General features: G+C 34.3%; 8 protein-coding genes across 10 annotated transcripts; 5 read left to right on the forward strand and 3 right to left on the reverse strand.

Annotated features, from left to right (window-relative positions):
• Positions 1 to 8,896: 8,896 nt before the first annotated feature.
• LOC138307839 (titin-like) lies at positions 8,897 to 12,886 on the forward strand. Its single transcript, XM_069248742.1, has 7 exons — positions 8,897 to 9,066; positions 9,215 to 9,452; positions 9,713 to 9,879; positions 10,246 to 10,321; positions 10,613 to 10,785; positions 11,082 to 11,124; positions 11,477 to 12,886. Exons 1-7 carry the CDS (start codon positions 9,018 to 9,020, stop codon positions 11,646 to 11,648), a joined length of 918 nt encoding a protein of 305 aa, XP_069104843.1. The 5' UTR covers positions 8,897 to 9,017; the 3' UTR covers positions 11,649 to 12,886.
• Positions 12,887 to 13,897: 1,011 nt separating this feature from the next.
• Positions 13,898 to 22,646, reverse strand: LOC138307710 (centromere protein M-like). Its single transcript, XM_069248552.1, has 6 exons — positions 22,477 to 22,646; positions 21,536 to 21,615; positions 20,696 to 20,794; positions 18,006 to 18,085; positions 17,509 to 17,600; positions 13,898 to 15,032 (listed from the first exon to the last, which is right to left on the reverse strand). Exons 1-6 carry the CDS (start codon positions 22,552 to 22,554, stop codon positions 14,907 to 14,909), a joined length of 555 nt encoding a protein of 184 aa, XP_069104653.1. The 5' UTR covers positions 22,555 to 22,646; the 3' UTR covers positions 13,898 to 14,906.
• Positions 22,647 to 26,670: 4,024 nt separating this feature from the next.
• LOC138306845 (leucine-rich repeat protein SHOC-2-like) lies at positions 26,671 to 45,472 on the reverse strand. 3 transcript variants are annotated; one of them, XM_069247341.1, is made up of 2 exons: positions 45,379 to 45,472; positions 26,671 to 29,992 (listed from the first exon to the last, which is right to left on the reverse strand). In XM_069247341.1, the coding sequence occupies exon 2, from the start codon at positions 29,922 to 29,924 to the stop codon at positions 27,504 to 27,506; it is 2,421 nt and encodes an 806-aa protein (XP_069103442.1). In that variant the 5' UTR covers positions 29,925 to 29,992; positions 45,379 to 45,472; the 3' UTR covers positions 26,671 to 27,503. The 3 variants fall into 3 exon arrangements, with proteins under 3 accessions (XP_069103442.1, XP_069103443.1, XP_069103444.1); XM_069247342.1 differs by lacking the exon at positions 45,379 to 45,472 and adding an exon at positions 34,582 to 34,730; XM_069247343.1 differs by lacking the exon at positions 45,379 to 45,472 and adding an exon at positions 34,565 to 34,730.
• A 2,201-nt stretch (positions 45,473 to 47,673) lies between these two features.
• On the forward strand, positions 47,674 to 54,507 carry LOC138307948 (von Willebrand factor C domain-containing protein 2-like). Its single transcript, XM_069248888.1, has 3 exons — positions 47,674 to 47,971; positions 53,551 to 53,847; positions 54,281 to 54,507. Exons 1-3 carry the CDS (start codon positions 47,716 to 47,718, stop codon positions 54,442 to 54,444), a joined length of 717 nt encoding a protein of 238 aa, XP_069104989.1. The 5' UTR covers positions 47,674 to 47,715; the 3' UTR covers positions 54,445 to 54,507.
• Positions 54,508 to 54,848: 341 nt separating this feature from the next.
• LOC138307716 (von Willebrand factor C domain-containing protein 2-like) lies at positions 54,849 to 55,808 on the forward strand. The gene is made up of 2 exons (XM_069248558.1): positions 54,849 to 55,141; positions 55,582 to 55,808. The coding sequence occupies exons 1-2, from the start codon at positions 54,868 to 54,870 to the stop codon at positions 55,743 to 55,745; spliced, it is 438 nt and encodes a 145-aa protein (XP_069104659.1). The 5' UTR covers positions 54,849 to 54,867; the 3' UTR covers positions 55,746 to 55,808.
• A 7,656-nt stretch (positions 55,809 to 63,464) lies between these two features.
• Positions 63,465 to 69,713, forward strand: LOC138307857 (uncharacterized). The gene is made up of 3 exons (XM_069248767.1): positions 63,465 to 66,509; positions 66,792 to 67,814; positions 68,252 to 69,713. The coding sequence occupies exons 1-3, from the start codon at positions 65,766 to 65,768 to the stop codon at positions 68,786 to 68,788; spliced, it is 2,304 nt and encodes a 767-aa protein (XP_069104868.1). The 5' UTR covers positions 63,465 to 65,765; the 3' UTR covers positions 68,789 to 69,713.
• Positions 69,714 to 79,576: 9,863 nt separating this feature from the next.
• On the forward strand, positions 79,577 to 92,716 carry LOC138306920 (carbohydrate sulfotransferase 1-like). The gene is made up of 4 exons (XM_069247490.1): positions 79,577 to 80,057; positions 82,454 to 82,597; positions 86,203 to 86,368; positions 88,801 to 92,716. Exons 1-4 carry the CDS (start codon positions 79,970 to 79,972, stop codon positions 89,606 to 89,608), a joined length of 1,206 nt encoding a protein of 401 aa, XP_069103591.1. The 5' UTR covers positions 79,577 to 79,969; the 3' UTR covers positions 89,609 to 92,716.
• An 18,238-nt stretch (positions 92,717 to 110,954) lies between these two features.
• On the reverse strand, positions 110,955 to 141,408 carry LOC138306919 (myosin, essential light chain, adductor muscle-like). Its single transcript, XM_069247489.1, has 5 exons — positions 141,099 to 141,408; positions 115,111 to 115,257; positions 114,651 to 114,818; positions 114,105 to 114,191; positions 110,955 to 112,925 (listed from the first exon to the last, which is right to left on the reverse strand). The coding sequence occupies exons 1-5, from the start codon at positions 141,130 to 141,132 to the stop codon at positions 112,885 to 112,887; spliced, it is 477 nt and encodes a 158-aa protein (XP_069103590.1). The 5' UTR covers positions 141,133 to 141,408; the 3' UTR covers positions 110,955 to 112,884.
• Positions 141,409 to 142,235: the final 827 nt, after the last annotated feature.

Raw genomic sequence — 142,235 nt, forward strand, 5'->3', positions numbered from 1 at the left:
ACGACATAGCGAACCTAAATAGAGACAGGACAGGTGAGACAAACACTTATCAGGGATATCACCTGTCCACGCGATGACCTGTCAATCACAGCTCGGGAGTGGACAGGTGACAATTTTGGGGATATGATATCACATTCGGCAGGGTTTGCATAGTATGATTATAACACTCCCCCACCCCTACATCCACCCATCCCGTTCTGATTTATCATAGTTACTTCCCTTTGTTTGACTCTGTCTGCCTTAATCAAAAAATATTTTATTTGAGTCTACTTAAAGTATGTTTTTTAAGCTAACAATTAGATTTGAAACGAATTCCGAATCTTTCGTCCAGAACAATTCAGCATTGTAAATATCAATATTACCATGTTATGTTTTGATAAATTCGCGCCTCGAAAATAAACACAAGAAAAGGCATTCAGAACGAAACACGCTAAAATAAGACCACCGCTGAAATATGTAAGTTGACAGAATGATATTACGCAGGATTGATAGACATATACTTCAACAACGACCTTTCGTTGACCGGAAGTACACTAACTGACTCCTCGCTGACTTCTGACCACAGAGGAATTTATGCTGATGAAATAACGAATATTGATTGACATGTGTATAATATGCATATTGTTATATCAAAGAAAGGAAATTCCAAACAGGTTATTTCACTCGTAACCATTTCCGTCATCTATTTTATAACCTTATAACGAGCAATGTTTTACCATTAAAAGTTATAGAAACATTTGACCCCAATTGTTGCTCCCAAAGTATTTTGTTGTTGTTGTTGTTGATGTTGGTTGTTTATTTATCTACTTTTTCTGTATTTTTTCTGCATTGTTAAGTTAAATATACATTGTATGAACACGAATTTTTCAAGTAGCAAGAAAATTATACATTTCTTTTTTTCAGAATCATCTGAAATAGGTTAACAAAACAAAAAGTATTGTTACGTTTTAATACCAGCACAACGTGCATAGTCTTTACAACACAGAAAGAAAATATATAAATAAAAGAAAAGAAATTAAAAAAAAATGAAATAAAATGCGTTTGACGAAAATCTAGTGCAAATCAGTGAAAACCCATCTTTATACGGAGTTCTTATATCTGTGTATCTGTTTGTTTGCTGTTAAAGGATTTTTTTATTTGTATTTTAGTCAGTTTAAAGTTTTGTCCTGGAGCGAAATTTAACACGGATATCTGATCAGCTGTAATAATTAGATTCATCTATCTGTGCTTTATCCTCGAGGTGTTAAACAAACGCATACAATTGTACGTACACCCACGAGTAACAACGAATATTGTAAATATAAGTAACTACTTTGTTTACGCAATATTACTTTCTATTTTCCATTCTAAATTTTACAACTCGATATCCGCATAATTGGCGGACCAGGGGAGGCGTAAAGGGGGATCGGAGCCCTCCCTCCTTTTTGACGATCATATTTTGTGTGTACTTTTCTAATAATAATATATCAATACATTTGGAAAATACTGTGAAATTTTTTTATCATGCATTTTTCTTTGGGAATTACTTTAAAATGCTATTTGTTCAGTTTTCAACCTCTTGGTCTTGTGTATAGAGTATTGTTACAAATCAATTTACTCATATATCCTTTCACAATCGTGTGTTACATGTATGTTCCTAGCACGCGTGTTACATGTATGAACCTAACACGTGTGTTACATGTATATGAAACCTAGCACGCGTGTTACATGTACATGTGTGAACCTAGCCAGTGTGTTACACGTATGTTCCTAGAAAGTGCTATAAGTATGTTCCTAGCACGCGTGTAACATGTATGAACCTAATACTTGTGTTACATGTCCAGTGTATGACCTAGAACGTGTGTTACATGTACAGTGTATGACCTAGAACGTGTGTTACATGTACAGTGTATGACCTAGCACGTGTGTTACATGAACATGTTTGAACCTAGCATGTGTGTTACATGTATGTTCCTAGGACGTGTGTAACATGTATGTTCCTTGCATGTGTGTTACTTGTATGTTCCTAGCACGTGTGTTACATATACCTGTATGTCCCTGGCATGTGTGTTACCTGTAAGTTCTTGGTACATGTGTTACCTGTATGTCCCTAGCACGTGTGATACATATATGTCCCTGGCACATGTGTAACCTATATGTCCCTTGCACGTGTGTTACACTTATGTCCCTGGCGCGTATGTTACATGTATGTCTCTAGCACGTTTGTCACATGTATGTCCCTTGCACCTGTGTTACGTGTATGTTTCTAGCACGTGTGTGTCATGTATGTTCCTAGAACGTGTGTTACATGTATGACCTAGCACGTGTGTCACATGTATGTCCCTTGCACCTGTGTTACGTGTATGTTTCTAGCACGTGAGTTACATGTATGTCCCTATAACGTGTGTTATATTATGTCTCCTAGCATGTGCTACTTGTATGTTTCGAGCACGTTTGTTACTTGTACATGTATGCCCCTAGCACGTGTGTGTCATGTTTGTCTTTAGCACGTGTGTTATATTACGTGTACATTTTGTATGTCCATGTGTGCTACCTGGATGTCCCTAGTCTTAATGTATACCCTAGCATGTTTGCTACATACTAGCAGGTGCCTTAATGTGAGTTTACATTTACTTTTCAGCATACATGTACATCTCATATATATATTACACATGTACCTAATTTGCATGTGTATGTCTATGCATTTACCTGTATGTCCCCAAAATACCATGCGTTAATATCGTCGGCACTCAAGTACTCCATTTTGTAGTTTCAGTTTCCGTCATAACACAATTCTATCGACTAATTTCTTATTCATTTCTTTTATACATATCAATCGACTTTGTCACGTGATCATCTGAATCAGCTCTATTTCTTGTTGGTAAATATGACCATATTTGTAAATGGAGGTCCCCACCTTTTGTACTGTGACAGCGGTAGGCCCGTGAGTACATACGTTGGTGTGGCTGATTTATATACATGTATGCTTGACCATCCCCCACCGTCGCCTTACTAGCAATGAACTGTCAGTTGAAGACTTCATGAAGTGTTATCATTATTAATCACACTTAGATTCGGACAGGTATCGCTTGGTCAAACTAATAGTTTATCGCCTAATTTTTACCTGACATCAAGGAAAAAGCATGACCTTGAACGAAATTAATGATTAATATAATCTAGAAAAATATTTATCGTTGTTTACGTTGAAAGTAGAGGTGTGAACATTTTCCTTTGATAACTGTTTTAATTATTCATGAATATGACCAAAACAATTATCGACGTCAATCATCAATCACTTGAATGGACACACGGATTCTGGAAGTAACGTCACCGGGTTGTGACGCGTCCGTGGTCAACGGAAAAAACACATCAACTCTCCCTAGTTGTTTTGTGTGCATTTTTTCAAACATACGTTAACACTTTTTCTAAGATTGCAAGTCTTTGTACGCGTTTTTAGTTTCATCTGTGCTAAATCTATATGTATACATTTTACTTATATATATGTATATATGGTTTTCACTTTTTTTTTTTTTTTGAAATAATCATCAAAATAAGATCAACAAAAAAAAACAAAAAAAAAAAAAAAAAAAAAAAACAAAACCAACACGCATTGGTTTTTACTTAAACGAGTACTTAAGGAAAGTGAACAGTATCGTAATTGATTATATTTGCATATAATTTTGATGAAAAACAATAAAAATAATATTGTCAATAATTTCAAAAGTGCGTTATGTACGTAGACCAATATGGTGTAAGGGCCTTTTATATCGAATTAAAAAAAATGGTTCACACAAACTTCAACCTCGGAACCAGTCAAAATTTTATCCGAGGTCGATTTTCACGGAATCGAAACATTTTATTTATCCATAAGATGTTCAAATGTTGTAGAAAATGGTATATTGCTATAGATAACCTCGTGACAATTAGAATAAAACAGAAATATAACTATATCTCCATTATCAAAGTAAAGCACCATATATGGATATAACAGCACAACCTTTGCTTTTTTTCGTGACGTTTTTGACCTTCACTGACCTCTCCATTAACCTTTTCATTGACTAATGAACATGTAATAGAACTGAAGCACGTGTAACTGTTTGCAGACGGCTTTGATGGGTGATTTGATAGCCATGCGTACAATGTAAGTCTGTGTTAATTCACGGTGTCGCTTTATAGTTAAATATATACAGACATATATATATCATTATCTTCCGGCAATTCTGCATAGATTTTGTTCAGATAAAACAATACAATGGGGATTTTTTTTTTGTAATAGTGAGCAGGAAGACATTAATAAAATAAAAACATCAAACAAAATATTCTGTGTCTTTCTCTGTCTTTTTTTTTTTGTGTAAATATTTTTAAAGTACAGAAATGGGAGCAGACGAATTGGTTTTTTTCTTCTGTTACAAAATTACTTTACATAACAACCATTGAAAAGTGTGAGCTTCTAATTTTACTAAAAAAAATATTAAAAATAGTTATTTGCGTAAAAAAAAAAAACAAAAAAAAAACAGTGCTAAAAAACGTACTAAGATGTTTGAAGCGAGGTTCCCTGTTGTCGTTGTCTTTTGTCGTATGTCTACCTGAACTTTCCTTTTTATAAATAAAAAATACCCTTACAAGATCACAGGGATCTGACAATAAGTAAGAGTTTAAACACATATCTAGATCATTCCATTGTTCAAAGGTCATTTTCAGACTTTTTATGTGGCTAGATAAAAATTGGTATATACCATCACCTCTACATGCTGCATACTCAAACCACAAGCTTTTGATTCTTATAAATATACTGAAACCTCTATATGTGTGATACTAGGTCAGTTCATTACTCATATAGAAGTATCCGTATAACTTTAGTCAAAAGCCTGTGCTCATATCAAGTATTTACTACATATATATATTCCATATTATCTAGGACCCCGAAACACACGAAAATTGTATTGGAACACTAGGATAGGTTCATATTTACAGGAACGTAAACTGTAACTGTCAGCTGGTCCCTGTGATTTCTCAGATCCCACGGTGTGCAAAATAGCCAAGCCAATAAAGTTTTTAATAATCTCCTAACGGACCGAATTAGCTACATTTACTATATTAGATACTTATTAGTACGACCAATACTCTAGAGTGGACAGTGGACAGCTAGTACATCACGATAAGGTCATCAGACATTCTAACGAGGGGGACAACGACAGCGACGACAATTAAGACGAGTCGTGATATTGACATGTGACAGTCCAGTTATGACGTATCGATTAGTCCGTCGTTCGTTAGTGGCCACTTACGTTGACCTGGACATTGACTTATTATCGACAGCTAAACTTATATAACGATACGACCATTGTCTTTATGACTCTGACACTTTTTATTTGCGTTCAATGTTTTATAATAACGTGAACTTCCTTACACTCGTGAGAAACGAAATGTTTACATGTATGACTTTATGAACGCAAAATTGCGGTACAGGTCCAGAATGGATGTATATTGCAACTGTGACTTTATAACTTTATAATTCAGTTTGTAATTAAAATAATTTGAGAAATAAAAACACTTTGCTATATTGATGTGATACAGCATGTTAAAATGCGTGTGTTAATTATCCCTTTAACGTAAGAAATCCAAGACAAGTCGGGAGCGCAACTTGTTCAACCAAACACTTTCGTCTATATGACAGCATACATGTACAAAGTATTATTATTCTTGTTTTTCCTTCATAAGAAAATAATATAATAATATCTAAAATAATAATAGGATAGGAAATATGTTTTATTAATATGCTTCTTGAAAACTGATAGGTTGCGAAATTTTGTACTGGTATATCAAAATACTTTTCAAACAACCGAAAATGCAAGATGAAAGCTTTAAAAATGATGAAATGAAATGCGAGATTTATCATCAAGAAAAGTCTCAATTACTTTAAAAAAACAATATATCCCATTCCGCTGATAGCACACATACATTTATGTAATATAACTATATTGGATTAAAACTTGAGATTACACAATTTTTCATTTGAGTAAAAATACTTCACATCTCTTATTTCGATATTTCGTATTAATCATGTTAGTTAAAAGAAAAAATCTTATTCAAGGCGTTAAATAACAGAAAAAACTGCCTCTATGTATTGAAATTAAAAGCCCTGTCTCTTTCAAATCGGAGGTGCAGTGAACTAATTAAGAAACACTTACGGAATTTCCGGATTTCCAATAACCTTCATCTGAGGGTTTCGCAATAGTGTCCTCTCGCATGTGGTCGATCCAATTTGGAGTGCGATCCATTTTTAGTTAGAATAATTATGTCTCAAATAAAAAAGCACAAATTACGCGCACATAACTAATCCAACATGCTTGTAAAAATATAATTCGAAAATTCACATATTAATTTCGTATCCACTTTGCCGTTGTCTTTTTCCCGAAAAATCCAAAATAGCGTTATTATCGGAACTGGCTTCGGACGATCAATATTTTCCTACTTTCTCCACGGGATGTTCTTCACTTGTGAAACACACTAATTATCCCGGCTAGCTTCCACTCCGTCCTAACCACAAATGACGTTCGAGAGGGAAATTATATAAAAAAAAATCGCCGACGCTCTCGTGACTTAGGGTGAACAGGATAAACAGGGAGTTGTCTTTATTTTCTACCTCACAGGTGTCAGCGTTTGTGAAACAAACCCGCCGTTTAACATCACTGTACTATCTTGTCTTCATCGCCTCCAGGGGACGTAACTCCCTCTCCGCTGTAGCGCCTGTTCAGTCGGCCGTGACGAAGTGCCATTGTTTCTTGGCCCCGGGGATGGGCATAGCTGCATGTTGCGACGTGAGAGATCTAAAGGCTGAGATATGGCTCAGAGCAAGACAAATACACTAATCACTATATGGTCGTGTGACGATGAAACTACACCAGATTGACGAGAAAAGATTTATATATAACCGATTTACATAACGGACACTTTCATAATCTCTTTTCTACGACGTAGTTAGAAATAAAATGATGAAAAATTATTATACAACAAATTAAGGATGTACACCTCTGAGAAGTCAAAATTTCTTGTATTAAACTTTTTTTCTCATATAGATTTTTGGAAAAAGGAGTTCATGCAAAAGAAAATGAAAGAAAAAACATAGTCGTGTGCTCGTTTTTGAGCTTTGTCATAAAGACACCTAGTTGACAAATATTGGATTTTATGGGAATTTTGCGTTTTGACCATTAAGATAGCGATTAAAGCCATAATTTCCTAATGAGGTGTTTGACATGTATGAATGTTTGTAGAATTCATTTTCTAGTAGTCTTCTTAAAAATATACCAGTTTTGATCAATTAGATAATATATTTTCTCAGAATAACAACTTATGCTACCCCTACCCCTTAATTTTGTGCTACCAAATGCACCATTTTCAAATTGTTGCCAAATTTAACCCTTTATAAAAAAAGTTCTGGTATTAAACTTTTGTTATTATTTTGCATATCAATAGGGAAACGGTTGTTCTTTCTAAATCAGGAAGAAAAATTGGGGGTGATTTGCAACAAAAATTAGCTAAATACAGCTAAAAATGCCGGCGCAGTAATGATTTAAGTAAAAACAATTTCAATAAAAAATGGTAAAACTGTGGCTCTACTTGAAGCAAAAAAAGACACAATTTCAAAATGGCCGCCAATGGGCCATTTCTTAAAATCCCCATATAAAAAAAATCTACTAAAATAGAAATGTAATTTTTTGACAAAATTTGCATCTGGCAACTTTACAGATACTGATAATTATATTTGAAAATTACTTCTTTGGTCTTTGAAACGAGACTTCAACGGGCAGAAGCCACTTAATGCAGCCATTAATAGTAATAACGATTATACAGTTTGATATCTACAGTTGCTATTTTTTCTGACGATATTAAATACCATGGTATTTGTCATTTTCATGTTCTAAAATTTTAATCTAGATCTGGTTTAGTTTAGGGGAAAATATCTTATGTTAGGAACTATCCAAAATATGGCCCAGTGGTCGTGTCCTATTTATACAACTACCTTAGGTCTAGTAAAGATAAGTTCGTAACCATATACATGTATGATAAAGAGGGTGAAAATGAAAGAAAATCGACCAAACTTCTCGTCATTGGATTACCGTACACTAATTATTGGTAAACATTATTGTACCAATATAGAATTGGAATAGCGAGCTTTGGCTAATAAAACATAAATACAAAAATTTTAGAACTATTTTATTTTTGTTAATGGCAAAAAGAACGAAAACGCGCAAAACGTGTAGACAATATCATACAAGGGAAAATGAAAATTTGGATTTTTATATCATGTCATATACATATACTGTATTAAAGATAAACTTTTGTTACATGCTTCGAATTCTCAAGTTGGTGTTTGTCAAAATTGTGTGAAATGATCCTAGTTGATAAGTGTAGGGGGGGGGGGGGGTTTAGATCATGTATTAATATTTTCTAGTTTTTAAAATACAAAGATAGTGGTACATGTAGCTAGCGTAACACATCATTTTGTAACTGTACGCGTGTTGCCTAATCTCCAGTAGCGATTTAACTCTTATTTGTAATAAAGAAAGACCAGAAACATGTTTACAGCCTTTAATGGTATAGCACAGGGATCTGTGCTTTGAGTATTCTTTTTCCCCATTTTTATAATGTAATTCTAATGTTTTATACAAAAGTCGTGCAATGTTATACACAATACTTTTTATTCCAAATGAGTCCAGGAATAGTGCTGTTAAACTTTCTCCGAAACCTCATTGATATATACATACAGCACCGTCGGGAAATAGCCAAGCAACTGTTTGGCGATCAAAACGGCCACGCTGATTATATCCGGATTTTATACATATTCCCCGCTGCATTTTAGAATATACAATGGCTTACCCAATCAAGAGCTGTCTTTCAGTCACGTTACTTTTGACCAATCAGAAACGAGTATCGCCTATTGTTCGCTCACGTGAGTTTTCCCGGCGGTAGCTACGAAACGACGACATTTGTAGCCCAGCTGTCAGAATATTTTCTCTACAAATCATCATCGCAAAATGGAAATTTCGAACATAAAAAAGGCTCTACGTACACACAGAATGGAAAGTAAGTTTCTAACGGACATCAGCATTGAAATAATTTATCAAAGGACTTTTAGTTTGTTTGTAAATACGTTTTAAAAACATGTCCTTGTACTGAATAGCATCATAAAAATGTCGACTTCATTACAGTTGTATAAAATTTATCCTTACAGGTAGGAAGATCGACTTCACAGATATCAGTACGTTTGATATTGTCCCTACTCCACCGAAGGGACCAAAACCAGAAACAAACAAGTTGAGCAGACGAATCCGCGCTCAGAAAGTAAAAGTTTACGAGACAAAAGCTTCTCTGTGTCTGAAGGACCTCGATACAACCAACGATGTGTCGGTGAAAAACACCCTGATTGACCACCAAATAAAAGATTCTTCTAATGAATTGGTGAATGCCAAGTAAGTGCATTAGCCATTGTATTTCTCTTTATTGTTAATGAACTTGTTTGTCGAATTCTGTGAAATGTAACCTGCAAAAACTGGACAATGCAAGGTGAACCCGGTCTTAGGACATTTTTTATTTCAATGCTGTGCACGCCTTTGCCATATATTCAGACATATTGACAAATAATATATAAATAAAGTATATATTTCAATAAATAGATATACTCTTGATTATAAGGAGTGTTTTAAATAAAGTAATATCTTTATTAATCCAGCCCCATCAGGTATCCAGCCCCTGGGCCCAGGGAACAGTTGACTCCAAGTCCATTCCCCATCAATAAGAACAAATTGGCCCCTGTAGTCAACCCAAAGAGGAATGCTGTACCAAAACCTAAACAGACATGTCCTGTCAAGCCTACACACAAATCACTGTATGATTCTGGTAAGGCATCAATTTCAATTTGTTCAGGAAATATTTTTTTTTTTAATTTTCTTAAATTTTTATCACTATTAATCTAGTAACTCTCTACTTCTCAGATTACCTTCTTAAATTCTACATTAAATTTTATTTTTACTGTGTCTTTCCTTCTGTATCATGTCGTTGTTTCTTGCATGATTGTATGCTTTTATTTTTTTAGATTTCCTCATATTTTTGCACACAACTTTTGTAGTTCTCTTCGTGTACTTTGTATGAATTTCACTTCTTAGACATTGCGTTGTTTTGTTTTTTTACTAATTCTTCTCTCTTGCTATGTATTTTGTTGTTTTTCCTTGCCTGCTTTATTCTGTTTTTCTTTGGTTTTTAAAGACATGCCAACTGTTACTGAACTTCCAGCTAGAACATACAAGCCCCAGTCTCTGCCTGAGCCAATTTACAATCCAAAGTATGTCAAGCTCTCAAAACTAAAGTAAAATAATTCTTTCTGCAATTACACAAATTATCAAAATGAAAAATAACTGAAATCAGCAGGTATCTGAACATTGATATTGCATTGTTAAGAGACCTTAATTGTTATTCTAATAATAATATCATCTGAAAACTGATATTGCATTTTTAAAGATAACATGAATGTTCCATCTTTGTTTTGATAGACAGAAACACAGGGACTTGACTCCTTGTGGACAGATATCATTCAACTTTGTAAACATAAAGATAATTTTGGTCCTATTTTCAGTCCTATAAGGTACCCATCCCCTGGACCCAGAGAGAACTTGGCTCCAAGTCCTTTCCCTGTTAACAAAAACAAACTGGCTCCAGTGGTGAACCCTAAGAGAAATGCTGTGCCCAAAACAGCCCGTGTGGGGCCACGCCCAGTCAAGGCTGTTCATATGCCTGTCTACAGCGACAGTAAGTTTTTCATTCATTAATGATAATTAACTTGCCACATTAACTTGCCACATTTCGTTAACCAATGGCCAAATCAAACTATGTTTATTAATTAAAGTAGTTTTCGGCTTAATATTGGAGTCCAGACAGAAATTTGGATGTAACTCTATGAATTTCAAAATATTTTCATGTAATGAAAGTGTCAGTCTATCTCTATAATATTTATTATGAAGATTTGAATTATCCTAAATATAATATGAAATATCATCCCATAATAAGAGCAATACTCACTAAATGTTTTTGGTTTATTTTTTCAGACTCCGACTCCAGCTGTATACTTACACAGCTTTTCTCTGACAGGTACATGTCTTTTAAAATTACACGTGTTTTATCAAAAGAAACATTTGAAAAAAAAATACAGAAACTTATACATACATAGAGCTTAACATTTACTTCAGGTATAATATATGCATCATGCTAAATTTGTCTCTTTTGAAGCATTGCCTTGTAGGCCAAAATGTCACAAATTTTCTTGAAATTCAATGACTTTTTTTTATATATATGTGAAGTAACTCTCTATAGGTCATGTAATTATTTCTTAATGCATAGAAATGCTAATATATACATAAGCCATATTTTATAATTTCCATAAAATCAGTAAACGTTTAAAACTTTGTTTTCATGGTGTCATTTTCCACCTTTTTTTTTACAGAGAAGACTACAGACCAACCAGTGCCATTCCAGTGATGGAGAACAGTCACCCGATCAGATATTCTGTCCCAGGACCCAGGGAACAACTTCTGCCCAGCCCTTTCCCAGTTAACAAGGCTTGCCTGCCTCCACTGATCAAACATGGAAGAGTTATTGCCCCTATGTGTGGATAGAGACAGAAAAATGTAGGCTTCATAGAGAGAAAAATGTAGGCTTCATAGACTGTCACCGAAATTTTCACAATTTACAGATCATGCAATATCTAATTGAATTTTAATTTTCACTGAATTTTTAAAATTTTAGTCCAGATTTCTTTACATATATACATTTACAAGATTGTGCTACAGCTTATTTACATTTATAAGATATCCATTTATTTATTTATTTATGGCAATCAGCATATATTAACATTTAATTAAGTGAATATTCATGAAAAGTGCTTGTCAGTTTCACAATTATTGATCAGTTTTATTTTAAGAGCATGGATGTTGCTATTGCATTTGATTTTTAAGAGTATGAATGTTGATATTGAATATGATTTTAAGAGTATGAATGTTGATATTGAATATGATTTTTAAGAGTATGAATGATGATATTGAATATGATTTTTATGAGTATGAATGATGATATTGAATATGATTTTTATGAGTATTAATGATAATTTGGATTATGATTATTCTTTATTTTATTGTTTTTGTTGATGAATGTTACATTAAATATGATTTTCTTTATCCAGACCGAGTTGTTTAATTTTGTTTGCATACCGTTATGTGATAGAATTTGAGATACTGTATCAACGGTTAATTAATATTGATATGATAGTGCAAATTTGATTCACAAATTGAGAAAAGGTTGAATCATATGTACCTTTATAGCCAGATTGTAAAAATTTCAAACCACCATTATTTTAATATTCTGTTAGTTAAAATTACAAGAAGTTTGATCTTTGTAAATAACCTGCTATACAGTATTTCAAATGAAAATGTCACATACTATGACTAAGTTGTGATTAACTCAGGTTTTTCTTTCTGTTACTAGTATTTTGGTTTGACAATTTACTGCAAAATGGTAAATAATGATTGAAATCCTATAGATACATCTGAAAGTTATACAAAGAATCGCTGAAGATTTATAGAAGATCTTATCTAAATCTGCAGACCAAAACAATTGCAGTTTCATCAAGTTTGTTGTGAATGTTGTAGATAATTTTCCTCTGAAGACACCTTTAGACTCTTCCAAATCAAAGAATAGAACTGTTCATTATCAAATTTCCATGAGTTAAATGCCATACAATAAGCTTTTGGTCGGCCAGTTATCGATTATAATCTAAAATTGATTGACTAAGGTAGCAGAGTATAGTAGATTTGAAAAATTCAGCAAAATAAAGAGCAGGCTTTAACCATTTACACACAGCTTTTAACCTTAAATAACAATATATAAAAGTATACATTTTTTGTATATATTTTCAATCCACACAACATTTCATTTTTGGACATGTGTGATTTTTGTTGTTTTGTAAGCCTGTAAAAATATGATACCCAAATTTATTTTTTGAAAAAATTGTAAAAATTAGGAGTTTTAACCCAAAATTTCGCCCCCTCCAGAAGAATTTTTTTTCTTAAACACAGCTTAAAACTTAACATAACTGCCGTGATAGCGGAAATGAGCCTATTTCGACATAGGTATTACATTAAACTTTTGAGCAATCTTACCTCGTACCGCAGCTATCAATTTTTGCTTCTGTAGTATTGAGTTTTTTCATCTTATACCACATTCGGATACCCTCTAAACCATTAATCTTGGAACACATTTTGTTGAATTTCTTTATGTAAATGTGAAGCCTGCATAAAAGTCTCTAGATTGAATTCACCAATTTTAGCACATAAACATTCTTAAAAAAATTATGCATATAAAACAGGGGCTTTCTGCTTAATAAAAATCTCACCTATGGCCATTCAGTCTAACTGGTAACTGCTACCCAATAAAATTTAGCAATGATCCATTGTGAAGTTACCAGATCTACTTTTCAATTTATTCGTCTGATAGTTCAAAATGGAGATGCTCGAATACCTATGATCATGACACAGGAATTCATAGTTTTGGCCATTCTTTAGGCTTATAAACCTTAGGAAGGTAATCCAATATTTTAGTAAAGTTTGACATGACCAAAGCTCTTTGCAGGTGGTTTTATCATCGATGGTAGCAATGAGAGAGCGACTTAAGTAAAGACTGTCAACAGTTCTTATACATTCTGAATCTTTATTTCCGAATCCAATTTTAATTGAATTGGAAATCAATCAAGTTGATGCTATTCAATTATATTGATAACTAATGTACAATTCTCATCCAATTTTCATTTTCTTTTTTATTTCTTTGACCCATCACTACAATAAGTATTAATTTGATATTTGGTCTATGTCTGTGCCCTAAGATTATACTATTAGTTAGTAATATAAATGTAGTTAGGATGTCAAAACAATTAAAAAAAAATATATCTATTGCAAAGTGTTATAAAATTTTATTTAATGCGATTTTAAATGATATTGCACAAAGTTTAAACAATGAAAAATACTCACTCATGCATCAATATAATGCACTAGAAGTTTATAAATACAACTGTACAAGGGAAATAACTCTGTCGTTCATGCTAACTGATGTTGGCGCAGCGCACATACAGGGTGTCCCATAAATCAGGCTACACTTTCAAAACGTTATTACTTTTGACATAAATGAGCGACAAAACAGATATTTTGAAATATATGAAATATAATATATGAAAACATGCAATCAAATGTTTTATTGTATGCATAATTTAATTAATAATTTGGTTATGCTGAAAACCACTGACGTCATTAATGACATCATCACTTTTAAGATATTGCCACGTCAAAAGGACATAATACACGCACTGTGAAATGTTTTATACTTTGTAAAACAGTGTTTTTGGTCATGTAATGCCCCAGTTCTCAACAACTCAAATCTTTTCTGTGTGCGTATTACTAGAAGAATAGAAAGTAATCACCAACACAAGAAAATATTGTCCAATGCATTAATTAGGCATTATGAAATAAGAACAAATCTCCAATGCTGCTGATCAAAGAATGCTCAAATGTCAAGGATAATGCGTTTTTACCACATTTTTCAAAAATGTGTCTTTTGTGATAATCGTTGCTATGAAAGATTACTTAAATCTGTTTGTTAAGCTGTTTGTTAATCCAAATATGAATTGTATGATTACAGACTTTTTGGAGATGAAATCCTCTTGCTTTACATGCTGTATTAAACAAAATATTGAACTTTGAAAGTGTAACATAATTTATGGGACACCCTGTACATGTGTACCATGTAGGTATAAAAACAGTCATCAATGACCCACATTATAGTTCAGTCTGTCGACAGTACCGCCTCAAGATAATATCCATTCTAAATCTTCACAAGAGATTGTAGGCAACTTTTGTAGACTCTATCAACATTGGCGAGATGTTTTTCTTGAATCCTGCTGCAATCTCTGTCATGGTTAGAATCTGACGAGCTAATGTCATGCTCTCTGCATCTGTCTAAAAACAGTAAAAGAAACTTTTGAAAGATATCTATTTTGTTATAAAACAATTTGAATACATTTAGGGGTTTATCAAAACCAAAGTTTAAAGCCTATAATGCCTCCAAAAACATTGAACAGAAGCCACAAGTATCGCCACACACACATTTTATCTAACTTTACCAATATTACAATAACTGACTAAGGTGTTACTCTCAGAACACCAATCTAATCAAAATCCTTATACTCACTTCGAAACTAGAGGATCTGACAACATCCAATTAGTGAGTCTTGTTCTAATTATGGCCTTTTAAATGGCCAATCAAATTACTAAATTTTGTGGGTAAAAATACATTTTAAGGGTACAAAATGGTTCACAGAGTTTGAAGAATCCATTTTAAGTGTAGTCATTTCAACAATTGAGAACAACAAAGCTTCATGCATTTAAGGTGACATAGTAATTATCAGCTAACATTACATCTTGGCATACTACAGAGTTATCTCCCTTGGTTGCAGGAAGGTATCCACTGTGGCGGCATTATTTTGTGAGTGAAATTCATGTCAATTTCTCAAAAAAATTATGACTTTACGCTTCTCAAAACATGATGTCATACTTAATACCAACCAGAAAGGGCAGGTAACTCTGTAATATGCATATACAGAACAAGAGGCCCATGGGCCTTAACGGTCACCTGAGTTAGAATATATAATGAAACAAGTAATGAAACAAATTAAAGACATACCTGGTATAAACACTATATGCTGGGCCTTGAAGTTGGTCAGTGATTTATAAATTTGACTTTTAAGACTATGAAGAGTATTTGCTTCCATCAAACCTGTGAACTTAGAGGTATTTTTTGAAATTTTAATCATTTTGACCCTGCTTGGTCCTGCCCCTGTGGTCCCCCAGGGGGTCATCGATGACGGATATGGATGTTAAAATGCTATATCTTAGGCTTATAATTCTAATCAAGTTTGACTAATTTCCTACGAAAATTGGGCAAATAATGTTCACAAATATGTTTTTCCTATATAAACTAAAGTAAACTTGACCCCTCCCCAGGGGGTAACGTAAGACCCCCAGGTCATATAATTCACAATTTTTATAAAACACCTTAAGACCTTTCCATCTATAATCATTTGATTCTACTATATCCAGAATTTTAGAAGATTTTTGAAGTTTTAGCCTATTTGATCCTTTTTTTGCCCCGCCCCTCTGCCCCCAGGGGGTCGGCCAGGACCAATGTGGATATGATATTAAAATGCTATCTCAGGCTTATAATTCTAACCAAGTTTGACTCATTTCCTATGAAAATTGAGCAAAAAATGCTCATTAATGTGTTTTTCCTATATAAACAATAGTAAACTTGACCCCCTCCCCAAGGGGAAACAGGACACCCCAGGGTCATATATTCATAACAACTTTAAGACCTTTTCACTATAAAGTGTTTTTGATTATAAACAAAGTTTTAGCCTATTTGACCTTTTTTGGCCCGCCCCTCAGCCCCAGGGGTCGGCCTGGACCTATAAAATGTCAGGCCTAACCAAGTTTGACTCGGGGAAACGTAAACTGACCCCTCCCCAGGGTGAGACCCCAGGGTCATTTAATTCACAATTTTTGTAAAGGACCTTAAGACCTTTCTATTTATGAAAAGTATTTGATTCTACCATTTCCAGAATTTCAGAAGAAGATTTTTGAAGTTTTAGCCTATTTGACCCCTTTTGACCCCGCCCCTAAGGCCCCTGGGGGTCAGTCATAGAAACTTTGTTAATAGGATTTAATGGCCATCTCATACTGATAATTCTGACAACATTTGACTCATTTCCTATTACAAATGACCAAATAATGCGCATAAATGTGTTTTCCCTATATAAACTATAGTAAACTTAACCCCCTCCCCAGGGGGAAACTAGAGACCCCAGGGTCATATAATTCACAATTTTTGTAAAGGACCTTAAGACCTTTCTATCTATGAAGAGTATTTGATTCTACCACATCTGTGAGTAGAGAAGAAGATTTTTGAAATTTTACTCAATTTTACACCTTTTGGCCCCTCCCACAGCCCCCTGGGGGGTGGGGACCATATAATTCACAATTTTGATTGGCCTTATGCCTTAGAAGGTTTGTGCAAAATTTCATTGAAATTGCTTCAGAGGTTTTGGAGAAGAAGGCGAAAATGTAAATTGTTTACGGACATACGACGGATGACGCACGACGACGAGACGCACGACGACGGACAAAAGGCGATTAGAATAGGTTACTTGAGACTTCGTCTCAGGTGACCTAAAAACCAGTTGACACACATTTGAACTGAAGTAAAGGTTATTTAAACATGACTCCTGATGAAATGTTGTCAGATCATCTATGTTAAGATATGTGTTTTAACTCATTCACCCCTGAAATTGTATAATGGACTGGTCAAGTCTTTGATTTAGAAGAGTCTAAATATGTATTTAGGGGTGAATGAGTTCATCAGGATATTTGGAACACACACCTCCAATCCGCCGTACAGAATGGTGACTCCCCATCTATCTGCCAGACTGTTCAGTATCTCTAGAGGTACACAGCGGGAAACATGCTTCTTCACTGCAAAATGAAAATAGTTTAATTCAAATTAAAATTATTTTTTTTGATGGATTCTGAACATCTGTAAAAAACTATCATAAATATGCAAAAGACATCTACGTAAAATCATCAATTGATAAAAGTAAACAACCATGCAGATTAGTGTCGTTTCTGATGTATGGTGAAATTATTGAAGTTTTAGATAGATCAATCTGAGTTATGATAAATACTCATTTGCCTAATCAAATAAATGTATATATCATATCCACTGAGTTTGTGTATAGAAATGGTCTCAAAATAGTGTAGACAAATTTACAATACGATGAATACAGAGGGGTGTCTCATTTGATTTCAGAATCTCTCTATTTCAAAATTTGAATTATAAATGTTGATGCTAAAAGCTGTGTTATTATTGTATACAACTACCTTTAAGCGCCACAAAACAAGCTCTTCCCAGAAAGTATCGGCCATCTATGTATCTTAATGATTTTTCAACATTGCTGAAACTGAAATAACACCATACATACAATGTGAAACCCATTAAATTCAGAGGTAATTATTAATGACAAATTATCTGGATATTATAGCTAAAATCAAACTTATATATCCTGCACTTCAAAAACTTTAAACAGTTGTTGTCTGTATAAATAGTCCTATGTGTAAACTACATGTATAGTACATGTCACCAAGTATGAATCTGAGATAAAAAATGATGAGATTTAAATACTCATGCTTATATACTACAAAATTGGATATGTTTTTGAATATTTGTTCATGGAATTCTTATTGATAATTAAAGTAATCTTACAACCTATTGACTTCTGACTAGTAATCAATAATTATTGCTTGGGTTAGGCCCACTACCTTTCCGAAACAGATTTTAATTTTTCTAAATAAGAATGTAAATCAATTATAACTTTGTACAGTTGCAAAAGTTATAAGTTTACCACTTAACACCTTCTATAAAATTAATCAAAATAAATTATCATCTTAATTAATCTAATTAAGATGAGAATGTAAAACAAGATTGATAACTTTATAGAGTTACAAAAGTTATCAGTTTACCGTTGATACTAGTACTTATCAACAACTTCTATACAATTTAATCAATATAAATTATAATGTAAATTAATCTAATTTTCAAAACGAGGGTCTTAATATGTAATATGTTTCCAGCTGTCATCCTAATTATGGTATGTCATTAGTTGATTATCTCTACTCCAGATGACAAATCAGAGAAATAAATAGTCACTGTCTATTTTGGTATTCTATTTTGGTCACTGGTATATTTTGAATGGACTTTCGGATAAAAAAAGTGGATTTTTTTTTTAAAAAGCTTAGACGAAGTCTCAAGTGACCTATTCTGATCGCCTTTTGTCCGTCGTCGTGCGTCGTCCGTCGTCCGTCGTCCGTCGTGCGTCGTATGTCCGTAAACAATTTACATTTTCGACTTCTTCTCCAAAACTGCTGAAGCAATTTCAATGAAATTTTGCACAAACCTTCTAAGGCATAAGGCCAATCAAATTTGTGAATTATATGGTCCCCACCCCCCAGGGGGCTGTGGGAGGGGCCAAAAAGAGGTAAAATTGAGTAAAATTTCAAAAATCTTCTTCTCTACTCACAGATGTGGTAGGATCAAATACTCTTCATAGATAGAAAGGTCTTAAGGTCCTTTACAAAACCTGTGAATTATATGACCCTGGGGTCTCTAGTTTCCCCCTGGGGAGGGGGTTAAGTTTACTATACTTTATATTGAGAAAACACATTTTTGCGCATTATTTGGTCATTTGTAATAGGAAATGAGTCAAATGTTGTCAGACTTATCAGTATGAGATGGCCATTTAATCCTATTAACAAATTTTCTATGACTGACCCCCAGGGGCCTTAGGGGCGGGGTCAAAAGGGGTCAAATAGGCTAAAACTTCATAAATCTTCTTCTGAAATTCTGGAAATGGTAGAATCAAATACTTTTCATAAATAGAAAGGTCTTAAGGTCCTTTACAAAAATTGTGAATTATATGACCCTGGGATCTCCTGTTTCCCCTTGGGGAGGGGGTCAAGTTTACTGTAGTTTATATAGGAAAAAACACATTAATGAGCGTTTTTTTGCTGAATTTTCATAGGAAATGAGTCAAACTTGGTTAGAATTATTAGCCTGAGATAGCATTTTAATATCATATCCACATTGGTTCTGGCCGACCCCCTGGGGGTAGAGGGGCGGGGCTAAAAAGGGTCAAATAGGCTAAAACTTCAAAAATCTTCTAAAATTCTGGATATAGTAGAATCAAATAATTATAGATGGAAAGGTCTTCAGGTGTTTTATAAAAACTGTGAATTATATGACCTTGGGGTCTTACGTTACCCCCTGGGGAGGGGTCAAGTTTTCTTTAGTTTATATAGGAAAAACATATTTGTGAACATTATTTGCCCTGCAATTTTCGTAGGAAATTAGTCAAACTTGATTAGAATTATTAGCCTAAGATATAGCATTTTAACATCCATATCTGTCCTCGATGACCCCCTGGGGGACCAGAGGGGCAGGACCAAACAGGGTCAAATTGATTAAAATTTCAAAAAATACCTCTAAGTTCACAGGTTTGATGGAAGCAAATACTCTTCATAGTCTAAAAAGGTCAAATTTATAAATCACTGACCAACTTCAAGGCCCAGCAATAGAGCATATAGTGTTTTTATGTCTTTCATTTGTTTTATTATTTGTTTCATTATATATTCTAACTCAGGTGACCGTTAAGGCCCATGGGCCTCTTGTTTTTAAAAAGCTTAAAATGGATAAGCCACTTATTTGTCATGTGAGGATGGCATACATTCTATTTACAATATTAGGGGACCCTATTTAATCTGAGAACACCCCATTTATGGAACAGCTGCGCAGGAACACCCAGCGCAAACCATGTTATATACATTATACATGCATGTTGTACCATATTCGGCCCAATGAGCCTTTTTCAAAAACCAGCCATAAGACCAAAACTATCAAAACTGTATATGTTTGAAATAATTTTGTGTTTTTAAACACCTTTTTATCTTTTTTTTTTCAATTTATTTTAACCCACTTGGTACTTATTGGGTTAAATACGGTACAGATAATGTTTTACCTTTCCTTATTGGTGAGGTCGATGATAAAACAAACAAAATCAATACGTGGCCGAGATGTATCCTTCAAAGATGGTAGAGGTAGACTAACAGTTGTACGACTGGAATGAAAAAAAACTGCTCAGGTTCAATGTTTTATAACCTTAGATCCATGTAATTTCAAAGCTTATTTATATCACTATGTAGTAGCTAGCTAGCCATGGACAAATTATCAGATTACTTAATTAATCTTTACTCCGGTATACTTGTGCCTGCTAGTAATTACTTTTTAACTATACGTGTGGGTCCACACTACTTCTCAGAGCTTCCAGTAGACCCTTGAGAGCATGTTTTTGGCTCTCAAAAATCATATTATATATTGACTCTTGAATTTGAAGCACATGCCCTTTTGTCATTTTTTCTGACTCTTCAGATTTCTGAGAAATAGTTATTTGACTTCTGAAACTGTCAAAATTCAAGAGTCAATTGGATGCCCTGCTTCTAATGTTAGATGTATAACACAATGTGACACTTTTGAAACATTACATTGTGTCTAACTCCTGCAAAATAATTTACGTCCAATAAAACCAGACTGACCAGTGACCTCTCATGTACATTAATGATTTTACGGAGTAGGTCCACGTGGCCACAGTCATCAGGACTATATTTGTTTCAATGTACATGTACTTTTACTTGACGTGACATTTTTGAAAAAATACATCGTGTCTAACTTAGCAAAATAATTTACGTCCAATAAAACCAGACTGACCAGTGACCTCTCATGCACATTAATGATTTTACGGAGTAGGTCCACGTGGCCACTGTCATCAGGACTATATTTGTTTCAATGTACATGTACTTACACTTGGTAGGAAACATCTGTATCTATTCCAACAATACTCTTCGCTAGATCATGTTTTCCTACACCTTCAGATCCAACCAACTGAAATCATCAAAACCGCAATAAATTAAGAAATCTGGACCTAATCATAACCTCTATTTCCCCTATTGGGCAACTAGCGATTTATAGGATTTACCTCTATTTCCCCTATTGGGCCCCGCCCATCCTGCCCCCGGGGGGGGGGGGGGGGGGGGTCAGAGCCAAAATTTATACAAGTTCTGTTCCCCTTCCCTCGTGGATGTTTGTGGCCAAATTTGGTTACAATTCATGCAGAACTCTAGGACAACTGGACAAGTAGCGATTTAAAGAAAATGTTGACGGACGGACACCGGACAACAGACAATGGACGCCGCGCCATGACATAAGCTCAACGGCCCTTCGGGCCAGGTGAGCTAATAACCATCTTACTTTCTGAAACAGGCCGTCATTTCATGACATATTTTTTAATGAAAATTTATGACATTTCTTCTAAATCTTCCGTCCTTAAAACAAGGATTAGACAATGTGAAATTTATCAAGCTTTACATTGGTGTTTCTTATTTTTTTATTCTCGGTTCATAGGCGTTTCGCGTGGTGTTTAGTAGTTTAAAGATCTAGAGAGAGTGACAAATCCTTCTCATTTAAAATCCTTGATGACCTCTCTTTACATGGGAAGGGAGATAACTCTTAGTGACTTCAGGATATCTTCATCTTTCCCTCAGTCAGTGAATCACTATTCGCAAAACAATTTACATGCACAATCGTATAAGCTGAAAAGGAACCACTGGCATATGGTCATTAAAGCATACGTCACAAAATTGCACGCAAGCGCATCGCTTCATGACATCACGATCACCAGAATAAACTGGAAAATTTCATTAGATTTGACATGAACAATGACAAATCAGTAGACTTTTTGCTTACCAAAATCGTTGCAGTATGAAGTAAAGGCAGTTTGTCGAAAGGTTTGAGTATAAGAGATTCACTATCAACTGTCGTCATTGTAAATTATTCGTTTTTGATGGCTGCAAAGTGTGTTGGTAAGTTTTCATCTTCGAACTTGGCGGCAGGAAGTATAACCGGAAGTTACTCTGTCCTACTAAATACAGACCGAGATACGGATACATTTTGTGTGCCAACAACCTACCGGTGGTGAGGCTATCAAATTTCGATTGGCGAAGGTTTTTTTAGCATATTTAAATGTACTAAAATGTGACTATTTGAAACAGTAAAATTCAACAACTAACTTTGATAAAATTTAATAACTTCATAAGCTAACCAGAAATGCAAACTTTATCACACTTACGTATATACATTAACGATACGTAATCTAACGTTATAACGTTAGATGTCCAAATCAGATATACAATTTATATAAGAACGAACACCATTTATTGGTCGTATGTGGGAAACTTTCGGGAGCTTTTGTGAGGTAGAATTCTTTTGTTTTCTGTTCAAGAAGAATATAATGTATCATAATGTCTTTTTTACCCTAGCTTTTCAATTTTCATCTGCTCTCATATTTTTCTTATTTTTTTTTTCTGTGTGTACATGTATGTATGATCGGCATCCGTCCCACTATGTCACAGCCTCATATACTGGATCGTTAAACACGTACAAACTTAAACTAAATCAATAGCGATCTTATGTCGATTTGAAATATGCTTAGGAATTCATTTCATGAAATGTAACATGATTGATTGATTTCTACGAGGAGTAATATTTCAAAGCAAGAAAGCATTGTGGCATACATGTATGTTGAATGGAATTTGTAAATATCATTTTGACGACGCGTCCCATGGTGAAAATTATTCCTGATATAAGATTTTGGTTCTCTAACACTTACAACTCAGCACTCTATGAAATGAAGGTCGCCCAACCATTTCTGACATCAGAAGTTTTGCTGCACTAAAACACATCTCACAAAGCAATAAACCTGATATTTGGGTCTGCAGGCCTACTGAATGGAACCTACACTTACAATGTACTAGCTGTAACTGATATTTTTGTGTTTGTTTTTGGAATTGATGGCCACTGGATAAAAGTTAGATTTCAATTATTTTTAACGACAAATGAACTACAATTGTATAAACTGCTTAAGATATATATCAGAATTAAACAAAATTTCTTTTATATAATTAAGTTGAGTTATTTCCCCTGTACAACATATAAAGAGGGCGAATCAAAACTTATTTCAACAAATCAACAGAAGCAAAGACAATGAAATTTATGTCTCTCCTAGTCTCCCAGCGAACCACAGACCGTCATATATGGCCTGCAAATAACCAAATTCGTATTTATAATCAAGACAAGGCAAAATCCATTTTCAAATGCGTTGTTTGACAGGGATAGTTTTCCTGCTTCTTTTTGTCAAAATGTATTTTTTTTCGTTCAGAAGACCAGTCTTGCAATATTTCCCTTGACCTTAAGGATTTGATAAAACCTAGTGCATATCTGTTCTTCAATTACAATGGACTCAATTGTTAAAGGATATTAAGGGCAAAACATGATGTAAAACACAATTTAAAGCATATCTATAATTTATTGTTCTGGTTACTATTCGTAGCCTTCTGTAGTTGGGAAATAAGAATTATGTGTAATAACAAGAACGAATAAATTTGACAAAGCACAATTGTAAAATGTACGTTTATATTGTGTCCATGGCTTGAAAGAAAACAAAACGGTGAAAAAATTCTAAGTTATCTAAACCTTTATTAACAAGGAAAAGAACATGTATATCTGCTAATCAAATGTATCACAGCGTTTTTTGGTTTTGTATATATATATAAATCATTCTAAACTTAAAATATAATAAAATGCCGACTTTACAAAGGGGGATACCCCGAACTGGGCAATGACTAATTATAACGTACATTGTACTTATAAATTAAAAGTACTAGAAATGTACATGGACTAATACAACTGAAGGCGGTATATAAATGATACAGATTTAGATATACATTATATATATGATACGAAAAAAGAAACAAAAGGCAAGAAAAAATGTATTAAGATATTGTTATAACAAACAATAATAAAAATTATTTCACATTCAATGTAACGACTCTTTTAGATACACGTATTTTCACAGAACTCGTTATGTTAAAAGTTTTCCGACTGTGTACCAATATCATGATGTTTATACATACCACGTAAAGTTGTCTGGAAAACATTCAAATCACGTGTAAATATTCGCATAAGTGTACGAATATATTTTTCTTAATCGTTTCTGAGACTAATTCCATTCTTGAAACATTTAACAATGAAAAAGGAAAATCAAAAATCAAAATCATGTAGCACAGATCTACATAAATCAATACAACTAGCACCATGCTTTTTGACATATGGTACCACTAGAAGGCGAAATATACAGCTTTACGTTTTAGAATTACATACAATACACGCTGGTATATATAGGGAACTTTCTAAAATAGCACGCTTGTACACAAGTAGTTTTAAATATGTACACATATATATACATTTAATGGTTTAGTGATAGAGTATTTCAGCGTGGTCTGATTGGCGCATTACTTTATGGAATCTAAAGAAAGCATACGTTTATATAAGTAACGTTTTCAGCGATAAGATTGTTGAAATAGACTAACCGAAAGAAGTAATACATAGCCATACACAATTAATGTTTTCAATAACATGATCGATGAAATAAGATATTTTATGATAATTACCAAAAGAAGTAATTCATTTACATAATTAATCACAAGTAACGATTCCAGCGAGGAGATCGATGTAAAATACAATGTAATAATAATAATAATAATAATAATCGTATACGATACACTATGCAAGCATATTAAACAAATTCATATATACATGTATCAACCTGCTGTAACTTACACTAAATAATATAGATAAATGCAAATGTGGATGTTGAAAGGACTGGTCGTAAGAAAAGGTTCCTACAGTTTGCATTTAAGAATACTTTCCGCTTCTAGCATTTGTTTTTCAAAAGTTTAGCCATTTCTTTTCTTGACTCTTGATATTACTTCAATTTTCATTTCATTTTTTTTTAATTTAGAGTAACCGGTATATTCATGTTATACCCCAACATCATTATTGCTTATATATCAAGAACAATATACAATATTCAGCATTAAAAGAAAGAAACAAGAAATATCCAAACTGAAATATCCAAAACAATTTTAACATAAAATCTATACAAATATCAATGCAGTTGCATACATTACACTTTGACGTAAAATCTCGTTTATTCAAAATGCACTTTCTGGAATTTAGCCGATCCGAACATGATTTTGAATTAGATGAAAACTTTCTATACAAATATCAATGCAGTTACATACATTACACTTTGACGTAAAATCTCGTTTATTCAAAATGGACTTTCCGGAATTAAGCCTATCCGAATATGATTTTGAATTAGATTGAAACTTTAGCTTCTCGACATTTCGAAAATGTTCAACAAAGCATGCATCGACGCTTTGCACATCTATAGATGAATATCTATTTCAGGAAATTCAAAGCGTCTGAATGAACGAGATCTTACAATACAGAAAAAAAGTTTCAAAATTAAACATAAACACAATGCTTATGTAGATAGCACCACTAAGTTCTTAAAGACTTAAAGCATGAAAAGGCGAGATTTAATAAAGTAACATTAAATATCAAGATTTCTATAGAATAATAAATCTAAATAATGTAAATCGCAATTATAGATACCATAATCTACCAAACGATACAATTTTACTTCTGGTAATATTGAAATACAAATCTCTAACAAGTGTAACTACTTAATGTTAATCAACAAATTGAAATACACATTCCTGTATAATCATCTGATTGAATAGACTTGTTGCAATTTTCGAATGATTATTCTAAAAATGTATCCATACCACAACTTAGATATTAAAAACAAGACCATATTTAACCTTACCCTTCTCTGAACATAGCACTGTCTTTAATAACACAACGAGACTTACAATTCCAATATCAAGACATTTTAGCTTTAATAAGCAGCAGTAAATGCAACATTTAAAAATGGCTAAATACTGGAAAAAGAAACTCCCTCAAAACCAGTTGCCTATCATTAAATAAAGAATATGAAACGTAAATATTTAAACGTGAAACCATGGTATTTTTCAAAGTTTCTTTTCATTTACGAAAATCAATCGCATAGCTCTAAGAGAAGTTATTGCAGAGAGATCATGTGATCGTCCTGAGGTAGACTGACAGTTGTCGCGTTGCCACGACAACACCACCGCCATTATTGTTCCCTATAAGGGAGATAAGAGACAGCATCACTCCGACTTGTTGTCCACTTGGGTATTACAATCATGATTAACTTCTGTAAGAAATCCAATACACCAATTGTTTAATAGTTTGATTAAGGATAAACATTAATATCCAAAAGAACGCGGCCGAAGGCGTATTTGACGAACGGGTTGGATGATTTGATGGGAGGATGAAGTGCTAGAGAAAAATGGATATTTTTCATTTTCTCCGTCTAGCTCCGTTTGCACCAACTGCCAGACAAACGACGTGGACCAAGGACTTGGATGGCAAAGCGATACTTGGTCTAAGGTTGTAGATGCACTGTCAGATAAGATTTTAAGTTTGAATTATCGGATAAGTAATCAGCGCTACACTATTACGATACAATGACTGATCACATGATCACAGGGTAAAACTAAGGTATGTAAACCTATCAACCACTGAGCGTCTGGAAGTGGAGAGGTCGTAACGGTTCCACGAGGTCAGTCGGAACACTTCTGGACAGATGCAAGGGCCCGATTGATACGACTATGCTGCTCGGGTATCGTTCGTCATCTCATCTTTATCGGGAGGTTCGTTCTTGTCGAGAGAAGCTAGATTAGCACAGTTAGGATGTGGATAGGCGTTCTAACGACTACTTCTACATATATAGGATATATGTTGGTCCAGAGAATGATTCAACTCTTCATTTGTCCATCAACGTTTCAGGACGCTTTCGGAGGAGCAGATTTCATCGATCTCGGCTTTGAAGGAGGAGTGCCAATAGGTGCAACCGCCTTCTTTCCCTTGAGCCCCTTCCTACCGCCTTTTGGACTCATTTGTGTCTCGGCAACCTTATCCGTTGGCCGTTCGCGCGGTTCGCGATTTTTGTACGCTGATTGCTCAGAAGCCCTTACCACAATTTTCGAGGTGAGATTTGCCCAGGCTTTTGGCCAGACGGTCATGATCTTGTTATCTGTGACATCTAATTCCTTAAGGGCTGCAAGTTTACAAATCCTCTCCGGCAAACCTTCTATGACATTGTCCGATAAATCCAGATACTCTAGTGATTTCATCTTATCAATATCATTCGGAATGCTTTTGATGTCATTGCAGCTTGCATGAAGAACTTTCAGTCGGTACAGATACGGAAAGTCCGTAGGGATATTGTTAATGTGGTTTTTGGAAATGTTGAGTTCGAGAAGAGAAGCGAGGACATCAATGCGATCAATCGGAAAGGTCAAAAGTTCATTGTTTGACACGTCCATTTGCGTGAGTTTGTTGAGGTCACCGAAGTTTTCTGGGAGGAGGGACATTTTGTTGAACGACATATCTAGACGACAGAGAGAGATGAGTTTGACAAGACTAGGAGGGAACGTTTCTATAGCGTTATTGTTGACATGAAGTTTCTGAAGCTTCTTCAGGACCCCGATGTTAGCTGGGAGTGCGCCCAGCTCGTTGTGCTGGACTTCCAAACATTCTAGCGCCTTGAGTTTGCAAATGTTATCACCTAGACTCTTGAGCGAGTTGTTGGAGAGATCAAGACATTTCAAGCACCGTAGATTGAAGACACTGGGTGGAATTTCATCCAGAGCTAATTTACATAACGATAAAGACGTCAGGTTCCGAAGGTGATCCTTATCGCCCATAACCACGATGGTGGACTTGTGGTCATTCGGGTTTATCATCATCGGGTTGTCCGAGAGATTTAGACAGGTCAGCGTTTTGGGAAGAATGAGCTCAGTAAGTCCGTTACTGGACGCATCCAAGGTTCGCAGCTGGTATAAGAAGTCAATGGACTTTGGCATGGCGGCGATTTCGTTATGGCTGATAACGAATGTCTCGAGATTTCTGAGTTTGCGAAGATCCGAAGGTAAGGCCGATATACGATTGTGGCTAATGTCCAGTAACGTTAGAACCTGCTCCTGACCGATAGTATCAGGCAATACAGACAATTTGTTGTTGCCGACGTTGAGAGATTTGATGGTCTTGATATGGCCAATACACGGAGGGAGTTCCTTGATCTTGTTGTTGGACAAGTCCAGCGTGGCAAGGCACTTCATGTTGTCCAGTACGTCCGGAACAACCTCGATCTGGTTATTTGACAGATGAAGATGTTCAAGGGTTTTCAAGTACACGGCAAACTTCATTGAGTTAAGCCTGTTGTGGGAGATGTCGACAGTTTGTAAGGAATGTATTTCCCGGATTCCTTCCGGTACGTACTCGACCTGGTTGTGAGCTACATCCAGAACTCTCAGCTTCTGTAAATGGTTCATATCGTCGGGCAGCACTGGAATCTCGTTGTGAGAGATATTCAGGGTATCCAATGCGTAACCAAGGTTACAGATCTCTTCTGGCAGAGCTTTCAGGCAGTTGTGACTAAGATCCAAAAAGTGAAGGTACTTCACACCTCCGATCTGAGCCGGTAGTTCCGACAGTGAATTGTGGGAGAGATTCAACCACACGAGACGTTGTAACTTATCGATGTTATCAGGCATATACGTGATTCCATTTCGCGCCAAATTAAGTCGTTGGATGTTTGGCTTTTTCACTGCTGCCGTCGGCATTTCTGTCAGCCTATTATCAGAAAGGTCTAACTCTCCAGTCATTTCATAAACCCCCTTTTTGAAAGATTTGATCAAATTTCCAGAAACGTCCACAAACGTCAATGACGTCGATTTGCCGATGTTTTTTGGTAAGCCACGTATTCTGTTATTGCGGGCGAGGAGCGTCGTCAGTCCCGTAGCTTTGTGAATAGCCGGAGGTAGCTTTTTAATGCTGTTATTTTCAATGTCTAGTGTTACAAGTTTTTTCATACGCGACACAGATGCAGGAAATGCCGAAAGTGAATTGTTTTGCACATTAATATATTCAAGGTTTTCTAAGGCTGCTATAGTCTTTGGGAGACGTTTTAGTCGATTGTTTTCAGCACTAAATCTCACAGAAAGTTCAAAGAGTTCCTCATTGCTATACACTTCAATTGGTAAAGACTTCCAGTTTCCGGTTCCAAATTTCAGATGGATTTTCTTTGTATCTCCGACTCGCTTCAAGTGCTTTTTCACCGGATCCGGAAGCGATATGATTTTACTTCCGGGTCCAGTTGCTGGCGGAGGTTTTTCATCCTTCTTCCGGCGACGTGCACTCATCTTGCTACGCTGATGGATACAGTTGTTAAAACACTATATTTTCCTCTCACTTAAGCCGGAAGGCTCATCTGCAAAATACAGAAAGAAATCAATATTATACAGTATCGATGGAATAACCTCACTGAAGCATTTTCTTATTAACACATGTTGGTGATATTAGAATGAGAGATTTTATCATCAAAGTGTGACATTGAACAAAAAGAGATTAGTATGATAATGAATTATGTAAATTCATCAACCTAAGTTCTTGGTTTATACAGCTAAATTAAAAAGACACACACATTATATGTTAATTTCTTAATGGGAAACCTATGTTCTATGTACGTATTAACCTGGTATACAGTGGAACAAAGCTACAGCAACATCCCCATCGGGATAAAATACATACAGAAAACCTTTTAGATACTTTCTAATCGACTTCCGTCGCCAAGAACACAAAAGGAAAACATTAAAGCACATAGTATCAATAATTCTGTGATGCTTTCTAAAAACGCTTTCATTCAATGGGGATTTCCGTCACATCGGAAATTAGCCCCATTTCCAAATCTCCGCTAGGGAATCCTTCAGGTGAACATTAGGAAATTGATTGCATTTTATGTTGTTTTAACGACAGGCATGTAGTCGCTATGACTAGAGGAAAGAATAGACCATAAAGTAGCATGCGTATGCCTGCATTAACAGCTGCATGACAATTGTGACTTCATCAAAAACAGAAATACAAAAATGTATATAATGAGTTTATCAATAGGTCGTCGATTTAGTTACTGGTGTATCACCTACATGTCTATTATTAGGCTTTTGTCATAGCGACAGTTGATAACGTCGGTGATACGGTACCGTTTAATAACCCGAGAACATTGATATTCTCGGATACTGTTGCAAGGAATTGATACATAGTCTAAATTGATGAACCAATATCACAAATACGAGCAATCGTATTATCTACACCCTTTAAAGTTGAATAGTCTGTGACTTGCTACATTTTTGGCATAGAAAAAGTATTTAAAGTGTTCTACTTTTTTTCTCCGTCTCTCTAAGTTATAAACATTCCATATTTACCGACTTATGTTTTTATGGATCTGAACCATCATATATACGCATCCATATTTACACATTGTTTATTTTATGACAGTTTGTGACGGTGAAAATTACAAGAAATACAACTTTAAACAATTTCCTAATCAATGTTACGGCCTTCTTTTATATAGGACCATTGTCATATTGTCTTACGGACAGTCAATTATACCTTTTCTTTACTGTTTTCTAAGAAAATGAGAAAATAATTAAATATTATGTTGATGTTTTTTAGGTTTCAGTTTTCTTGCGATATAACAAAAATTAAATTGTTACTATAAAACTGACAGCGTTATTGTAGAAGGAATGGTTGTCTGGTTTTCCGTTTGACTTTTCTCAAGCCCAAGATATCATGATACATGTACTTACTGACACACCGAAACCCATACTACATAATGCAAGATTAATCATAATTCTTAGGATATCCTTTTCTCTTAAGTCACGCTTATACATATACACCACCATGTAAATATTTTGTGTCTGTGGCTACGACGCCAATGCCAATCCACCACCTACAAAGTGTTGGCAGTCGTCCCCTGGACCGGAATTAGTGACACCGTGTCTGTGAGGATAAGCATTGGATTAAGTGCCAAGTTTGGAGATTTAGTGAGTCATTCCAGTCTTTTAGTACACAACATGTTCGAGTTTGCTTTTCCGTATTTGCATATTACAGAGTTAGCTCCCTTGCGGGTAGGTATCGATTGTTATGTCATTATTTCGTGTGCGCAATTCACGTCGTTTTCTCCTAAACGTATGACGTTACGCTCCCAAACACATGACGTCACAATCAATACCTACCCGCAAGTGCAGATAACTCTGTAATATGCATATTCGGAATACAAGAGCATTGAATGGTATGTACATAAGTGCTCATCTTCAAAGATTCATGGTTAAATGCACTACGTATACGCTACGCTATCACGTAGGCAAAAAATATGTCTGTTTAGGGTTTCATTGGCAAATAAAATAGGGTCGGTCGATCGGGAGGATTTTTTCCCCTTTTTTGTAGTATTTCTCACTCTAAAATGATGACCGGAACCGGAGTCTGAGATCAAAATTCCGTCTTTTTAATATTTTTTCATAGGAAAGTGGAGAGAAAAAATTAGGGTCGGGTGTAAAAAATTAGGGTCGGTTGGGTAACTCTTAACAGACAGTTTTTTTTTTGCCTTTTCGTGATAAGTGTAGCATATGCGTAGCGTAGTGAAACCAACCGCGATGCTAGTCAGAATTATAATTATTATTCATGCAAAGTTCCTGCACTATACTCTGTCGAAGTATTCGAATTTCCTCGATTTTAAGACTAGCAAATCATCAGAAGGTTCATGTACAATTCTCACGGTTAGAATCAAAAATCTAAAATCAAGATTATTGGATTAAAATCGATCAGATTCCTGATTAAATAAGATCTGAACCAAAAGACTGTACGTATGTTTAGGCTGATATAGTATATCTTTGATATGTTCTGTCGCATACTGCATTCAGTACACGTGTACAACTATAGAGAACCCGAAATGAACCCTACGGTGTAAGACAAACATATACAATAGCTCATATTTATTGTTTAAACACACCAAAGTCCTACTTCGTGTCAATTGCCAAGTACGCATACACCAAATGAAAATGTAACAAGCCATAGAGAATTGGTTAGAAGACCCACGGTAAAACTTCAAAAGTATATCCACTTTACAACTGTTAACAAACGTGGGTGCCAAAATCATTTAAGGCTATGTTGTTTTTATAAGTTCCAACTTAATGAAGAAAATGACTAAATTGGCGAATACGTGAAAATATTCGAAAAATAAAAAAAAAATTATTTACGCATTCAAGCTTAAAATAAGTTTCACGAAGTATGGCAAATTTTTATTAAAGAAATCTCATTTTTTTATTTAAACGGATGCCATGGAATTTAGTTGATATTTTTTATTGTCAAATGTTTTAAGTTTTTTTATATATGACGATCGAGAAATAACGCTGAAACTCTGTAAAATGGACTTGATAACCCTTTCACCTCTTAGCAAAAATCCGGATTATGTAGCCCGAAGTCTGCTTCGAAAGTTACTAAACTACGTGAAATATTCTATCTGCTAAAGCGTAAGGCTTAATATATGACTTAAGACGTACAGATAGAGATCTACCCTTTGTAGGGGGGTTTTAAATTTAGTTTCGCACACACGAGAAAGATCAAAGATCCTTTTTCATATAGCGTTAATGCTGGAACGTTGGAAGGATATTTAAATTTAACAGGTGTCAAAACGCATACCTGTATAGCTCTGCTTTTTTAATTAAACAGCTTTAAAATTATTTTACATGGTTATTTGCGAAGAGAAATGAAGTTTTATGTGTCAAATTCCAAATTGGTAGGGCATATAATTAATTTACGGGTATCGAAGAGAGTCGTCAATAGCAAACAGTCAACAAACACGTACACATACAATCATGTATGAAGTCTTATCAAGTATGGAGTTCCTGAAATAGAATTTAATGGGAAAATAGGGAAGAACCATATGGCTGTCAACAATGTATTGGAGACAATCATTCAACCAAGAAATGTATATAATGGAAAATTTTAGATACAGTGTATGCTACCGTGACCGTTCAAATGATTCTCTAGTGCAAAGAATATGATTTATCCAAAGAGAAGAGAAAATAGCAAGAGTAGAGGCAAAACATATCGACAAAACCACAAACTCTGCATAAAATTGCAACATCTCGATTATTTCTCTTACCCAAGCGTCTGTACTATGCACAAGTCCATTACCCTAAACATGAAGACATGAGGGACAGTGATGAAGCACAGAATACTTTATCTCTTCTAAGCTTTATGTTTCCTAGGTGGCATGCATAAGCACCACAAACTATCACCACAGTAGCAAAACAGCACTCAACTAAGAGCAGCCCACTTACCCAAGAGTAGCATCCATCAACGAAGATTCAAATGGCTTAGTACAGAATATGTAGTCTACCTCTATCATCCCTATAAGCTTAAGTTTTAGCTAATGATATGTACATAAAGAGTAGAGATAATAATTGGATATTAAAAAGTTACAAAGCGATATGGTATTGACCTCAAATTGATAAGATGGAAGAGTAAATTTAAATTCATTGATTAAATGACAATTATATTTCCTGAACATATTTGTTTTATTGAAGTAAATATTATGTTATTGATCAAAAAGTAGTAATTATTCACACATTTACACATTCATATTTACTCATGGGTAAATAAGTATTTCATCGGAGTTCTATACTAAGTTTCTAAACATCCACGTTCTGTTGGTTATAATGGTGAAGTTTCCTCTACAGATGAGATATCAAAGTCAGACTTCATTTTAAGTCTGAATTGTGAGTTTGATATCCACGAAGACCAAACCCTTAGTTGATGTATTTTACTTTCCTAGGAAACAAAGGGTCCTTATTTAATCACAACGGTTAATAGTTAATAGGACGCACACTAAAAATAAAACCTAACAAATAGCTGACACAAAAAATAAATCCAAAATATTTATCTATTAATTGAGACAGACAATATTTTGTAGAATTCATATAAAATATTATAAGACACTTACATATTCGTCACACTTACCTTTACAATGAACTCCTTATAACATGAATGAATCACTTGACAATAAACCACTAAGAAGTGCTACCTGTTTGTGCTATATAATATGAACAGTTCATTTCAATCCCATGTATTAACAGATAGATATTGTTCAGTCAATAGCTGAGACTTTAAACCATAGCCCAGTTTATACGGGTACGCCTACCTAGTCCTGTACTGGTTTTAATACACTAGCTGTTTATCATATTAATGTGACATTTCGCTGCAGGAGTTAGTACATTTTACAACCCAATACCTCGGTATCCCATTACGTAATGACAATGTTCCATTGATCTAGTAATTCAGATTAACAGACGATCATTTGTTGGTTTAATTCGGGATTGTATTTAACATTACACAAATAAAAAAGGGAAATATACCTCATAATCGCTGCTTTATAAAGTTATTGTTGTGTTCTAATATATCGCTTGCGTGATTCTAGGGTTTATTTTCTATGACAAGTCAAAAATGCTGCGCTAGTTGGGTTGCGAGTCAGAGGATTAAAAGGTTTGGCAGTTGCCTTGTACGCGTTGTTGGTCGGTGACTTTTCTCCAGATACTCCTAATTCATTATATCAATACAATGAAAAGGATTTATTGTGTTCTTTAATGTTATCACCAGTCTTCGGCTGTGTAAGGTTTTGACTAAAGGATATAATTTTTCCAAATAGCTATAAATACATAACATGAAAACAATAGTTTAAGTATATATTTCCAGAGTTAGATGAATGTGATGTTAATGTAGTGTGAATAATTTGAGGTGAGACTGAAAAAGACAAGTATTGATGGTATATAGTTCTTCTGTTTAATATATAAATGCAATTGAATTTATTAAGCATGATTTATGGTAGTCCTGTGAGATGTCTAAGTATAGTCCGCTAAACATGTCTATATTATTAGGTTTTTTAAAAACATTTTTGCCTAATATATAGTCAGCTCGAGGTACCTCTTAAAATGTGAAATCGTAGGACAGATTTGACCTTCGCTACGTCAGCGGCATATTTCTAACATATCGTCCATGCAATGTAAATCTGTCCTACGGTTTCACATTTTAAGAGGTGCCGCGAGCTGACTATATATTAGGCATTTTTTTCTTAGAAAAAGCCTAATGATATAGGCAGGCTTAGCGGACCACACTACGTAAGATGTGAGTGTTTTGTTTGGGTGTATTTGTTTGTTCTTGTCAATCTCTGCACTGTACTGAATATATTTGTACCACTGATGAACCAAATGATTCAAAGTGATAAAAACTGAACTGAACAGATCTGAGCATAATTTTCTGTTCATGTTTAGTTTTACCTTTTTAGAACCTTTACAATTACAATAGAGTGTTTATTGCAATGCATGAATGTGGATATAAAATATAATAAAAATGGCTTCAACTGAGTTTGCCACGGGCATTGTAGAATGTGTGATACATTAACCACCCAGCCATTGTGGTCCCAATGATTGCGACAAATTTCATTTGTAAATATTACTGTCAATTTCCCATTTTGTTGGAGGGTATGGCAATAACAAAAGCCTGCGGAGATTGCCTTATTTTTGTCGTGAAATATGTACTTAATGAATAATATCCAACTATCATGGTGACAGTGCTCTAACATTATGAAGTATCCCCGTGATCGGTTTGTGTCAATAGTAGATATGTGTTGTGTAGTCACGTCACAAAATGAATAAACATTCAACTCAAGCAGGTGTTGTAGTAACACTATTGATCGTTTCTTAGAGAACATACGATGTTTACAATATATATTATATTATATATTATTATACCTGTTTGAACAAAACCTTCATTGCTATGGGATATCATTTTCCCACAGGTGAGAAACCGGTATCCATTAATGGTCCAAGGACATCGTTTTCAACAATTATATTGAATAAAAGACATTCGGTATGGAATATCATTAACGATAGAAGCCTATATTGTAAACTTTACTTTCGCGGGTACTTAATTTCGCGTTTTTGTGCTAAATTACTTTTTCGCGATCAATTAATTTCGCGATTTAGAATCACAAAATTATATTGTACCTTCAACATGTTTGAAACATTTTCGTGGTGATTACATTTTGCGATTTCAAAATGCCCGCGAAATAATCACACTCGAAAACTAGTTTGTTTACAGTTTGTATGATCGATTACAAGCTTAAGTGGGAATATTCTCTTTCTATTTTTGCGCCCAACACTAGAATGCAGCACACCTACAATGTATCTACTTTGGCTGAACTTCGTATCAAACAAAGCTAGTAGTTGATTGTGCTGATGCCTCTTGATATCTTGACTGGTTATAGCTGCGGTTGTCCCTCAGTGGATAATTTTACTACTTGTTAATCTTTTATTGACTTTATTTTGGAGACCAAGAGGTATATTAATCCTTTTGAAGCTCTCCCAAACAGATATTCAGTAAGTTATCATTTAGTATAAGCAGAAAATATTATACATTTTCGCAATTGCTACTATAGTTTTAATTTGTTATTACACTTTTCTGTTTCCCTGAAAGAGAGCTAGTGTCCTTTATGGTCTATCAAATATTCTCTTTGAGTATCATCCATTTTGTATTTCTTTATTGTTTTATAGGTAGGATTCAGGTGATAAATCAATATACATATGTTTACAGTGTTTCTAGTTGTTATGGACACTATGAACTTGTCTGTACACAATACCTAGAGGTGCATCATCAAAACAGTCGAAACTTAAAGGATCAGATACGAAGGAATAATTTGTTTTTCTGTTTTAGGTTAAAAATAGCATGAGAAAATGAAGCGTTCTGGTCTTTAATTTATTACAATTGCTTATTTCCGGTTTTTTCACTTTGAGAAAACAAGAAAAGTGAAAATGAGGTAATTTGTTGTTTAAAGCTTCTTTAAAATAAATCTAGAATACAACATTGATTATGTATTTTGTTTTGTTTTAATATTATCATTACTATTTTCTTTTTTTTTTGTTTCATTATTATTATTACTGTATTTTTTTGCACGTGAACAACTTATTTAATTTACTTGGTGTACGTTTCATTTACGTTACAGCCATTACTAGTACATATAAACACCGAAATTAATTGTATGAAAAACATAATGACATTTTTTTATGGAAACACGTTTATATTATACAATGACAAATTATTATGGATTTAAATAACATATAAATATAGCAAAGAAATATTTTTTTCTAAATGCTGGGTTTTCTTTATGGCCGTAGACAGTTTGTCCTTGGTGTGTAAAAGAAAATTTTTATGGTTTTATTTTCTCATACAATACATGACACCATAATCATTTTTATGACAGCATAATTATTCTCTTTGAATATTTAACGACAGTTATACTACATATAATTGGTGACCTCTTTCTACTATACAACAGGTAACCTTATGTAGTTATAAACGCCCAGGAATATCACCATCTCAGCCATTACCTGTGATTATTTCACGATCAATTGTCTCCGTTTTTTATCGTAATGGTGAAATAATTGACCTATTATGAAATCTACATTATCACGTGAACAGGAATTTCAAGCAAGTTTAAGTCTCAAAGAAATAGTATTTAAAACACAGCTCAATAAGGATATCAGTTTCCATACATTAACACTAATACTCAAAAGGTAGGTATATCTATATAGGTAATTATAACTGGTTGACAAGTATCATATTTCTTAAATGCCACTCCGTGCAAAATTCAAACTAGCATCATATTTCTTAAATACCACTCCGTGCAAAATTCAAATCATTAGAATGTTCCATAAGTTCAGTCATCCATTTGCATATCAGTTTATATGTCATAAGAATTCATTCAATGCTTTGAATCTTTGTTTCATTTCGTTCATCATTATATAAACTGTATATTTTTAAAATTAATGGACACAGGGAGACTTTGGGAGACTGACTGATGGCATTGAATACGAAGAAAAGAGACTAGTGTATGATTGACACAAGTAAAACCCGATTCAAGATGGTCACATTTCACGACTTATTTTTTCCAAACACTTTGGGTCAACCATAGACTTACACACTATATAGACACGCACTGAACGGTGGAGTCAGTATTATGAATCCAAAGATAGCAAACACCTTTCGAATGTATTCACTTCTGGATCTGGTTATTTATTTGTTAAGTTCTGAACTTTGTACGATTTCTCGACGAAACGTACGATCAAGCATGTCCGGCACTATATACAGTTCAGTCCCATGTACACCGTACTTTAAATAGGTCACTGTGGCCTCATCTCGTTATGGTTGGTTGTCATAGTGAAAGATAAGTGCTTTATCAATTCTTATCTGTAAAACTGATAACCAAATATTCATTTTGGCATGCGCATACACACGATTAAGGTCCAATAGTATAACAAGGTTCACATATTATCCTACGGGTTAATGATTTGCCCAATACCACCGTATAAGTATAGAATATCTGATTACCCTTAATTCGGGCCAAATTAATGCTTATTATTTGACGATTAAGGGGTGATAAACGCGGTCAGGGACCCCGTTTTATGTTGATTATTATAGTGTATGAACGTCATATGTCCACACAGGGTAACAGCTAATCCTATGAAAGATCACCCTACCGGGTAATTGAAACACTAGGGTTACAGAAATCGGAAAATGATCATACACTGTAGTTGCTTTTATAGGTAATAACGTAGCATACAACGTAATGTGTTCTGGTTTTTCTATTTCTGTACTTTTTGAGGGAAGGGATGTCATGTATGGATCATTAAAGGAACTAAGCACCTAGACTACACTAGTCTCTCAAGTTTGTTTTCACAGAAGAACTCCTCCCCTCACCCTCGACTCGCAGGATTTTAACGTTATGAACCTAGCTAGGATTGGGGTTTCTGTGATATCCGAAAGGAAAAACGGTAACACATTATTTTGACTTCTTCGTTGTCTTTAGAATGTATAGATTCAAATTTCGATTTCTAATCGAATCGTGTTGTTTTAATCAACACATATACGATCCCTATGGCTACAACAAGTCGCTGGTGAATCTACCACAAACATTTGCAACATCCACATAATCATTATATGCAAATAACAATCCTTCAGGTAAGTTACAGAGATCAATTGCTGCATCAATATCTGTCATATTCAATACCTTAAAACTCTATTCGATTGAACTCCAACTTAAGGTGGACCAAGATCGATACATGGACAAAGGATCAACTGTCTGATGGCTGTGACTTAATCGAGACAGATCACCGAATGCCGTCCGTCGCGGAAATAAGCGGATAGGATTCCGCGCGGCTGCACCAATCAAATCACACATTAATGAGGGAGAGAGGGTAATCAGGCCTGCTATTAACACCGTTATCTGTCAATAACTGTGCCATAACTCGGGATACAAGCACTATAAAGCATTGCACAGGAACCTTGGTAGTTACCGAGGGGACACAATGTTCCGATACACAGTCCATATATCAATGGACGTTGGCAGAACATGAACGCCAAAGTTCTTATGATACAAATGCATGTCACTGCATTTCAACATCAGGCGAATGATTTGGGACATTGTGTGTGAAAAATATGAGTACTTTTTTTAATTATTATTATTTTATATTCTTCGTAATGGTGACTAAGGAAACTGTTCAGTGATCGATTGATCTTTCAGAAATTACCATACAAGTACCGTATAACTTAAATTAGACATAGAAATTACAACTTTTTGAATGTAATACATGTTCTATTATATTTTCAAAAAAAAAAAAAATAAAAAAATATAATGCTGCTTTCAGAACTTGCTATGAGTGAACAATTGTGTGATAGTTGCATATTCATCAAGCCCTTTGAGACAAGCCATTAGAAAGGTATACGGAGTATTGTATTACTAAAATGTTGCTTTCTATTCCTGTTCAAGGTGACAAAACAACGTGTGCTTTCATACCTTGGATGGCACTGGCAGTTCGGATGTAACTTAGGTAATAGAACGTCGATTTCTCTGCTATCGTAGATAACCAAACATTGACAGTAACCACTTAGACAATACAGTCTCCGACAATTGTGGAAATATTGATAAATAAGCCCAACGGATTTCTATGTGTAATGGACTCGGCTTACGGATAGATTTACGTGTAATGATGTCGATAACGGTGCCTTGCGGCTGGCTTACTTACAAGACTTGTAACTGAAACAGCTTTATAATGTGGATTTATTCAATGTGCTGAGATATTATGTACGTGTATATGCGATACGAAAGTAATTTCAAGCATTCACATCATTGATTATCTTTACTCTATGTTTAGCGCTCATGGAAGTAATTCATGATCTCTTGCATTGGCATAGAGAGCAGATTTGTGGAAACCAAGATAGCATTGCGCTCTTTCATTCGTACATTTTTATATATAATTCAAACTTTCTTGTGACAAGCATTTCCATCGGCTTAGAAATTTAATTAAACAGTCTATAATGGAAAAAAAATGAGGCTGTCGTTTGTAACACCGCTTCTGATTGGCTGAAACAACGGCGTAATTATTTCATTGTAAAAATCAGAACTTCAATGACTTTGTAGTTTTGAAGAGATTATGCCATGTAGAAACGTGTGTTTTAATCAAGTTAGCGTTGTGATTAGTTCAAAGGAGCGGAAGTTTTCTTGCATCATACATTTATGGTAAATCACTTGGACAAAAGGTTGAATATTGCATGGTGTACATTTAGCCCAACCACGTTCGGTATTTTAAAAGGAATTAATGTTTACAAACGATAGAATGGCCAAATAGCTTGTTATGTACTGAAGCTGAAATTCGAGTGTCTTTTAAAACAAAAACAAAATCAAATGCAAACATTTGGTGATAAGAATAGACAGGTAAAACATTTCAAAGGGCCGTAACTCCATTAAAGACGTTAAAACTGTCAACATTTATTGGTGCATACATAAATAATTTCGTACTTAATTTGCTGTCTGTCTCTTGGAAACAAAACAATACGGTCATGTCATGTCACAGTTCTCTTCTCGTAGGACTTCAGAGATAAGTGAGCAATTTATATTTAATCAGTTATGCTAACCAGACACTACATCGACTCGTTGTGTGTGTGTACAGACCAATGAGACTATCGATAACAACAAAATTATCAGCCATACCGGGGCTTTCATTTCCGCCCCATCAACCTCTTCAAGAGCTATGTTTGTCAGCCAATCAAATATGTATGAGATCTTTACCCGATAGTGCATACGGAATTGATTAGAGCAAACGAGGTGTTCCTTAATGGGTAAAACCAGTCGACACAAACAGAGAAAAGACTCTCGGCAGGTGGATTAATAATTGAACGTGTTCGTCACGTCATCTTGTTTCCTCCAGTCGGGTCGCGCTGATTGACAAGCTTGCGATGCTGGGAAGGAATCGAACTGAACTAATTAGTTCGGATCTATCATCGGCAATGATCGGGAATTATCGCCAATTATCTCCCTATTCTCTTAAACACTGTCTAATACACAACTCTTCATCACACAACCCTTTTCTAATTTTCATCCCCTCAAACTATCTCATTGTATCCCATCGGCTTGACTTTCTATTTTCCATAGTCATCCGAATTCGCCTTTTAACCCTTACTTATGCATTTAAAATTCTATTTTTCTTTTTACTCCCCAGAGAAATTTCGTTATAAAGTGTATGAAATAAATTAGTCATATTTGGTAGGCCAGACACAACGGACTCGGAGTGATAGTGTATAGCAATATAATATTGTTGTCAAAACTTAATCGCCCCATCTTCAACACTGCCTACTCTGCATGCATGTTACCATGATGATGAACAGGGGACATAAAATGTCGGCGAGCAATTTTGTAAAGAAAAAGACAAATTCCTCGCCATAAAAGAAAATAAAAAAAGAAATCTACGCCAATTCCAAGCAGTACAAATAACTGTAAAGTACGTGGTTCTTCGGGGACAAATTACAAAAACGTGATCATGTTTTACATTGTAGCTAATATATGTTTCTGATATAAGAGAACAGTAAAAACACGACTTCAATCCGGATTCAATTCAGATTTGTATTCTTAAAACTTTAAAGGTTTTTTTTTCATTAGATTTCTATCGGATTTTAATTACGTATGTATATATTTGTTCTATCAAGGGTATTTGAAAAGTTGCTTGGATTGTATAAAACGTTTTACACGTATGTTTATAGAAGTACACCAATAAAATAATTGGCCCACTGCCTTTCATTGTGTACGTAAGATCTTCAAATATTGTTGAAATCATATTATATAGCTAATCTAATATACAGGGTGGTTTAAATGTGCGACGTTATATACGGTACACTAGCCTTATATTTCTGGACCCGCGTTGTCCTCGGTCAAGAGGTAAAGTAAACATGCCGTGTACCGTTAGTATACACACAACATAGACCTTAGCTTTGAACGTATATTATTCTCAGTGGGTAAAATATACTCTCAGGTAAAAACGGGCTTTAGAAGGCCAGTTACGGCTCTAAGTCAACATCTGCATTGTATTGGAACCCGAAAGATCAACAACGGTCGCTTTAATAGACTTTTCATGGCAGGTTTTAATTTTTTTATGTATACTTGACCTTTCGAGTGGCTTTGTCTACATGTGTATATGTGCGTGCTTGGTAACGGGTTTAGATTTAGGTGTTTTATTGTGTAAACTTATTATGAGATAACCTTAGTAGGCTTTATATCTCGGCACAAACACGATTATAACACTTTCTGATATAATGCTTGACAGATTTAATGCATTCGTAATCGACATGTGATTTTGGAGTTATCTTTATATCATTTATTATTGCATGTTCTATTCTGTGTAAAGGTATTAATCAAACCAACAAATTCTGGCGTTGATTTTCTTTTTACCTCTAAGCATTTGCAGGCTTATTGTGATATTTTCAATAGATTTTGCCTATAATTCATTGGCACCTTACCTTGATTTTTAACCTATGACAAGAATCTTATGAAAATATGTCCCAGTAAGGCTTTTAATAACGTGTTGTACATGTTGTTTGAAGAAAAAATATGAAATTCACATATACTTTAGCGTTTATGTATTTGACGCTATTCTAGTGTCTATGTTACATAATTATTAGCCAGACGATTTATATATCTGAAAATTCAAATTCGGACATGAAAAATATACGGAGATTTGACAAAATGTGTTATTTACTGTATATATTTATAAACATGTACTTTATTAAAAGTGTCTTTCTATGTAATTTTACATTTTATAAAATAACAATGAGAATATTCTTCTTCGTATTAATCAATCTTTCAACCCTTACCTGTCGAAAGAAATATTCCGATAGGAAAATGGATCTACGCATAAAAGAAATCGATATTGAACAAGGAACGAACTTTCTCAAATGAAATAAATAAAATAACGCGTCTACACATTAGGAGATATTTATATTTCATTAGATTTGAAAACAAAAATCGATGAAAGGTGAAATACAGATCTGGAGATTCCCTAGTTACTACAATACAGACTGAATTTAGTACATTACACACACAATATAACATTATATTGTCAACATGTTGAAATTGGATAAAGGTCGATTGAAGAAGCCCTCCGGCTGTCTAATATAGACTCTAGTACTTAATGTGTATCGGATACATTGGACAATTAAACGTTGTGATAGAGACATGATGACATCGTGGTAAAAATCGGAGATTCCTGTAAATTCTCATATTTAATATGAGACAATTTCAGGTTTAGACCCCTGAGAGTATGTTTTTGACTCACAAAAATCAGATTCGACTCTTGGGTTTGAAGCACATATATATGTATATATTTTGATTCTCCAGATATATTAAAAATGATTATTTTACATCTGAATCTGCTAAAAATGTAGGGCCATCTGGCTGCCTTGAATTAAGCAGTTCATTCACTGAAGATGCTCAATCGTAAATTGGTGAATGTTATAAAATAATATCAACTTTTCAAAAATGAAAACCAACATTTCAAAATCGACTTCTCCATGTATATATCCATGAATATGCTACATATGTATATATGCACGTTCAAAATTTAATTATCAAATGAGATAAAGTTTCATAAAATCACAATATTCAGATATAATTCAAGTAGAAACATTCATAGGAAGATGAACAAATAGAGTTAAGAATTAACGAAACAAATCAATGATATATCAATATAATGGTAGCTTTTATTATGAGAAATTAGACCTAAAGTACTCGGACAGTTTTCTCAAAATTTATTTTATAACAAGTAATTAATTAACACTGTGTATTTTTATTAGAAATCTACTTACGAAAAACAAAAGAAACCTTTTAATTAATTAATCAATTATAAGAAATAAATTACTCTATATTAGACTATATCGCTTTTATAACTCAAATTTATATACAAAGTATCCATTTGAAACCTGGGTTGCCAAACCCACCTGCCAGAACAGATTTCGGCTTATCTACACAAGTAACATTAACTTATACTGTATGCCGAACTCATGCTGAGACATACCTGTATATATTATAAGTATTTAATACAGGTAAATAAATCCATGCGAGTGTCACATACAGTTCTATCTGCATGAACCTGTATATGTTTTAGGAAGAAAACATCTATGTCATAAATAGAACCAGATATATTTTTCTCCATTATACCGTTTATACCGTTAGAAGTTTACAAGTGACATTGTGTGTACGATCATCTTAAACCCATTGACCCGTGTAAACTGTCGGTGTCAACAGTCAACCACAGCTAGCGGCTCGTCAGCGGCCATACAAACTTGACTAAACATACGACATTTACAAAATTCACAAGGAATGTGAAAAATAACTGTTGTAGATCACATCACTCGTGCAAATTCATTGATTTAACTTACCTATGTTCAAGTCGAACTAGGTGAGCACTCGTGTTAGTCCGATTTCCGCCATGTTTGGTAACGGGAGAAGCCAATGTTGGTATCTAGGAAGTGACATTGTGACGTCACAGAACAAAGTCAAAGGGGCCCCACGGCGGGATTTCCGAATGCTAAAATTTATTAACCTCGCCCTGTACAATATTTTACCTCGGTGCGTTGTTTTAAATAATAGTATTTACGGACGAGGTTCTGAATTCAAACTCGGAGAAAACAGACTGTCTGCAGGTTAATATTTACTCGATCGATACCTGAATTATTTAGAGCAGTAAACCGGATGTGTATGATTTTGCCAGTAGGGCCTCATTATCGTTCATGATTGACAAGGTTAAGACGCTTCTGTTAGCTTACTTTATCTTGTTCACTTTGTTATCTAGGAGTAGATTACTCGATTCTATAATAATCAGTATCAACTGTTGGTCAAGAACGGAGTTCTAAATTATTCAGTGTACTTTAAAAAAACATATAACATTATTTCAAAATAAATGATAATCCAACATAAAACTTCTAACAGTTAACTTAAAAACATGTATCGATGCAATAATTAATGTTCACATGAAATGATGAACAATTTTTTTTTTAAATTTACGCACATTACTCTGAAGTTGACAAATCGAAAAATAGCAACTGGGAGTGCATGTAAATTGAAAAGCGTCCAACGGCCAGACTGTTTCAAATGCCATAGAAAAAATAATTAAGAAGTTCCATATGTATAATCAGTTACGGATTAAATTTAAATAAAAATTATTTAATTACAACTATTCCACTCGTCAAAAGGAAAAAAAATAAAAATTAAAAAAAAAAATATTATAAAAAAATAATAAAACAAACATAACGAAGAACACTAATTTATAACGACCACATTTTTGGAGTAAATGCACTCGTACTGTTGCGCAATGAAGTCAAACTGTGCACTTTGTACATCAAAAGAACATTCTTACGTAAATATGGCATGCACAATGCAAAAAAAAAACCAACAAAAAACAAAAACAAAACAACGTCATGTATCGATTTCTCCGGGCTATCATTAGAATCCTAGATAATAAAAGGTCATAGATTTAAGAAACCACTTGATCTAATTATAAGGTGTTATAAAAAGATAACTGTCAATTTGAAAGAAATTACTGGAAAGAGTATACATTTTTTTTAATTTTTTTTTGTTCAATTGTATTCTTCAATGGCTCGTACAACAGAACAATTGTTGGATTCATATACACACGTTTTTTTGGCGAAAGAGATTATCAAAGTTTTTTTTCTTCTTTCGTGTCAATGATCTTGTTAGGATTTTAAACAGAAATGCCATTTTAAAGGTGGTAAATCCATAATAGAACGAATCACGGTTGGGGTTGAAAAATGAAGGTAAGGGGAGACAACTCTTATAAATCACATTCACTCGGCAATTATATTGTCTATTTAATCCCCATTTGGAGTTTTCAGTCTGAAAGATACCATCTGTATGTTGTGAGTAAAAGGCAGGTTTTTATTTTGTGTTAATATTAAAGATGCTTCACCGCCGACAGAGCAGAAATTATATTCATCATTTGAACAATAGTCAGTGCTTAATCGTGTTTATACATGTCTAATTAACACAAAGAATTATATCATAATTTATTTTGCCTTTGGTCAAAGCGCAATCAGTACTTCATTCCGTATATGATATAGTGCCACGGAATTTTTTCGGGATGCAATTAATTATTTTTTTTATATATTTTTAACTTAAAGTAAAATTAGAAGCTCAAACTTTTCAATGGTGGTAAAAGTGTAAAGTATGTAACATTTGTAACTGAAGAAAAATACTTAATCGTCTTGACCTGTTTTTTTATGGTGAAAAAATACCATTTGTCAGCGGTGGAGCATCTTTAATGTTATAGAGTTGACTGACCTCGTTGGCACATGTTCTCGTCATAATACAACACTGCATTAATAGGTACTAGGTACCACGCATGTTTTATATACACTTAAACAGGGAATCACCATAAGCACTAATCTATTGATTTAAATATATCATGCATACTTCAAGAGACAGAGAATTAACATAATTATTCTGTTATCGTAAGTCTCGTACAAAAATGTGCAATGCTTTTATAGGTGGTATATCATTAGAATAAGTTATCTCTAAGACTGAACTATTTGTAAAATGTACTAACTTGAACTAGATCCTGACCATCGTTCACAATCGCTATAACATTATATCGAGGTCTTGTCACGATATGGATTGTGTGAAGAATGATAAGACTATACCTATTGTAACACAAGGTCAGGGCCCATGTACAGCTCTCCTTTCCTGTTATCCTGAGAAGCATGTTGGTAGCAGTATTTGTACTCCTCGGATTTTATTCCGCTCACGGATCTCCAACACTTGCAACAGTCCGGCCTGCACGATGTTTAGTGAATGGAACTTACTATAACGCCGGAGAGAGTTTCCAGATAGATCCTTGCTCTCCCTGTTTCTGTGGAGACAATGGAAAACCTATTTGTGCTATAACAGACTGTTTCTTCACACCATGTGTAAATCCTGTCCGAGACCCCACAAAGTGCTGTCCTACCTGCCCTGATGGTTTGCATGAATTATGGTTGTTATCTTTGTTGAGGTTAATATGGTGTTACATCACCCTAACAGAAGTACATAGTGACCGAGGACATTAAGTTATATTAACGACCTTGTAACACCATATTAACCGAATCAGATTTCATTATTATTATTTTTATATTTCTTTTATTTTTCCATTTTATCATACATGTATAATACACAACATTATATCAATCATTCTTCTCTACAAACGAACAGAAAAAAAAACACACACGCAAAGACACACATACTCCTCACACATATAGTCATATAAACAAAACACTGCACCAAAGACAACACTAAAACTACATTTTACAAAACAACAATGTACATTAGAAAAGCATTTAGATTAAATTATATAGCTTTAAAAAAAAAAAAGACTATGGTGGTCAACTACTTGGAAAAATATACCTGGTAAAGCATTAAGAAAGAAAGGTATGGTGACATTTTTTTTTTAAATAGTCATGATAATTCTAGTAAACTTTGCCATTTTACCCATTTCCTGTCAAATTTGACTTTCAGTATATTATCACTAATTTGTATATTAAATTTCTGAATATTGTACTGATCTTTAATATGATTTATGAAAGCTGTAATGGATAATGGTGTTTTTAGACATCTGGACTTATATATATACCATTTAATCATAAGAACTATTTCATTATCAATTTCGCTATTTGTTACTCTATTATGAAATCCGAAAAGCAATGTTTCTTTATTGAATCTAAAGGGAATTAGCAGAGCATCAATAAAATATTCCAAAGTGTTGTAAAACTCTTGAATTTTGTAACAGTTCCAAAATGCGTGCTCAATAGTTTCTATTTCATCATTACATAGCGAACAAAAAGGGCTTTCTGTAATACCTAATCTAAAAAGATGAACATTTGTTGTAAGTATATGATGGTTTATTCTAAACTGTAGCCACTGCAATTTTGTATTTTGAGACACAAGAAAAGGGGTTCTATAAATCATTTTCCATTTATCATTGTCAAAGTTAAAAAAGTCTTCCCATTTTTTCCGTCCTGTTGCAATAGTATCATTTGAACTGAGTATATTGTAAAAATCTTTAGCACCTTTTTTACTCTTAAAAAATAATCTAAGATATATTGGCATATAAGGGAAATTTAGAGTTACATTTGTCAGATCATGATTGGCAATATATCTTCAACACTAGTAGCAATGCCTTCAAACTGGAGAAAGTTGATGTTTAAATCATACCGTTGACAAAATTCGTTGAAAGTATATAAAATATTATCTTTTTTTATAAAATCATTAACTACAGAAATCCCTTTTCTGTACCAATCGTGATAAAAAATACTTTTGTTTTCAATTTTGAATAAATTGTTATGCCAAATGGGTGTTTTTAATAATGATTCAACACCTTTTTCCAGTGATGTATTTTTTTGTTCTAACATATACCAAGCTTTTAAAACATCTTTCCAAAAAAGATTTTTACATTTTTTTTCACAATGAAAAATATATTCCTTTCCACAATATGCTAGTTTATTCAAATCAATAAATGTATTAACAATGGTCTTATATTTACTATCTCCAGTGAGAAGTCTCCTTATCCATGTTAGTTTTAGAGAAGCAATGAAAGAATTAACATGCACCATATTAAGACCCCCTTCATAATATTTCTTAATTACCACATCTCTTTTGATTTTGTCAGTTTTACCATTCCAAAGGAAGTTGAAAAGTTCTGAATTTAGTTTTTTAATGAAATCATCACTAGGATTAAGTAAAGAGATGAACAGGTGATTGAATTGAGATATTAGTAGAGATTTTATAACATGTATTTTACCTATGGGTGTAAGGATTCTTCTTTTCCAAGACTGAATAAGAGATTTTAATTTAACAAGTTTTTTATCAAAATTTAGCTTTGGTATACGATGAAGGTCAACATGGAATTCTACGCCAAGGAGAGTAAACTTAGTATTTCCCCATTTTAAATTCCACTCAGGATAGAAAATTTCATCACTATATTTTTTTATTGCCAATCCAAATTATTTGAGTTTTGCTAGAATTTATTTTCAAGCCAGATAATTTAGCATATTCTTTTAATTCTTTCATTGCTTCTTTAAGAGACAATTTTGATCCATCTAAAATAAGAGAGGTGTCGTCTGCATATTGTGATATTAAAATTGGCTGATTTTCTACACTGATACCTTTTATGTTATTATTATTCCGAATTCTGATGGCTAAGATTTCCACACAGAGAATAAATATATATGGAGAAATAGGATCTCCCTGACGGCAACCACGTTTGATTTCAAAAAAAGGTGAGAGATAGCCCCCTTGATTGACTGCTGAAATCGCACTATTGTTTAAAATATTTACCCCATTTTCTCAGACTATCTCTCCAAATTTAAAAAGTTTCAATACATTGTCCATAAATTTCCAATCAACTGAATCAAATGCTTTTTCAAAGTCAATGATAAGTAACATACCCGATAAATCATTTTCGTCTGCAAATTGCATCAAATCATAAATTAATCTAGAATTTTCACCGATATATCGACCCGATATAAAACCCGTTTGATCTTTATTAATCAACTTATCTAAAACAAGTTTTACTCTATTTGCTATTGAACCAGACCCAATTTTGTATATAACATTTAGAAGAGAGATAGGTCTCCAGTTTTTGAGAAATTGCTTGGGCTTATCTCCCTTAGGTATGCAAGTTATTATCCCTTGTCTCTGAGTTACCGATAATTTTCCATTACTATATCCAAAATTTAGTGATCTAACAATAAAATGACCTAAGAATTTCCAAAAACATTTAAAAAATTCAACAGTGAAGCCATCCGAACCAGGACTTTTCTTATTTTTTCATGTTTTTTAAAGTTTTTGCTGCTTCACTGTATGTAATAGGACCTTCTAATTTATTAGATTCAGAGTTATCTAACCTGGGTACTTCACACTGAAATAAGAAATCATCTATGCTTTTTTCTTCAATATCTGTATTATTACCAAATGAATAAATTTCTTCAAAAAAAGATCTAACTTCATTAAGTATTTCATCCTGTTTTGTAACTATTGTCCCATTATCTTTCTCTATTTTTGGAATGATTTTAGATGTAAAATTCCTATTTTCCAAATTTAAAAAGTAACTTGTTGGTTTTTCCCCCTCATCTAGCCATTTTGCTTTTGATCTTATAATACTCCCCTTGATTTTCTTTTCTCTTATTTTTTTCAATTCTTCTTTCTTTTCATCCAGTCGCATAAAATCTATATATTATCATGGTCTTCCAAAAGCTTAATTTCATCATATAATAGTTTTTCTTTTTTATCCTGTTGTTTTTTCTTAAATGACGAATAAGAAATAGTTTTGCCTCTTATTTCAAGTAATAGAGTTTCTAAAAATAGTTGATCATTAATTTGAAATTGTATATGATCATCAGGAATTTGGTCAAGTTTATCTAAATTATATGTTGGGACAGCATATTGTTTTTTTATGTCTAAAATGAGTTTCTCTATTGTTTTAAGATATTCTAAGTCATGAAGAAGTAGATTGTTAAATTTCCATAATCCCTTTCCTTTTGTAAAATCATTAAACTTGAATGATATAACTGGACTAGAATGATCTGATCTGTACCCAGGCTCGATATCTGAGTGATTAATACTAGGTAATAAACTTTCAGAGACCAGGAAGAAATCCAAACGTGCCTGCTTTCTAGGGTTCCTTTTTCTCCATGTATATCTACGAGTATGTGGATGACTGTCTCTATAAATATCTACTAAGTTAAGCTCCTCCATCAATTCTTTAACCCTCTCCCTAGCCCTTGGATTATTTACCTGTTTGTAGCTATCATCATAGTCTAGGTCCGAATCAAGTATTAAATTAAAGTCCCCACAAATTATATAATTACCATGGAATTCATTCAAAGTGTCTGATATATTGCTATAAAAACCTGGTGAATCTGTGTTTGGACCATAAAGTGTCAGCAAAGTTATTTTTGTGCCCTCTATTTCTAGCTCTAAATAAAGAAAATTACCAGTCATATCTTTTTTCTCTCTCAAAATTTTAAAATCAAAATTATTATTGAACAGAATAACCACCCCTCTAGAATTTGACTTATAAGAGCTAAAACAACATTCAAAACCCCATTCTGATCTGATAATATTTTCAATGTCTGTAGTAAAATGCGTGTCTTGGAGACAGCATATATTGTACTGTTTACTTTTTAAAAATGTAAAAACGTCTTTTCTTTTATTTTTATCCCCTAACCCTTGACAGTTTGCAGAGATTATTTTTGATACCTTCCATAGTACGGTTATAAAGCATTTAGTAATAGCTGACCACATTGAATATATTGAAGAAAGAACTGCAAGAACATGAATATGAGACACAAACAAACACAAAAAAACACAGAGATTTAAAACAATACTTTTTGGCATAGAAATAGCCTGTATGAACATTCCATTACAAGTCTGGCCATCTCCTTAAACAAATATATTGAAGAAATATATGTTTTTTGTAATTCATAAATATACCTCATGCACAAGAACAACTTTTACTTAATTTACAGCAATTTGATTTGTTCTCACATCATTAACTTATACAAAAACATACTAACTTTGTACACATGTAAAGTATGTTTTCTGAATGTGTAGCAGAAGATAATGGAACTGAAGAAGAATAGCACACCAGTTATCTCCCTTTTGCAGTACCAGTATTATGGATATACATGTACAAATAAGAGTCAAATTTTATTACACTGTGTGGTTATCTTTTAAATATGAAAATTATTGTTTTTGTAAAATGGATTACTAGCTATTTCATTATTATTATATCAAATATGCCAATGACATCATTTGATGCCTATTCTTATTAGAGAAGAGTTATGTCTTTAGAGCACCACCCTGAATAACTCCATATGTTAAGGTATTTTAAGTCCAGGGCCGTTTTTGTTTATTCGGAACAACCGGTTCGACCGTTTGTAAACGTCATTATTTCAAGTATAAATCCTGACAGACCTTAGATTTATGATACAGGCCTGAAATCAATACAAAATCACCAGATCTGTCTTAAATTCATAAACGAACAACCAGATCCAACCACTCAAACAGCATAATCGAAAACGGCCCAGAAGTGCAAATGTTTTCCCAATTATAACGTTACAATCGTTGACTTTTTTAACAGAAACATGGATTAAGTATGCAAAATAAAGTCCTCAACATGACTGTGTGTATCACCCATATAAAAACAGCGTAAAATCAGAGCATATCTAGTATCAATATGTATGCTAAATATTCTCTAATTTTCCAGCATTTTTCTCATTGACTGATGCCTTGAGAATTGGAGGTTGACATTTTATTTTTTTTGTCTAGCATTTCTATCTTTAGAAGCACGATGGTGGTATCATTGTTGATTCAGTTAATATGGCGTTTTACCAACATTGTAAAATCTAAATAACGCCTTCGTTTATTATTAATTGTACCAGGTTGATATAACATCATAGTAACGTCAACAGAGGTCTATAAATGCATATTGATGTAAAATTTCTATACGAAACCTCAATCCAACTGTATCATTAAAAAAACATTTTTTTACCTTTTTTAAGGACCAAACTGCCGAGTTGGAAACGTGACAATTTCTGCCGGAAAAGACCATGTCATTGACAACCAAGTCTGCAGCTGCGCGCAAGGCTTCGCCGGAGGTAACCAGGCCCTCTGTCGCCCCAATGGATGTATGCATAATGGAAAACAGTACCCTGTAGGAGCTTTTAAGCCTTCGGCGTGTGAACACTGTCAATGTGACCACACAGGCCGTGTGAACTGCGCCATCCAAGATTGCTTTTACAGTCCATGTGTGGATGCTGTCCACAAACCAGATGTGTGCTGCCCAGTTTGTCCAAATGGTGATTAGTAAAGTTAAAGTTACATTCAGTTCTGGATTATTATAATGCGGTAAAATATTTTGGGCTTACTGCAAGTTTCTTTTTATTGTAAATGGAATAGCCAAGATTATCGTGTCAAGTTTTGGCCATCTCGCACTGTTGCATCGGTGACCCTGCCATGGGAAAAACGACAGTGCGACGTGCGAAGAGCGACAGTGCTACAATGCACTAAGCTAAGAGCGACAATGCGACAAGCGAAGACCGACAATGCATGATGCGACAAACACACTATTGTTCTTCACATTGTCTCGCTGTCATACGGTCCATTGTCGCTCTTCACGACATGAATATCGTTCACAAAAATGATGTCAAAATGGATACCTACTAGTAAGGGAAGTAACCCTGTAATATACAAAGAAGAAATAATGTCACTTTTTATGTTTTATAATTTCAGGAAACAACTGTTATGTCGGAAAGAAAATAATTCCTGCCGGAAAGGACTATGATGACGGACACCAGATCTGCCGATGCCAAGAGGGTATCCATTTTGGACATGGCGGTCAACAGGCAATATGTAGAGTGACCCTTATCACCACAGCTACAGCCGTCCTACCATAGAGCTTATGTGTAGAACTATTCAAATAAACTGAAACTATTTTCATAGTTATGAAATTTTTCAGACATCGTGTTAACTATTTTTATTTTTTATTTATGTGTCCCTATAATGAAAAATAGAGTCAACAAAAGACAATGTTTGTGTTTTATTAGTTTAACGTCCTATTAACAGCCAGGGTCATGTAAGGACAGTTAATATGGCGTTTTACCAACATTGTAAAATCTAAGTTGGTTAGTTGATTGGTTGGTTATAACGCCTTCGTTTATTATTAATTGTACCAGGTTGATATAACATCATAGTAACGTCAACAGAGGCCTATAAATGCATATTGATGTAAAATTTCTGTACGAAACCGCAATCCAACTGCATCATTAAAAAAAACATTTTTTTACCCTTTTTAAGGACCAAACTGCCGAGTTGGAAACATGACAATTTCTGCCGGAAAAGACCATGTCATTGACAACCAAGTCTGCAGCTGCGCGCAAGGCTTCGCCGGAGGTAACCAGGCCCTCTGTCGCCCCAATGGATGTATGCATAATGGAAAACAGTACCCTGTAGGAGCTTTTAAGCCTTCGGCGTGTGAACACTGTCAATGTGACCACACAGGCCGTGTGAACTGCGCCATCCAAGATTGCTTTTACAGTCCATGTGTGGATGCTGTCCACAAACCAGATGTGTGCTGCCCAGTTTGTCCAAATGGTGATTAGTAAAGTTAAAGTTACATTCAGTTCTGGATTATTATAATGCGGTAAAATATTTTGGGCTTACTGCAAGTTTCTTTTTATTGTAAATGGAATAGCCAAGATTATCGTGTCAAGTTTTGGCCATCTCGCACTGTTGCATCGGTGACCCTGCCATGGGAAAAACGACAGTGCGACGTGCGAAGAGCGACAGTGCTACAATGCACTAAGCTAAGAGCGACAATGCGACAAGCGAAGACCGACAATGCATGATGCGACAAACACACTATTGTTCTTCACAAGATGCATTGTCTCGCTGTCATACGGTCCATTGTCGCTCTTCACGACATGAATATCGTTCACAAAAATGATGTCAAAATGGATACCTACTAGTAAGGGAAGTAACCCTGTAATATACAAAGAAGAAATAATGTCACTTTTTATGTTTTATAATTTCAGGAAACAACTGTTATGTCGGAAAGAAAATAATTCCTGCCGGAAAGGACTATAATGACGGACACCAGATCTGCCGATGCCAAGAGGGTATCCATTTTGGACATGGCGGTCAACAGGCAATATGTAGAGTGACCCTTATCACCACAGCTACAGCCGTCCTACCATAGAGCTTATGTGTAGAACTATTCAAATAAACTGAAACTATTTTCATAGTTATGAAATTTTTCAGACATCGTGTTATCTATTTTTTATTTTTTATTTTTGTGTCCCTATCCTGAAAAACAGAGTCAACAAAAGACAATGTTTGTGTTTTATTAGTTTAACGTCCTATTAACAGCCAGGGTCATGTAAGGACGTGCCAGGTTTGTTGGTGGAAGAAAGCCGGAGTACCCGGAGAAAAACACAATGACAAAAAGACAAATGACAATGTACTAAGTTGGTTAGTTGATTGGTTGGTTGGATTACCTTCCTACATTTAAGGATGACCTCCGATGTTGTTTGGTTTTATTTTGCTTAAAGTGATAGTCTCATCTGACATCCACGTTTCCTCATAGTTAAAACAAAATCTGTACACTTGTTATACTGTTGTTCAAATACTTCCGTCGAAGGTTCGAAAGGAATTAAACCTATCATGGTTTATAGATTGACATTTCACATTTTAAAGCATTTTTCTGTACATGAAAAACAAAATTTGTCTGAAGTACATTGTAAATACCCTATATTTCGTCTGAAGTACATTGTAAATACCCTATAAGTCGTAACAAATTATACAGTGCGTATGTGTGTTATTTAACTTAATATATATCCATGATTTAAAAAAAAATATCTTTCTTTAGTGACAATTTGCAATGAATAATGGGGGTAGCAGGTACAAAATTTGGAGGCGACAAAATTCAGAACGGCAGCAGGACTTGTTGATCATGTTTATGCTCAAACTCGAGTTAATTGATTTTCAAATTATGGGGAAAAAGAAAACGAGCGTTATTTGTCTTTTCAAAATTTAAAATTAATTGACGAGGAATTTATTTATACCATATTTATACCATGGTGTTTATTTCTTTCTTGTCAGATTCATGGGAGCTAATTATAACCGCCACCTATTGCATCATAACACTTTTATACTATTCTGTAATTGCATTTTACAGAGTTATCCGCCCTTGCGAGTAGGTATTGATTGTGACGTCATGTGTTTGCGAGCGTAACGTTATACCTTTTGGAGAAAACGACGCTCACAAAATAATGATGTAACAATCGATACCTACCCACAAGGGAGATCAATCTGTAATATGCAAAGACGGAATAACATATAGTGTCCAAATACAACGTACAAATCCCGTTACTTAATATTCAAAGTTTCATGTGCCATAACTCGGCAAAATGCTTGACATGTTTTTTCTTCTTCATTAAACACCATAAGATTTGATGAATTAGACATTCAAATTGACATACAAATATGTATAATGCCTTATAAACGTTTGTTAAAAAAACATTCACAGACTTTATGCACTGTAAAAGTATTGATTTTCACAGAAAATACCTACAGAAATCTCTCTACAATTACCAATATTACTGTAAGCCTGTGAAATAGCATTGTAGACAGCACCTTGGCTTCAACGTCTGACCGTACATATGTACTCATTCCACTTCACTACAGATGTTCATTTTTTAAATACATATAGTGATTTTCAGCTCTGAATTTTTCTTGTAAAATTAAAACCTATGCATTGTAAATATTGTAATTTGGAACATGTTGGTAACTTTTAATGGTGAATAATATGTTACAAGCTCTTCTTATAAGTGAGTATGGAAAATACGGCACATATATAACTTTTAATAAGCAACCAATAATTTACAATGCAATAAAGATAAGAATAGTTGAAACATCGGAATCAAGATAGCTTGATATGACAAATGGATTCGCGTAGATGTAAAAATAATTGCTATGGATAATTCATGATATTTTCAATTGCGAAATATAAATAGTTATGGAAAACAAAAGACATCGTTACAAGATCCAAAAGGTGTAAAAACTCATGATTCATAGAATTGGAGACGTTCGAATGTAATAAATCCCGGCGTTCATAATTTTCAAATCTACAATGGACAAGAATACTATTTATTTTGTGGACGAGCAAAGTACAATACAATAAATTGAAAACAAACGTAAATAGATGGAGCCATACTCTTAGAGTTACTTCCCTTGACTTGCCCCGGAACGTGAACATCTCATTCTCAGCTAGTCATACGGTGTCTGGGACAGACGTGGGATTGATCATGAATCATAAGATTAACTTGAATAGATATTATAGTTTGCGTTATGAAGTTATATATTGATTTAATATTCAAATATTGTATTAATTATTGAATTAAGTACACAGCGGTTTATTAAGAGAGCACATTGTTTTAAAAATGGTGTATTTTATGGAAATATTAGATTTGAACAAGTTAGTCATCTTGAACATACACGATGCACGTAAAATATCTTGTCAAATAAAAATTAGTCTACGTCATAGAATGTGCTGAAAAGTGATAAGGGCTTGTCAACACAAAGACACCTTCAAAAAATTCCAAAATATTCAGAGCAGCATGTTGGTAACAGTTTTTGTACTCTTCGGAGTGTATTCTGCTGATGGATTTCCGACAGTTCAGTTCGTACGATGTTTAGTGAACGAAACCTATTATAATGCCGGAGAGAAATTCCAGAGAGATACTGGCTCCACCTGCTGTTGTGGAGTGAACAGACAGCCTAATTGTGCCTTAACAGACTGTTTCTTTACACCGTGAGTAAATCCTGTCCGGGACCCCACAAAGTGCTATCCTTCGTGCCCTGATGGTTTGCATAAATTATGAAAACTAAGCGAATTAATAACGATAGTTGAATCAATTGTGAACCATTGTTGAGGTTAATATTGCGTTACATTACCGTAGCATAATTACATAGTAACCGAGGGTATTATTTTATATCAACGATGGAATAACACCATATTAACCGAATCAAATATCCTAATTTTTTTAGCCGAGAGTGTAGCATTGAGCGTATGACTCGTGGTGATGAGGATGTTCGCACGTTTTTACCGCACGCCGGCGACGCAAACAAAACTGACACATAAATGTTAAACACACAGCGTGTGTATTTTTAGTGGACAGCAGTAGACTGGTTTAGCCGAAGATGTTCTATAGAAGAATGACGCTGGGGAAGAAGGCATGCTGGAAGGTTTGAGTGCGTCAGTGAGGTTGGAGGGATTTTATTGTATGTCATCTTGTAACAGTTTCAGCTGTATTAAGGTAGGGCGGAACATTATTACTTTTGCTACACTGTAGCTGCCGTCTTGGCTAAAGGTTGGGCCAGTTTCCTTGTCTTACTCAAACACATCATATTTTTAAAGTATATTATCCTGTCAAAGTAAAATTTTTAATTGAATATATGAGGCTTGCATAACATATATACAGCAAGAATAGGACCAAAATAAGGGTCGCAAATTCACTCGGCAATTTTTACTTTTACAGGATGATTTACTCCAAAAAATAAAAAGATAATGTGATCTAATAATAATTCTTATAATACTTAAAGGTCCACTACCTTCCCGGAACTAACAATAAAAGTTTCCGTAAAACAATAACATAAAAAGATTGATGTCGATGGTCTATGCTTTGGCTACAACATCAAACCAATACAAGCTTCCTTGTACAATCTATAGGGACCGTAGAATCAAACCAAAAATAGATTCCTGGAAATCCCCTGTTGGGCACATTCCTGGAAAATTCCTGGAAATCCCCTGTTGGGCACAAAAAAGATTTCATAGAGAGGTGAATGTTTCGGAGCCTGCTGATTGGGTATTCAGGGCGCATCAGTTTCAACTGTTTAATATGTGGGTTGGGCAATACATATAGATGTAAAATATGTAAAGAAATTTTAAAATTCTGTCAAGTGTGTGTCTGACAGGGGGAGGTAATCAATATTGGAATTTCATGAATATTTTGTGAATTGGTCAATTTTTGGTGCGGAATTCAACATAAGATGGCACCCCCCACATAAAAAGTTTAGCAAGATGGTAAATCTTAATTTCTTTTTATTCACAGGTATGCGAGTAGCCCGAGATACTCTGGCCCTGACACCAGACTTAGACATTATGACAGATAGTGTCTGGTTTAGGGCCAGAGCGCAGTAGTACTCGAAAACCTGGAATAAGCCGACACCGTTTGGTATCGGGCCGATTCAGACTGACTACCGAGAAGCACCACTAACTTTAGTCTATTCAACAAATGAATATTATATCTACCCAAATATTACAATCCGTCGAGATTAAGGTGATTTGCATACTACTAGAAAATGGCGACGACGACGAGGGAAATTTAAAGCTGCGAAAAAGAAACTACTGTGTTGACACAATAGAACGTGCATTCGTGATGAAATGGATGGCTATGAGAAGATAAATTATTCATTTATTGAAAAGACCAAGGAGAGCTTATTCCAGGTTTTCGAGTACTACTGCGCTCTGGCCCTAAACCAGACACTATTTGTCATAATGTCTAAGTCTGGTGTCAGGGCCAGAGTATCTCGTGCTAGTATGCGAGATGCCATTCTTCAAAATTAGTGACAGGTGACCAGACTTAAAAACTCCATTTAACCTGGACAGTAGCAAACGTTAATATATCGTATATAGCGAAATCATTTGGTTCTGCGGTCTCACTATTACTTGTGAAGCTTCATTTCGCTGCTTTGTCGTCTGTTGCAATGATACTCCTTGATCGGACCTTATGCACAGATTCCATTGTATTGTTGATGTAATAATTATGATTTTGGCACAACTGCTATAATCATTTTGAGCTATCATGTATACTTGTTAGATCAAAACCTATGCATTGTAAGTATTGCAATTCTCAAAATATTGGTAATCTTTGGTTGAAGAACATACTGAACGTCTTGATTTGTGGGTATAAAGATTAGAAGATTATAAATTATGAATATGTAAGATTAAATACACATAGATTTAAAATAGTGGGTATTTTATGAAACTGTATATAGATTCCGATTTCAAAATGTTGGTTATCTAAGACGTACATAAAATATCTTATCAAGAGTATAGTGACGTCATGAAATGTGTCAATGCACTATTTAAGAAAACAAAGACACTTTCAAAACATTTCAAAATATCCATAGCAGTATGTTGGTAGTAGCTTTTTTAACTCTTTGGACTGTATTCCGTCCATGGATAGCCAACAATCCAGCCCGCACGATGTTTCGTGAACGGAACTTACCATAACGCCGGAGAGAGTTTCAAGAGGGATCCTTGCTCCTCCTGCGTCTGTGGAGACGACGGAAAGCCTATTTGTTCTGGGACACACTGACGGTACACACAGTGTGTCAATCCTGTATATGACGCCACAAAGTGCTGCCCAAGGTGCCTTGATGGTATGTAACTAATTGTTTGTATAGAAACATTGATATTTAAATAGGGATTAGGATCTTCATTGTCTTTGAGACACTGAAACCTTAGGTTTACATGCAGTTTTTCTTAGTTAACTACGTCGACGGTATATTGGTTTTAATATATTATTTTTGCATAGATATGAATATTATATTATGATCACGTTGTTTGATGCTTGAACATTTGCAATTTTACCTGCTTTTTTTAATAACCAAAAGTGTATTTTCTTTTATTTTTATTTTTACATCAATCAATCAATAGAGGCTCTTTCATGAATGTCTATGTGATATAGAATTTATCAAACAAGTTCAATAATTTGATATGTCACGAGCCTTTAGGCGTGTGGCATCTCAAATTATTTAACGAGTTTAATAAATTTCATATCACATAGTCACGAGTGTAAGATTCTATTTATCACAAAACTTTTATTAATAGAAATATAAGCAAAACTTTAAATTTCGTCTCTATATAAAACAGTAGCAAATCCGGCTTTGATGTGACGTTTCCGTCTACTGAAACGTCATACAGATATTATGACGTCAAATCTACATGTGACGTCATAAAAGTGTTATTACATATGTGTTTTACTATATTTATGACCTGGCCGTATGACATGGCTGGACCGGCCAGTTATATGATAGATATATGATAGTTTTCTCCGAAACAATGTGCCACAGCCATAAGAAAATTACTGAAAACACACATGTATTACGATTAAGGTAGTCTTCTAGCGTTATTTGTTAAAACATACAGATGTACATGCCGATCGTTAAAATGGCAGAGGAATTGTCAATCTCTCTTATATATTCAATCTCTCTTATATATGTATCGTAGGAATAGCACATTTGGAACGAACTTTACAATGTAATTTGACACGTACACATACACAAATATCATTTTGCTATATATAGCTATATTTTTTTAACTTGTTTCATTCGTTTATCCATTAAATCTATCGATAGTTATTGACAGACACCGACATATTGAATATTATTTTCAATTTATGGTAAAAGTAATGGTCAGCCTTCTTTATAAAAAAATAACCTGTATTTTATAATGACCCAAAGCTTTACCGATCTGTACATAGTTGTAGTAGGTCATTCCGTTTATCAGTGTATTCAAAATTATACTATTTCCCGTGCGTTTCATTTGCAGATTCGTACAATTGTACAAGTTGTATCGATACGAATCTGCTGTATCTAAAATGGAACGCGCCGTACCAGCAGATCTCTGTACCGGTACAAGTGCTTTGTTTTCAGAAGCTTACCACTTGGATCCAAGATGGCGGACTCGAGATTTTTCATTTGTGATCAAAATGATTTCTTTGTTGAAAAATTTTATTGTTAACACCGAAAATTCTGGGCTTTTATATTCGAAGAGTATCTTTCATTTGGGTGCCGCCATCATGGAAAAATCCAAACGCGTTCCATTTGGCTGTGCCGTATCAAGTTAGTACAACTGGTACGAATACGCAAATGGAACGCAAGGTACAGTGTATATTGTTATTTTACTATCATACTATTATTCTGTCTATTATTGAATTATCTCCCTTATACAATTATTTAAAAATACTGATATGAAATTTAATTTAGACTTATTTATCTATAGAAACATCGTTAATGATACATGGCATATTAACAGAATTCCATTATTTTTGGATCCTTACCTTTATCATTGTTTATATATCTGTATAATTAATGTGTTGTTAAATTTATGAACTGTATACCGGTATGTATAATTAGATTTATAAAATCGCAGGCTAGGAGAGGGATTATACAGGCTTAGCCTATTGCCCAATGCTATTGATTATTTCCAATAACATTGGCTGAAATTAAATTATTAGAATTTTCCGATCACGCTTTTATATTATTTCATATCATATTCTTCCAAATACTATTAGTTACGTATTATGTTACAGTGTCCTAGTACGAAAAAAAATATTGGGTTGCTTTTAGGCCCATTTTTATTAGCAAACGAATTTATACCGACGAAGGCCCTTTGGAATAAATGAATAAAACTACAAAAATATAAACTGCAGAGGTACACAACAACTAATTCTTGAAATAATCCTTGTCGGTTTTTCATTGCTTTTGATAGTGTTAGTCGCGTTAACGTTACCTGTAGATTGCCCGAAACATTTCCTAATCGCCACCATGTTGCTGATGTTGCTATCAGCAGCACAGAACGATAACTATATCGTCTAAACCGAATATAATGCATTTTACCAACCTAATACGATTATATCTTTGATATCACGTAACATAATTTTAACCAATGGGAGTAATTTTCTTGTCGGAGCCAGGACAATTGTTCTATTGTATGATCGATATATGTTTATTTAGATGTATCTTTTATTTTTTGTTTAGACGTATACGCATCAGGTTATTTTGAAAATTCAGCAATCCGTGTTTTTTGTGTGTGTGAAAACGATATATTTGTTAAAGAAGGAATAACGATATATTTGTTAAAGAAGGAATAACTTATATACTTATTGACAACAAACCCTGGAAATAGAAGGTAGGGGATATAAGCCGAAAAACTGTCTATCATGTAAAATATTGGACTGTCTGAGGCGCGTTAGTGTTTTAACTAATGTTTCTTTTTACATTCAACAGGACCTAACTGCCGTTACGAAAGCAAGATCATTAAAGCAGGAGATGGCCTTGCTCTTGGCGGTACTAAAGTGTGTACCTGCGAACATGGTTTTGACGGTAGATTAAGGGTGATTTGCCTTCCTATGCTTTCGCATATACACATTAATTAAAATAAGTAAATCTCAATGATTTTTTGTTGTTTTTTTTTTTTTTTTTTTTTTTTTTTTGTATTAAAAATATTTGAGATAATCAAGATCACATACGGTTGTGAAATTATCATTCATTTTGTATCTACAAAATCATTAGCTCAATTGTCATGGCGTTTTTACTGAACATGGATTAAGAGACCGCCTGGTATATGTAACAATGTGCATTAGAAATATAAATCTTTAACAAGATTGATCATAGTTGATATATACGATGATATTAAATTCATGATAGGCGGTGGGAAAAGTGAGAATGAATAGAAGAGAAAGGTGAGGTAAATAAGTATGTATTACTGTTACAGAATACCGGGAAGCTTTCCACATGTGAAATGGTATGTTTCTCATACATTAACGTTATTGATAACACAATAACCATCATACCATCTTCCTAATTATGGGATCTAAGAAAACTGCGACTACAAATCAGTGCTCCAAACATGAAAACTCCGCAACATTTTTAACGTTGGTAAAGCATACTGCCCGAGTCCTTTATAATCAGCCTGGATTATTGATTTTGCATTAAAGGTGTTTATCGAGAAATAATCAGCATTTTTGTTGTCGCTCTGACGTCACCAGGTTGTAATACAATGGTAGCCGTGTGATATAACCTCAGACGGTATGAGTGGATTGCATGAGATTATAAGACACTTTCATATGTGGATATGAAGGATAGGAATATTATATCTAAGGGTCACAAAATGTTATGAAACCCGAGGCTTGCCGATGGTTTTACAGCATTTTTTGTTCCCGAGGGTTAAATATCCCTATCCTTCATATCCACGTATGAAAGAGTATTTTTCTCTCATATTTCGACGTTTTATTGCAATTTAACAACTTTGATATCCCACCATTTTTTAATAAGTTCGAATAAAACAGCGACTGCAAGTTAATTTTCCATACATGGAAAATGCATAAAATTCTCAGCGCAAATACCATTGATTGCATCTATTTTAGTTAACTCAGCCTAATTAAAAAAAAGCGAATAGTAATTTTGTTGACGCTATGACGTCACAAAGGTTTATTGCATGGGTAGTCATGTGATACAGCCTCAGGCGTAGTAAGTGTATTGCATGAGACCAGCCAGTATTACACGTGTAGGTATGGGAGAAAAATAGTATTACAGCCGTAGGTACTTTGTGAGAGAAACAAAACCCAGGCAAAAACCGAATATGCCATATATGAAACAGAATAAAACGTCTGTCCTAAAATGATTTTAGAAAATATTGTGTTATTTAAATTGTGTAGAATCTGAATGTCATTTTTGATTGTATTTGTGTCATTTATTTATATTTACTATTTATCTCTTTACAGTAATGATTGACGAATGGACGGATTGCAGCGTTCATATCCCACAAGATGTTTTAGTGTAGATGCAAGGCGTTTAAATAAACTTGGAATTAAATATCATGTCTCACGTCTCGTAAGCCTTTATACGATAGCATTGGGTTCATTTTTTGTTAGTTCCAAAATATTTTGCGAAAACAACAGCAAACAAAAACAAACAAAAAAACAATTAATTAAAAAAATATTGCTAAGGTATGTGGGTTTACGTACTCTACACTGCCACCCAAAGTTGGCTGACTTTGATATATTCATTCGCGAAAACCCCTTGTTAATCAATTTTCGATATCAATTAACACGCTAATTAAGAACAATACATAATAACAAAAATGAAAATATTTCACCGTTTTAATTTGTGTTTTTCCTAGATACATAATCATAAACCCGATCACATTATAGATCATTAATAAAGAATGAGTTTTATAGAACCCGAACTATAGATATTAAAACCCTGGAACAGAAGGAAATTACGTTTGTAGTAATAACATATTGTCATTCATCAATATTAAGTGCCTTTGTGTAGAACTTCATAATTTCCCCCGGCAACAGTAGCCTACAGAAATGATTACTATTCTCCAGAATATATAAGGGTATTGGTGGGTGGAAAAAAAACTACTATGTACCAAAGACCATATTCACATAGGTGTTGTGTGACAGTCCATCAGAGTATGGTAGAACCGCATTGTTTAAAAGTGTGTTTCGTTTTGTTTCATTTTTATTTTATCTTACAAACAAATGCATTTCTTCATAACAATGAGGGATGTTTCCAAAATATTCCACCATTTGACCATTGTAACTGTTCCTGTGCCGAGGAATGTGGACAACCCACCTGTTGTACAACTGACAACACGACATCGAACAACACAGACTTTGCTGAAAACTTCCAAAAGTACTTTTCTTGTGTCCCAATGGTATACTCTTCTCACTTGATTGTCACATTATGCCCGGACGAATGGACCGACCATTCAATACGAAAACATTGTGAGGAGCCTTCAGGCGAACAACAGGAGACCATTCCCGTGATTGTAGAATATCTTGGATTTACGATAACATTCCGCAATAAGTTTTGTGCATTTTGTCATTCAAAACCGAGGTTTCAGAATTCTACATTTTACATTTCTAATAGTGAATGTTTTATTGGTCTAATTTTGACTGTCCCAAACGAATATATTACAAATGGTATTTTATTACCCATCATAAATCAATGTCCCAAATACCTCCCAGAAGATAGACATAATGTTGCGAATTTTTGTAGGTGTGATCGTTCTGTAGATTTAACCACGGATAAAGACATTATGTCTCAATATGTATTCGGCAATGATTTCAATGACAGCATCACTCCAAACTGTAGCCAGAATGTGGTAAGTGGTGTTATTTTGTGTTTAAAGTTCAATTTGTAAATTCAAACCCATTTGAAATTTTAAATTATTAAAATAAAGTTATCTTTCTATAAAATCGTTTCTGAAACACCACCCATTTATGCCAGTGCCTAATGCAACGACGTAGAATAGCCATTTTCTTTCTAGTATCTGCTTAGTTCCCTTTGTCTAAACATCCTCCTGTATAGATACAGATGATCATTGTACAAGTAATGACAATTAAAAATAGACTTGTGCATGTCCTATTTTTTTTCTATATTTCAGGATGTCAGTGGGCGAAACGGGGGATGTCAGTTGGGTTTTACAAAACTAAACGGCTTTTGTCAGCAATTTCTGGCATACAACCGATGTTTAGATCAAATCAGTTTTGCTTCATTATTCGATACCTATGATCGTGGTTATCTACAAAGCGCGAACAGCATGCAGAACTCAATGGACAAGGCAATAGATAAACTATATGGAATCTTAAAAGGTCTGGGTCTGTCGTATTTATGGATTATACAATATGGACAACGTCGATTTGATGGAAACTACAAAGACACTGGCGATAACTGCACAGTCATATACTCAGACATTATCTTCGCTCGACCTGATGAAAACGAAATGATGCTACTGCGAGAAGCAGTTGATTCTTGTGATTGCAATCTCAACTACGTGGCAGATTTTGATCATAGATCTAGTTACGGATTTTGTGAAGTAAACAAGATTCCTGTATTCATTTCAGATTTTTATTATCTTCAAGACAAGAGAAAATGTTCTACTAATTTCAAAAATAGGCGGATAGTAAATAAAATACGAGAATTCTACGACAGCATTGGATGTGACAGTCGTTTGGATACAGCACACGCTATTGTCATCAAGTGTCCTGACAGATGGAAGAATGAAACTATTCGTCAAAGGTGTGAAAGCCCGCGAACACACCACCTGGATGAATTAGTACCAGTTACCGCCTCCGTTAACATTACTGGTCTACATGTGTCGTTTAGAAATAAATTCTGTGCGATCTGCCACGGCCAACACGACTACAAGTCCGTACCTATCTTAGTTAACCCTTCTCAGTGTGACGTAGAGAGAGGCTTACGAAAATTTCTAAGTACAAATGTAACAATCGCCAAATCGCTTGAATCTTTTCTGTGGGAAAACCAATGTGTACTTCATGTGTTCTCCGGGTTTACTGATGTACTCCGCGATTGTTACTGTGAGGCGTCTGACAAACGATTTGTATTGGAGATATTCCTTGACAAATCCCAAAAGGCGACTTCCAATCTGAAATGTCCCCAGACCAAGGTATGTACGTTTTACATTTTATTCGCCTGAAGGAATTGATTTTAAGAAACGACTAATAAAAGGAGCAAGTGATTTGTTCAAATATAAAATGTATCTCCGAACAAACCACGAATAGTTGCAGTAAACCATGTTTGGATTTCATTGTGATCTTGTTATTGCATTCATTTGTTTTTTGCATTATGACTTCATCAATATTAATCATTTTCCCTTTTGTGTCATATTTACATCATTGGTTACGCTTAAATATTTACTGTTAAAGATAGTTGAATGACATTTGGACCTTAATTTCGATTTACGTTTTTGTTTTCTTTTCTTGATAGCGTTTTCCATAGACTACGAAATTACGTTCAAGTGTTGTTAAAATGTATATGAGGAAAGCAAAATATCACATTGGTTTTATCACATTCTAAGAAAATTCTCATTGAATTTATTCACAGAAAAATGAAAGTCCAGTATGGAGAGGGTGTGAAATTGGAAACATCGAAGTTGGAGGAATATGCCAAAGGATCTACCAGCCTAATTTTTGTTTGATAAACTACAAGTTTGTTTATCCGTTAATTATAAATGATGACATAGACGAAAGGTTGATCGCGAACATCCTGACAAAATTCCATCAAAGTATGTTTTACCCCGAGCTTGTCTATAGACTGGGTGACCACATCATTGTCAATGGATTTACAAAGAGCCAGGAACAGTGTATAGAGATTCAAGTTGATGTGCTGTTCTTTCAACCTTTCAACGAAGAGCAGCAGAAAGCCATCGATGCCGTCAGTCAGTTTCCATGTCCACGTGTCGGGAACTGTACACTTACTTTCCTTCCCATTGGACATCTACTTCTGGATCGATTCTGTATCCCAAACACACCCTACCAAAGTAGTGCTTCTCCCTCTTTTAAACACAAGGCTAATGTATTCAATAGAATCGCTGTATATATCATGGTTATTTTATTGCTGAATTATATTAGATCCATTTGATCCTATCATATGATACCTTCAGAACGTCTGAGGGAAAATGAACGTTATAACGTAAAATGATGTTTGAACAATACAATAGGTCAACATCAATTCATATAGTGCACTACATGAACATTTCGACTTCAATATGAACGATTGGCGGTGATGAAGGGAGATATCTCTAACTTGGCTCCCATTGATGAGACGGGATTGCGTATGTACTGCTTGAAAATGAAGTAAATGACGAAAAATAAAGGAAAATAACTCGAATGCAGTATATTTTAAGAAGAAAAGCAAACACAATGTGTAGACACATGCTTTCTCTGACATTACTACCAAACAATAATAGAAACTTGCTGAGTGTTTGATAATTTGATTGATAAAGTGTATCAATGAGGGGGGGGGGGGTCAAACAATCTTTCCGATCTACTAGTACCGTATTTGCCGTAATTAGCGCCCATGTCGCTTAAATAATTAAATATTTATAAGATAGTTAAGATAATTAATGAACCAAAGTGTAAGTTGTGGACACAAAAGTCAGTCATTGTTTTTAAAATATTTCTGTACTCATGGGGCATTAATCTGTTACAATAAGCATGCCTACATACATGTCTTTTATCATTTGAGACGCATTATTATCTCGTGATTCACATGTAAAATACTCGCAAGATCATGTAATATGAGATACAATGCTGATGTTAGAGGCATTATATGTTGTAAAATATTGTTAAATCCTTGGGATGGGGGCGTTTATACATATATGTTCAGTGCTACCTTAGATAGTCTTTTCTTAAAGAAAAAGGGGATGTTGAACATTATCTAATTTCGTTTGGTAAAATATCGTCATCCGGAATATCATTTCTATCATTCGCTATTTCTAAATTTATATGTAACCAAGCCTCTCTTTGAATAAAGATGTGGACGGCATGGCAGCTAAGAAAACTTCTGTCTTCTTGTATTTGTTTGATATAACAACTCCACATCAACAATTAAATACGACCGATTTTATTCTATTTTATTTAAACATATTTTTTTTGAAATGTTTTATATACATGTGGGATTGAAATTTCTAACATAATTTTAATTTGATAATTTGATGTTATTCGCTGATCTTTTCGCACTGATCTAATTTTGCGTTGATCTAAATTCGCATTGGTCTCATTTCGTGTTTCCATGCTAAAACAGTGTTTAAGACGATTCAATTTTGCGATGTACAGATAAAACGCTCTTTTGTACTTTTAGATAGATCTTTTTCGCGGTAATGTATTTTCGCGGATGTTTGGTGCCCGTAAAATACGCCTTTATTCGCTCGCGAAAAAACCTGTGTTTACTGTATTTAAATGGAGGAGTATGACTATAAGGTACCTATAAAGTCTTAATATTGACGAAGAAAAAAACAAACGAAAAGACACAATTTTACGCTCATGTTTCATAATTTAAATGCTATCATTATTACATGAAAAAGGGAAGAACATCCTTTAAAATACGTTGTGTCCATCAATTTTAACCTTTAGGCAATTAGCATATTACAAACGAGAATAAAGCAGAATACAGGTCAACACCATCTAAGATATATATATTATGAAACAGACTATAACTACTGCACGAACAAGTGATTTTTATATATTGAAATAGACTATAACTTCTGTACAAAAATGATTTTACAACATAGTGTTAAGAATATAAATGCCATTTTTTAGTTGAATGTGATTTTTATTTAGATTTACGATGAGATTTCTTTACAGTAGCTGAAGTGAATGGTCCAAGCTTTAGACTTTTAAACAATTTACAAACAATGATAAAGAAATGGATGGATTGTAGCTACCATATTTCACAATATGTTTTAATACGTGAATGCACTGTGAACTGCACTTATAATTAAAGAATATGTCTCGTAAGCCTTTATATGATAGCTTTGGGTTTATTTTTTAATTTGAATAATTCGTTTGGTTTATTTGGTTTATATATTTTTACGTCCTATTAACAGCCAGGGTCATGTAAGGACGTGCCAGGTTTGTTGGTGGAGGAAAGCCGGAGTACCCGGAGAAAAACCACCGACCAGCGGTCAGTACCTGGCAACTGCCCCACATGGGATTCGAACCCGTATCCCAGAGATGGAGGGCTTGTGGTAATATGTCGGGACATCTTAACCACTCGGCGACCGCGCGCGGCCCCTGAATAATTCGTACAGTAACAATACTCATGTTGTTATATATAAACTTGACATGTGACACTGACATTTAATATTTCACTGTATTGTGTTTAACTATTCAAACGTTATTTCTTTTACATATGGAGAAAGTCGAATCCTAAAATATATGTGGATGTGGCGCAGTGGTAGGAGGCGCAGATATGTTTGGCTAGGCGATTGGGTGCCGTACATCGTGAGTTCCAGGCCCAGATAGGGCACGAGTCAATAAATTGTCATGCTTTGTGAAATTATGTTTCTTATATTATGGGCAGTCAAACTGCTTTCTCATAGTTGCACTTTCCGCTTCAATGGTTTTCATAAACATGAATTTAATACACACCTCTTACACGAATTATATACAAACTCTATAATCATACACCGTGTTTTTAAAATTACCGATGCGTGACGAAATTCAAAACATCTTCAATGGAAGAAGTAAATACTATTTGAGTTATATGTTCTGTATGCGATAATTTTGACATGCTATTTTTTCGTCAGTAATCTATTGAAATCAGGTTTGACGTATTAATAAGCAAAAATCATTATAATTCAATATGAAAATTACGGCACATCTAATGTTAATATATTATCATCTATCACAGTATTTGCATATTGCAAATCTCTTCTAGTTTTGCTTGAATGATATTGCTTGAATTAATTTCTATAAAAATGGTTATATTAAAAGCCCACTATCTTTCCGGAGCAAGCTTTAAAGGGACATTTCACTCAGGCTAATTCTTTTACATAAGTATAATACGGCATAAATGTATTGTTCTACATTTCTTATGAAACATACAACATAAAATATTGACATAATTCCATGTCATTGTTTAGTATTTTAATTGATACCGTTGTAATTCCAAATCGTTGATCAATACGATTAAGCAGGTACAATATGTACGCTGTACCCATATCCGAGCCAAAGTCACACACGTTAAACAAATGAACTACATAACCATTGTGGAGGGGATAAAATGATTTTTAGGCAAGACAATTCACATAATAAGGTACACACACTGCTGTAAGAGCGCTTTGAGCTGTTCTAGACAAAAGTAGCATTACTCTACGAGCAAGGGACAGGGTTCGGCATACAAGATTTTCGACCACAATGTGTAATGGCGGACAGCGAGTGAGTTTGAACATTTCACACGAATTTCACCACAACGGGCTTTTCTAGCATATCACAGTAAAACCGACTGATCTAATTTCCGATATATGTACAAATTTTAATGTTCTCTTAGACTGAATTGTCCCTTTAAAAGTTTCCTAAAAGCATGGATAACATAAGAAAATCCATATCGCAGGCCTAAGATAAGAAAACAACACAAAACATACGCAAGATTCTCTGCATAATATATATATGATAACTGTAGAGATACATTTCGATGTTTTGCCGCCTGGCGCAGTAATGTTCAACTACCGCGCGGTATTTAGTACAACGGCGGGGAATATAAGACGACCCGCGGTATGAAAATTAACAATTTATTTATTTTTGATTAAAGTTCCAAAGATGATGATGAGTGAAGTATTAACGGTAAGTTAATAAATTTTTCGACTCTACAAAATTATAGATCTAGTTTTACATTACCATTTTAAAAAGTAAAAGCCGTTAAGGAAAGATAGTGGGCCTTTAAAACGAGCATTACTACATTTTATCTACAATAAGGATATCGGGATAATAAATGGCAACTAATTGTGAGATTATGTTTTCTTATTTTAAGCAAGTCTTCTCCTTATTTGCATTTTGCAAAGCTTTACTTTTGTCTCCGAGTTTGTGACCATTTGTCCCTTTATGAAAACGCAATACTTTGAGACAAATTATAGCAAAGTAATGTTGGACAGTTATTCGTTATTCGTTATACGTAAAACTGTCTAACTTTACTTCTGGCCGGGTAAAGTAAAGTTTGACAGTTATTCGATATTCAAGCGTTTTGACGGATGCATCGAAATTAAATATAGTTTTTTTTTTAATTCTTTGGAAAAAACTGTAATCTCTCGGAGTTTTCACGTAGATATCTAAAGCACAGATCTTTAAAAGCCATCTGAGAGTTTTAATGTCGATAATAATTTATTTTACTGATACCATATCTGCAGTTGCGCTCATATTTATTTACCTTTTATCTCCGATGCATCAGAGGTGAAAAATAAGAATTTAACACTTATATAATCCATTTGAAGCATAATACTAACTCGGGGAACGAGCCCTGAGCTTCAGGTCGGAAACCGGATCTTCGGGTCAAATAACACATATAACATACATGATCAACCGTATACTGTCCCAGACAGTGGGAAGACGTGCTCATGCACGAAAGTGGCTGCCATCTTGGTGGTTCCCATGGAACATTCCATAGCAATCTTATTAGGATTGAAAGCAGAACGAAGCTTCAGCACTCTGGGGGAAAGTGGATCCCCTTACCAAAAACCCCATATCATATACATTATCAGTCGTATACGGTCCCAGGCAGTGGGAAGACGTGCTCGTGCAAATTTTAGCCCATGTTGGACTGCTGTGGTTTATGTTCAAAATTGACTAGGATAGAGAACATACGAAGTAATTTCACAGAAATATATCGCATCTGGTGAGGGCTTCCTTAAAGGCCAACTAAAAAAATGAAAGTTTCTTAAAAACAATAACACAATTTACATTATATAAACAGACTATAACTACTGCACGAACAAGTATTCTATATGTATTATGAAACAGACTATAACTACAGTTCGCAAATGTTATAAATATCAGTTTTAGTTGAATGTGATATTTATATAGATTTACGATGATATTTATGTATATTGTAAATTATGTTCCCTTTGGAGCACTTATGGGAAGTTAAATAACACAATAGTTATTCCGTCTTTGCATATTTCAGAATTAGCTCCCTTGAGGATAGGTATTGATTGTTACGTCATTATTTTGTGAGCACAATTTACGTCGTTTTCTCTGAAAAGTATGACGTTACGCTCGCAAACACATGACGTCACAATCAATACCTACCCGCAAGGGCAGATAACTCTGTAATATGCAAATACAGAATATATATATATATATATAAATATTGATAGCCAAGGATGAAGTTGCATTACAACACCAGACAAATGATAGATTTCCTGCTAATACATGTACATGTGACAGTGAAGATTAATTCCGCTGTTTTGTCATCTGGCAGAGTAAAAATCAACTAACACGCGTAAAAAAGGACGACGACGGGAACCATAAGACGATCCGTTCGTGGTAATTAACATATGAATGGTCACCTGCAAGCTGCAGAATGTTTTGTAAAGCTTCATAAATCGTGTCCCCGACAAAGAAGTAATTCTAACTGTGACTAAGGACTTCAAGCGTCGTGGAAAAACTTCCTGGTCATGAATTGATTAACAGCCGCATGCAGCAGAATGTTTTGAAAAGCTATACTGTAAAAAGCTATGTTTTCTTTCAGTATCTGTGAAAACCAATGATAATGTAAAAATATACTTATAGAAACATATGAAATACCCTTTTTTCACTTGAAAGTACAAATTACATGTATTTATCAAATATCAAAATAATTTTACCTAATCAGTTTTTAACGTCGTTTCATATATTGGAGCCTTATATCTTAACAATGCAGACACATTTTCTTCTTTGGCCTTTGAAACATCCTTGTCGAATTCAATTGAAGTGGGGCTGTGGTATTTGATTTCACAGATATTTATTGGGGGATGTTTGTGTTACGTTCGGTCTACTGATCACGTGACACGATATCATGTGACATCAATCCTTCTATTCAGTAACGTATATAGGCATCATGTATGAATACGAATCGGCATGCAATATCTCCACAATACCTGAACAATACCTACACAATACCTGAACAATATCTCCACAATACCTGAACAATACCTACAAGGTTTCTCCATGGTGACCGGAAAACTAATATCTTGCACTACAGACTAAGAAATAAATCAAGTATCCTTAAATATGACCTGTTCAGAGTAAATCTTTCGGACGACCAAAGCTGTGCATGTGGATTTGAATGTGAAAACGCATATCATTATCTTTTTAATTGTAACTTATATGCTCGACAACGTATAGGGCTTTACAGAAATTTTAACGATTACATACGACTCAGCCTACAAACCTTGTTGTTCTGTGATTCTAACTTAACATATAACGAAAATGAATTTATTGTTAATGAAACTCAAAGATGCATTCTTGATACAAAAAGATTTTAATCTATCTCTCTTTCCCTCCCCCTTCCTCTCTCTCTTTAGTATTAATAAGGGCGCAGGGCACGAAGTGCGAAGCACTTCTAAGGTAACACATACACGAAAATATCAGAAAAAACCCACAAAATTCAGTCCTACACATTGACAGCATCAGTTTGCGGCCGCCATTTTTCATAATAAGGGGAGGTTGTGCGTTGCTCCGGTACTGCTCTCCCCCGTAAATATATATTTAACTAATGCAAATGCATAACAGGAGTAATTAAACATTTTTTATTATTTTGTGAATAATAATAATAACACTTTGAAAATTAAAAGCTATAGAAATCTAGAATGCACTCAAAATATCCACCAAGGCGAAGATGAGCACAAGGAATCATGACGTTACATAACGTCAACAAATGGCGCGAAATCATAGGATTCGCATACGCGGCACTCCAGGCCTTGAATGGACACAGAGAAACCTGAATCTTTGAGTTCATTTCTTTGAGTTTATGCTAGACAATTATAACATCATATACTTCTATAGTTTAAAGTGTGTCCTTTTATTTGTAAATTATGTCTTCACATGAAATAGAAAATAAAATGATTGTATTAAAACATGTGGCTGCGCCCTTTAAGGCCTTGCCTTATGTCATATTAATGTTTAACTTGAAAAGGGATTTGGAAATTCTGCATAATGATACAGTATTATTATTTTATTAATTCCATACAAGGGTGCCGCCTTACCTAAATAAGACTGGTTATCCAGTAAAACGGTAAGAGATATGTGGTTTGCGAAAAACCTGAAAAAAGGAAAAATTCATAAATACATCAAAACTAATATAATTCCTACAGCAATGCCCTTTGTAGTCTGTGTATGTTTAATAAATATTGAAAGTAGATTATTTATAGATCTTTTAGTCTCACCCCAAATGGACAGAAAGATTATATTGATATAGCCCAAATATCCTTGATGAGGAACAATGTCCCAAAATTACTGTTTCAAAGATCTCATATTGACTGAACATAAATTCATTCTAAGAGAATGGTTTGAAGAGATGAAAAGCTTATATGGACAATATACTTCGCTGTCTTTGCTTGTACCAGTTTAAGTGTTAAATCCTACCAGTAATTATCACTGAAAACTTTTTCGAGGATCAATAGTTTTCTCATTTTGTATTATACGACTCTTGCATATGCGGTTAAGAAGGGTAGGGATATTCTACGCGAGGGTCAAAAAACGTAATACCGTATAGAGTGCTATTATCGCGGCTCAAAAAATTTGCAATTTGAACTAGGAATAGGAAAATTAAATTTAAGTGGTTTTGTGTTCTCGCTATTTAGTTTTAAGGGTATATCTATTTCATCAATTTCTCAATTTTTCTCGGTGCAAATTTTCTCAACCATAACAATGTCTAAAAAAATCGATCTTTCCAACGAAAACAACCTTGTATTCTTGTGATATCGGCTTTTTTAACATAAATCCTCTTTTTACGTCCTTTACAATATAATACCGATATAATATTTCAAAATCGTGGAAAATCATAGTTGTAAAATTGCAATAAAACGTAAAGCTTTGGATTTCACAACATTTTGAGACCCTCGTGTAGAATACCCCATCCCTCATTTCCACATATCAAAAAAGTCTCAGGTGTATTATATGGGATAAACCAGTATCACATTCGTAGGTAATATAGAACAGAAATAATTTGAATGGTGTGTGTTGAAAAGAAAAGATTATTTATAAAGAAAAACACACTACTTTTAAAGTGTCATAAAGTTTCTTGGTTACGTTTCATCTATTTCAACAAACATGTCAAGTTATTTTGATGAATCGATTGTAGTTGAGAAACATATATTGTATCATAATGAGATAAAAACGGTATTAAGCTAATATATTAATAATCCGAAATAAAAGGCGAAAATAAATTCAAAGTAAAATCAAAATCATTTTTTTTAGAATATATATTGGGCCATTAAAGGGCCTTCTTCAGTCCAAATCTGCAGGTAGGACGTTAGAATTGTACCTGCTGCCCCTATTGCATGATCGTAAAAGGCGACTAAATCTGGGATTTTATGTTTTCTCTTCCTCCTAACTGACTTTATATCTTTCCTTATGCCTCCCTCGGCACCGCCTCACTTTTGGCCTCGAGTTGAGCGTTCGCCCCTGTGAGGAAGGCTCTGGTTTCTGTCCCCTGGCCGAGACACACCAAAGTCTATAACAGTGGTAGTTTCTGCTCCTGCTTAGCGCTCAGCATACCGGGATTGGGACGACTGGTTCGCCCGTTGCCAGTATAATGTGACAGGGTGGGGTGTGTTGCTTGGTGTCTTCGGCGGCATGCTTCAGTGATATAGCACTATAAAAAGGACAATAGTTCCACTATACAAGAAGATACATCACGAACATACACGCAATACACAGCATACATGGGAGGCCGTCCTTACATGACCCTAGCTGTTAATAGGACGTTAATTGAATCAAACAAACAAACAAAAAATCTTCAGTCCAAAATAAAACTAACCGTATATCGTATCAATGTGTTGGTCTCTTTATGTAAATACTTGAGCTCATTGGTGCGTTTTTTACAGGCAGACACGGAATGTCGTGTGGTGATGTTTTTTTAAACTATTTAAAAGCCTACAGAAGTGCATACATTTCCATAAGACTCGAATGTGGATATACAGGTAAGGACAACATGCCTCATACCTTCTGTGTAATAAACACACCGACGATTTCCTTGATAAAAATACCCAGGTGTTAAAATAGAAACAAAATTATGCAAGCACCTGTGTATAATTACATTATAAAGCAAACAATTCGTGTTACTGGATTTTAACTATACACACTGCGTGATTGTTAGGAAATGGAAAAAAAGGTAAGACTAGAACGCACATGTTTCATTTTATACAAGGCTGCAACAGTTCGAATATATGAATAAGACTATGAAAACGGCCATGTTTACAGGTACAGATAATAAATATAGCGATAAAATAAATATCACCTGTAGCGAATCGTATAGGCAGGGATGCATAATAAGTTCGAAAGCAATAGACGAAACTTTTGGAAACAGTTGCAGATTTGTAGGTGTATTAACTATATGACAAGTACAACGTAAATCCAATTCTCATTTGACATTCTCATAAAAGATACAGAAGATACAAAACTGGAGAATATTGAGAAAGCGTTACCATTATAACATTTCATACGTTTATTCACGCTACACTTAATGGTATACTGTAAAGTTGTTAAATTTCGCGAGCGTAAAATTTCGCGATTTTCTTCTTTTGGGTTTATTTGCAGGAGTTATTTTCGCGAATTTTCTTTCTAGCCTTTTAAAGCCTCATTCTTACAGGCTATAATTCGTGAAACCGTGATTTTGATAAATTTCGCGAGGTATTAAATTCACGATTTCGGATGGATCCCCGAATTTAGCGGACTAAAACTTCCGCGAATATTAGCATCTATATAGAGTAAGCTATAATGTATGCATTAGTGGATTGTTAATCCACGTATTAGGCACAAATATTCCAGTGAAAGCCAATTGAAAAGTTCTTCATTCGATACTTCGTCATATTATTAGTTTTGCCCTGTAAACTGTATATAGATAATATATATATATACTTTATTGTATGAAAGGTGATGCGGACAACGACTTAAATCTGATTTTTTTTTCGTTAGAAAACTATATAATAGACGCAATCGAGACATAGTTGAGGTAAGCGAAGCGGGGAAAGTTTTCGCTAAGTGAGAAATACGTGGCGATATGGATTAGCTCTAGTGAAGGTCTAATTGACAACTTGGGTATGAATAGTGTGTTTCTTCGACATGGGCCAGTGCATCCTATAGTGCAGACAATAATTGGGAGGTACGAAATTTACGTTTCATTACACTTTAACGCTGGCTATATCATGGATTGATCACCAACTGAGTAACGCACAAAAATGTGACCAGTTACCTAAAACATGGTAATATGATGATATGTGGGTGTTGACATGGGTATCACGTTAAAACCTTAACTTTTACCGTTTTACAGTGAAGTATACAACTTCCTGGTGATCGCACGGCAAGTATAGGTAAGAATGTTCAATTTGGTATTTGAATTGAATGTTTTCATGTGGATTGAGAATTGAATGAAGCGACTTTCCTTAGTGGGCCTCATGTAATGAACGTACCTACTACGAGTGAAATGTAATATGATGTAGTTTACGTATCACCACACTGAAAAACGTATTGTTGCTAACCAGTGAACCATTTTTGTTTTAATACCAGGCCACATTTCAGCTCGGTACTAGGCTGTTTTACTACTCACCGTATAAACCGTGACTTTGATGACAAACGACTGAAGTCAGTATGGAAAGTCTAGCATTCATAGCTTCATCATGAAGTCATATGATTACATTCTAGTCACTTGGGATTATTGTCTTCTGTCAAGTCAGTATGGAAAGTCTAGCATTCATAGCTTCATCATGAAGTCATATGATTACATTCTAGTCACTTGGGATTATTGTCTTCTGGGATATAATCAAGAAACAGACTAAAGTTAGACGGATACGAATACTTCTAATCTCTTAGGATTATTTTCTCTCAGGATTAATCAAGAAACAGACTATAGTTACACAGATATATGAGTAATTTACGCTCGTCATGAATAACTAAAGTCCTTTCACACTTCGACTGAGAAAAATCAACGGGAGTAAAAAGTTTCGTCGCAAACGTTTGGACTGGATATAGACGTATTACATGTGGAATTATTAATAGAGGAGTGTGATATTTTGTATTTCTTGTGAGAGGTCGTATCTACGATACATGTGGCATAGTCGATGTCGTGATGTTAAGACTAAGAACTGTGAAATTCGGGCTGACATGCGTTTTTGTTGTCATACTGTTGATCTTTACGGTAATGACAACAATGTCAGGTAAGTAAAATATACGTTTTGTATCGTGTAACGGTGAGATTGGCTTTAAGTTTAATCTTACCTATAATTGATAATGATAACACTAATTAAAAGCTCAGTTTTGTTATCAAATTATTTACATCTTTATCATCATAAATTTGTTGTATTTTTCACTTTTGAAACAATTTGATTTTTTTCACATATATAACAGAACAAAGGCAATTTCAAAATGCATCATTTTCTCACTAACTTTCTCACTAACTTTCTCACCTGAAGAGGCACTTGTAACTTCCTTTTCAATTTATATGACTACGAACTATTGAAATATAGAATATTTTTACAATTCATAACGTGTTAAAGTTTCTATTTTAATTGTTTAATACTTGTAATTATACTAATAATGTATCGCGATTATTTGTTACAAATATATTACTTGCTTCAAAATATCAATTAATTGAAATTTATTATTGCAGACTCCTAATACTGATTCATAAATATGGTAATTATCTATACTATCATATGTAAAGTGCACCCCCGAAAAATCCGGACACCAACAGTCCGGAAAGTTCCGAGTCCGGACTAAGATATTAGGGAACGGATTACCGTAACATTATATATATTACGAGTACATATCGACGAAGAATACAAAATTTGGCAGTTCGGAAAATTCGACGGTTAGACTGGGATTGAAGTTGGCCGCATTATCGAGTTTTCATTTTAGATGAAAAAATAACTAAATGTTCTGTTTCCTCAGTTTTATAAATACTATCATCACGCGGACATACCGTAAAATGAATGTTTATTTCATAACTGATTTTACGATGAAGTCTTGATAATAATGAAGTAAACAATAAGCAAACCATGACGGACTAGAAAGAATGTTTTGAAACTGTAGTCATGAATGTTTTTCTCTAAGAGACCAACACAGTATTTAGATATTGTTCTCGGGGTTTTCGTCTATGTAAATCAGATAAGCTATCAGCCTTTTCGTCCAGTCCAATTATCATGTTGTTAATTTCATTGGCTTTTGTTTAAGAAATCGATTGTTTTTGCAAACAATATTGGATAACAATTGTTGTAAAGCAATTCACACACAATGCCCAAGAATGGAATGTATGTGAATATACAAACTGTTCAAATATAATTAGCGTTGTTGATATAACCATGGCCTTTCAAACAAAGACACACTGAGGTAATGGTTAAATATTTACTAAATTGCATAGTGTTATAGAGTAGACGTGATTAGTTCGCGTTTCAGATTTTTCACATAGTCAGCTTTCGAACATTTCAGATGTAAAATTTGTGGTAAGAATAGGTTCGCTTGTGAATATATTCGTGAGGATTATCAAAAGAAAAAAAAAAAAAAAAAAAAAAAAAAAAAAAAACACGAATTCCACTTTAAGTGTGGTAAATCTTACACCGAGTCATTCTGACATGTTGTTTATGGTTCTGAAAGTTGTTTTTATTGTTGACACGTCACTTCCACTATTTATTACAGTCGTGTCGTTATCAAATATCTTTCTCGTATCTAAGTCAGCAGACACCATATTACATAATCTGAACGAAATCTCGAGATCAAACACAATAAAAAAACTCAATAAAAGCATACATGTCATAAAATGGTGACATGTAATACCGCACATTACATAGTAACATATAAGTTGGCTGTAAATTAAAGCATTGTTTTTAATCAATTATCTTCGTTCCGCGATTAACAATAAGTGCGTGTTTTAACACAATTCGATGGTATGTTATAAAGGCTTCGCTATGCAATGCATTGATTATGTCTTCGTCCAAGGACATGTAGTAACTGTATTGAAGATTTATCAATGGGGTTAATATGGTGTTACAACAATCTGGTAAAGCAAATCTTAACCAAAAAAAGTGAATGCGAAACTACTTTCAATATAAATGATTAAAAGGGTACATTATTGCAGTCAGTCATTCATTAATGATAAAAGAAATAAAAACGCAGGTACTACTACAATAAAAATCGATATTAATAATAAGTAATGCATGTGTAAATAAGGAAGGAAATAAAAACGTTTGTAATAATGTCAAAACTGTTACAGGTTTTGTCAATAAAGACTCGCAGACGGTCGTCGAACACTGTCAGATTTATTCAGCACATGTTTTTACATAGGGGTACTTCCCGTGTTACTTCACTCATGCACAATACTACATAAGTGAACCTAACAATATTACTTCACTCAAGTAAGGTAGATCTTCAATTGAACCTATTACCGACAAAAACGAATAACAAACTCGACAAAATCGACAAAACTATCGAATTTCCTATTGCCATCACCGTTTAACAATTAATAGAATTGCGTAAAAAGACGATTGCGATATCGATATGCATATCATGTATAATTTTACCATAAAAGAAAGGCATTTTTTTATTTTGCTATTTTCAGATGTTTCATCAACCGATTACAGGTCAATAAATAATCTTGATCAGAACTGGGACAAGCCTTTACATATAGCATACCCGACAGCTGCTCCAAAGATTGTCGATATTATAGCAGAGCCAACGGAAATTCCGACTCCTGAACCTGTCGGTAAGTCAGTGTATTGATGTTCCATTACATGCTTTATGTAAATTGCTGTAGCTATTAAAGGAAATAGAGTCCTTATCTACTCGCCTTTTCATAGAGATCTTCAATACAGCGTTAATGCATAACGCTTTCAATTCACGAAGTCAACATTTATTTACGGAACAAATTAGCGGAGAATGAATTTCACGGTTAAGTAAATCATGCAATTCTTTTCTGAATATTTCGCTCATGGTCTTATAGCGGTTGAATTTCATAGGTGTTTCATTTCGCTGTAATCGCGTTTCCATGTTGTCATAGACATCTTCAGTGAACGCTTACTGTATAGAGCTTTCAATTCATGGGTCAACATTTCTATACGGAGCAAAAGTTTTAAATTTCCCGATTCAGTAATTCATGGAAATCTTTGAACTGTTGTCCTCGGGTATGCCATTGAAATTCTCAATATTTCGCTGTGTTTAGAATCCACGCCAACAACCGGTTTTAGCGAAAACTGACCTACCAATGGAATACAACCATTTTAGACTACAATGTATAAGCATTATTTTGTCTGTTTCCATAATACAAATTTCAGCAGTTGTAGTTTGGAAGTAATGATGAGATGTACAATGTAAATATAACTATGTACTGTAACATTATAGAGATATTGATTTCAACAATATGCTTTGAGTACATATAAAACACCATTCTGTCTCTGTCAGTCAATACGAAAAATGCGTTTTTTCTGAAATGTAATCTCGAGATTTACATCAAAAATTAAAATTATGAAACTGTCTATAAAAAAAAACTATGTTGGAAATTCATTTCATAATCATTGAGCATCATTTTAATCATAACAAGAAACAGAGCATTGAGGACTGATGCATGTACCACGTGATACATGTACCCGATAACGTTGTGGCGGGACTCGCACCTCCAGTGGTGATGTAGCCCTCCAGTAACACAGTCCTTTGTAATCTTCCCGCCGAAATGACGTTAGCGCGGGATATCATCTTTTAACGTCATTCTATCACCAGTAGAAACAATAGGCCCGTACAAAGATATATGTATCACGTGGTACGAGAATTAGTCTGAACGTTATCAGTAAAAGTAAGAATATTCCGGGTTAGACAAGACAGAAGGTAGTATGACGTTGGTGTTATTTAGATGCGGATCTTTACTGACAACACCCAAACAGACGTCACAAATACGACGCCTTTTACAAACTCTATTCCACTTAAAATTTAGGCAAACATTTGGATTATTGCCGGTTGGTTAATAGTAGTCTTAACATTTTCTTAGGGTGGAAAAAGATTGTGTGTATATACACTTTCACGGTCAATGAATCAGTATGAATGTATGGTTTCATTTGGTTATATCTGATCATCGAAGCGTTACATTACAATATTCATATGCTGTGGTTTACTAACTTCCATAAAGAAATAAATCTAAAGAAATCTCTGAGTCACAAATATAACTATGTGAGTTTTTTTCCACACTTTCAAATCTGCATAATGAAAGCCATTACCTTGGCCAAGTTAAAGTCGAACTTCTCCTTTTCAAATTTTCCGAATGGACACTGAAAGGTAGGATAGCATACGCAATGAGCTTTCGCGACAGTAATTTCATTAAGGAATACTTATTTTAAATTTAAGTTATTTAAACCTGCCACCTAATTATTTCCATAGACCACAACGGTAAAGTTTTGGAATGTACTATGATACAGGTAGGATAGCACATAAAAATGGACCTTCTCGACAGCAATACTAATTTAAACCTAACTATATTTATACAAAACTTTTGTTTATTTCACATCGACTACGAAACAAGTTATATAACTTATACAAATCACTCTCGATGGCCCGGATGTAAGCGCGCGAGGGATCTTAGTTGTGGGAGGAAACCGGAGTGCCCGGAGAAAACCCACGTGGTCGGGCAGTAGGTGACCCCTGACCTTTTCACGTCCGTGCAGCTAGGTGAAAGACGAGTGGCTTAACCACTACAATACCCAATTACTCAACTACATTTATACCAAACAACTTAATTATTAATAGGGAATAGTAAACGTTTGGAATATACCATTACAAGTGCAGAATCAATGTCAATCATCATATTCAATATAAAACTAGACTAGGTTCAATTTAACACATAAAGGCAAAACGGAGTCCTTCAACTCTGGTCGGTGAAGCCATTTTGAAATAAGGTTGAGTCTTCCCTAAAAGTCTAGTATTTTTTATGTAATTACATTTATTATATAACGTGACATTTTGAAACTAAATTTTAATCTGGATTTCCAAATTTGTTGTCAACTGTCATCAGAAAACATCTTTACTCTGGCGATTCATAATTTAACCAAACCAGTCAACCAGTGACACGGCAATTTTATACAGGGCTGGGATCGATACTCTTATATACAGGGGTCATTTGGGTTTATTTTTCATTTAGTTGGTTGCTCACTATACATTTCATATAAGTGTTAAATATATATACAACACTGCATATACTGGATGTTGTCATTTCTTAAGAATGTTGGGAGTAGTGAATCGACAATATTGACCAGAATGTTAAGACAATTAATACCAAAAAACTTACGACGTCAATTAGCTCTAGATGTTTTTGTGATTTATTGTTTTCGTTACTGTTTTGATAATAAATATAGTTTGAGGTCAAAGACATGAACAAGGAATTTTGATTCTTTATAGCTTTTCTTGACGTGAATTTGATTGTTTTTCTTTTTATTCTACCTTATAGTGACGCAAAATAGAACATACGTTGACTATACCTCGTGACAAGGTGATAGGGAAGTCTTTATCTTTTATATGTATAGACACAGAATACATGTTAGTATCTTATAATACAAAGTTTATGTTGGTGCGAGGCTTAAAATAAAATGAAAAAAGACAAACCTTGCATTGTAATATAATTACCGTGTATTCTGTTTATCTTGCCACCATTGCTTATAAACGACATTCTAAACGATATCAAATTGACGGTTTCTTTACATAGTTTGGCTTGAAGCGAGATGTGACTTTGTTAGTATGGAAAAGATTCGTTCATTAAATCTAAATGGTAGTGTACTTCTTTTCACTGACGTGGGGAATATATAAGTGCTTTCGTAAACAGTACCAGTTAAGTTTTAACGCTCTGAGTGTAATATCACTATAAAAGACATGGACAAACACAATAATTTCCCAACAAGGAATTATTTACAATACATACCTCTGTCATGAGCCAAGAAAAAGACGATAGGGGTGTATGAATATCGTCCAGTGAATTTCATTTTTTTTGCGTGAATAAATGATGTTACAATGACCAGAAGACTAAAATTAGAGGTCAAGTTAGAACAAGTTCCGTCAGATGTAGAATCGTATTGACGGATAAAGCGTTTGGTAATGAAATATAAAGCAATTCATATTGAAGAATAAAGCACACGTTTATCCGGTACTAGTTACCGGCCAGTATATATGGCATCTTCATTACAGATGTCAAAAAAATCATAATGATCTAAGTTCACAAACTAATGACGTCACAAACGATATCCACAAGCAAGGGTAGATTACTATACACTATTCAAAGACTGAGTAAATGAAAAATTAATTCGGTAATGATGCATATTCGTTTTTTATTGTCAGGGCCAACACCTATCCTTCTTGTGACATACATGCGGAGCGGATCATCATTCGTTGGGGACCTCCTAAAGATCAACCCAAAGACATTCTACTCATTCGAACCCCTTCATAAACTACAGGCTGAGGTCATAAAGGAGAAGCCGGTATATTACCTGGATGGAACGTTAAGGTAAATGAATTTTGACAATATTACATAAACTCCACGGCTGTACTACCACCAATAAATAGGACATTAAATGTCGGGTCCCCACCTTTCACTAGTTACGTGTTACGTCCTGCCTGACGGGATGGCCCAGTAATGCATAATTACCACGTATAGTATAATTTTATAAAACACCGTTCTCACCGTTGTTCACCATTATGATTTGGTCAAAATCCCTTCCGATTAGGACTAGGTTATACTTCCGGCATGGTTTTAGTCATTTTACCCCCTCAATGAAGTTAAGGGTGTATACTGGAAACGGTTTGTCCGTCTGTACGTCTGTCTGTTTGTCTCTATTTGTCTGGCGAACTCCTCCTAAACTACTTTACAGGCTTTGATAAAAATTTGGTACAAAGAACCCTAATATAAATGGGGGTTGTATAAACTATATATAATTCCGCAATGTCCCCTATCAATGGAACTATTAGGGGGTATTAGTCGTCCACTCTGGCCACAGTTCTAGTTTTTGACCTCTAATGACGCATCATCTTTTCATGTCTGGTTTGTACGTGTAAGGCTAGTCTTTTTCGCTTCGTTATTATGTAACAGAAGGAGCCTCACTGAACTGTCCCTTTGTTAAATGGTAAAGTATATTTTAACAAAAAAGAAAGAAAACCCATTTGAATCTTATTTCATAATGGACGAAGGGAGATTTACATATTTTATGTATCAGGATGTTGAAGTAAAAATGTTTGTTTACCTGCTACCAAAACTAAAAAAAAATACATCACTACCGATGAACCAGTGACTAAACGAGCTATTGAATCGGCTTTAAAGAGCAGAGGGAGTTTATTATACGAATTCATTGCATTATGTTTGGGGCGTATTTCTGGATGTAATAATCAATATTTAATATAGTAGCTAATTCGCATTTAGACAAGATCTTAGATGAATCTTTTAAAGCTATATACCAATCACAAAATTATGCGAATGATGTACACTTTAAATAGGTTTTATTGTATTAGCAAGAGTTTACTGTCAGTTTTTTTCTATTTTTGATTTCAAATTGATACTCTTTTTCTTTAAAAATTATTTGACAAATCAGAAGTTTTTATAGCAAGAGTTTAGTGTCAGTTTTTTTATTTATGATTTCAAATTGATCTCTTTTTTTTAATTTGACAAATGCTATTACTTGTCTTTTCAGTTTAACTTTATGGAATTGTTTATGTATGAAACTGTGCAATATATAACTATGTATTCAGAAATATGTGGTGAGGAAAGAAACATCTCTCATACCTACAGGTGCAATACTGTCTGGTCTTGAGTAATACACTCAAGTCGTCGGAGGCTGTAAGCCATGTAATACAGCCTTGTGAGGTCACAGCGTCAACAGACTTACTATTTTCTTGGTACAATTTGATATTATTTTAGAAAATAGGCTGGGCTTACTTAAAATGGCGGTTAATAATAGTAATAAAGTTGCAATAAAAAGTCGAGATATGAGATACTGTTTCAAATGTGAATATGAAATATAGGTAAGTCTACCCTCGGGATCACAAAATGTTGAAAAAACCCTCGGCAAGCCTTGGGTTTAACAACATTTAGTGACCTTCGGGAGACTATCCCTATCATTCATATCCACATATGAAAGAGTCTTATAAGGTTTACATACATTAAACGTGGACGTTTTCGCCTAGCTTTCACGGTAGGATGATTTTTGCGTTGTGTATCTTCAGTATAATTATTAGCCTGTGAATGTGTGCGATGTGTAAGTATATGAATGTGTTAGTGGCAATGTAATGGAATCCTCAAGCATCAAACCCGATAGTCCTTAAATGACCTTTTTATAGGACACTACACAAAATTAAACTATAATAAGGATATCAACTACATGCAGATATGATTTGTAACCTCTGACGTAAACATACGCACATTGATAATGCATGCTATGAATTACTTGAATCTTTATCTTATGCCTATCGATATGTGTATGGAGTGTATATCATGAATATACCATGTGTTAGTCATTTAATTTATATATATATTTGTATATGTGATTTGTATATATTTTTGTGTTACACAATGTTTAATGTTTATATCTTAAATTAATCTTTATGTCAAATGGAGGAAATATCATAAATAATTCATTCATTCCATGTACAATTAGTTGTTTAAATATATACTATCCGAATTACTTTCTAGCAATTCAGAACAAATTACATATCATGGTTTTACAAGTCAAATAGCCATATAAAGGGACTTTGTCTTCTTTAAGCTAATGTTCTTTATGCACAACCAATTTCCTAACCTAAATTTCAGGTCAAGAAATATTGACCGGAAATTCACTTGAAATTGAATTCAGGTCAAGTTCATGTCAATTTCCAGTTAGGACATATTAGCTACCACTGGGATGTACGCCTGTTTGAAAACTAAGTTAAACTTGTTTTTCAATATTGTAGATATCCGAAGAACTTTATGGAACTATCCGTGGATGCTATTGAACACCTATCGACATGTGCTATGGAAAAGTTACCGCTATATTTTTACCAGGACGGCTTCTTTTCGGGATTTACAGATTCCACAAAGTTTAAGATATGTATGAACAAGACAAAGATTGAAAGCAATCTAGAACTTGGAAGAAAGTGCTCACGTGTTCTCTCTAAAGGATGTAAGAATTCAGAATTTCTTGTGGCAAAAATCATTCGCATACCTCTCTCTCCCTTGGAATTTCTCATGAAAACAATTCCCAAATTGAAAATAATCCATTTACTTAGAGATCCAAGAGCTACGCTTTCATCGCAGTTTCGAGCTGGTCGGTATAAAGTACAGAACATGCAGTCTGCAATCGGAAGGTTTTGTAACCGTGTGTATGACGATATGGTGATAAGAGACACACTAAATAGAAAATATCCGGGAAGAATCATGACAATAGAATATGAAGATATAGTTAGAGACCCTTTAGAATATACGAAGCGACTTTACGAATTTTCTGGGATGGAATTCACTAAACATATTCAAACAAACATTGTGAAATTGACAGCCAGTACTCAAAAACAATCCAACTCATCTGTTATATCATCAAGATGGAGGACAAAGCTTTTAGAAGGTGTGATAAAAACAGCAGATGAAAAATGTCAGCAATTATACATGAAATATGGTTTAAAATCTCTTAGCTTTAAAGATCTTAAAAATATTTCAGTACCACTTAAGGTTGATAAAGTGGTAAGCTTTGGTGATTTTAGACATGAAGAAATGGAGAAAAGTTAATTCCTCTTTTTTATTATTATATAAATATCGCTTTGTGTATATTGAGTGAATGGAAAGTTATTCTTTTCGAAACATCATTCATTGCTTCCTTAATCGCTATAATTATCTTAAAAATCTTGTTTTTGTTATTTCAAAACAAACAACGATACAAGATTCTTACCCCGACAATACTTACTACGCCAACAGAAAACTAAGCTACTAAATAACTTATGTAACTATGCGATCTATGTAATGGAACATCTACAGATACATGAAGTTTGAAAGTACATAAAGCACTGGTACATTTGAAAATACATTTCTTATAACAATCAGTAGTTAACGTATCTCGAAATGGAATCTGTAGTTGTAAATTTAATTAAACAAACAAGAAAGCATATAAATAAGATCTTATGATACATTATTTGGAGTTCTAAGTATGGCAAGAAGGAGGTTGTTGTAGGGAACAATATTCACCTGCTTTGTTTTGGGGAATGAAAAGGTGATCATTGTAGGATAATATCATACAGCGGCTAGTTTGGAGCCAAATATGAAAATGTAAGAACTGCAACATGCTGAAATTATAAGTGCATCTGAACGGCTTTAATACCTCCTTGAAAGTCATAGATTTAATAACTTGTCGCCAATTTTCTTGTAGCTCAGACGTTTAGATAGTTTAATATTCGCTGTTCATCACGGTACTTTCTTATTCAATTACTTATGCCTAATTTATGCCAGATTTGTTGCTTTAGGCTTTCACAATGTCACTAAATACATACATTGTCAGAACCTTAAAAAGCACATGCAATGTTTTTACTCGTTTGTTGGTGCCTGTTGCGATGTTATATTCAACTTTGATTTGAAACACAAATATCAAAATAAAACATTTAATTCATCTATATATCAAATAATGCAAAAGATGTAAGTCATAAGAGCTAAGTACCTATTTTAACTGCATCTAAATTACGCTAGTCATATATCTGTTAGTTCGTAAGGCTATGCAATATATTAATGTTTAGATGCAAAATGTTTTATTTTTAAATGCTTTAATTTGTCTTGAAAGATCTTGACAATACACTATGTGATACTAATTTAAAGTAAATGTAGTTAAAAGACAAGCCAACAATTTTTAAATGTATAATCAAAACAGCTGAATATTTGCCAGCTTTGATACGTGCCATTATCTATGGTGGGATCTTTCTGCCATCGTATTGTTTTAGGTATATTTTGTCGAGATAAGTATTTATGCCAGTCGAGTTATGCCACGACTTGATGAGATATTTATGTCATAAAGTAGACCTATATCTTGAAAAGTGTACTTAGTTTATGTTAGTTTATTATGACGAGATTAGTTTTATTATTTACTTTCATGGAAATTTCTTATTAAAGATAGCTTCAGGCATTTGCTTTTTTATTTTTGCTTAATAAACTTTATCAAGTAACCTAGTTTAACTAATCAGCCATTATATTACTGTAAACCTTATTTTTGTAAGTCATTCATTTCGCGTATTTCATGGGCGATTTATATTCATTCACGAGAATTTATCGCCGAGAATCTACTAAATGTACAATAGAACTTTTACTTATAAATCGCAAAATTCAATTTCACACCAATAGTCGTTTGGCCTGAAAACGCGAAATTCAATTACCATGAAAATATATTTGTTTACAGTATGTATTTCAATGATTCGATGGGAGAGATGGGAAAGAGCTTATTATTATATCATACCTCGAAATTCTAAATCAATGGCTATGTGAGATTTGGAGCCTTTTTGGACCTCAAATTCGTCGATTTTTTTAAAACTAAGTGTTAAGAAATACATTTTTGTATTAAAAATATTTAGTACATCCCTGAATCAAGTGTAATTGAAGTTGTCTAATTTTGCAGCTTTAGTTGCCATAGTAACAATCGAAAATATTCCCTAATTAAGCGAATTTTAAAATGTTATCACGTTTTGCTTAATTAGTCTAAGAAACCATAGAGCGCATATGTAGGTACTTCAGATAAATCTTCAGGATAAAGACAAAAGCTTGTTCAAGGATGCATTCTATAGAATTTGGATAAGAAAATTACCAAATTACCACATTTTCACAATTTATGCATGTTTAGGATGGTTTCTATAGTAACTGTAGGTGCAGTGATACACAACCCATCATACCTACTGAATCAAGTACTCGATATTTGAAATTCATTAATATATTTACTAAATAACAAGTTTGAAAAAATAACGGAATTGTGGGCCAAAATGGACAACTCTCTAAATGTGTGATGCCAACGGTAAATCGTGTGATTTACGTAAATGTTAGGATTTTGCGTATGCATTTTTTGTATTTTTACAACTTTTAAAAACTTTTTAACAAGGAACAATTGTTATCATAGAAGACATTATATTGTATTTTGCACATGCTTTGTTCTTGCTTCAACGTTTTACATGTAACTATGAGCTTGCTTGTTAAAACAATCTTAAATATACATTTATACAAGATATTTTTGTGGTACTTTATTTCGGAATAAAAATATTGTATCTACATTTATAAGGCGTTATATACACCGAAAATTGATTAATTTCCAGAGTTCAACAAAATAAGAAAACCACAATGACGCCATTCGATGTTCAAGGGATATTTTCATATACAGCTTTTATATTGATGTTATATGCACATTTGAAAATAAAATAATCGAAAAATTAAAATTGAAAAAAGAAGCGTGTGTGTGTATCTGCAAACCAGAATAACTTTTACGCGTTAACTTTCGTTTATTATATGTGTTGATTAGTTCACCGTCCCATTAACAACTAGGGATATCAATTTAAGGACGTGTCAGATTTATAATTTACGGAAAGTACCCGTAGAAAAAACACCGACCAGCGGCCAGTACCTGGCAAATTTGAACTTACTATCCAAATGCGGAAAGTTTCTACTCATTCACTTTGGTCCCATATTAAGTTTATGAAATCAACAGACAACATTAAATGAATAAATGATATTCATTATGATATGTTTGCTGTTCCAACATTTGATACAATAAGTTTACAAGTTTACCATTCTGCCTTTGCAAATGACATTTACCTCTCATGTGGTTAGGTATCCATTGTGATTATTGATCATTGTCATTTGAAATAAAGTATGTGATATTTTGTACGATTGATCTCATCTTATTATACACATTAACATTCTATATGCACTGTTTTCCACTATTCTCATTGGCTAATACATAGTCATGTGATGTTCGATATGTAACATATGGAACCGATGTTTCCATTTTAGAAACATCGAGTCAATATTCATTCTGTGACGTCATTACCCAAACGTTGAGTTCTTCGTGGTGACGTCAGGCTAAGATACTAAAACAGTAAATCAGTAATTCAGTAATTGTCTACATAGTTGCATTCAGTCGCGGTCAATTTCAGTGAGATAGCACTATAGAAATGACAAGAGTTCCACTATAATAAGGAGATACAACATGAATATATCACAGTCTCCCAGACCATGCAAACATTCATATACCGCAATACAATGAACACATGGGAGGCGGAGGCTGTTAATGACGCACAAATATTGAGAGAAAAAAACCCAAGAAAAACCATAGCTTGTAATGCTTATTATTTAGAGTACAATTTGAATATTTTTTGCGATAAGTATTCATTACATAATAATCATAAGAACATAATTGACCAATACATAATGAACATTGAGAGTGGGGAGAACATAATATTATTCACTGTGTATCTCGTCCTTATTCAGTTTAATGACATATTTTTTTTGTGAGTAAGGTCTGATCCAATTGTCGTCCGAGGCTGCATCACATGGTTACTCTTGCAATACAGCCTTGTGACGTCATAATATTTTCTCGATTTATCAGGCTGATATTATTTTGAAGGACACGAACGGTGAGATTTATGATTTAAACAAGAGGCTCATGGGCCTTAACGGTCACCTGATATTTGATATTTAGTTATATCTTTTACTAGACAACTGATGTCTTTTGTTCACGAAATAGGAACATAGATCTAATAGGTCTACATACAAAGTTCCATTAAGCTTGTTGCATATTAACTCACATTATCATGTTCAAAAGGTTCAATAATTATTATTACAAAGGGCAATAACTCTGTTCTTAAGTTAGAGTTAGATAAAGCTGAATTTCGAACTCGTCCGAGATCTTTCCAATGTTAGTCTACATACAAAGTTTAAATTGAGCTGGGTGCAGTGCAAAGGGTAATAACTCCGCCAATTACCGTCGAATCAAGGTGATTTTCGAACTCGTCCGAGATCTTTCCAATGTTAGTATATTTATAAAGTTGCATTCAGCTCGGTACATATTTACTCAAGTTATTGCGTTCACAAAGAAATGTTAACGAACGTCGCACGACGCACGACGGACGATGCGGACGGGAGAGGACGTCACTAAGTTGGCAAAACTTGTGTCCAATCCCTGTTGTCAATAATTTACGACAATAAAAATATGTTTAAAATCAAATCGAGGGACGATGCATGACGACGGACAAAAGACTATCGCAATAGGTCCCCATGACCTATGGCCAGGTGACCTACAAAATCGCAAAATTTCATGTTTGGAGAACTGATTTGGAGTCGAAGTTTTTTTTAGAGCTCATGACGGAAAAATAAGATTGGCGTGATACCTGTAATAATAGCATTGAGATATGAGAGAAAAATACTCTTTTGTGTGGAAAGGAAGGATACAGATATTCTCATGATCCTAAAATGGTATAAAATCCTTGATAAGTCTTGTTTTTAACTACGTTTTGTGAACTCGGTATTTTCTTTGCATTAGTTTGAGCATAGTATACATGATATCTTTGGAGCTGTATATTTAACGGTCATTGTTTCTTTACCGTGATATTTGGGCTAAATTGTAAGTTCCATAATTAATCTACTGTCATCAAGATTCCTTAGCTTTCAGGAATATATTAACTTCTAATTCCCCATTGGAAAGTATTACAGAAATTAAGGCAAACTTCTTAAGTTTTGTAATGTTCATGACGCGGGACCCATACCTGTGCAAGCCCTTGTTTGAAATAGGATAATGATAAAATGAAGAATCTCCAAATTCCTATTTCAAGCTGGACATTTTAAAACCATGAGTACAAAACATAATTTCAAATTATACTGCTAAATTCACCATGGGTACTGGTATTGCGAAGGCCTTGTATAGTATGCATTTGCATACACAATGAAATGATTCATTTCAACCAATTTTATTGGAAAAAATAGGATTGGGCAACAGGCTAAGTCTATATCAGCCCTCTTCTAGCCAGCTCTAACCAGACATTACACAATGAAAGGATTCTTATTCATACATGATGCCGACGCCACTTAATAGTATAATTGGTGTCGTATGATATCGGGTCACGTGGTCAATCAACCAATCGTAACATAAACCAAATAGCCACGGCTTTAAATATCACTTTTCCCAACCAGTATATTCCCATTGAATACGACAATAATGAATGAATTTTTCAAATGACAAATTTAAAAAAAGTGAATGAAAACATATGGAATCAAAGTAATAAAATTGAAAGTGAAATGATGTAAAATTAATATAATATTATATAAAACTAAATATGTGTTTTGTTTTTATTTTAAAGTGAACATTCTTTTAAATCTACAATAAAAATTCAGATTTGTTTGTATCTTTTTTATGTTTATTATATTACCTTTCGGATCATCATTGGATTTTTACAGATATCGAAATAACCGCCGCTTTATAACGGTGAAATGTAAATTTATTTAATAAAATGTAGAATTAAGTTTTGAATTATCTATCTGTAAAACCAATTTATGAAGATTTCCAAAATGATCTGCAGTATGCGAACAAAAATTTCAGGAAATATGATGTTTCGTTACTTTTCATATAACTTAAATTCTTAAATTCGTTATCACAGCTGCGATATATCTTTGTGTGTAATAATATATTTATAAAGAGGGGCAAATGCTCAATTCGAGACAAAAAGAAAGATTTTGCAAGTAGAAAGAAAAAGAGTGATTTACAAAAAGAAAGCATACTATCTTTAGTTAGCAGGTTTGATTAAAGTTCTATTTATAGTCAGGGCCAATTAAAGATGCCCCCCTCCCCCGTGTATATGCTGTGTGTGTTAAATACGTGTATGTTTGTATGTTTTTGGAGGCTGAAGTATGTTCATGTTGTGTCTCTGTGTGATAGTGAAACTCTTTTCTGTTTTTATAGTGCTATATTACTGAAACATACTTTCAGAGACACAGAACAAACACGTCACATTATACGACAACTAAATTCAGTCGCCCTTTACGATCATGCTACACCAAATAATGTATTTAGGCAGGTATTACAACGCGCTATACATCTCTCTAGATGACTAATCATGTATGATCATTCACTGTTAAGAGCAAGTTTTGGTTTGATTAGTTTACCATCGACCAGCGACAGTACCTGGCAATTGCCCCACAAATGACTAATCATGTAAGACCATTAACTGTTAAGAGCAAGTTTTGTTTTGATTAGTTTACCATCGACCAGCGACAGTACCTGGCAATGGCCCGACATGAGATGCGAACTCACAACTCAGAGTAGGAGGACTTGTGGTAATATGTCGAGACATAAAAACCACGCGGCCACCACGAATCATGTTTAGAGCAAAAACAGAAGATATGTATACATCATGCAAATTCTTTGATATCGCAGCCAAGTGTCCGACTGACAGATTGCTTACGTCATCCTTTTCGATTTACCCACATCCTATATTATATATATTTTGAATTTAGTCACGCACTGATTATTCAAAAACACGATGTACATGTATGCTTACAGAGTCTGTATATAACCCATGTAAATTTTCTGAGGTGTGTATCAAATTCATGTTTACAACGTTCATTGAAGCGGTAACTGCTACCATTAAAGACAGTTTAACCACCCGATGTAGATTTTCAAGGTGTGCTCGCCTTTCTGAGAAAATAGCATGTTTCGGTAAACAATACAAGGTAGGAAAATTTTAAATGAAAGTTTCAAATGTCAATTTTATATATAACAACATGAGTTTCATAATACTGCGAAATTATTGAAATTTAAAGAAATGAACACAAGGCTATCATATAAAAAAAACTTACGAAACATATCCGGCAGTTAAGTGCGTTTTCTAGTACATTCAAGTATAAAAACGTGCAAGCTAAACTCAACCCGTTGATTATATATAATCGTTGTTTGAAATTTGTTTAAAATGCTAAACATTGGTCAATTCAGCTCAGCTTCAGTAGAGAAATATCTTTGTAAATCTAAATAAAATCTACATACAATTAAAATGGCACTGGATAAGGAGCGCTTATTTTTGTTCAACTTGATAAAAACATACACATCGAGTCTATTTTGACCTTATGCAAATGGCATATGTTAATTAATCAAATGATAATTAAATTATGTTCAAGTATACCTAGAAGTCATAATAACAGGCTCTCTTACACCAGGTTTTTTAACCAATCTAATTCTCATCAAACAATTACTTCACAACACACTATCCTATATTATAAGATAAGTCATCATACTAATCCCCGGTGTTTCATTGGTTAGCGAACAGTACCACTAATATCGCGTGCGAACTCTGACTGGAGTTGGAATCGAAATTTCATTCAACTATATAATAAAGTGAACAATTCAAAACAATTAACAAAATTAATTGCATTTACAGGTTTCGTGCAAAATAGCTGTAATCAGGTGTTTTTTTTATTTTTAAAATATATATTAAGCGAAATGTATGCAAACCCAGCTTATCATCGGAAGCTTAGTTAGAGTAACGCCCCTTCATCTACCGTCAAGTGTTTATATTGAAGACGAAATATTGATATAGTGCATTATATACATTAATGTTGATCTATGGTTCAAGCAACATCCTACGTTATAACGATATTTTTCCTAAGACGTTCAGAAGATGTCATACGATAGGATCAATTGAATCTAAAAAAATAATTCATGAATAAAATAAGCATAATATAAACAGGTATACTAATTTCTGAATAAACATGTTCTTTAAAAGAGGGAGAAGCACTTATTTGGTAGTTTGTGTTTGTGATACAGAATCGATCCAGAAGTAGATGTCCAATGGGAAGGAAAGTAAGTGTACAGTTCCCGACACGTGGACATGGAAACTGGCTGACAGCATCGATGGCTTTCTGCTGCTCTTCGTTGAAAGGTTGAAAGAACAGCACATCAACTTGAATCTCTATACACTGTTCCTGGCTCTTTGTAAATCCATTGACAATGATGTGGTCACCCAGTCTATAGACAAGCTCGGGGTAAAACATACTTTGATGGAATTTTGTCAGGATGTTCGCGATCAACCTTTCGTCTATGTCATCATTTATAATTAACGGATAAACAAACTTGTAGTTTATCAAACAAAAATTAGGCTGGTAGATTCTTCGGCATATTCCTCCAACTTCGATGTATTCAATTTTACAACCTCTCCATTTTGGAATTTCGTTTTCCTGTGAATACATAGAATTTAAAAAATATAATAAAAAACAATGGGTTTTTTTTCTTCCTTCCTATAGCAAGATCTGAATGCAATCTCTAATAGGAGCTACCAGCTCTATTAAACGCACTATCAAATAAAGCAAAACAAAAAAACAGTAAAAGGAATTTTTACGTTCGAAATGAAGATATATATGCCACACGACTACCTGTGTTGTTTATTTCAAGGTAGATATTCAGGTGTGACTGTTATTGTGTGTAACAAATACGTTCGTAAATATGACACAAAAAAGAAGAAAATTATTGAAATTCACAAAATAAATGTTTTCAAACATGAATGCATAAGGAAGACTTCCTGGAAAATAAAAATCCAAAAACGGTTTGTTGCGATTATTTGCGGTTTATTCGTAGATGCACATTAGTCACTCATAGGTTTTGTATCTCCAGGAATCAATTATTTCAGAAAAACAAAATACAAAATGTACGTACCTTGGTCTGGGGACATTTCAGATTGGAAGTCGCCTTTTGAGATTCGTCAAGGAATATCTCCAATACAAATCGTTTGTCAGACGCCTTACAGTAACAGCTACTGAGTACATCAGTAAACCCGGAGAACACATGAAGTACACATTGGTTTTCCCACAGAAAAGACTCAAGCGATTCGGCGAGTGTTACATTTACTCTTAGAAATTTTCGTAAGCCTCTCTCGAAGTCACACTGAGAAGGATTAACTATGATAGGTACAGACTTGTAGTCTTTTTGTTCGTGGCAGATCGCACAGAATTTATTTCTAAACGTCACATGTAGACCAGTAATGTTAACTGGGGCGGTAACTGGTACCAATTCATCCAGGTGGTGTGTTCGCGGGCTTTCACACCTTTGACGAATAGTTTCATTCCTCCATCTCTCAGGACACTTGATGACAATAGCGTGTGCTGTATCTAATCGACTGTCACATCCAATGCTGTCGTAGAATTCTAGTATTTTATTTACCATCCATTTCTTTGTGAAATCTTTGGAGCATTTTGTCTGGTCTTTTAAATAAAACAAATCTGAACTGAATACAGGAGTATCGTTTACTTCACAATTTTCGTAACTAGATTTCGGATCAAAATCTGCCACGTATTTGAGATTGCAATCACAAGAATCAACTGCTTCGTGGAGTAGCATAATTTCGTTTTCATCAGGACGACCAAAGATAATGTCTGTGTATATAACTGTGCAGTTATCGCCAGTATCTTGGTAGTTTCCATCAAATCGACGGTGTCCATATTGTATAATCCATAAATACTGCAGACCAAAACCTTTAAGGATTGCAAATAGTTTATCTAGTGCCTTGTCCGTTGCTTTCTGCATGCTGTTCACGCTTTGTAGATACCCGTTATCATAGGTATCGAATGATGAAGCAAAACTGATTTGATCTAAACATCGGTTAAAGGCCATAATCTGCTGACAAAAACCGTCTAGTTTTCTGAAACCAAATTGGCATCCCCCATTTCGTCCACTAACATCCTGAAAAAGAGAAGACAAATATATGGCGTGCATAAACTCATTTAAAAAAGACCACTTTATATCGACATGAATGCTATGTAGTACAAAGTCTAAATTGTCATTACATTATCATTACAATATTTTCTTTAAAGGTCGACAATGGAAGATAAACAAATCCCATCCAACTGAGATTGACACTAAATTACACTTGTATTTATATATGGGTTGGTCATTGTAAGATAACCCACAGAACAAAAGCCTGGAGAAAAATGTATACCAAACGTTGTTGGATAAGGCACTGTCATAACTTGGTGGTGTCTCAAACGACTTTATAAAATATTCTTTCGTTTAACTTAATTTCTATTTTTGATTTTTTTTTCATTTTTTAAAATTTGTGTTAATAACTTTCATTACAAAATGACACTACTTACCACATTCTGGCTACAGTTTGGTGTGATGCTGTCATTGACATCATTTCCGTACACATATTGAAACATAATGTTTTTGTCCGTATTTAAACCTACAGAACGATCACACCTGCAAAGATTCGCAACATTATTTCTATCTTTTGGAAGGAATTTGTGACAATGACTTATAATGTGTGAAAATCTGCCATCTACAATGTCTTCGTTAGTCATGGTCAAAACAGCTGCGCCAATAAGACACTCAGTATTAGAAACGTAATATGCAGAATTCTGAAACCTCGGATGTGAATGACAAAATGCACAAAACTTATTGCGAAATGTTATCGTAGATCCCAAATATTCTACAATCACGGGGATAGTCTCCTGTGGTTCGTGTGAAGGCGCCTCACAAAGTATACGTATTGATTGGTCGGTCCATTCGTCCGGGCATAATGTGACAATCAAGTGAGATGAGTAAACCGCTGGGACACAAGAAAAGTACTTTTGGAAGTTTTCAGCAAAGTCTGTGTTGTTCGATGACGTGTTGTCAGTTGTACAACAGGTGGGTTGTCCACATTCCTCGGCACAGGAACAGTTACAATGGTCAAATGGTTGGAAGCATCCCTCATTGTTATGGAGAAATGCAATTGCTTGCAAGGTAAAGTAAAAATAAAAGAAAACGACACACACTTTTAGATACTGCGATTCTACCATTTTCTGATGTGTTGTCATGCATTACTCCTGTGAATATGACCCTAGACAGAATATCTGCACATAGAGAAACCCTTATATATTCTCAGGAAAAAATATGCAGTTCTGTAGGCTAATGTTTGTGAGGGAAATTGAAAAGTTCTACATAAAAGCACTTAATATTGCTGAAAGGAAATTTGTTGTTACTACAAATGTAATTTCCTTCCGTTCCATAGGATTTAATATGTATAACATAGGTTCTATACAACTCATAATGATGAAATCGTAATTGATCGGTGAATTTTTTTTTCATTTTTGTTATTGTATTGTTCATAATTACGGAGTTAATTGAAATCGAACATTGATTATCAAGGGATTTTTGCGATTAAATATAAATTCAGTCATTCTACCCAAATATCACTAATCACTATGACAGGTGTTCGTGTTCCGTGGCTTCTGCAGGTAATTACCTCCGTCCTGGTGTTGTATTCAGGTCAGTCGAAATTTGGGGACACTCTAGTATACAACTGTATTATGTTATCGTTGCATGATGTTATCGTTGGAAACATTCTAATATACAGCTGATACATGATATTATCGTTGGGAACACTCCAGTATATAGCTTAATACCATGATATTATGGTTGGGAATCAGTATCTGTATACCATGATATTATACACTAGTATACCTGTATACATGATATTATCGTTGAGGACACTCTAGTATACAGCTGTATACCATGATATTATCGTTGGGACACTCTAGTATACAGCTGTATATACCATGATATTATCGTTGGGACACTCTAGTATACAGCTGTATACCATGATATTATCGTTGGGACACTCTAGTATACAGCTGTATACCATGATATTATCGTTGGGACACTCTAGTATACAGCTGTATACCATGATATTATCGTTGGGGACACTCTAGTATACAGCTGTATACCATGATATTATCGTTGGGACACTCTAGTATACAGCTGTATACCATGATATTATCGTTAGGGACACTCTAGTATACAGCTGTATACCATGATATTATCGTTGGGACACTCTAGTATACAGCTGTATACCATGATATTATCGTTGGGACACTCTAGTATACAGCTGTATACCATGATATTATCGTTGGGACACTCTAGTATACAGCTGTATACCATGATATTATCGTTGAGGACACTCTAGTTACAGCTGTATACCATGATATTATCTCTAGTATACAGCTGTATACCATGATATTATCGTTGAGGACACTCTAGTATACAGCTGTATACCATGATATTATCGTTGAGGACACTCTAGTATACAGCTGTATACCATAATATTATCGTTGAGGACACTCTAGTATACAGCTGTATACCATGATATTATCGTTGGGGACACTCTAGTATACAGCTGTATACCATGATATTATCGTTTGGGGACACTCTAGTATACAGCTGTATACCATGATATTATCGTTGGGACACTCTAGTATACAGCTGTATACCATGATATTATCGTTGGGACACTCTAGTATACAGCTGTATACCATGATATTATCGTTGGGACACTCTAGTATACAGCTGTATACCATGATATTATCGTTGAGGACACTCTAGTATACAGCTGTATACCATGATATTATCGTTGGGAACACTCTAGTATACAGCTGTATACCATGATATTATCGTTGGGGACACTCTAGTATACAGCTGTATACCATGATATTATCGTTGAGGACACTCTAGTATACAGCTGTATACCATGATATTATCGTTGGGGACACTCTAGTATACAGCTGTATACCATGATATTATCGTTGAGGACACTCTAGTATACAGCTGTATACCATGATATTATCGTTGAGGACACTCTAGTATACAGCTGTATACCATGATATTATCGTTGGGGACACTCTAGTATACAGCTGTATACCATGATATTATCGTTGGGGACACTCTAGTATACAGCTGTATACCATGATATTATCGTTGGGGACACTCTAGTATACAGCTGTATACCATGATATTATCGTTAGGGACACTCTAGTATACAGCTGTATACCATGATATTATCGTTGAGGGACACTCTAGTTATACTGTACCATGATATTATCGTTGGGACACTCTAGTATACAGCACCATGATATTATCGTTGGGACACTCTAGTATACACTGTAACCATGATATTATCGTTGGGACACTCTAGTATACAGCTGTATACCATGATGATATTATCGTTGAGGACACTCTAGTATACAGCTGTATACCATGATATTATCGTTGGGGACACTCTAGTATACAGCTGTATACCATGATATTATCGTTGGGACACTCTAGTATACAGCTGTAACATACCATGATATTATCGTTGGGACACTCTAGTATACAGCTGTATACCATGATATTATCGTTGGGACACTCTAGTATACAGCTGTATACCATGATATTATCGTTGAGGACACTCTAGTATACAGCTGTATACCATGATATTATCGTTGGGACACTCTAGTATACAGCTGTATTCCATGATATTATCGTTGAGGACACTCTAGTATACAGCTGTATACCATGATATTATCGTTGAGGACACTCTAGTATACAGCTGTATACCATGATATTATCGTTGGGGACACTCTAGTATACAGCTGTATACCATGATATTATCGTTGAGGACACTCTAGTATACAGCTGTATACCATGATATTATCGTTGGGGACACTCTAGTATACAGCTGTATATACCATGATATTATCGTTGAGGACACTCTAGTATACAGCTGTATACCATGATATTATCGTTGAGGACACTCTAGTATACAGCTGTATACCATGATATTATCGTTGGGGACACTCTAGTATACAGCTGTATACCATGATATTATCGTTGAGGACACTCTAGTATACAGCTGTATACCATGATATTATCGTTGGGGACACTCTAGTATACAGCTGTATACCATGATATTATCGTTGGGGACACTCTAGTATACAGCTGTATACCATGATATTATCGTTGAGGACACTCTAGTATACAGCTGTATACCATGATATTCGTATCGTGGGACACTCTAGTATACAGCTTAATACCATGATATTATCGTTGGGAACATTCTAGTATACACTTGTATACCATGATATTATCGTTGAGGACACTCTAGTATACAGCTGTATACCATGATATTATCGTTGGGGACACTCTAGTATACAGCTTAATACCATGATATTATCGTTTGGGACACTCTAGTATACAGCTGTATACCATGATATTATCGTTGAGGACACTCTAGTATACAGCTGTATACCATGATATTATCGTTGAGGACACTCTAGTATACAGCTTAATACCATGATATTATCGTTGGGACACTCTAGTATACAGCTTGTATACCATGATATTATCGTTGGGACACTCTAGTATACAGCTGTATACCATGATATTATCGTTGAGGACACTCTAGTATACAGCTGTATACCATGATATTATCGTTGGGACACTCTAGTATACAGCTGTATACCATATATATTATCGTTGGGACACTCTAGTATACAGCTGTATACCATGATATTATCGTTGAGGACACTCTAGTATACAGCTGTATACCATGATATTATCGTTGAGACACTCTAGTATACAGCTGTATACCATGATATTATCGTTGGGACACTCTAGTATACAGCTGTATACCATGATATTATCGTTGGGACACTCTAGTATACAGCTGTATACCATGATATTATCGTTGGGACACTCTAGTATACAGCTTATACATATACAGACATCTAGTATACACTGTATCATGATATTATCGTTGGGACACTCTAGTATAGCTGTATACCATGATATTAGACACTCTAGTATACAGCTGTATACCATGATATTATCGTTGGGGACATCTCTAGTATACAGCTGTATACCATGATATTATCGTTTGGGACACTCTAGTATACAACTGTAAAAATGATATTATCGTTAGGGACACTCTAGTATACAGCTGTATACCATGATATTATCGTTTGGGACACTCTAGTATACAGCTTTTTACCATGATATTATTGTTTGGGACACTCTAGTATCTCGATTGGTTGAAATTTCGTTGGTTTTGTTGCTGCTATTTAAAAAACGAATTATGTCTTATATTGTATTGTTATCATTATTCTATCGGCTTATTACCGCGAATATATATCTACCCACGAAATCATTTTAAAAAACCACAAAAAAAGTACACACGCATATTTCACGTTATATACTATATATAATTGTACATACTCCGACTGTCATTTATTATTTGTTTTGGGGTTTTTTTCATTTCTATTTTTTGTAACCTTTTTTTTCATTTTATATTTGACGACAAAGTGTTTTTCTCTTATTTTCGTTATGTCCGTTACGTAACAACTATTACAAATTCATTACTGCGCTAACATGTTCACAGCCAATGTTTCGCCACAATTTGATTGTACCGATGATAGGTATGTGTACAGTGTTAATTCTTTGTTCTTTTCAGACAGCCTTTTATTTATGATAAACAACACGCTCTAAAAATAAAGCACTATTGAAGTCACTATCACAAGTCATGCGTACTTCCACAAGTCGCGCGTGCTTCCGCACGTCAAAATTTTCGCATTTTAAATAAAAACCATTTTAAAATTAAATTTTAGCGATTTTTTTTTTCGATTTCACTTAAAGGGTAAATTTGATTCAACAAATTATCAATATTTCGTGGATCAAGTTTTCGCGATTATAGCAATGTCCCGCGTAATCGCGAAACTGTCATCTCCTTCTTATTCATTACCAATACTATACTACAACATGAAGTTATGGCGACAAAACCTGCTAGTAGCTGAAATATTTTTCAACTGTTGAGAGATACCCAGATGTACAAGGCACATCCTTATTTATATTTGCTATATCTTTGTCTTTATCACGTGTGTTTGTCGTAAGTGAGTTATCTGGCACATTCTATTTGTCATTGGTCTTCTAATTTCTGTCTTTGGGGACATCGATTTCATTCCGCACTCATTTAAGAACAATACCCCATACCGGACAGTAAAACTTTAAAAACACACCGAAATTTATTAAAGATTCTCTACCGTTAAAAACTTTCGCAATCGATAACAAGAGCAGACACGAATTAGTATTTTCGTCAGTTGCAAAAGTTACTTTACACCATTACCACTATTGAAAAAAGTGAGCGTCTTTTTTCAATCATATGCAAATGTTGATAATTATTGATTGCGTCCTGAAAAAAGTCCATGCTACTATACCCTATAAGGAATAAATAACTGAATATGCATCCGCCAAAAGCAAAACAGCTTATTTTTTTTATTTTTTGTGTTAATTAGCCATTCATTTACTGATTATAGTTAAAATAATCATGTACTATGTCGGCGATGGAGCATCTTGAATATGACCTTTAATTTGCATATTTATCCTAGTTACGTCGACATCGCATATAGTCCAACAAAACTGGAGCTCTGGAAATGCCCCAGACTGTCGATTTTTTGCCAAGAATCAAAACGACTCCTTTGTGGCGGAAAGTCTTATCCAATGTCTCTCCAAGTTGCAACCCCCTAACGGTGACCCTAAAGCAGTTTCATTTGACCCCACTACAGGAGAATGTAGTTCTGCACAAGGATCTGGTAGCATATGGTACAGGACTGAAATCCGTTTAAACCTGGATAATGGTACGTATGGCAATTTGGATAAGGAACACATATAATACACCGGTTTTATCCTCGATATTCCAGGGGTTTCTATCACTGCCATTATATCAATCTCTACCTCAATACTTGAGGGGTTTTAATCACTGTCGTTATATCCACCCATGAACTATCCCATAGTAAAAGTAAAACTGAAAGCCGTTCCGGAGGAACTGACTAATCGCAAGGCTGCAGGGATTTCCTTTGCATATTGCAAAGGAAGCGACGCCCAACTTGAAAGCTACACAGTTTGGCGTTATTCAATTCGTTTGGTGTACATTAAAAGACCATACTACATTATGAAGTCCACGCAGGGCCTTCAGTTTTGCGACGAAGGTGAATATAAAGACAGTGATAATAACATCTGAAGTAGCACGGTTGAGCGGTCTTCGAAAAATACGTACTAAAACGTTGTTACCACTTTGCATATTAAGATATCGATAGGGTTTGAATTATTCATATTATTATTTGATGCTAAATAAGCAGAAAGAAATAAAACATCATTCTTACTGAAAGATATTAACTTTCTAACTTATTGACTTTACATATTACAATTTAAATGTTATGTTTCTAAAACAAAATTGAAATTTAGCTTTAGTCATTCTTTTTTTCAATATTAATTGAAACATTTTACAGATAAATTAATTGCATAATTTAAAACTGACCTAACACATTTTTTATTGTTTTATAAAATAAAATACAGATGAATGCTCGGCGAAATGGACAAAAGTATTCGAGGTGGATAATGTCGGTAACGTCCTTTATGGCAGTGTGTCTGATGTTAAATCACCTGTGACGAGTGGCAGCGAGTTCCGAATTGAAATTAAACCCGATTTCTTTGTGGAAATAACTGGAATCAATGTGGAGACAAGTCAAGTGTGTGCATTGGCAGTGTTTATATTTTCAAAGCAATCCTGGGATTCATTTGAAAATATCATATACCGGAAGTTGATAAGAGTTTGTACTACCGGAAGGAAATATGAAGCAAATGTGAAAATAGGTTCGGACTACAAATTACCGCATCAAGTTACGGATCAGAATACGGCGTGGTTTTCAAGGTAAGGTAAATGCTAGTTATCTCCCTTATGGAATTCTACTTCAAATAAAAGTGACGATTCATTTTTTTTTCTCAGTGTTTACTTGTGTTGATATTGATTGTTAAAGATAATGTGCCATTAATATTCGTTAGTTAAATTTTGACATGATTTTTTGTTCAGTAATTTATCGAAAACTATCAAGTTTGATGAATTAAGCTGTGAAAATCGTTCAAATGGACAGACAAACATGTATCATGTCTTATAGACATAACCTACAACACAGACTTTAAGCACAGTGACTGAAAATGTGTAGTTTTTATGCTTTATGTATGTTAAGATGGACAAACACCTGAGGAAGTCACTTTCGATTACAATAACTATGGAGAAATGTGAAATGCAATTGTAGACATAACTTCATGATCTGACCATATGTACTCATTTCACTGCGATGTAGATGTAAATATAATGATTTATAGCAATGCAACCTAAACTCGATTTGAGCTCTAATTGGTGCTTGTAAAATTATAACCTATGCATTGAAATTCACAAAATATCATTTATTTTTATTTATTTTATTTTTGGTGACTGTCTCTTCAGCCAGAGTTAGAGTAACTATTTATAATCAATGATATATCAGCATCTTATTATTTATGGGAAGGATATAATCTTGTTATCGAATCCTAGCTTCAAATATATTCGTGTGTGTATGTATGTCAGAGTTTACCTAAATAAAATGTTGGTTTAATTAAACTAAGGTTACAATTTATATTCAGTTATATATTTAAACATTTTTATAAACTACCAGAGGGATGTGAAAAAATTCTTGAATAATTCTCAGTCATTCATTGCTTCAGAAATATGGAAACGAGGTCAACACATATGCTGAATCCAATCTTCTGTACCAACAAAGTGTCCCCATCTTGTGGAAGTAGAAATGACGTCATTTCCGCTGCTGAACAAGGAGCAGATATAACAGTAAATTCTGTGGACAAAACGAATAAAAACTTCATCTTCCGAGGATATCGTCTGCAGGTCGTAAACGATGAAAATACATGTGGAGTAGCGATTCAATGTCCATGGTTTGTCAGTCGAATCAATGATATGAACTTCCACGTTTCCCTTTTCTGGTATATGCTCTTACTCTCTACAGAGCGAACATACAGAATGACTCGCTGGGTGATTGATGTCCATCAATATAAGTCGTACAGTACGACAGTTGATAGTGATATCAGCTGGTATGCCGACTTCTGCTGGGGTTTCGTATATTCTCACAAAGCAGATGGCGATACTATAGCAGGAACGAAAATGGCTTTGGAAGAGTCGATCTTGAATGGAAGAAGACTACGTCTTGTATTTAACGGTTACACTATGGAAGCGGACAATATCGTTATTGAAAATGGACTTGTGATTGCGCAACTGTTGAGTCAAATCCAGACTGATTCCTTCAATACTTTCATGTTTGAAAAGGCTCTATGGAAATGGGTACGAATCGAAAGTGATGGCACATATTTTGAAGACCTGTACGAAGTAGGATCTTCATATAAAATAGGAGGAGTGCAGTCAACCATATCAGCTTCATGGTTCGCTGAACATCGGCCTTGGACTCTTGTCTTATCAATGGCAGCCGTAACTATTATTGAAGGGTCAAAGTTGGACTTAGAAAATGCAATTCGTTCTGGTTCTAGAGTTCGTTGTGTTGTTAAAGAGACTTCGGCCAAGACGTTCTCTGTGACTGCCGAGAATATCGAAGTCAATCCATCCAGTGGAGATATTGCTGTACAGTTCACACGCTTCATTGACTTTGACCAGGATTCTGTCCCTTTCTGGAGGATATTGATACTGTCTACAAAAGGTGAGATGAAGGAGTCACTATGGAGAGTTGGCGAAACTATGAAAATAGGAGAGACAACATCAAGTGTGGATATCAACTGGTTCGTTCACTAAGCTTTAGGTGATATTTCGTGTAACAGGAGAAGAGAAATCATAGCGTCTATACCGAACACTCTATTGACTGAGGTACCTGGTGACTGATGGTCGTCCAAGTCCAATTCCGCTACACCACAAATCCGTTATACCACCACTGCGGATGAGCGCCAAGTTAGCTACAGCAGAGGGAAAATGTAGCAGTCAGACCGGGATTCGAAGCTGAGATCTTCGAACATTAGCCGAATATTCGATAACGATCTCTCTGTATTCCTGATCATTTACATCTACATTAACTCTTGGTTTATGGAAATCTCAAATAAGACATATTTGTACACCATATAAAGTGTGTAGTTGTCGTCCATAATAACGGTCTATTTTGATAAAAGACATTAACGACACAATACGAGAACTGCATACCGTCAAAGTATTGTGAACAGTTTTCGTCATTATTTCATAAAGAAGGATATTGATAAAACTAGTTTTTTTTATAAAAGGATAGATTGCTGTCCGTCCGTCAAAGTGTACCGCCAATCGATGTTACATTTAGATTATCTGTCATATTGTATCGACTCTAAATTTGTGTTGTAAGTATCAAGAATGAAGCAGAGACGCCGACTCTTCAGGACCGCCAGGTTCTATTTCACATTTTTAAACGTCTTCGTGAAACGTCTTTTTTGGTATAACTTTCTAACAGTTTTCTTTGTTCTTCGGTTTACAATGACCTTTTATCTTATACATTTTTTGCTCATTTTCGCGTCGAGATTTCATCTGGGACTTTTAACTAACTTAATAACATGTGTCTTAATATACATTTGGCAAATGATCACGGAAATCTCATTTTTTATTAACGAGAATGCAGTCTCTATCCTTACAAATAATTAATATTTTGTTTCTTTCATTAGTACACAGACACGTGTCCAATTAAAATAAATCCCACTTGTAGATATAGATATAATAAAATTGAACGCGTCATATGATTTTTAACAATCAATAAAGAAAGAAGTCTAATTCAGATTAATTTAAAAAAATGCACGAACATTGATAAGATTACTGGTCGGTGTCAAAATACAAGAGTAACTTGCCCTTATCGTTGAATACATTCCTTTAGTTTACTTAAAATAATTCAACAACGGTGTATTTTCAATTATTGTCCCAATTTGTTAAAAATTGGCTTTGTAGCGTCAATATTTAGTAATTTGTCCGAGTTATTAATTATAATATTTAATTATCAGATTACTGTCCCGTTTAGCTATGTCATAAATATCGCAAAACACGTGACACTACAGGTAATAATGACGTCATAATCAAAGTATGAAGTCGCTTGATCGTCTCAGTAGACGGAAACATCAAATCAGAGGCTAGTTTTGCAACTCATATACAGAAATTAATTTGAATGTTTTTCCCATAAATACTAGTAAAGTGATAAATATATTTCATACTCATGGCTACGTAATATGAATTATTAAATTACATAATTTGATATGCCACTGGCCTAAACACCCGTGACATTCCTGAAATCAAATTATTGAACTGGTTTAAAAAATACATTGCATAGCCATTCATCTATTTGTAACAAGTTGGAGTTTTTGGTAGTTATTCATTTTTTTTCTGTATTTAAGACAACTCTATTTTCATTGTCTGTAGTATGAGTATGAATAAATACAAACGATACCAAATACAGTTTTCAGTTTTATTGCAGACAAACAATAAAATAGGAATGTTGCTATTGACAACTAAAGCACCTAGATCTACCAGAAAGTTGTATTGTATTGCAAAAACATCGGTAAAGATATGTAGAAAACATTCAAACCGTAGTTTTGTAATTTAATATATATATTTCACCATTTGTTTATAAATATATACCATATATAAATGACACACATTATTATTTGCGACTGAGATATATTTTTGTAAACTTTTTCTAAATGAAGTTGTATATTGCACTATGCAAGTATTCCCATAAAAATGATTCTTTTTATTTACTCCCCATCATAATTTTGACAGATACTTAAAGGAAGTTAGGTTTCCCGGACTGAAATACAAGAATTTTATTTTAAACATTCCCCCGATATCTGAAGGCGCCATTTACAATAATCTTTTGAGTTTTCTTAATACCATCACATAACTAAGAAATCAATGTAAGAAATCTAAATAGAGAATGAGAACAAAAGATGATATGCAAAATGAAGAATTGATGCTTGATTAAACATGAATTGTCGACAAACAAAACTCAGAATGTTTTTTTATTAGAAAGCTTTGCTTTTATGATGACAATGTGTCAACACGCATGATTCCTGTTGAGCTTCAATTGTAAAAAAAGATATTAATAGTATACAACAAAAAATTAAAACTAACCATAATAAAGAGAAGAAAACATGTTGAATAATATCCAACGGAAATCTTTTAATGTATTACATTTTGCGATAAACGCTCAAAATGACAAAAGCTGAAATCCGACACCTAACAATTCTTGCCTTTTCAGAACGCTGTTTGAAAATGATCGATATGACTAAGTAACAAATTATACGAATTATTCAACAGTATGTTTTCCATTTATAGTTCTAAAAAAAATCTTAAAAGTCCAAACGTTGAGAAAATTATGCAAATATGACCGAATATCTATTTTACTTTTGATAAATAATATATTCAAAATACCAGGTTGAGGTTGTTTTCTTTATGGAATTAATAGACACTATCATTCGCGTCTGTTTCTGGTCGAAAGCTATAATCTTTGGCTTGTAAAAATGCGCAATGACCAGACAACGTTGTCTTACAAGATGATTTGATTTCCCTTAAGTTTAAAATATTCTTGAAAAATACATAATTATATATGTACAATGCGCAGGGCTTTTAAAACATGAATAATAGATATTTAAATAACATTCACATTGAGATACCATATCAATGCATAAACAATGTAAAGTGTACAAATCACTTCTTAAAACAGAAAACTAACGACAGATTTGTTTCTACATCCTAATTTGCAATTAATATAAGCTACTATATATATACTGTATATATAATAATAATAATAATAAAGATATACCAGTCCTTTAGATAGTGAAATGCGAAATGACTAGTTTTTTTATATACCACTGTTGTTTTATATAATCATGTTTCAACCCTAGACTTGTTTGTTCAGCAGAAAGTCGTATTACTTGATCCATACTCGAACACAGTCATAAAAAATCTCATTAATGTTATGTTGTCTTGATTCTAATTTGATATACATAGAGGCTGTAGATTCAATGTTAATTCTAAACCATCAGTGTAATCAAATTCTTCGATGATCATAATTACATACAAATTTGGTTTGCGTCATTAAAAGACGTTTGACCCCGATAATGAAGCTAGGTTTGGAAACAACAATACTAATCATTGTTTACAATGATACTGTTTATAAAATAAATCAATGACAGTTCGTTATTTTAACATTAAAAGTAAAATAAAATATATCATTTTCGAAATGCGAAGCTTTTAACATATGCGTGATTCAAAACTTTTTTCACAAAATACGGCCATCGTATGAACAAATTCGAAATGTATTCTTCGATTCCAGAATCTCGACATGATTATCTCTCGGTTCTCTGTTTGCTTGATATGAGTCTAACACCCCTTTGGTCCATCCAATACTTTCTGGATAAAATCTGGATGAAAAGAAAGTAAAACAAACTTCCATGTTTATAGATTTTATTATGAGCACGTGTACAATACACTGAATTTTGTTCTAGTAAAATTAGTAAGCATGTCTTTTGTTTATTTACTACGCATTATGTACTAACTTTGAAGCTTGATTTTAAAGGCCCATTTCTTTTTTTCAAAATAAACATTTAAAGTTGAGGATGCTCCACCGCTGACAAATGGCATTTTTCTCTATCAAAAACAGGAGCCGAAGAATTAGCATTTGCCTTCAGTTACAAAAGTTACTTACTTAACACCATTACCATCACTGACAAGTTTGAGCTTCTTATTTGACTTCAAGATAAAAATATTAAAATTATGAATTGCGTCACGAAAAAAGTCGTGGTACTATGCCCTATATGGAATGAAGTATTGATTGCGCAAGTACCAAAAGCAAACTAATTATTTTATATGTAATTCTGTGCTAATTAGACACATGTATACATTACTACTGTAATTGTTGAAATGATGGGTATCGTTTATCCTCTGTCGGTGGTGGAGCATCTTTAATTAATTACATTTGTAACGTCATAATATATGTATCGATGGCCTAAGCTTATATTAAGTTACAACACTAGACAAATGTAACATTCTCTAAATAACACATTATTTTTTCAAAGTAAATTATCCTGTCAAAGTAAAATTGCTGAGTGAATTTGCGCTCCGTATTGTGTCCTATTCTTACTGCAGATTGTAGTGAATATCTTCTCAATATGTACAATGAAAAGATGTTTAGCAACATTTTCAGCGACTAATAGGACGAAAATTCGGGTCGCAAATTCACTCAGCAAATTTACTTTGACAGGATAATTTACTTTGAAAAAAGCATCTGTTTAACTACTAACTAATCAAAGGGAAGCTTACAACTTTTGGTATGCTTCAAAATTATCGAACACATAAAAATGAAATCTATTTCAATAATTTAAATCTGTTTCAATAATGTAGTGAGCATTTAAATGCATTACATTTAATTCTAATAACAAAAATAATTACTGCAAGCTGCAACCGCTTTACACAAAAATATTATATGCTGATTAATCAAATAATAACTGTCAGATATATAACTGAATCACTCGTGCGAAGCCTTTCAAGACATTAATCCTTATTTGAACTAAGATTTATCATGGAATTGCGTTAAAACTCACCTTCATATTTAATATTGCCGTCCAAATCGGCTTGTATGTCTGTGAGTTCTAAGATGTCGTCCAATTCTCTATCTTCTAACCGGTCTCCTGTCAATCAAAAAATGATGTTAGTACCAGTTTAAATATTTAATATGCTTTGATAAGCATACAATGGTATTCATCTTTGACTTTTATTAAATACAATACAAAAAAAATCACTACCAATGCTGCGTAAGTTGCGTTAAATTCTTTGACACTGTTTTTAATGTGTCAATTCGCCTAATAAACTTTCAGGTCGTTCATGTGCATAAATTTTGCATCCAATTTTGCGTAAGTTGAGTTAAAATTTAGGCATTGTTTATTCGCCTAATAAACTGTCAATCAATTCAATTCCATTGATTGTCGTTTCGCAATATGCATCTGAAGTGTAATTATTTAATGTCATAATTGATACAGTATATTCACGATTTGATTTGCGAAGATTTACTGAAAGTAACATGAACAATCAATCATTCTAAGTTTACAGTATAATATTTTTTTTCTCTGAAATTCATTATATTATGTTACCTATCGCCGTTAACATGTGACGGGTCTCCCCTAAGGATATGAAGCCCATTCCTTCCCTGTCGAACGATTTGAAGGCCTCCATAAATTCTGCTTTCGTTCCTGTGTCCTTTTCTTTTACAATTTGTTTTACAATTGGCAAGAATTCCTCGAAAGAATACTGTTTCTCGCCTGTAAAAAAAAACCAAAGTTAATGTTTTCCCAATCCCCAGTCATAATAGCCAAAGTAGTAAGATAACGAGACAATTTGAAATAACATGTAAATTACATAATTGATAATTGAATTATAAAAGGCGTAATACATATGTTTGTTTTATTTTACTGCATCTTATATCAAGGATGATGAAAAGCTTTCCTTTTTTTCTCTCTATCATTTCGACTGAATATCAATGTACTTGAACTAGTATTCAAAATCGCCAATACTGATACAAAACTTTCAGGAGATTGAAGGTTTAAAATTTACCCATTTTTTTCGTTCCGCCCGTCTTTCTGACTAATGTGTCTGTTGGGTTAAGGCCACAACATCGAAGAAGATCCCCTACTTTAAAGGCATCTATTAGCCCGTCTCGACCATCCCAGAAATCGAAAAGGTCAAAGACGTCCTTCATGTCTGAAAAGATCAAAAAAAAATGTTTTGTCATCCTCAGGTAACGAAATTAACAAGATAATACAACGCATACAATTGAAAATAAAAGGCAAATAATGTTTTTGTCATCATATTGGAAGAAATGTTATTAGCAATAAAGTATTTTAAGGCCCACTAACTTTCCGAAACAAGACCTAAAAAGATCTTTAAAAACAGTAATACCATTCTATGATACTATAATCGCCTACAACGGAAAAAAAATGCAAGTTCCCCTTCATTATCTATTTGAACATTGAAGATTCATTTCGCTATTTTGTCGCCAGGTGCAGTGATAGTAAACTATTAGGTGTTAATTAGAACGACGGCGGGAAATATCAGACGACCCGCGGTATGAAAATCAAAATTCAATTTCTTTTAAATCAAAGATATTTGCCTAAGTGTAAAATGACGAAAATGACAAATGTAAAGGAGTTCATTAAGACATGTGATATGCCTACATAGATGTTTGATGATAAATAATAATAATTCAAAACCTTGCATATAAGTTATCTGCCCTTGGAGGTACATGTAGGTATCGATTGTTACGCCATTATTTAGCGCAATTTAAGTCGTTTTCTCTGAAATGTACTAGGCGTTACGCATGCAAACACATGGCGTCGCAATCAATACCTACATGTGCACGCAAGTAATATGCAAATACAGAATGCATACATGCATATGCTCAAAATACTATCTGTAGCCAAAAAGCGTTGATTTTAAAGATAAATGAAATTTAAAATGTCCTATGTACAGCCTCTGTATTTAGTATATAAGCATGGTAGGAAAAAACATGACAGCACGTGACGGACCTGGGTGACACTTGGTTTATTAGAATTTTCAATTCATTTTCTGCCAAATTTTATTGACAAAAGAAAATGAAATCAGATATCAGATATTTCCTATATAGATCTTCTACCTAAAAAAGATATGTTTTATTGAGATGTATAATTATATTAAGCAACACAATTACACAATCTATAAAACTATGTAAATTGTTTTAACATTTGATTATCGTAATGGCTATCATTGCCATGTAATACATACATCGAAACGTAACTAGTTATAGAATCCGTCAACATCATAGTTGTTATACAATATTGGGCTCAAAACCAATTAGATTTAAATGAGTAATGGTGCATATTTTTTTAAATTTTAATGTCGTTCCAGATCGCTGGACAGGAAAATCATGTACATGTAAGAATGAAGGCCGCCCTAGTTTTGGGCTCTAAAACAGTTGGATTCAAATGAGAAATAATGCATTATGTAATTAGTTTTAATGCAATTCCAGATCGTTGGACATGATAAGCATGTCAGAAAGAAGGCCGTTCCACCTCGTTAGAGAAAATAGAAATTAAATTTTGACATTTTTTTGTTAATTATTTTTATTGAATCATTAATCGCGAAATCGAAATGCATACAAGAAAATAATGAAGAAAACATTTTCGTAGTCTTTATACACAGGTCAAATTGTGTTGAAATCGATCATTTGGGACCATTGAAAAGTTTTTTTAAGCAGGTGTTCTGTTTACATAAACGGTCACTTAGACAGGTTTGATTCTATTGAACACTTCTTCAAGGTAAATTCTTACTGGTATGATAAAACAGAAGTTGTAAAAGCCACCGTAGTCCTTATGGTAGTATTCCTAGACATTGTTCCTTGTTAAGAAGGAAACATGTCGACAAACAATTGTCTTGTACAAACAGGGAACGTTATTATTGAGGCGACGATAGAGGATATACTTAGTAACTATTTCTAGTACCGTACATCTCTGATGGTTTTATCTGACCAAGATCCAGTCTTAGCAGATGAGTCCACGCCATAAATTACCTGTCCTGAGGTTCTATATCTCCACGTCTGTTGCTAAAATTTCCTCAGCTATAATGGTGATTTACTCACATATCGAAATAGAATTCTGGCAACGATTTGCACCCATTCTTCGCCGCCTTGGTCTTGCGCAGTAATACCTTTGGAGTTTGCTTTTTAAAGAGCAATTTAGTTGTATGTTAGATCCGCAATACTAGTTTTCGAATTTTCTTTCGAGATTGTATTTTGCCAAAGCCTTCGTGCGTATGTGGACAAGTTATTCAGATATTTAAGCTTGGAAGTGATATTTATTATATATCGTAACATACATTTTAGCTTCAAGTACAATAAAATATCCTATTCTTTCCATACAGGGCACAGTGCCATGGCATTTTTTTTCGGGATGCAATTATTTTTTAATATCTTTATCTTGAACTAAAATAAGAATCTCAAACTTTTCAATGACGGTAACGTTTTGAAGAAAGAAACTCTTACATTAGAAGAAAAATTATAATTCATATGCTCCTGTGTTTGATAGGAAAATAATACCATTCGTCGGCGGTGGAGCATTTTTAAGACGTAGTAACACAATCCGATCTATAAGTTGCCTTATTGTTTTTTTCAAAAGAATATATCTTGTGATACAATAATGCCCTTCCTAAATGCTAAGCAGTCTAATGTTTATACTGTATTCCAATCTATGAAGTCTAGAGATAAGTACATGTTGATATGTATACACAAATATGTTTTCGTGCGAAGCTGTTCATAATAACATTTGTTTATATTTTTGTTTTAATTATGTAATTGCCAAGTGCATACTTATGATTACTCATTCAGATTGTTAGTATTAATGTAAACAAATTACGAGAGTTGGGAGGGTCATATTTGTTGAAGCTTAGCAATAACGACAGCAAGAAGGAAGAAAACAATCTCAAAATGATTAAAAATTTCGATAAATATTCTGGAAGGTATGCAAGACGGCCGGGCCAGCAGGGAGATGGGCCGAACAGACACCAGATAGTCTTATAAATAGTGATGTAACGTCGCTTCGCACATAGCAATCATTTTACCACAAGTTTCTGCTCCTCGCGATATATACCTGTAGACTAAACCATTGTTAGTTTACTTAGATTCAACACTCCATGTCATTTATTTCTTTTACAAAGATATCAAAATCTAGTTAATGCCAGTTGTGTTTGCAATACAAATACGAATTGCTTTGATGAAAATTGGATAAGATACTCCTGTGATTATAGAACTATAAGCAGTTTTATTAATCGAAATTCAAATTTGGGAATGAGAACGCTTATGGCCTGGACGTATAGTTGATAATTCTATTTTCAAGATAAAAAATGGGCAAAACGTCGGCGGCGATAACAACTGAGATTGCGAGAAAAGGTTTCCGGATTTTGGCTAGGTGCCAAGAATATTGGTTTGCTACCACACATTTGCGTTTGTCCCATATTATAAAGCAATTTTCAACACGTCAAAGTTATGATATGCAAAGGAGTGGAAGAAATACTTAATCGTCTAACTCGAATCTTTGTGACTAATATCTAAGTTTAAGATTACCTAGCGGTGATCTGAAGTGAACTTGAGATAGTCGAGACGACCAGATTTGGACCAACTGTTAATATGGCAACTTCGTCAGCGAGCTTCACAAAGATAGACCTTATGTTCGCACAGCTTGGAGGGGTGGGGAAGATTTGTAGGGGGGAGGGGGGAAGGGGAGGGGGGAGGGGAAGCTTAAGTTAATGATACGTTGAATCCAATTAATAAAATGGATAATGATGAGGAATTAGTACGTCAACATGGAACCGCTAAAGTACGGAAAGACCTGGTTCTTTGATGACTACGTAGGTCGGCATAATGTAATTAACGTAGAAAATGAAACTGAAAGAAAATATTGATAGTATGATCAGTTTAAATATATGTTATTTGGTCAAATATGAATATCGTCTGGGGACTTAATCTTGGAACCTAAAATTTATAGTAGATGAATTATATCAGGAAAGTAGGATTAGCATCTCAAGCTTCTATCTAATTATCGAGAATAGAGTTATAAACAAAAGGCAAAACACATTGATGCTGTTTTAAAGAGAAGTAACACAGTGTCAGCATAGTAGACGATTGCAATACATAACAGTATGTAAAAATCAAAGTAGATAACGGAGCCCATGGTAAAATAAATTCAATACATGTGAGTCACCCATTCAACTAGTGTCAAACCTATAGCGACAACTGTCATATTCTTGAAACAAGGATAGTTAGGTATACTGTATACTAAACTCATCGTATATTGACGATGCTCTTAGCAGCATTTTATCAGATTATACAATAAACATCACGAGGGAAATAAAATGACGAAACAATTCTCAAGGTCAGAAAATCAATTAAAAGTTGTTTTGTCTTCCGTAAAATAAGAATCGTCATGTTTACAACTGAACTCAAAATATAACGGTGACTTTTTGTAGGATTTTAGCAGATTACACACTAAGTTAACTGCTTTGCAATGAAAGCATTCGAATCTATTCTGACGCTAAAATCAGCAATTCTGAATGGCCGCTTGGACAAGTAGCCAACCCTTGTTTTAAGCTTCACACTCTGTTAAATTACGCCTTACATCTAAGATTGTTTTATGATCTTGGAGAATGGATACCAAAATTAAATCCATATCGATAAACAACATTTTGTTTATCTCTTTTGAGTTGGTTTCGCTATTATTAGAAAATGTTCGCAGAATGACATTTGTTTTCGAAAGAAATATTTTGATTTCCTTCTACCTTACAATCAGTAAGTATCGTTGTGACCATACTTCTATCTAAGATGCGAGTAGATTATCAATCTGTAATTATCACTCTAGCGACATTTGTAAAGAGTGTGATGTAGAAATTGTCCATTCTCTGTAAAGAGGAAATAAAGAATTATGTCTGTTTGACTATGCAATCATATTGACGAATACCGTCCAAACACCAAACAACACAGCTCATGCGATCACATTATACTGACAACGGGAAAACCAGTCGTCCCACTCACTTTATGCTGAGCGCTAAGCAGGAATAATATAGTTATATATTAACGTGTGTTTCGGTCAGTGGATAAATCCGAGGGCTTAACTCACATCAGCGAACGCTGAATTCGACGCAGAATGTGAGACCGTTTCAAGGAGACGTTAAGAAGAAAAATGTTGGTTTGGAAGAAAATAAAATATTCCAAAATTAATCGCCTTTAACGACCATACAATCGGGCAGCAGGTACTACCTGCAGGGCAGTTGCTTTTTTGTAAATGCATTCGGGGAACATGTTAAACAAATAATGTTGATGTACATTTATCAAAGTGTAATTAGGAATCTGTTTTGGAACAATGACGTGATAGATGTCTTTAGTGTCTAGCGATCCTCTTCAACGTTGGCAAAGTTACGTAAGATGTCGACATCATTAGAAGCCTAGATGCCAATAGACGGCCAGGATGGATAGACTACGTGCTACATCTCACATCCTCATTTATCTTCACATTCAAACACATAGACTAACATCTATCTTATATACTGTAAATGTGGAATTATTCACGGTGTGCAGATTTTCGATTATTTCTTTAAATCTTATTATCAATATACATGTTTATCCACATACGAACATAATGACAAAGCAATTGTATCCTTTGTTAGGATAAATATGAGAACCTTGCATTCATTCGGATTGACAATCTGAATATTTCAAAATGTTATGTTGAAACTGGCATCCGCTTGTGTTTTTTTTAATGCCAAAACATTCAGAATAGGTGTAAAAAGCATCTTTTAAATTGCCGTTCATGTCATTGACTGACCTTTTTTGTTTCGATGACGTACAAATGGAAGATCAAAAACGTCAGAGGACCATAAACAGAACTGTACAAGTGAATAGCGTAGAATAAGATCTGTGTTCAGCATTGAAGACTATATCATATCTGTATTGTGTATTGGCTTGTGCAGAAAAGGAAACATTTCAAGTTATCATTTGCATTTTTGATTGTGATTATGATCAAAATAACATGAAGTTGAATAATTAAATTTACAACTGTATGGTTATCACTTAGAATAAGAGAATAAGATTTTTTCTAATGCTCTATACATGTAGTCGTTTGTATTGCATTCGACTTGTTAAGAAAAAGAAACATTGATTTATATATTTGTATAATCAAATGCACATTACGAAATTTTGATCAAAATAAAAGTAGTTTAATGATTTCATTTACAACTGCATGGTTATCTCTCGAGAGTAAGCTTTATGTTCCTTCAGCGCATTTGTTCCTTCGCCACCGAGCTCGCCGCCCAAAACCAAGTTGTGTTTATCAATGAATCCACCTATCCCCATATCTGCTTCCATTTTGACATTAGCACGCTAATCTGATAAATCGTTTATGTATATGTCAACGTTCGCTGTATTTCCTCCTCTTATATGGTCGAGAGATATATCCCTCCGCTCTCGCGATATAGTTCCTGTCTAGTGCAATAGTACTTATCATGTCCTCTCGTTTGATGTTAGCTGAATCAATTATAGCATTACTTTCACGTCTGGAGACATCATCAACCCGGCAGTGCTTTCAATAATTCAAACACGGATGAAGAGGTTGAGAATATAACTTATACTGATTTGTTAAAATAAAGAGGTTATTTTACGAATTCCCGAACAAAACAACTTAAAGGATATCGTTTGAAGTGACAAGGCCAAATGAGTGATTGACAAATGTAAGATCTATTTAGGATTCTTCGAGTTTTGGCTAACAATATATTAATTACGGTTGCTATTGAGGGACAAAAGGGGAAAATGTTTCTGCATAATGTTGGTAATTCTCGACGGTACAAAACTATTTCGGGCTCAGTCTGAATTTCATAAACTCTCTTTAAATCCACAGTTTCAACAAATGCAATGCATTTAACACGCTTTATCGACACAACAACTAAAAAAAACAAAGTTTATGCATTTTTAAATTCTAAATAATAAATAATCTATCCTTCAGGGAACCCCAAGGTGCGGAGCTTCCGTTTGACCCAGATGTACAAACTAAACTGAAACCTGGCGATGGAGTCGTGGATCCGGAGACTAGTGATATCCCAGAGTAATCTGTGATGCTGTCTTATCTCCCGAATATATACATTGGAGGCCCAAGACAGGAAAATCTATTAATATTTATCTTAAAGTATCATCAGCCGTGCATTCCAAAGTCCGAAACAATCTGGTAGTGCGTTAAAGACCGACGGTGCTAGTGAAATAAGACCCACACGATTTGCCACCTGGAGATGAAATAGCACAGCCTATCATCGAAATACACACACCCCACCTGTAGAATTTAAGAGCCTTCGTATAAACTATAAGTATATATAAAATATTTGTTTAATAACCATTTAATCGATAACAATATGTATTTTTTAACGATTCTGCTTAATTTAATGTTAACTAAGAAATTTTTACTCGATATCAGAGTTAAATGGGTTTTTTAATTTCATTTTTTAACATGCGTTACTTGGCATGTTTCACAAAAGGCATGTGTTAAACTTTGATAAACTCGAAGCAGCCTCAGTGTGTTGAAACCACAATATCAAATACTAGTACAATGTAGTACCGATACCGTACAGTGCCCGCTTAAGGTAAAAGGAAATCTGTTATAACTAGCATTTCACTGAACTGATTATTTTGCGGTCGATGCACCGTATCTGTAGTAGCACATTATATAACAATAAAAAATAAAAACCAAAAAACTATTTCTTTCAAAATATTGTATTGTTTGGCCAACCTCGATTTCTTGCGTCGTCAGTTGTGTACGCTACTTACGGGTGTATCCACAGTATCGAGGATGGCCGGAAAATTACACTATTTTGAAAGAAATCGTTCTTTGAGAATATCAAGAATGCTGTTGTGGGTTCGGTACACCAAATCGCAAGACAATTAATGTAACGTTAATCACAGCACATATACTTAGCTAAAGCTGAAGTGTACGGTAAATAATAGCCACAGGCGGGTTGCAGGTTATGATCTAAATTTACTGGTGCGCGTGAAGCGCTTTTGGTAATGGGTACGTATATGTATTGGTCATACATACATTATTTGTGTTCAGAAAAGTGGCAGCAAATAGTCAATTATTGCAATGGGCATCAAGTTGGCTATCATCTAGGCTAATCCTTCGTGATACCTGGCTTTATCGACCACTGACTTTACCGTTATCCTGTAATTTCCGACCACATTTGTCAGAACGAGACAGGCATATGCATTTGTTATACTGAATAGTAAACGATTTTCGAATTAAAAAATTTGGATGTGTGAAAAATATGCAAGCAACATTTGTATCGCGGGCGTGGACTAGCAAAATAAGGGTTATTATAAGTGGATATTATTAAGAAATGTACACGCCAAAAAGGCGTCGCTTTTGCGAATTGAATATTGTGCATGTATTCTACATATTCTTTCACCAATACAATTTGGATAGCCAGACTTTAAGATCAAGTCCTGAGCAATTACAATTGTATTTTGTATTTATATCTAAAAGGGATTTAAAGCATTTCCAAAATATGTATCTGTCTAAAACCCACAAGTTGTGTGCAGTTAAAATTTGTCTTTGTTTATGTGGAACATTCCAAAAGAGATGGGTATGGACCATGAAAAGAAATTTCTTTTCCTATCATATTACAGTATGTTAGATTGTATCATACATATTTTACAACGACACACTAAATCACGTTTCACATTAATTTCGCTTGAACCACGTGTCTTTATAAACAAATTTATCCTTTTATCTAAATATAAATACGCATTCATAAAAAATGGAAACATCTTAATATGTCAGGAATACAGATAAAAGAACATTCGGAGACGGAAAATCTCTTTAAGTTGGTAAACTATAAAGTAGTTGACGTTCCAAATAAACGCCCCAAGAGGAATGCTGTTTACTTTAAAACCGCATAAACTGTGTGTTTAATTAGTGCTCCGACATTTTAAAAACGCACGTTCCACTAAATTAAACCATACATATTAATAGCTTCGAAAAGACTCTTAGAGGTATGACAGATCCGTACTTTCGTTCGATGGGTTTCCTAAAATGTTAAATGAGAGTAAACACGAACTGCCAGCTGCTTCAAACATTCAATTTTCTGTTTTAACCGCAAAGTGAAACGTGTTTCAGTCTGCATGGTACCAACTCTTGTGTAGGCGGAAATACCGACACACATCTAAACCACCAAACGAAAGACGGAGAAATGGGTTTGCCGTTTTCACTGATATTGTGCGTTTTACTGTATTATCAAATTACTTAATTGTAATTAAAAGCACGTATATCTTGTACTTTTGATCAGAGAGATAAATATAGACCATGATATTGGCAGTATGAAACAAGCCCAACACAATAAATGTTATGACTATAAAGGCATGCTTGTTTGGCTACACTGTATAGAAAACAAGTAACCCCGTGAAATGCACCGGTTTACACTTTCTGCACTTTCTTCCGAAGCAGACTAGAGACGACATGTTTATTGCGGATGGCTGGTAAGGGGTGATATGTAAACTAAAAGTCACAGATGTAAAATTTACGTTTTATTATTATTATTTTTTTCGAAGTTCAGAATGGCAGAAAGTTCAAATACTTTACATTCATTCCAAATCTTAATATACAAAAATAAAGCAGTTCATCGGCAAATTAAGCGGTTAATCTATATATGTGTACATTATGTAAGTTGTAGTTAGCATACTTGTGCTGTCTGGTTACTTGTCTGATACGTACAGACTAGTCATAGAAACGTCACATAGAAAAGCATTTGCTAACTGATCGTGTAACAAATATCCTAACATATACATAAAATCATAGTTCGTTTTCAAAAATCTTACACCTGCCTTAGTCTATGCTAACATGTTCATGGTAATCAGTCATAAAATGATAGTTCATTTTTTAAATCATTACAAAACATTATCAATAAAAACAAATGGAAGAAGAAAAAACCCTGTCTGATCCCTTTATTTTCCTGATCAATAATTTTCCTACTACTGTAATTCATGCTTGTCGATTTGCCCTAAAAACATGTTCTGCATAATTTGTTTATATTAGCGCATCAACACATGGTGTGCCAGTTAATTCCACATGCACATGTTGCGGCGTTAGATTTATAGTCTGTTCTTTTAGGCTCAGTGAAATATAGACTTCACCGCCATTTTATTAATGGTTTTAACAGTTTTGATATTTTTTCAGGCTTATTGCCTAAATTCTTAAACATCACCGGGAATTTAGATAGACAAAAAAGATACATGTATAAGGTAAATCTAAATGTTTGACGTTTTCATTGTCTTTTGGGTTTTTTTGGTGGTTTTTTTTTTGTTGTTTTTTTTTTTGTTGTTGCTGATTTTTTTTTTTTTTTGGAGGGGTGGGGATCAGCCTTTTTTGCAACATAAATATCAAGTATACGGAAAGATCATCTAAAAGAAACATGTACCTACACAAAAAGTTTGGCTGTTTAATTGTTTTAATTCCGACCGAACATTAAAATCGTAATTTACTACATCTTACCTTAACGAGCCATCAAAGGTAGAAAAATCCGGGGACGACAATGTATAGTCTTAGAATTAAACACCTCGTGTGTCTTTTTCTTATAGTTAACTAAATGCTATATTTTGGTCGCAATTACCTTCAAAAGGTCACGCACCTTTTCCATGGTTAATCTCCGTGCCTTATAAAAATCATTTAAAAAATCATATTTATTGTAGTATGCAAAGTTAATAAACATACAACATATTGGTGTGAAAGAAAGGGGCGATGGATGAATATACCATTTCTTCGTAAGGTATGATATGTGTCGGAATATTTCTGAGATGAGACAGATAGACTTAGGAATTCACTGGGATTTTCCAGAACATTAAAAAACATAAAACACCAGAGAGATATTCCAATGAAGTCTACGAATGCTAGTGTAGTTAAGATTCCACATAGCGCTCAGCAACCCGCTCGCAGTGAGACGAGCATGCCGCCTTCGATGCTGCGTGGCGAGAGAGTGTAAAAACCTCCAAAACGTCACTGGATTTCTACGCACCTGCCTGACTGAATCAGTCTGCCGTTGGAAATGATGAATTGATATACCTAGTCCGCGATAAGACAAGAAAATGCAGCAGGATAAAAAAAAATATCTTCTCAAATACTTCCTATCTCATTTTGTGTGGGGTTGCGCATGATATATTCCATTTTGTAGAATACTTGGGTAACTTGTAATAGTTCCCTTTACTTTTGGCAGAAGTTCACGTTATAGATTCACTGTGTATTGAATCCTCGTTTCTATCAATCAAAATCCCCGATACAAAAAAAAAAAATCTCTGATGTAGGCCTATTTGATATCTTAGAACAACAGTAAGAGGCCGCGGTGACCAAGTGGTGAAGATGTCCCGACATATTACCACAAGCCCTCCCACCTCTGGGATGCCGGTTCGAATCCGATGTGGGGCAGTTGCCAGGTAATGACCGGTGTTTTCCGGGTACTCCGGCTTTCCTCCACCAACAAAACTGGTACGTCATTGCATGACCCTGGCTGTTGATAGGACGTTCATTTATTAAATAAAAGAACCGTCACTAATCGCATCATTTTAAAATTATAAACTGGAAAATTGATGTTTAAATCAACAAATGATTCTACAGACTAACAGGCTGTGACTTGTATAATGGGAAATTAAACGATATAGCTAACATGGTACGCAAAAAGTTGCCACTGAACACATTGAAACTTCAACAACTTCAGTTTACACACTATTTAAACAAAACTAAACACCATCAGAATATTCCGCCTCAAGCATGTCCCACTTAATGACCGATACATGTCTTTCCAATGACACTAGACTAGTTCCTACAAATGTAGTCAGGTGTAAATATGTCTCAAATAATTATTTCTGAAAAATACATGTACATAACGTAGCAATTTAAAAACACTGTGAGTGCTTAAACATGATGCCCTATATAAAAGGGCCATAGGGTTTTTGCATCAGGTTTATAATACCCATAAATATATGGATGCATTGTATTTCCTACAGTAATTCGCATTATTTCCCCCATTGGACCCTTTTTCTTCAATCCCTGGATGTCAAGTTCCTTTTTCAATGAAATCGCCATTCTATTGGTACACACCAGAAAAAGAAGCTAACAAGATTCAATTAGGTAAGCCAAATTAACGGATAAGTTTATAATGACTTGCATGAAAAGTTTAAAACCAAACAAATCATTTTGTAAGCATCAACGATAGGCACTTAAACATTAACAAGCATTATAACAGACAATTTAATTAGCTAGCATCCCCAGTACATCATTTAATTGGTTAGCAATATTTAAGCATTGATGTTATTATTTTTTAACTGCATAGGGTTATGAAAGAAATTTTGTTTGCAAACTGTGTGAATCCGTAGCGGATTCTCGCAAAATATTGCAAAGAAAATTTATTTCATAACCCTATGAAGTTAAAAAATAGTTACATCAATGCTTGAAATTATTTTTTTCAGACTACTTGATCACATGAAATAAGTTTAAACGGAAGATTCTACTGATTTTCCAATGGATTATTTTTTCTAAAACAATACGCAACGTCGAAGCCTCTATTGTGACGTCATGATTACGTCGGGTTTTCGCGCCAATCTCGGATTTTTTCTTCATAGTATATAAAGAAAAAGGACCTGTCAATCAGAGAGTCGGATATAGTAAGAAAACAAATAAAAATTAATTATTAACATATAAGTCATTTATACGGCATCATAAACAGATAATTTTAATAGTTTTGCCTAATTAACAAGCGCTTAAGCGGCCTTTCCTAGGCACCTGTCTTATGTCCTAAGCGGCACAGACAAGACAGTTCGGCACTGTGTTTATACCCGATAGCCAGGTGCTTGAGTATAAGATTATCGAATAGAGACTTACACCCTTCTGTTCATCAACAGCTGTCGGACCTAACCAAACATGGGTCAGGGTCATTAAGTATGAGATCTTTTTCTCTGAATTTTATCTTTAACATCCACAGGCCAGATATATCAACTTTTTTCATTGAATGCAAGTTGAAGGTTACAGCTATTCAACTGTATTATAAAGGATCCGTTGTGAAACTTCTCCTGGCTAGTATTATCTCAGACGTTCTATCTTACAAATTCTAAAAGTCTTCTTAATGAAATCATTTTCAAAATTTTGCATAACTTTAAATGTCTATTGGTAGTCTTGCAAAACATTATATCTCAATGCATAAGAATGCCAATTCCATGTGCAACGCTTTATGATTCATTAATCCCATTGTTTTATTTTCAACTAATTGTATCAGGGTAATGCTGTTATTGAACAAGTCTTAAAAACACAAAAGTGTGTGAACAACGTTGTGGTTGTGGCTGCAATCTTTTTCTACGGGATTGCGCATGCGTTGTTTTCAGTGTGTGTGACCTTCACCTTTGCGCGCGTGATCAGTAGCCCAAACACACAGAGCATGCTATATCACTGTCTGTCAAAGTTTTTCGGTTAAAGCCCAACATCCGTCAAAAATAATGAGGGGTTATCTCGAGAAGCCGTTCATCTTTGTTTTTCATTGATACTTTTATCGTTAGCGCGTCCCCGGTAAAATCATCCCTCATTGTAAGGTTTTGTTGCATTTTGTATTCAAGTATTCTTAGTAATATGGGTCCAGGAACATCTCTATTTTCATAAATGCAAAATAAACTAGAAATTGTTATTGGATTGGACTTAAGTCTCTGCTTTTGTTTCGAGAATTCGGAGCCAGGTCGCTAGACTTTCCAGAACTTAGGAAGAAGTCGTGAAAAGGTTTTAGGTGTTTTGGACCCTGTGACCTTGAAAAAACTCTAATACAACTTTGGAAAAACTAATAACATAGCATATTATGTCAAACCTATATCATATCAGCTGAATTCCAAGTCCTACAGTCTACGACTAGCAATAATACCAAACTGTACCATTAGCAGTGGTAACCACCAACTAAGATATAACCCCAGTCATATAAACCTATTATCTAAATCATCAATAACATTCTCAATTAAGAAGATAGGGGTATCCATCAGCATTATAATAATAGAAACTAACATTTACGACATGGTAGACAAGATAAAACTACCGTCATCCATGCTGCTTGGACGGAGACTTTTCGCCGGGTACCCCGGATTTCCTCCACTTCCTAAACATGGCACGTCCTATAGGACTCTGGCCATCAATAAGGCGATATGCCAAGCAAACTCAATCGAACCACTGCCATCCATGCTGCAGCCGCCATCATCATCGATAACAATGACAATGGCAACGTCGATGACAACAACAACAATGTCAACAAATTCAGCAGCAACAGAAATAATCACAACAATTCATACCATCGTATTTATAATCAGTACGCCATTATATCGAAGAACATAAGTATAACTGAAAAGGGCAAATTCCAATCGGAGCACTAATGCTTGAACTTAGAAACAGTCAAATATGGCCTACGTGGTCTACGTCATATCTTACAGTATATGTTTTGTATTTGTCGATATGTCAGGATCGGAAATTGAAGCAATACTTTACTGATTTTGCAATTGTCGCTCTTTGAACTTGGACACTCAGACAAGAAAATGATTATTAAGGCCTTTTGACTATTTTTGTCAATAAAATGAAATGAAATGAAAACCATCCATACTATCACTTGTAGTCTCAAAAATTACCATTGATCGATAACCGATATCTGTAACAACTACATTCGCCACCAAAACAACAGCATCAGCAACATTATATCAACCAATTACCAGTGACCATAACAACAACAAATATATTGTTAAACCACCTGCTGCAAAAACAGCAACACTACAGTAGCCACAGCGACAAGCGTAAACAACATTGTTTATACAACAATAAACAACAACAACAACAACAGACACACAAACAATAATCAACGATAACATTTAAATTCAACAACAATCAGTAAATAAAATCCGCAGAAAAGAGTGTTAATGGGTGATGGAGGTAAGGATACCAACGCCCTGACGCGGAAGCTCCGGACTTCATGATATTTTGTGAGCCCCGAAAATATCAAGGCGTGTCAAACGGAAAACTATACATGTATACCAAAGGATATGTGCTGTGTTTCCGACTGGTGTTTCGTATTTCTAAAGAGCAACAAGAATAGAACAGACAACAGGCAAGATTCCAGCTCAAGATTAAAATTATACGCCAGGGTTCGAGAGTATACTTGTATAAGGGTTCGAGGCTACGTGTTTCCGGAATGTGATTGACATGGCGGAAGGCTTGACCGTTTTACGCATTTAATGACGCACTAGACTAAACTATGTGATGTATTCGTGAGCTGAAAATGGAGATATCGTTAAAACATAACTGATGCCCATTCTTCCAAATCGCATAACAGAACAAAAACTAAACAGAAAGAATTTGTAGAGCGATTTTCTTATTTATCTATGAGGTATACGACTGGACGAACTTGGCAAGTTGCCAACAAAATGAAACGTTCACATCAAACGCACCGTTGTTACCATATCCTTTACTTTCGCTTTGTCAAAGACCGTCAATCGTGCCCCAAGTCTTGTTTTGTAGTAATGTGTAAACCAGTGCTTTCTATATATATATTGGTGTTAGGGGCAGATACAACTATAGTTGGGCTCGATCACACGGTGAGTGGAAGGGGGAATTATCACTTACATAAACTCCACTCAGGGTATGTTGCAAGTAATTTAACAATTTACGAATTGTGATACAGGACAGCATTGAGAATTGATGAACGGAGCGCGAAACACAATCGTTCATATATAAAACATGGTTATTGGAGATATTCATATTTAGAACATCGTTACTGGAAAGGTTCACATATAGAACATCGTTATTGGGGAGGTTTATATATAGAACATCTTTATAGGGGAGGTTTATATATAGAACATCGTTATTGGGGAGGTTTATATATAGAGAACATCGTTATTGGGGAGGTTTATATATAGAACATCTTTATTGGGGATGTTTATATATAGAACATCGTTATTGGGGAGGTTTATATATAGAACATCGTTATTGGGGAGGTTTATATATAGAACATCGTTATTGGGGAGGTTTATATATAGAACATCGTTATTGGGGAGGTTTATATATAGAACATCGTTATTGGGGAGGTTTATATATAGAACATCGTTATTGGGGAGGTTTATATATAGAACATCGTTATTGGGGAGGTTTATATATAGAACATCGTTATTGGGGAGGTTTATATATAGAACATCGTTATTGGGGAGGTTTATATATAGAATATCGTTATTGGGGAGGTTTATATATAGAACATCATTATTGGGGAGGTTTATATATAGAACATCGTTATTGGGGAGGTTTATATATAGAACATCGTTATTGGGGAGGTTTATATATAGAATATCGTTATTGGGGAGGTTTATATATAGAACATCGTTATAGGGGAGGTTTACATATAGAACATCGTTATTGGGGAGGTTTATATATAGAACATCGTTATTGGGGAGGTTTATATATAGAACATCGTTATTGGGGAGGTTTATATATAGAACATCGTTATTGGGGAGGTTTATATATAGAACATCGTTATTGGGGAGGTTTATATATAGAACATCGTTATTGGGGAGGTTTTATTTATAGAACATCTTTCTTGGGGAGGTTTATATAAAGAACATCATTATTGGGGAGGTTTATATATAGAATATCATTATTGGGGAGGTTTATATATAGAACATCGTTATTGGGGAGGTTTAAAAATAGAACATCGTTATTGGTGAGGTTTATATATAGAACATCGTTATTGGTGAGGTTTATATATAGAACATCGGTATTGGGGAGGTTTATATATAGAACATCGTTATTGGGGAGGTTTATATATAGAACATCGTTATTGGGGAGGTTTATATATAGAACATCGTTATTGGGGAGGTTTATATATAGAACATCATTATTGGGGAGGTTTATATATAGAACATCGTTATTGGGGAGGTTTATATATAGAACACCATTATTGGGGAGGTTTACATATAGAACATCGTTATTGGGGAGGTTTATATATAGAACATCGTTATTGGGGAGATTTACATATAGAACGTCGTTATTGGGGAGGTTTATATATAGAACATCGTTATTGGGGAGGTTTATATATAGAACATCGTTATTGGGGAGGTTTATATATAGAACATCGTTATTGGGGAGGTTTATATATAGAACATCATTATTGGGGAGGTTTATATATAGAACATCGTTATTGGGGAGGTTTATATATAGAACATCGTTATTGGGGAGGTTTACATATAGAACATCATATTGGGGAGATTTACATATAGAACGTCGTTATTGGGGAGGTTTATATATAGAACATCATTATTGGGGAGGTTTATATATAGAACATCATTATTGGGGAGGTTTATATATAGAACATCGGTATTGGGGAGGTTTATATATAGAACATCATTATTGGGGAGGTTTATATATAGAACATCATTATTGGGGAGGTTTATATATAGAACATCGGTATTGGGGAGGTTTATATATAGAACATCGGTATTGGGGAGGTTTATATATAGAACATCATTATTGGGGAGGTTTATATATAGAACATCATTATTGGATTCCAGAACAAGAGGCCCATGGGCCTTAACGGTCATCTGACTATTAGTACAATACAACATAGTTGTTTAAAGATTTTAGCCTATTTGACCTCTGTGACCTTGATTGAAGGTCAAGGTAATTCATTTGAACAAACTTGGTAGCCCTTCATCCCAGCATGCTACCAGCATGCCACATGCTCAATATCAGTACCCTGGGCCTTCTGGTTCTTGAGAAGAAGTCATTTAAAGATTTTATCTATTGCCGCCCGTGACCTTAAATGAAGATCAAGGTCATTCATTTGAATAAACTTGATAGCCCTTCATCCAAGCATGCTATATGCCCAATATCAGTACCCTTGGCCTTCTAGTTCTTGAGAAGAAGTCATTAAAAGATTTTAGCCTATTTGACCCCTGTGACCTTGAATGAAGGTCAATGTCATTTATTTGAACAAACTTGGTAGCCCTTCATCCCAGCATCCTACAGGGCAAATATCAGTACCCTGGGCATTCTGGTTCTTGAGAAGAAGTTGTTTAAAGATTTTAGCCTTTTTGACCCTCGTGACTTTGAATGAAGGTCAAGGTCATTTATTTGAACAAACTTGGTAGCCCTTTATCCCAGCATGCCACAGGCCTAATATCAGGTCTCTAGGCCTCTTAGTTATTCACAAGAATTTGCTGGTTCTTGAGAAGAAGTTGTTTAAAGATTTTAGCCTTTTTGACCCTCGTGACTTTGAATGAAGGTCAAGGTCATTTATTTGAACAAACTTGGTAGCCCTTCATCCCAGCATGCCACAGGCCTAATATCAGGTCTCTAGGCCTCTTAGTTATTCACAAGAAGTTGTTTAAAGGATTTTAGCCTATTTGACCCCTGTGACCTTGAATGAAGGTCAAGGTCATTTATTTGAACAAACTTGGTAGCCCTTCATCCCAGCATCCTACAGGGCAAATATCAGTACCCTGGGCCTTCTGGTTCTTGAGAAGAAGTTGTTTAAAGATTTTAGCCTTTTTGACCCCTGTGACCTTGAATGAAGGTCAAGGTCATTCATTTGAACAAACTTGGTAGCCCTGCATCCCAGCAACCTACAGGCCAAATATGAGTACCCTGGGCCTTCCGGTTATTGAGAAGAAGTCGTTTGAATAAAAAGTTTACGCACGACGCACGGCGCACGGCGGACGGCGCACGGCGCACGGCGCACGACGACGGACGGGGCATGATGACAATAGGATGACCTAAAAAGGGACGATGCAATATACATTAATACAGTGTAATTCCACTTTGGAAAAGTCATTGACTCCTGCGATTTAGGACTTAACTTTCTATTTTTAAAGGGATACAAGATTTTTTCTTCAATTGAAACCTTCAAAACACATTACGTTATATGAACATCGAAATTGTTAACCTGTCATTTTCAGATACAAGGAATAAAATAACATTAGCTGATATGCACTCAGAACATACATCAGAATAACCAAATAAAAGATTTTATCGCTTCCGACGAGAAAATAACAAACAATAAAGAAACCATTGAAATTCCTGTTATTTTTTCACATTCGCCTCATCTTTGTAGATGTAAGTGCCCAAAACATGTAATTGATATGCCGTTAATTGCAATTTGATTGTTATTTATAAATGCAAAGAGATTTTTATCACAACTGTTTGCTGATTGTAAGAATGTCTTGATTAATTTTATTGTCTTAGTTTGCGCTATTATTACAGATTACATACGTCATGTGGGTGGTGCTAAGCATGAGGAGTTCTATCATCTGGTTTTATTTACATTATTGCATTTTAGTCCCGCGAATCGGTGCAATGAACTTTGTAAAATGTACACACTCTAGTAAAATAATACATGTAGATAACAATAAAGGAAATGGGTTAACTTTCGTTATTTTCATAAACTTTAATGGTCAAAAGTTAATGATTTTGAAACTTTTTTCTCCTACATTTACATAATTATGGACAGCAATATCACATTTTTAAAAATGAATTAAGAAATGAAGGAAATTAGTACACTTTCATTATTTTCGTAAACTTTTGTAATCAATAGTTGACGTGTTTGAAAAGGGTGTTTTTCTCATGCATTTCCGTCCATCTTTTGTCCACATATGGACAACAAATGCTCATAAAAATTTGTAAAAAGGAAAACTAGTTTACAAACTAGATCAAGACCTTACTAGTTTGTAGCATGTAACATTTACGACGCTAAAACAGGTTGATATTTTTATCTACTATGGTAGCGATAAAAAAATGAAAATTTTGACAAAGGTGTCTTATTGATGTTTATTCTGGTGTTACAGCTATGGTGATTAAATTAAAATGAACTTCGTTTGAAATTGATCACTAATTCCGGCAATATACTCCTTTCCTTAAAGAAAATTGACATCCCTCTATCCTACATTATGTAGTTTCATCACTTTCAGAAACACAACAATAATATGACGATCATATGTCACCAAGTTTTAATATAACGAAGAGGTTGGTAGCCAATTGCAATCATAATGTATTTTAAATTAAATATCACCTGTCCGTAATGCGGAGTTAAAATGTCTTACCAATTGGCTCCGAGCCTCCTGCAGTACAAAAAGATAATCTAATATATAGCTGTCTTGGTATATCAAGACATTTATTATTGTGCACCAGCTGTTGTCTTAGCAATGGCGTGCGAGAGTTTGGGGGATTATCTAAAGAATATCTATAAAGTTGTGCACGTTTTTAGTGCAGTGTTGCACTGAATCAAACATTCTTTATAATGAGTTTCTGTGCTTCAACTTAACACGTAAATTCATGGCTTAGGTGATTAATCCTGTTTGTGACAATGACGTCACTACTGGCACTTGTTACGGAATAACACTTTCGAGATAGTTATCTCCCCTTTGTAACACAATCTTAGTAAATATGTACTCAAGAATAAATATTATGGGATATGAGAGGGATTGTACATGCAGATGGCGCGGATAGTTGTATAGTGTCAATATTTAGAAAGACCACTTGTTTATGTTATCTTTGCCTCCTTTCGATACAGATCTGTAACTCTAGACATTGGACTGATAACATATATAACAATCTATCATTTATATATACACATCCCGGGAGATTATTTCTTCATTTGCATTTCACTTGTGCATTCGTCTATGCGTAAACAAACAGTCAGTGGAGAACTTCCGGTAAATTTGAAGAATTCTTAGAACGCGTGAATTGATGTGAATTTGGTTACTATGGCAACAAGTATAGCATGACCTCCCACAACATTCAACAACTGATCACATTCTCTTTGATCAACAAATGTCATATATTATGAGGTTGGCATTTTTAAAAATAAAACAATGCGCACGTTCTTATGTAACGAAATGTATAATATATTTCTGTGACTACTAAAACGTATGATGAGCGGTCAATAATTCCGGAAACATTTAGTTTATTGGTAAACACTTACAATACATATATTATCCACAATGAAGCACTCACAAAACTTTTAAATGCATAATTCCAATATAGCACATGGGCCTGTTTCATAATGATTAACAGAATTTTAACATGTGTATCAAAACCTTAATAATATCTTTTTTTGGTAAACTCTCAGATTATTTCTCATGTGAAAGCGGTTTAAGACAAGGAGGAAATTTATCTCCTTTTTTATTTAGTCTATCATTCCTTAACTTCATTCTTTTCATAGGAAACATTACAAGTTTCAAGTTTTATTTACTTTGTGTCTGCTGATATACATACATGTACATACATTAATACATGGAATTCAAATGGATCATATAATACATATTGTACAAAGATACAGGTAGACAGTACTACATTCGGAAGAGTATAACTAATTGATTAATGAAGATCGTTTTGCATTCGCAGCTTTAAGGTATTTTGCTAAGCTCTGTAATTTTTCTGTTATTTAGGAAACATTACAGAAGTTAAAAGAAAGCCCCCTAACTTAGATTTGCATATGTACTGTTTACATTTGTACTGCTCTTTCCTGTACCACTTTGGGGTACATTTTGAAAAAAAAAATATGGAAATTACAGACTTATAACCTCTGGCATCACTACACATCGGCTTTTGGTCATGCTACAGGCAGCGTATACATCGCGATTTCACCAGGATGTTTTCAATCATATTAAGAACAATATAAACCAGTATCGATGCATTCTCGATATTCCATGGGTTACATTCACTGTCTTGTGTATATAACGGCAGTGGCATTAAACCCTGGAATATTGATGATGCCAGCAATGCAATATCTCGTCGTTCTCGATACTCAATGGGTTACTATCACTGTCGTGTGGATATAACGTTTTTTTTATTATTATTAGTTTACCGTCCTATTAACAGCCATTGTCATGTAAGGACTTGCCAGGTTTGTTGGTGGAGGAAAGTCAGAGTATCCGGAGAAAAACCAACGACCAGCGGTTAGTACCTGGCAACTATCCCACATGGGATTCGAACCAGCATCCCAGAGGTGGAGGGCTTGTGGTAATATTTCGGGACATCTTAACCACTCGGCCACCGCGGCCCCTATATAACAACAGTGATAGTAACCCCTGGAATACTGATGATGCCAGCAATGCAATGTTTCGTCATTCTCGATACTCCATGGGTTACAATCACTGTCGTGTGGATATACCGACATTGGTAGTAGCCGCTGGAATACTGATGATGCCAGTAATGCAATGTCTCATGATTCTCGATACTCCAGCGGTTACTATCACCGTCGTGTGGATAGTACCCCTGGAATATTGATGATGCCAGAATGCAATGTCGTGATGATGGATAGTAGCAGGGGTTACTATCACGTCTGGATAGTATTGAATATTGATGCCATGCAATGCAATGTCTCATCATTCTCGATACTCCAGGGGTTACTATCACTGTCGTGTGGATAGTAGCCCCTGGAATATTGATGATGCCAGCAATGCAATATGTCGTAATCGTACCTGTTTATAACAATACATGTAAACACCAACAACTCCTGCGAGTTAATAACGGTATTAAAGTAGATATTTAAGGTGAATATCTTTGGGAGTCAAGGTTGTGTATCAGTTCAAGAACATCAAAAGCTTTTTGATGCGGTGTGCCACTTGAGGAGAAATTAATCTACCAGATACAACAGCCAGTCTGACACTAATTTACCGTGCAACAAAATAAGAAAACTTCATCAATCTATCCCCAGTATACCACATCCGTTAAAATCCTAATGGAGCATACCGTCATCGCGAGACTGTATCTAGGTCACGGGAGCTTCATTAACGCTGGAATGTTTCCCGTGGGTTAAAATTTAAATCAGAGCACTGACACGTGGTAATTTTAATTTGATTTAATTTGATTCACACGGGAAATTAACAACAAAATTGTGGAGAACACAAACACTTATACCACAGGCTATTGTTTTTTATGCGGACACATGGTCCTGGAAATTCAATTTTTTTTTACCGATACAGGGTTCTGAAAGTTAATAATTTTATGCCTACACAGGGTCCTGAAAGTAAATGTTTTATGCCGATACTGGGTTCTGAATGTTGATGTTTTTGTGCCGACACGGGGTGCTGAAGGTTTATGCTTTTATGCCAACACGAGGTGCTGAAAGTTTATGTTTTTATGTCGACACGGGGTCCTGAAAGTTAATGTTTTATGCCGATACTAGGTCCTAAAGTCTTTTTATGCTGACACCGCATCATGAAGGTTTAAGTTTTTTTTTTTATGTAGACACAAGGGGCTGAACAGTTGTTTTATGTCGACACAGAGTCATGAAAGCTTGTGCTTTTATGCCGATACGCGGTATTGAAATCCAATGTTATACTATAGCTAATGTTTTGTATCGACACGGGGTCATGAATAATTAAATGTCATAATCTATATATGATGGATATAAATACATTTTAACTGTAAATAATTATCAGAGTCCTGTGATTTCAACCAGATCTTGATTGACTACGTAATACTCTCCATATTAACGTAAGCGTATTGGAAACGTATTTTAATCACACGATAGTCCGAGTTTCATTTTACCCAAATACCAGGATTGAACTTTTCGGCAGACATATATTTTACCAAAATGTCTAAATCTGGTAGCAGGGTCAGAGGTAAGTCGTGTCAGGTCAATAATACGACCGTCTCATAACAATATCCAAGTTTCACTTTTAAGTTCACTGCACCGTGGCGTCTTTGAACTATCCTCTATAGAGTTCGCCATCATCCTCATGCACTTTTATACAGTTAATGCAAGTTCGTTCTTATTTTGTAACAGATCTACAATCGTACAGTTCCCTCCTACCGTTAGTTCAGACAGTCGGCTTTCTAATTCAACACATACTAGGTACATTTATTTCCCCAATTATCATGATTAGAAACATTTCATGTCTAGGTTTTCCCCCGAATTCACCCCCTCCCCGATCTAATCAGGATCTGCCTCAATGGTACGAATGTAGATTATTTTAACATTTTAGAGATTTCATGTCATGACGAAACATAACGTATTCCATTACGTTTGGTTTTTTCATTATATTTTTTATTTTTATTTTTATTTTGTTCTAATATGTAAATTATGTTGCTGTTCAAATGCCTTAATAATTATTATCCCGTCATTTCAAACTACTATTACGTCTTAACAATCACTGACTTCTAATGAGGTGGATACGTGGTATTATATACCCTTTAAAGAACAATGACAACCGAAACTTATCAAAAGTTATGTGCGTTGATACGTTAAATGAATTTAAAGTTGCATTACATATTACTTATACATATGTAAAATGGCTTCATAAACATTTTTGCGTTACTTCAGTAGAGGTGTTAATTTGCAATGTGACGTCATAATTCAAATTGCATCATACTACATGTATTAGTCCGCTAAACCTGCCTATATTATTAGGCTTTTTTAATTTAAAAATTTTTTTTAAAAAAGCCTAATAATATAGGCAGGTTTAGCGGACTACATGTATATGTACCAATTTCTAATAATAGTAGTGTTGAGTTAATCACTGGCGATGTAAGCTAAACACGTGTAATATATCTCTAATCACGAGTGTAAACATGTAGTAATACACTGCATTAGCAGATGATAGCAAATATATGTACGCATTAGTTGGCAGAGTATAGCAAGTCAGTAGTCCGTGACGAACTTCACTGTAGTATAAGTAATTATCTCCACCTTTTGTAAAGAAGCATTGAGATTGAAACGGTTAAGTTTTAATTCCTTTTAAAATGTATTGAAATGAGATATATGGGGTCAGTGAATGTATGTGATTGCAATAAGAAGTTTATCAGTGGGTGCAAATTGCTGATTTCAACGACACGTTATCTAAAAGCTATTCTAAAATTATATGTCGTAATCATTACCGTTCGTTTAAGCTTAATCATTAAAAGATCACTACAAGTAAAAAACCCAGAAATATATATTCATGTTTAGTATTTAATTAAGAAACACAACAATTTGTTTACTAATTGGTCATGGTGTTTGATTCATTTATAACAGGCATAACAAAGAAATAAAATTTTAAAACATAAATTATTTTAATGTACCAAGTATCAGTGGGTTATAATCTAGCACATCTTATTTGGTGCTAAAGAGCCATCCCCTTATTTATCAAATGCTAATCTAAAAAGGCATGAAATTCGAAACCTGAAACTCAAGAATTTGATCGATGCCAGCGTCAGATCTCCAGAGGCTGGGATAGCCAGAACGCGCTTCGTGCGTGGGCGCCGATGGGGAAATTTCATCACGAAAACATGCATAGATATACTTTGTATGTGCTTATATTATAATCATGAATGGGTGTGTTTTAAAGATTGCTTATTTCCACAGTACAAATTAAATTGGAAGTTTTTATTTGTCTTACTAGTATAACAAATTAAATAATTGGTTAGTTATGATATGCACGTGTATTGAATTTTATTTAGTTTGAAGCCAATTTAAATAATGTACATAAACAGTGTATACAGCCATTAGAAGAAGGAAACTTGTTTGTATGGAAATGATAATTTGATCGAAATAAAATTTGATAAGCATTGTACGTGCAAATACATATCATAATTTCAACCATTTTAAAACTTGTTGAGAACTAACTTAAGTGGTCATCTTTGTTAAGTATCAAAATTGGGGAAAAAAGTGCTTTCAACTTAAGGTTGTATGCTTCCAATGCAAATACATTCATGTACGTTGCATTATCGAACGCGACTTAGCTTTTACGCACGTGCTCATTGTCACGTGCATTTTTTTCTACCAATGTGACAAGCATCAGTGCTGTTCACAACACCGAAGCTTTTGTTAATCTTTTAGAAAAACTATGCAGTAATATGCACAGCGAAATTTTACATCTAACTTTTTAAGCTACTTGTGACTACTTTAAACGATCTTGGATTGCATGAAAAGTTGAATGAATGCATTTTCTGTTAAACTCAATTAGTGTAGAAAATCTATATATAAGTTTAAAAGTATATACATGTTTAACTTACCATCTAAATCTGGCATACATCCGTCAGCAGACATATTGAATTTTTGCCGTTTTTACTCGGGTTAAAATCGCTTAGTCCAATATGGCTCACCAACAAACACACTCACTCCCTCTCCCGAAATCTGGGATATGGATAAAACTCCTCCAGCGGCGAGTTCGAAACGAACGCAGACTGGTCAACAGTTTATCAGAGTTTATTTCCGAGGACCAAACTGTTTATAATAGCACGGCAGGGTTTGTATCGAGACCGGGGCCTCCTCGGCAGACACAAGCGAACGCACCCTACAATCGAACGGTGGGATTCTTATCGCTTCCAGTAAGAAATTAACCGTGCTGGAATATTCCACACCACTTGAAAGTTTAGGGAAGTTAGGTTAGCGTAATAAAATACCAAAGTGAAGATCGGCCGGCCCTTAAAAAAAAAGAAAAAAAAAAAAAAAAAAAAAAAGACCTGCCCACCAGCATATCATTTATTTTTAGAAAATCACTGATATACACTTGTTAATATCTTAAAGAGAAAACAGAAAATTTAGTCGTGTGTTGAAGTTCTCAGCTTAGTGTCCGAGGATTTGTGTTTCTTACATTATGAAATGTATTTGTGACTTATGCCATTTGTTTGAGTATTTACTCCAAAGGAAAGTTTGATGGCAATTAGGACCGCATACTGATGGATTACTTTAGGCGGATTTTCGGATTATATCATAATGCGATTAACCGGTTACTTGATAGCTTTATTATCAATACAGTGCTGAGCCTTACCGGGCAAATTTCAACAGGAATAATGTTTATTGATTTAATATAGCCCCTCTAAATTCCCGAAATCTTTCCTGACACGGATACATAAGTCTAAACACAGATTAAGTTATTTTTATATTTTATTGTTAACATTAATGAAATATTTTTTTTAATGCAACGTACAGAGTATTTTTATGATATTTCCATATTCATTATTCTCTTTTTTATAATTAGCAAGGGTATAGATGCACATGCGCACGCCATGTGAAATGGATTCTATAAAAAAAACCAATTTATTTTGAATTCTTCAAATAACAGATTTTTCATAAAAAAGACCTATTCAGAGCAGCGTGTGAAGATTGTGTAAAAATTCGTAATTTGTACAGTGTACAAAACACGTGGA

This window comes from Argopecten irradians, chromosome 14 (assembly GCF_041381155.1).
Source record: "Argopecten irradians isolate NY chromosome 14, Ai_NY, whole genome shotgun sequence".
NCBI classification, from domain to species: domain Eukaryota; kingdom Metazoa; phylum Mollusca; class Bivalvia; order Pectinida; family Pectinidae; genus Argopecten; species Argopecten irradians.

Excerpts from the sequence above, each read along its gene's own strand:
- LOC138306919 (XM_069247489.1), bottom strand. The coding sequence starts at position 141,132 with ATGTCTGCTGACGGATGTATGCCAGATTTAGATG. Across the intron at positions 115,258-141,098 it reads ATGTATGCCAGATTTAGATG|ACATGAAGGACGTCTTTGAC; the intron begins GTAAGTTAAACA and ends TGATCTTTTCAG. Across the intron at positions 114,819-115,110 it reads GGGCGGAACGAAAAAAATGG|GCGAGAAACAGTATTCTTTC; the intron begins GTAAATTTTAAA and ends TTTTTTTTACAG.
- LOC138306920 (XM_069247490.1), top strand. The coding sequence starts at position 79,970 with ATGTTAAGACTAAGAACTGTGAAATTCGGGCTGACATGCGTTTTTGTT. Across the intron at positions 82,598-86,202 it reads TCCGACTCCTGAACCTGTCG|GGCCAACACCTATCCTTCTT; the intron begins GTAAGTCAGTGT and ends TTTTATTGTCAG. Across the intron at positions 86,369-88,800 it reads TACCTGGATGGAACGTTAAG|ATATCCGAAGAACTTTATGG; the intron begins GTAAATGAATTT and ends TCAATATTGTAG.
- LOC138307716 (XM_069248558.1), top strand. The coding sequence starts at position 54,868 with ATGACAATTTCTGCCGGAAAAGACCATGTCATTGACAACCAAGTCTGC. Across the intron at positions 55,142-55,581 it reads CTGCCCAGTTTGTCCAAATG|GAAACAACTGTTATGTCGGA; the intron begins GTGATTAGTAAA and ends TTATAATTTCAG.
- LOC138307839 (XM_069248742.1), top strand. The coding sequence starts at position 9,018 with ATGGAAATTTCGAACATAAAAAAGGCTCTACGTACACACAGAATGGAA. Across the intron at positions 9,067-9,214 it reads ACGTACACACAGAATGGAAA|GTAGGAAGATCGACTTCACA; the intron begins GTAAGTTTCTAA and ends TTATCCTTACAG. Across the intron at positions 11,125-11,476 it reads ACACAGCTTTTCTCTGACAG|AGAAGACTACAGACCAACCA; the intron begins GTACATGTCTTT and ends TTTTTTTTACAG.
- LOC138307948 (XM_069248888.1), top strand. The coding sequence starts at position 47,716 with ATGTTGGTAGCAGTATTTGTACTCCTCGGATTTTATTCCGCTCACGGA. Across the intron at positions 47,972-53,550 it reads CTGTCCTACCTGCCCTGATG|GACCAAACTGCCGAGTTGGA; the intron begins GTTTGCATGAAT and ends ACCTTTTTTAAG. Across the intron at positions 53,848-54,280 it reads CTGCCCAGTTTGTCCAAATG|GAAACAACTGTTATGTCGGA; the intron begins GTGATTAGTAAA and ends TTATAATTTCAG.
- LOC138306845 (XM_069247341.1), bottom strand. The coding sequence starts at position 29,924 with ATGAGTGCACGTCGCCGGAAGAAGGATGAAAAACCTCCGCCAGCAACT.
- LOC138307857 (XM_069248767.1), top strand. The coding sequence starts at position 65,766 with ATGTACCAAAGACCATATTCACATAGGTGTTGTGTGACAGTCCATCAG. Across the intron at positions 66,510-66,791 it reads CAAACTGTAGCCAGAATGTG|GATGTCAGTGGGCGAAACGG; the intron begins GTAAGTGGTGTT and ends TCTATATTTCAG. Across the intron at positions 67,815-68,251 it reads TGAAATGTCCCCAGACCAAG|AAAAATGAAAGTCCAGTATG; the intron begins GTATGTACGTTT and ends ATTTATTCACAG.
- LOC138307710 (XM_069248552.1), bottom strand. The coding sequence starts at position 22,554 with ATGACGACAGTTGATAGTGAATCTCTTATACTCAAACCTTTCGACAAA. Across the intron at positions 20,795-21,535 it reads ACAGATGTTTCCTACCAAGT|TCGTACAACTGTTAGTCTAC; the intron begins GTAAGTACATGT and ends TTTTCATTCCAG. Across the intron at positions 18,086-20,695 it reads GACCTCACCAATAAGGAAAG|TTTCAGCAATGTTGAAAAAT; the intron begins GTAAAACATTAT and ends GTGTTATTTCAG.